A 144,179-nucleotide genomic window follows, 5' to 3' on the forward strand; every position below is an offset into this window, starting at 1 on the left:
TCAAAATCTGAGAGAAAATTTTTACAAGATGTTCTATAGATGGCATTTAGATCCTAAAAAGTTGGCTTCTATGTATCCGAATGTACAGCCTAAATGTTGGAGGTGTGGTTCTCTCGATGCTACATATTATCATATATGGTGGACCTGCCAAAAGGTTAAGGCATTCTGGATAAAAATATGGTGGGTCATGCAAAATATTTTTAAAAGAAGGATAAACTTTATTCCTCAGTTATTTTTACTAGGTATATGTACTGACTTTACAGTGGTAGAGATTAATTTGATTCTGCACCTAATAACTGCAGCAAGACTGTTGGTGGTGCAATACTGGAAGAAGGAAGACGTGCCTACAATCCAAGAATGGACATTGAAAGTCACAAACTTAGCCGAGATGGCTAAAATATTGGCATATCTTAAAGATCACTCAAATGAGAGATATAAACGAGACTGGAAAAAATGGATTGACTATATACAAAATAAATACGGGACCAAGAAATTCCAGTTAGCCTATGCTTAAGATCAGAAATGATTTAAACTGTTTAAAGATAGTTCAGTAAGAAGAAGTTAAGGTCAATGTAGAATGTCATTAATTTCTTTATTTCTTTTTTCTCAATAGATTTTAGACTGTGTTAGTTAAAAATCCATACCGTGTACGGGTTCTGGGAAGTCGGGGGGGGGAGGAGGAGGGGGGTTGGGGGGGTGGAGGGAGGGAGGGGCACACACAAAAAAATTGTACTTCAATGTCTTAATGATTGACAAATGATGAAATATTTGTGTGTTTTTTTTAAAGAAATAAAATAAATATTTGACTGAAAACAACAACAACAACAAAACAAAAAAAACAAGTGTGCAGGTAGAAATCCAGCACAATTGTTATAGTAGCACAGATAGCCTACAATCAATTCCTGCAGATAAAGCAGCTAAATAGGTGAAGTCATTTACCAGGATCGTAGCAAACCAAGTGTGAGGCAGATGGTTTCAGATTTGGTTACGATATGATAATTGATCAATTGTGAGCACTGGTGCCCATCTCTCCCTTGCAAATATATTCATGAGATGTGTTTCTGTCAAGTCCTAAGATGTATGTCTTTCTTTGGCAGCTTCTGAAGGGTAATATATTGTGCATATTTTTTTATATTCCATTTCATTCACAGCCATTCATGTTCAGAATCCCCATCCATCTTCCCAACCGCAGCATGAGCTTTTGAAATGCTACATTGCAATTCCTTTTCTTTAAAAACGTGTTTAAAGCTCTGAAGACATTTTCTCTATGGAAGCAGTTCCCACCCCTTCATTAGAAGCAAGTAGAAGTGGCCAGTTCAAGCAGAGAGCAGAGATTGGCATCCAAATAAAACTCTTTTGAACTCCAGACATTGTGTTTTTCAACATACCTGTTGTGGCCCAGCAGGAGCCGTTGGAGCTGCCACCAGACTCCGACAGCGAGGGGCCCTATGAGTCGGCTCTGGAGGATGTGGAGGACCCTGGACAGGGTTCCGACTCCGAGCAGGGCACAGAGAAGCTGGTTGGTCACCAGGAGGCGCCTGAGCCTTGGACCAGTGGGGAGGAGACAAGGGAGTGTGATCCGGATGTCAGCAGTGGGGAGGAGCCAAGATGCCCGGCACCGGAGAGCTAATAGGCGTAAGGAACAATTACGCAGTTACAGGAGGTAATTGCACTCAGCTGGTGGTCATTAGGCTCCTCTCCAGACTATAAAAGGAATGCTTGTGCACACGCCCCTTTTGCAGAAGTCAATGCATTAACTAATATTGGAGAACAGTATTGTGAGCTTGGCAGGCTGGATTGCTGCCAAGGCTTATCTGTGCCAGTTTGCTGCCAAGGACCTGTCTGTCTATTAATAAATTCCGTAAAGTATCTTTGGCTTGGAGTGCTTTGGTGTGGAACGAGGGGGGTCAGAACACATACCTATGCTACATCTTTGCACAATCTGTCTCCCTATACTGTTGCATTTCCTCAAGCCATTTCACAAAGAAGGAACAACTAATGACAATTTACTAAAATGGCGTGCAAAAACATGAACAGAACCGGGCAGGTTTCAGCCTCAGCAAATGGAATAAGCTGGGAATGTGTTCCAGTCTTTCCTCTGATTTAAATAATTTGGTACAAATTAGTCAAATTACATATCTTAATTACTTCACCCCTGCAAGAATGACGGTGTCACATCTCTCAATGGTTTTGTAAATGGGGACTGCATCTATAAACAGATTTTTTAGTCATTTACATTCACTGTAACATGAATTATATTGGTATGCATCAAGCAAAAATCCATTAGGTGTAGCTGTAAGAAGTGATTATGAAATATGAATGGGCTGGGGAACTGCTGAATTTCTGTGAGCATGGTAGTTATGGTAAGTGGAATGTGATGAACCATTATGTAAATGCATTAAGCAAAATTTCCTAAGAAACATCTCAAGTGATTGGAGAACTGTTCCTCTCCATACTCTTGCCTAATGCAAGCTGTGGGTGCAAATCCATTGAAGCATGAGGCTCAGCAAATGCTCTCTGCTTTCATTGAACAGAATAGTATGATCCTGATTTTCCAGTTGGTTGGATTTTTGAAGCAGGGATGGAAACGAAATAGTAATGAAAAGAATCACAAAATATAAAAGCCCTGCAAATAGAAGTAGAATGACTATGGCAAAAGAAAGCGAAGATAGTGCCGAAAGTAATACTTAACCCTGGGTACAATTCCAAAACATCTGGAGCACCACTTGAATACCATTGGCCATTGACAAATTCAAAATTCAATTCAATTGGAACGATCTCCCCGTGGAAATTCGTACCCTCACCACCCTTCAGACCTTCCGCACAGCCCTTAGAACTTGGCTATCCTGTCAGGCCTGGGGTTAAGACTACATCCCGCCCGAATAGTATGAATGTTGTGTTCTTAATTATGTATTTGTCATATATGTTAAAAGTCTGTCTCCCCTTCCCCTCTTTTAAGTTGTAAGCCGCCCTGAGTCCCCCCAGGGAAAAGGGCGGCATATAAATAAACTTTAAATTCAAATTCAAATTCAAATTCAACATCAGTCAATTGCAAAAGGCAGCTTTGTTTGGAATTACTTACATCCTGCAACGAGATCTTTAACACTGTCAAAACATTTCCCTATCTCAGGTCCTTGGGGTCGACTTGATAGGTGGATAAAAATGTCAAACAGAGTTTAAACATCTGGCTGACTGCACAACCATCCATAATAATAATGTTTGCCCTATAAGTAATGTCATTGTCGTTGTTATAATATTATGCAAAATTCATTGCTGGTACAAACTGAAAACTAACAGAAAAGTGGCCTTGAAGGATTCTTTGCAAACATATTCAAATTGGAATCATGGCTGGATTTGCAGTTTGATAAATAGTTTCGTTATATCTCTATCCTTTAATATAATTTATTAGAAGAAATCTTAGAGGCAGGCTTGGATGGGGATTCCACATGCTGTATGGAATCCATAATTGCAAATCTGCCAGAGTATGAGGACATTAATATGGATATGCACCCGGTTGGTATTCCCTTCTGTCATGTCATTATTTTCTATTTCAAAGACAGAGGTTGGAGGGAAGCATCAAAGCTGACTTTCGAACGCTTGATGTAGCAGTAGATTTCCAATGCTGTCCTTAAATTCTCACTGGATTTCTCAAAAGCATCAACATTCTTTAATGAGACCAGTAATAATGGAGAACATTTCCTGAAATATGTGTCTGTGCTATTACTAATCCCCTTTAATTTTAAGCACAGGTCACCCTTCAGAAGAGAATCAGAGTGGTGTATCACAAAAGAAACAAATCACCATAGTGCATACAACCTCATACATAGCATCAACAAGGCAGACCAAGTTGAACATTTATATACTACTATAGCAGTAGCAATAGCAGTTAGACTTATATAATGCTTTCTAGGGCTTTCAGCCCTCTCTAAGCGGTTTACAGAGTCAGCATATTGCCCCCAACAATCCGGGTCCTCAGTTTACCCACCTCAGAAGGATGGAGGGCTGAGTCAACCTTGAGCCGGTGAGATTTGAACAGCTGAACTGCAGTCAGCTGAACTAGCCTGCAGTGCTGCATTTAACCACTGCGCCACCTCGGCTCAAAGCCCTTATGTTTAAACCCTTACTGCTAAAACCCCCATTGTTTGTAATCTTCAATTGGGCGAAATAGTGCATCATAGGCCACCAGGTATTGAATCAACGTACCTCAAATGAGCTAACTTATGGAATACATCCAAAATCCATGATCCATGCCTCCCACAGGAATTGAAATTTGGCAATGGTGTCATCACTTCAATGCTGCCACCGTGCCATGACCACGTGATCGAAGCTGTGGTGGCGCAATGCAGTATTGCAGGCTAATTCTGGTTACTTGAGTTAACCTGGTTACCTGAGAGACCGCCTCCTGCCAGTCACCTCCCAAAGACCTATTAGATCCCACAGACTAGGCCTCCTCCGGATTCCATCTGCCGGCCAATGTCGGCTGGCGACCCCCCGGGGGAGGGCCTTCTCTGTGGCTGCTCCGGCCCTATGGAAGAATCTCCCCGTTGAGATCCGGACCCTTACTACCCTTCCGGCCTTCCGCAAAGCAATTAAGACCTGGCTGTTCCGGGAGGCCTGGGGCTGTTGAATTATCTAGCCCCATCCGATGTTATGACTGTTGCTGAATTTTTAATTGTTGTTTTTATTTTTGTGTACCCCCCTTCCCTTCTACGAAGTATTATAAGAGCCGAGGTGGCGCAGTGGTTAAATGCAGCACTGCAGGATACTTCAGCTGACTGCAGTTCTGCAGTTCGGCTGTTCAAATCTCACCGGCTCAGGGTTGACTCAGCCTTCCATCCTTCCGAGGTGGGTAAAATGAGGACCCGGATTGTTGTTGGGGACAATATGCTGACTCTGTAAACCGCTTAGAGAGGGCTGAAAGCCCTATGAAGCGGTATATAAGTCTAACTGTTATTGCTATTGCTATTCTTATTGTTAGCCGCCCTGAGTCTTCCGGGAATAGGGCAGCATACAAGCTAAATAAACTGAAACTGAACTGAATTCTGCCGACTGCCAGCAGTTCGATCTGTTGACGGGTTCAAGGTTGACTCAACCTTCCATCCTTCCGAGGTTGGTTAAAACGAGGACCCAGATTGTTGGGGAGCAATATGCTGACTCTATAAACTACTTAAGAGAGTGTTATAAAGGACTATGAAGCAGTATATTAAGTGCTATGCTATTGCTATCACTATTTCCAATGTTCCCTGCCAGCTTTTTAAAAGGAAAGTTAATAGGAAAGCCAACAGGAATTCAGAAAACAATCCTACTCCCAATGCTCTTTTGCCCACTTGGAATCCTTCTGTTCCTGTTTAGGTAAAGAAATGTCCCTGAAACAATGACCTAACAGGCCATGTTATTCTGCCTAGTTTAAAATAAAAATAAGAATTCAGCAAAATAAATGAAAGCAATGAATTTGTGTTAGAAAACGTGAAGTAGGAGTGGATTCAAAGTAATTTCTGGTTTGAACTACTGTCCTATAATAGTTTACAGAGGTTTCTGTAATAGAAACATGAGGTTTCGTGACAAAATGATTGAATTCATGTGATAAAAACATCTGAAGAGGAATATGTTATTGCCAATGAAACATTAAGGCAGTTGTATTGTCGGGGGAAAAAAGTCCTTAGATTCTCTTCTGCCCTACAGGTCTTCTGAAGTAATTTCTACAATGTGTTTCTACAGGAGATATTAAAAGTCTTCTGAATCATAATCTGTTTGTTATGGTTTAAGACCACACCAACATGCAAGATTCAGGGTACTGTGGTGGTAGGTAAATGTTGGAAAATATTTACAAGTAGGCAGTCTGTTATTTACACTTCCTATTCAGCATCTTGTAGTGTTTACAATGGCATAGATGTTATTCTACATATGATCCATAGATCCTGTTAGTTTACTACTAATATTCACTAATATTTATTACTAATATTCACTGCTTAATTGCTGCTGCTGAGGTAAATCTACCCTTTCCTAAAAAAGCCTCCAGATCAGAGGTGGGTTCCTACCAGTTCGCACCTATTCAGTAGAACCGGTTCGTCAAATCTTCCGAACTGGTTAGAAGAGGTTCCACCAGTGGACCCAGAAAGCAGGCCACACCTACAGAAGAGGTTCCAAAAAAATTTGAAACCCACCACTGCCCCCCCCCCCACACACACACAGAGAGAGAGAGAGAGAGAGAGAGAGAGAGACTGACACAGAGAGAGAAAGGAAGAAAGAAAGAAAGAAAAAAGAAAGAAAAAGAGTGAGAGAGATGAAAGAAAAAAAGAAAAAAGGGACAGAGAGGCAAAAGGAAGGAGAGAGAGAGAGAGAGAGACTGACACAGAGAGAGAGAAAGGAAGAAAGAAAGAAAGAAAAAAGAAAGAAAAAGTGAGAGATGAAAGAAAAAAAGAAAAAAGGGACAGAGAGGCAAAAGGAAGGAGGGAGAGAGAGAGAGAGAGAGAGAGAGAGAGAGAGAGAGAGAGAGAGAGAGAGAGAGAACACATGGCCGGCAAGCCACTCCCACCAGGTCACATGGCCAGCAAGCCACTCCCACAAAGGCCACACCCACAGAGTAGGTTCCAAAAAATTTTGAAACCCACCACTGCTCCAGATGTATGAAAGATACAAGTTCCAGACTTCAAGATTGCCTACGAAGTATTATAAATTTGGATAAATAATAAATTAACTTTCTATTTTTCATTGCACTGATGTTTTGAAATGTGTTCACCACCTAGAGTCACCCAAGTAAAGTGAATTAAATAAATAATCACCAATGACAGTTGTAGCCTTGACAAATTTGGAAGACAGGAACTTGGGGAACTCTTGACTAGACTTGTTCAGCAGGCAAATATATAAGATAACGATGACTGAATAGCGGGCAGGAAACAGCCTTGTGAAAAATGATGGGGCATTAGGAATTACTGCATCTTTCATAAACAAGAATAATCAGAAATTGTTGCTGAAAAAGTAAATAAAGGGGGCATAATAAATTGGGCAATTCCCATTGAAATGTCGTGGTTGTTAAATGGAGATGGCCAAAGCAATCCTAATGAAGTGGGAAGTGGGTTAGCTTGTCTTGGTCCAAATTAGAAATACCTTCCCTATCCAATTGACATAAATGTGAAATAAAATTCCAGAGCTGGTGCATTTCTTCTCCCTTGGTACTGTTATGTTTCAGAACCTAGGGGTCTACCTTCATCTCTATTTAGGCAACATGTAGTTAGTGATAAATCCACAGGACATTGATGGAGTATTCTATCAGATGCTCTGAAATATGAGTCTCTCTCCTTCCATTTCTACTAAAATCTATCAGCCCTTGGAGGCCAGCCAGCAGCAGTCTTCAAGATGCAACATAAAATTAATGGGGCATCAGAGACTCAAGTTTTGGTTTATTACGGAAATGTTAAGGAGAGCATCCACCAACAAAAACAAGCACCTTGTTTTATTATTTGAACATTTAAAACCGTGCTTGTCCCCCTTAAGTTTTTAAGTGTCAATATTTGACAATGCTATCTGTTTCATTGCTGCTCTCTTGAATTTTGACTCGCCATCTGTTTAGCCTCTACTTCTGTTCTGAATATTTTCTTGGCAGAAACATCATTTCCTCTTCTAATTGTTCGTTTCGAAATATTTAAGCAAGCTTCTAAAGATTTGCAAGGAAGAAAAACTGCTATATTTATCGTCATAGGTATCTGTCGCAGAGGTTGTATTGAAGGACACTGGTGCAGTAGCACTGTAACCAAGTATCACCCCTTACATATTTATGTCTGACATCTGGATAACTCAATTTTTGTGTCGATGCATGCTAGCACTTGCCCTCTCCACTGCCCCCCTTGTGGGTGCCCATGTTCGCCCCCAATAGAGAAAGGATTCTAAAAGCAAAGTTTTTCAAAAGTTGCTTAATGATGGGAGATTCAATAAGTTCAAACTCCACTACTGAGAAGCCATTTGGGAATTCTGCCATGTAATCCAGAGGTGGGTTCCTACAGGTTCGCACCGGTTCGGTAGAACCGGTTCGTCAAATCTACCGAACTGATTAGAAGAGGTTCTACCAGTGGACCCAGAAAGCAGGCCAAGCCTACAGAAGAGGTTCCAAAATTTTTTGAAACCCACCACTGACGTAATCTACTGAAAAACTTATGGGAAAATCTATTATGTGGACTGTATTCATTCAGGGGCAATCAGTCCTGTAAAAACAAAATAGTGAAAATGCAAAATAGAAAATGCACAAACCAAAGGACTTTCCAAACTTGTCCAGGCACCTTGTGACCCCAAATAAACCCAGCCTATAACTCAATATATCGTAGCCCACCAGATAGCCCTGGGCAAGCCAACAGGAATTTGTCAAATTCCGGCATCTTATATTGATCACACGTTTTTTTACAATTCATTGAAACTCGTAACAGCCTGCAGAAAGAAATGACAATGCAGCTTGAAAAAAAATCGTTTTATTTTCTTTAAAAATACAGTACACAGCAGTGTGTTTCTTTCCCACCCTGTTACTGCTGGCTCACAAAGATAACATGATAAATTTAACCCCGATACTAGGCTGTTATAAATCCTGAGAGTGACTCAGTTACATGCTGATTTACATAAGACAATATGCTGAAAAGAATAATCTTTCTTTTAACATAAAAGAGTCTCTTCCTGAACTTATGAATCAGATATAAAATTTGCAGAATTGCTGTGCTGCAATGAACGACCAAGGATTTCCCTGAAATCCTCATGGTGAATAATTTTAAGTAAAGTGGATTCTAAATTACTATTCTATACCAAGAGGTGAAAACATACTAAGTGTAATGAGCACATTGGGATATGGTGTGATTTACCAAACATATCTGATACCAGAGGTGGAATTCTACCAGTTCGGACCGGTTCGCCTGAACCAGTAGCGGAAATCGCAGGTGGAAATCACCCGCCTGCCCTGGCTCTATGGCATTCCATTTAGGCCCTTTTTTTCACCAAAAGTGCATACGCGGAAGGCTTAGCGCATGCACGGAGGTGGAGCACGCACGCTCACATTTTCGAACCGGTAAGGAAGGTAATTGAATACCACCCCTGTTTGATACTCAGTGTTTCTCAAACTCGGAAACTTTAAGATGTGTGGACTTCAACTCCCAGAATGGTAGCTGGGGAATTCTAGAAGTTGCGGTACAGATACTGTAACGTTACCAAGTTTGAGAAATACTCTTTTAGTAGATGGTGATGGTTGTAACACCTGCTGCACTTTCATAGTTAAAGGACTTGACTTTTCCATTTTGTATAAGTACTTTGTAAATGTGTTTCTTTCATTTAAATTATCCAGTTTTACAGAATCTTTGGGAAACATCCATATGTCAGCTGCATATGCTTATAATATTTGATTTGATTTGATTTATTTGATTTATTGCATTTCTAATAATAGTACTTGGTTTCACACATCCAGAAGTGTGGCATTTTTAATATCCTTAGAAGACAGGAATTTAAACCATCTCAGTTGTGTTGTTCGCATTTACTGATGGCAAAGGTATATTCTGAGCCAAGTGACATGATAAGCAAAATCAAGGATCTAAACATCCAGCAGAGCCAGGTAGGAAATCACTTACATGAGAAAGAAAAAAAAGGAATTGTAGCTATGTTGTTTGGCAGGAAAAATTCACTCTTAATGCAGTTATTACCAAGTTTATAGCAAACATATTTTTAAGTCAAGGGCCCTATGCCTATCAGCTATATTGCAGCAACCGCTTTTTGTGACTTTTGTTTCTTATATTCAGAGAGATTTTAATTTGCAAAAAAATGCAAATAATATTTGTACTTATTCTGTGTATCAGTTATCAGGAAAAGACTGCACCATATGATTCTGCTAACACTTTTTTTTTAATTGCTCATGGTATCATTTAATTGGCTGTGTTCTATTGAGGAAAATGAAATGGGAATAATTGTACATTATTCTACAATTATCACAGATTTGCTCTATTCTTTTTAACAATTGGCAGTTGTACTACACATCTTTTTGTCTAGGGCAAAGCACTCTCTCTAGGGGTAAAACATGGGTAGCTTTATATCAAACACACTGCAACTCTTTGTGACTTTTTACCAACTACATTTGTACTTTCATGGTACAGTTAATGTTTTAATGATCATCAAAAAGCAGGATTGTCTTTCTGCTGGGTTTGGTGCTGTGCATGTTCAAAATAATTAATAGAAAGAAAACGCCCTGATCCAACTAAAGCACAGCATTTTAAGTACTATCGTTTAAGTGAAAGAAAATCAAGTGTGTGTCTAGCTTTTTAGTGAAAAGGGTTATTTGAAAATATTTCATTTGTGCTGGAACTCATCCAAAAGTCTAAGTAGTTTCTGAAAATGTAAATTACATGGGGGATGCTGTGCATTCCCTCCCACCCATCTTAGATTGCCATAGTGAGTTAGGTATTAATATTTGATTTTTTAAAAATAAGACTAGCAACACACTGTAAAAGTGTGTTGAATTTTATAATCACTGGGTTTTTTTAAAAAAAACAAAAGAATATATATGCAGTTATGCATTAGACTTATATTTCTCTCTCTTAATTCTCTGATCTGATGCTTTCCTGATGTATCCAAAAATATTATACCTGAGATACAGAATAAATATTTGGAAGGATGGTAATACTTTGGTTCAACTTCATACTATTTTGAAGACCATTTTTCGACAAAACCTTTCAAAGACTCTCGCCATCTGCAGAACCCAAATTAAAGACATTATAAAACATTAAACCTCCTGGCTTTCAAGATGTAAAACAGCCCAGCTTTATTTTTTCCTACTGTTAGAAACATCATGTGGAAATAACTTTATTTGGGAGCCTATATCTCATTTTTCAAGAAAGGCATAAGCAATTTTTCACCATTATATGCACTGAAGCTAGATTAGGCTAGCGAATATTCCATGTATCAGTAGAAGAGGTGACTTTTGGATAAGATCTTACCATGACAAAATTCAATTTTCATTCATGTCAATAAATGAGGGAACTAATGTTCCGTGACCTGTCAAAACCACCCTCGACTAAGCCGCGCCCGATTAAAGCTGACGTCATCAACAGGGCGACAACAGCCAGCGTGGAGAAAGAAGGGCGCTTTAAATAGCGCTTTGAAAGCAAGCCGATTCAACTTAAGGTAAGGGTTAGCTTTAGGGTTAGCTTTAGGGTTAGGTTAAGGGTTAGGGTTAGGTTAAGGGTTAGGATTAGGTTTAGGGTTAGGTTAAGGGTTAGGATTAGGTTTAGGGTTAGGTTAAGGGTTAGGATTAGGTTTAGGGTTAGGTTAAGGGTTAGGTTTAGGGTTAGATTAAGGGTTAGGGTTAGGTTTAGGATTAGGTTTAGGGGGGTTAGGTTTAGGTGTTAATTTTAGGTTTAGGGTTTACAGCGTGCTTCTGTCTCCGCACTGTTGTCACCCTCTTTATGATGTCAGCTACGCGGTTTAGTCGGACGCGGTTTAGTCGAGCGCGGTTTTGTGGTGGAACCCTAATGTTCCACAGGACACCTGTTTGCAACTATTGTACTAAAAGTGATAACTGCACCATGACCAGATTTAAGGTGGATCACAGCAAATGGAACATTTTTAGGTGGGGGATGAGGGTTAGGAAGTGGAACAAAGAAATGGAAGCAAACATAATCAAGAAACAGCGTTCAAATATTGAGAATTTAGACGATTAAAAGGTGAATTTGCTCCTCAACATTCGCACATTATTTGAGGCCAATGGGATGAGATCACTGTACATGATTTGTGACTAATTCTTGTCCCTAAATCTAATTGTCCCTACTGTAGAGTAGATTAGAGGTATCCTGCATAATGCAAGTGAAGAAATATTGCACAATTCTACTTGCTGGTGAAAGAGGAAGTCTTGGTTACAAGATAGCAATATCTGTCATTCATTTCACCCGCCGCCCTTCCGTTTTATTCTCTGAGGTTTAAAAAACAGTGGGGCGGGGGATTGCTGGTTCAGCACTAAGCAGGAGTGGGGAGTCGTATCCTCTGCCCCCACTGGGAACAAAGAATATTTTAATTATTGCTCCCAATATGTAAAGGACAGAATCAAAGGCTTTAAAACTACTTTTACAAGTGTGTTTTCTAAGACGGGAAACCTTTAGCTACTTACCCATAAAAAACAATAATGGTATGTTATGAATGAGTAGGTATATGAATATGCTGGCAACAGGTTTGGAGTTATAAACCTTCAGTTAGTGTTTGATAGTAAAAGAATAATCCAGCCCAATCTCTACATGTTCTCATTTCTAATCCTAACAACAGGGTACATTGAAGACATTTGAAGAACTACAAAATCAACTATTCAACCACATGAAGTCAGGAAAATATCGAAATAAATAATTTGTTTTAAAATAACAATAGAATACTTATTAGAGTATAAATGGCATTTTTTTTTCTTCAAAAACAGAAGCACCAGTCTTAAGAAATGTGGTATGAGAAATATATAATAGGAAGTGCCAGTGGCATCTGAGTTCTGGATAAGATTCTTTTAGAAAAGTGTACACTGAAATTGGTTTAGATGGGAGTTAAGTGTCATGCTGAATTTTAAAGACCAGATCTCCTTTGGAATACAGTCTAATACTTACATGACCAAGTTAGGAAATAAATATGCCGTAACAAGGGAAATGGTACGTTTTACATGACATGCTCTTCCCCACCCAATCCCTAAATGGTATGATGCTTTTGGTTGGAGTTGGAAAATATTCTTAACTCAGGCATATTCTTCCTAGGTTGCTGTAAATTTTAACGCTGTTAGATCAGATTCTAAGACCAAATCAGTTTTTCTTTAATGTTGAAATTGTTTCAGTCATTACGAGTGAGCTGTGAAAAGAGATGACGTCCAATGTAGCGAGTAGACATCCCTTTCTCCATCATGTGACTTCTGCAAAGGCTGTGAGGTGGTTCTACAAAGGTGAAAAGAGCAAAGAATGGAAGTCATTCATCTGTAGAGATGCATTTTCCCCACCTGTAGATCCCATCATTTAGACCAGTGGTTCCCAAACTTGGCAACTTTAAGACTTATGGACTTCAACTCCCAGAGTTCTCCAGCCAGAAGAGCTAGCTGGAGAATTCTGGGAGTTGAAGTCCACAAGTCTTAAAGTTGCCAAGTTTGGGAACCACTGATTTAGACTTTAGTAGCACTTCAGAGATTCAACCCTACATATCTCCAGAAAGTCTAAACTGCTTTGCAAAACATTCCACATATGTTAAAAGGAGAATCATAACCCAGTTTATGATTACTTTCCCATAATACTCAATTAAGTCAACACTCTTAAATGATTGAGTTCTTCAAACACTTCAACTGAAGCCAAAATGTACAATTATTTTATAATAAGTAACTATAATATAATTTTTAAGAACAAACATGGCAAAATCTGGTAAATTGTCAATACTATTTTAATTCTGCATTTCTTGTTTTTTTTTTAAAAAAAGTTTCGTTAACTCTTGAAAGTGGTTTCACATGAAACAAGAGAAACTGAAATGAAAATTGTATTTACTATTCAGCAGAATGCGAACATGCCCTCTTTCATTAATTAACATTTCTTCTTTGTTCAAGCTAGTGTTTTGCATAGAACTACTGGGAGATTCAAGGGCTCTATTTTTTAAGTCCGCCATTCCTCATTCCAGAACTATAACAGGTGGAACTCCAGATGTACTACAAAGCCAATGACAAATGTGGACAGGAAATAGAGAACTGTAAAAGATGTCTCTACGTAGGGCACAAGGAAGAGCTTGTTGAAGTCCTCTTAGAATGAAACCTTTAACAATGCCCTTTCATCTAGCATTCAGTCAAAGCAGACACACTGAAACCCATGCAAAAAATAAATAAAATCCAAGTTATATTATCAAATTTTTCTTTGAATGTTTGTTGGCACAAGCATTCACCATTAATTCACAGCAATGTTGTGTTTGGTTTTGTGAACAGAAATTCACAAGTTTATATTTTTGTAATATCAGAGGCAGTTACTAGTAAGAGCGACAGGGGAAAAAAACATGCATAGCATGGCAGTGGTTATTTCCAATTAATATATCACTGGAGGAGAGCAAACTGGAAGAGCTCAAACTATAAAACATCACCATTCAAAAACAAAATATATTAAAACTGAACCTTAAGTGCTGGTTTCCATTTTTTTTAAAAAATAGAGGCCACACTTACGTAGGAATATGCCAAATAACGATTCTTGCTATTTTAAATAGCATTCCATTCATGTAAAGTACATTTTGACAACCTAGGTAGTTTATAATATAAATCTTTAGTAATGCACAACTCACTAATCATTTTGAGTGTGGACAAGAATACAGAGTACATAATTATCTTGTATTCTTAATCATGTTATAGTCTGTGCATTGCGTTAAGATGCAGTATTAAACTGCATGTGATCATACGTACCCTCTCCGTTTTTAAAATATTTTTTCTCCTGACTTTGCAGGGTATAAATAGGAGTATAGAATAAAACTTTTCACAAAATCCTGCTTCGCGGAGAGAATTCTGCCTGCACTGGAGGTTCAGATTATGTCCCTTCCATCACACCGTTTAAACACACCAGTGTGCTTGCTTGCACACATAACTTCATTGCCTTAGATGAAGATGTTCAAACTGGTCCATTCCTGTTACCCAGGAGAAAAGCCTAAAGAGCTGGGCTTTAAAAGAGTATTCCTGTAGAGGTTCTTCTTCACCTCCATTAGCACCTGGGTTCTGCAATATGTACAATAATTGCATTGCTTGAATCATATTTGGACAGCTTTCATTTTTCTTCATCTTATCAGCAGGTAACATAGAAAGAGGAGGGTTTTTGTTTTTAGTATTAACTTAAATAAAAGGTATATATGTATAGGCTACACTCTGAAGGGCAGTACTGGAGGAGGACAGAAATATTTGACAAGGGGATGGTTCCAGAGCTATGTATAAGCAAGACAGTTATCCTATACTTGGCTTGTAAAACATTTATGTGTCCATGGGGACGTTGTGATGGTTATAAAATGCAAGGTCTGATCATAAATCACTTTTTTCAGTCCTGTTGTAAACTGCAAATTGTCACTAACGGTTGCAGGAAATGGGTAAGTCTAGTTTAATGAAAAGAAGGGGAGACATGTTAGCAGGGTTCTGATATCTCAGGAGTTGCCACAAAGGAGAGGGAATCAAACAATATTCTCCAAAGCACCTGAGCGTAGGACATGAAGCAATGGGTGGAAACTAATCAAGGAGAGAAGCAACTTAGAACTAAGGAGAAATTTCCTGGCAGTTGGAACAGTTAATCAGTGGAACAACTTGCCTCCAGAAGTTTTGAATACGCTAACACTGGATGTTTTTAAGAAGAGATTAGACAACCATTTGTCCGAAATGGTATAGGGTTTCCATTTCATTCCATTAAACAAATGGTCGTAAGTCAAATACTACTAGTGTAATGTAGGGTGATGTAGTGTAATACAGTATAGTATAGGATTCCATCCGCCAGCCAATGTCGGCTGGCGACCCCCCCGGGGGAGAGCCTTCTCTGTTGCAGCTCCAGCCCTCTGGAATGATCTCCCTGTCGAGATCCGGACCCTTACGACCCTCCCGGCTTTCCGCAAAGCCACCAAGTCCTGGCTGCTCCAGCAGGCCGGGGGGCCTGTGAAACATCCAGCCCCGCGGAAATTGTGAATGTTGCGGTTTTGTTTTTAAAGTGTTGTCTTTCTCTAGTCTTCCCCCTTCCCTTGTCTATTGTGAACCGCCCGGAGTCCTTCGGGAGTGGGCGGCATACAAGACAAATAAATAATAATAATAATAATAATGTTGACAATAGAAGATAATCTCTAGAGTAGGTGCCTGCGGGCTGGATGCGTCATGCGCTGGCCATGCCCACACCCAGTTTAGTGAAAGTGGGGGGGAAAGTTGCAATGCGTTACGTGATGCTGCCATGACACCATGAGTTTGGCATCCCTACTCTAAAGGGATCCTCATAACTTATTTATCTAATGCACTGGTTAATGTGACATGTTCACCAAGTATACTATATTGACTGCATTTGCATAGCAATGGCACTTAAGACGCCGTTGCATAGAGCTTTACAGCATTCTCTGAGCAGTTTACAGAGTCAGCATATCGTCCCCAAAAATCTGGGTCTTCATTTTACCGACCTCGGAAGGTTGGGAGGCAGAGTCAACCTTGAGCCCTGTCAGAATCAAACTCTAGGCTGTGGGCAGAGTTAGCCTGAGATGCTGCCTTCTAACCATGGCGCCACCAAGGGTTCTCCTATAACTCTCTTCTATAGTTTGAGCCAACCATATTTTTCTCTGTGTGGCAAGAAGCTACACTGCTATTAAATTGTGTTCCCCACAGGTTTATGGAGCATGCAGTCATTGCGAGCTGGATTAGAATACAGTCCTTCCTGTCTGTTTCGACTGAACGTGTTTATGTTTAACAATTAAGATCTAGCTATTTGTCTCCCAAGTATTTTCTTTCCATTTTCCACATACATACCCTTATTCAATTTTAGCTCCAACAATCATGAGCATCTATACTATGATCGAATGCACACAAGTAGAAACATTCATCTTATTTAGGCTGAAGAGGGCAAGTTGGCATTTATCTCTTCCATACTAAAAACTTACGATCTGTTCATACCGCCAGTTAGGCAGAGTAACAGCCTCGATATAAACTACATCACCCAGGGCGTAAAATGAATTTGTAAACATTAGAAATAGAATGTAGATGAGACATTCTGCTCCTACCATGATCCTCGGCCAGTTTAGAGTTTTCTTCCTGCTTGGCTATGACATTTGAAAAAAAAAACAGTGCGGTGTTGAGATGTAAAATTAGGATTGGAAAAAAAAAACAGCCACAGAACCTCACCGATTAATTTGATTCATTGCCTATCTCTCAGCCTAGCCTATATTAAGGATTGTTGTAGGGAAAATTTGGAGGATCAAGTTACATGTTACATGTACCACTTTTTGAGATCCTGGGAGAAATGTGAGATAGCAACCTAAGAAATAATAATTAAAAATAATTTGCAACAACAGAATTGCATTGGCTTGGATTCTCGATAAAGTGTCTGATGCAATGATGCCTAAGTAGGGAAGGCAGATTATGAATTGTTTCCCCTTATTCGTTGCATTTTTTAAATTGAACATTTAGCTGCCCCACAATGTTAATATGGGCACACAAAAGCCTTTATTTTGACATCTCAGAGGAAGCTAACAGAACGGATTACACAAAAGATACACCCATCAACCAGATGCTTGCTTGAACAAATGAGATGGTGAAACAGGTTGATTTTTTGAGAGAGAACTGAATGGAATAAAGACTTTTATAACATTTCCCACTCTGTTGTCACTGCCATGGTTTTCAATTAAACCAAATTGAGGTGGTTACCCCAGTGGTGGGATTGAGCAGGTCCGCACCTATTCGGGAGAACCGGTTGTTAACTTTCTAAGTAGTTCAGAGAACCGGTTGTTGGAATAAATCTCCTTTTGTTTTTTCCCACTTTACAGGGCTAATCCTGTAAGGAAGGCAGGAAGGAAACATTCTGGAGTTGTTTCTAGCCTAATCTTTATTGCCCTGCTTACAAAAACTGTCTCTCCGGTTAACCCTTATTCCATTGTAACAGTTAAGGCGAAGCGCCCATCAATGTGAGTGATGTTGAATTGGCCATGCCCACCCAGTCACATGACCAATGAGCCACGCCTACCCAGCTCATCATTAGGGCAGAGAACCGGTTGTTAAATTATTTGAATCCCACCACTGGGTTACCCTAAGGAGAAAAAGAAAAACAAAAAACAACAGCTCTAACATCCCCCAGCCCTATACCATTTATTTATCTATTTCCCAGGTTATTTATTATTTAATTAATTAGTTAAATGAACAATATCTAATATCTTTCTTCCTCTTATTTCCCCCGCTGCAACAACCTTGTGAGGTGGGCTGGGCTGAGTGTGAGTTATTGGTCCAAAGTCACCCAACAAGTTTGTCATGCTTAAGGAGGGATTAGAACACATGACCTCCTGGTTTCTAGCCCGGTGCCTTAACCACTAGACCAATCAAGCTCAAATTACACAGAAGCAATGTCATACCAGAGGTGTGTTCCTACCAGTTCGCACCTATTCGGTAGAACCAGTTCGTCAAATCTACCGAACCGCTTAGAAGAGGTTCCACCAGTGGACCCGGAAAGCAGGCCACACCTACAGAAGAGGTTCCAAAAATTTTTGAAACCCACCACTGGTCCTTGGATATGATTATTCTACACTATCATGCTCATATTTATAAACCTCAGTGCCTCTGTGGAAGGTAAGGATGACTACTGCGTTTGTGGTGCAATCAGAACATTGCGTGTGTTGAAGTTGTTTTAACGCACACCAAAGATGCCTTTTAAAAAACAAGTTTACATCATATTCTTATGCATGCCAGTGCTGTGTGTGAGGTAATTTAAGGTGGTTCTGACAAGTGTCGTCGGCATCATCATATCCGGTCACATGGGCGGCAAGCCACTCCCATCTGGTCACATGGGCAGCAAGCCACTCCCACAAAGGAGGCCACACCCACAGAGTAGGTTCGAACAATTTTTGAAACCCACCACTGTGTCACACATACATTTGTATTTGTATTTGTATTTGGTTTATTTGTATGCCGCCCTTCTCCAGGAGGGACTTAGGACGGCGAACAACTCAGGGGGGAAAGGGAACATAAACACAATACACATAATTAAAATACACGAAAATCACACAGCCATACCAATCGAGAGGGGAGGGGAACTCATCAACCCCAGGCCTGCCGGCACAGCCAGGTTTTGACGGCTTTCTGGAAGGCCTGGAGAGAGGTGAGGGTCCGGATCTCCGCGGGGAGTTCATTCCAAGGGGCCAGAGCTGCTACAGAGAAGGCCCTCCCCCGAGTAGTAGCCAGATGGCATTGGCTGGTGGACGGAACCCGGAGGAGGCCGACCCTGTGAGATCTAACGGGTCTTTGGGAGGTAATTGGCAGCAAGATATCCATGCAAGATATCCATATCCACTGTATAACAAGCAAGTCTATCAAACTGCCAGGGGTATTTGGGGTAAAAACAAAGTGCGTATGAGTGTTCAAAACAAGCACTAATTTTATGCAAATAGCCTCCTGCAAATACTGCTCAAACAGAAGCCTTCTACTAAATATCATTTGAGCAATCAGGCACATACAGTATAAAAAGTGCGTTTGTATATGCCGTCTTTTATACAGCCACAAAACCATCGCTGGGCAACTAATGTACCCCTTGAACTGAGACGTTTGGACACAAAAAAAGAGTTTTAATTTAGCTGATTAAATTAATTAACTGAAGAGAATGTTTCAGTCCCCTCTTCATGATATTGTGAGAGGAAGAAAGCTACCTCTTGTGATAAAGTGTGATTATTATTAGTGTATAAAATTAGCCTTTTTTTCTTTTATTCTGCTTTTTCCACTTGGCCTCCTACAATCCTTGAGAAGATACAAAAGCGTTCCTAGTTTTCAGTCAACCATAATTTATGAGGTGGACTGAGTGGTGGGATTCAGCCGGTTTGCACCTATTTGTGATGGACAATGGCCCCTTGGCTGAGGGAGACCTGTTCCGGGGGAATCCGCCACGGCGGGGACACCGACAGGCTGACTAAGTCGGCGAACCACGACCTCCGGGGCCAATGGGGTGCCACAAGCAGCACTTCCGCCCCCTCTTCCATGATCTTGATTAGAAGACGGGGAAGGAGTGGAAGAGGAGGAAACGCATAGAGGAGGCCGCGAGGCCAGCTGCAGCGAAGAGCCTCCGTTCCTTCCACTCCCGGAGAATGGAAGCGGGAGAAGAAGCGCGGAAGGTGCGTGTTGGCTTTCGTCGCAAACATGTCTACCAGCGGAAGACCAAACCTGCGGGACAGTTGTTGAAACAGAGCAGGATCCAGCCGCCATTCCGCGGAGTCGATGGTGGTCCTGCTCAGCCAGTCCGCCTGGGTGTTATTTCCACTTTGTTGCCCTGCTTACAGAAACTGCCACCTCCGGTTAACACTTATTACATTGCTAAGGTGAAGCGCCCATCGACCTGAGTGACCTTAAGTTGGCCAAGCCCACACAGTCACATGATCACCGAGCCCCACCTACCCAGATAGTCATTAGGGCAGAGAACCGGTTGTTAAATTATTTGAATCCCACCACTGGGTGGACTTGAAGATTTCACTTCTCTTACAAAAATCAAGCAAGGCAACCATTCTACCTCCGTTTCACCACAAAAGTTATCAATTCCCAAGAAACCTTACCTTTACTACAGAATGTTCTACACGGGGGATGCTGATCATAGACATTTGTCCCAGATTGTCCATGTGTGACTGTTCATGTTCTGGTTGCCTACCTCTAAAATTATTAACCACGCATATCACCTAGAAAGAGAAGAAATAGATACTATGAAGCCATTATGACACCTGAGTCTTGACGAAAATACCATTGAAACTACAATTTCCAAAATATATCCTTCCCTCAAAAAGTTGTAATTTAATGCACTGCGACTTTGTGTAATTATAAATCCAGTAGAGGTAGTCCTTGACTTATAACAGTCCATTTAGTGACCGTTCAAAGTTACAACAGCGCTGGAAAAAAAGTTACTTACGACCGTTTTTCACACTTACTGTATAACCATTGCAGTATCCCCATGGTCACCTGATCAAATTTTGGATGCTTGGCAACTGACTCACATTGATGACAGTCGTAGCGTCCCGTGTTCACGGGATCACCCTTTGCGACCTTCTGGCAAGCAAAGTTAATGGGGAAGCCAGATTCACTTAACAACGGTGTTACTAATTTAACAACTGCAATGATTCCCTTAATAAATGTGGAAAGATAAGGCATAAAATGAGGCAAAACTCACTTAACAAATTTTTCTCTTAGCAACATATATTTTAGGCTCCCTTGTGATTGTAAATTGAGGACTACCTGTACCACGAGAGGAGAATTTGCCATGTTGTTCCTGGGGCTTAAAACAATGTTTTCAAACGCTTAGGCAATATTTCCAAAATAATATAATTGCAGAGGGTGCTGCTTGATAGGATGGGACTTTAAAAAATTGAACATCTTTAAAATAGAAACATGTCAGTGTAAGAACTGATACTTGATGGTGCTGGTCGTTACGTTTAAAGCCCTACATGGCTTAGGACCTGGATACCTACGGGACCGCCTCCTGCCACATTGAATTGAATTTATTGCACTTATATGCCGCCCTTCTCCCCGGAGGGGACTCAGGGCGGCTCACAATCCAAGTCAGGGAAGGGGATACAAATAAGGGATAAAAAGACAAACAAAACAATACACAATTTAAAAGCACACAACAACCATACCATTCGAGGGGGGGGCAAAAACTCTTTAGCCCCAGGCCTGTCGGAAGAGCCAGGTTTTAAGGGCTTTGCGGAAGGCCTGGAGGGTGGTGAGGGTTCGAATCTCCACGGGGAGCTCGTTCCAGAGGGTCGGAGCAGCCACACAGAAGGCTCTCCTCCGGGTGGTCACCAGCCAGCATTGGCCAGCGGATGGAATTCGGAGGAGGCCTAATCTGTGGGATCTAATCGGTCTATTGGAGGTAATTGGTAAACATACCTCCCAACGACCTATAAGATCACACAGATTGGGCCTCCTCCGGGTACCATCGAGTGGGCAATGCTGGTTGGCGACTACTCGGGGGAGATCTTTCTCCGTAGCTGCTCTGGCCCTGTGGAATGATCTCCCCGCAGAGATCCAGATTCTTCCCACTCTCTTGGCCTTCCGTAAGGCCACTAAAACCTGGCTGTTCCGGCAGGCCTGGGGCTGTTGACCCCAAAATATGGTTAAGCCCCACTTGGAATGGAGTGCATGGTGTGTTTTTAAATTTATCTTTTCTTTCTTCTATTCTTTTTGATTTATTGTTAGCCAGCCGGAGTCCTTCGGGATTGGGTGGCATACAAATGCTATTAAACTTTGAAACTTTGATGAGGCTGGAATTCTGGATTCTCAGGCCTGAGAAACTCGTTTTATAAACCAGGGACGGATAATCTTGGAAGGAAGCAATTCAGTAACTGTAGACTCAAAAAAATGCAGGAGAAAGAACCCATGTCCACATGGAAATGATAATGACAGCAATAAAAAGAACTCTAAAAATTACTTTCTGAATAGAACAGTCTAACAGTAAAAAGCACATAGATGGAATAGCACAATACAATAAGGCGACTTTAGCTGGGTAGGGTAGTAGTAGTAGCAGTAGCAGTAGACTTATATACCGCTTCATAGGCCTTTCAGGCCTCTCTAAGCGGTTTACAGAGAGTCAGCATATTGCCCCCAACAATCTGGGTCCTCATTTTACCCACCTCGGAAGGATGGAAGGCTGAGTCAACCCTGAGCCGGTGGGATTTGAACCGCTGACCTGCTGATCTAGCAGTAGCCTGCAGTGCTGCATTTAACCACTGCGCCACCTTGGCTCATGGGTAATAAACAGTTGTATTTATTGAAATACAGCATATGATTTTACATAGTTCTTTAATCAGGCAAAGTTGTAAATGCTTGCCATTCATGCAAACAGCCTGTATCCCGATGGAGTAATGAAATGATGGATCCTACAAGCAGTCAGACATATTAACAGGTAGAAAAATGCTTAACTTATACATACCAAAAAAACAGCTATCGAAATACCGACTAGAAATCCTGCTATCACGTCTGACCAGTGATTTCGATATTCTGCTACTCTGTTGATGCCAGTAAGAAATGCCATACACATTATGCTCAAGCAAAGAACTGGTTTTGCCAGCCTGGTTCCTCTGGCCTTTATTGTGTGGGTGATGTACATCTAGGAACAAAAAAAATAAATTAAAAAAGTTAACGAAAACAAATGCAACCCAATATCCATCGGTTTTCATGCAGTTATTGAGGAATCCGAATACCTGTCCCACTTTTGAAGAGTAATAATTTTTAAGAAAATCATATAAATTAACATTTGTGCCAGGAATCCAAATATGTCATTGATTTATTTACTGGATTTCCCATCCTGCTTTTGGACTGAAATCAACTGCAAATTACGTCTTTTAGCCCCCTCACCTCCGTGGCTGAGACTGGTGATAATTATTAAAACAGAAACAGGCACAATCGATGATTGAGTGAGAACCAGATACAGGTATTGCTCAGTTTATAACCACAATGGAGACCAAAATTTCTGTTGATCAGCGAAAAAGTTGTTAAACGGAGTTTTGTCCATTTCTTGCCACAGTTGTTAAGTGAATCACTGCAGTTGTTATGAAGCTAGTTGCTAAGTGAATCTGACTTCCCTGTTGACTTTGCTTGTCAGAATGTTACGTAAGATGATCACATGACCTTGGGACACTGCAACCTTCATAAATATATGGTGGTTGCGCAGCATCTGAATTTTGATAACGTGACAACAGGGATGCAACAAACAGTCGTAAGTGTGAAAAACAGTCCTGAGCCCCGTTTTTCACTGCTATTTTTTTTAAAATAACTTTGAACTAAATGAATGGTTATAAATCAAGGATTACCTGTATGGTTATCACATTCCTCATTTGTGTTAAGGCTCCTCCCTCTTCCCACAATGCATTTAGTGTCACAGTTCTCAGTGCATAGAGATTAAGAGTTATGGCTATCTGGGCTCATTTAAACCCAGCCTATGGGAAACCATAGCCGGTCACAAGCTCGGATAAATGGGGAGTGTTGGTTCCCGTGGCGACGGAACCGTGAAACAATCTGAGAATCCAATGGCAGGACAACACACGGATAAACAACTCTGTAATCCGTGACGTTCTGCCTTTGGCCTTCACAATGCAACGGTCACTGCCTTGTGGACGTTGACATTTACGAAGATTAAGTCCAAAGTCCAAGTGGGCTCATTTATGTACATAACTGCGCGGTGGCACAGTGGTTAGAGTGCAGTACTGCAGGCTACTTCTGCTGATCACCATCTGCCTGCAATTTGGCAGATCGAATCCAGTGGTGGGATTCAGCCAGTTCGCACCTATTCGGGAGAACCGGTTGGTAACTTTCTAAGTAGTTTAGAGAACCGATTGTTGGAAGAAATCTCCTTTTGTTTTTTCCCACGTTACAGGGCTAATCCTGTAAGGAAGGCAGGAAGGAGACATTCTAGTGTTATTTCTAGCCTAATCTTTATTGCCCTGCTTTCAGAAACTGCCTCTCCGGTTAACCCTTATTACATTGTAACAGCTAAGGCAAAACGCCCATCGACCTGAGTGACCTTGAGTTGGCCACGCCCACCCAGTCACATGACCACCGAGCCCCACCTACCCAGATGGTCATTAGGACAGAGAAACGGTTGTTAAAGTATTTGAATCCCACCACTGATCGAATCTCAGCAGGCTCAAGGTTGACTCAGCCTTCCATCCTTCCGAGGTGGGTAAAATGGGGACCCAGATTGTTGGGGGCAATAGGCTGACTCTGTAAACCACTTAGAGAGAGCTATAAAACATTGTGAAGCGGTATATAAGTATAAATGCTATTGCTATAACACCACACAAACAGAATTTTCTTGAATAATTTGACCGTATAAAATAACAAAGCATTCTAGAAAATAACAAGAAAAAAACTAATCCTGCTTTTGTATCTAATACATTGAGGCACATTTAGTAATACTGGAGAGAAAAGGCACTTTTTATTTGCATTTCCGTGTACACTCAAGTGCAATTAACATTAGGCGACCATGTTATGTGCAGAGAAGTGCGATTGAAATTGCTCAGTTAATTAAAAATATTTATGCTGGCTAAATGTCTTGCAAGACATAGTTCTAGCTAGCAATCTTGTCGGAGTTTATGGTCATCGTCCAACATTGCTGCACTTTAAAATGAAATGAAGAGATTGAGTGCTCAAAATTCCATTAAATTAGAACTTACTTTTTTTCTTTTTTGTTTGGCAAAATGTGTTCACTGTGGGCAAGAATTAAAAATAAATAGTAAAATACTACGAGGTACAGGTCGGTGGTTTGCTATTTCCACTCACCAGATGAAACATGTACAAAGCTTGTCTTTCTTGACTTTGATAATTTTTTTATGCCCAGAGATACCTGATTCCTTCTAATAAAAATCCAGTGAAATATACTATGATTCCAGTTTCATATGTAATAAACTGAAAGCAACGTGTAGATGCATTGCAGATGACCTTAGTAACAATATTTATATCCCACTTAAAAACTAACATGGAACAAAAATAGAGGAATATCAATTAAATTAGAATATACACAATGTAGACATGTTTTTTTTTTTAAAAAAAAACCTAGGCAACTTTAAGGGAATAATTGAATACCAAATAGATAACCACCTCATAATTAAAAGAATAAATTTGATATGTAAAACTCACTGACATCATATACTAAGTAGTTAAATCAGGTAAAATTAAATAATATGTAAACCATATGCTGGCTTTAAAAAACATCTTGTCTGACTGAGACTCTTGCAAGAAATTCAGTACAGACCAAAAGCTATCACATTTTTTCCTTTGAACAAATCTCCTTCTTATATATGCTTCCACCTTCATGTGTAGAAAAGCAATGGCCAATATTTTTTTTCCTTTCTGGACATATACGCTTTAAACACACTTACAAAGTTAAATTATATTTAGAAAGCTAAAATACCAAAGGTAGAAGGTTCTTCCCCTCTAGATCCCAAACAACTACAGGGCTACTCCAAAGGTCTTTTTTTCAAGAGGACTTCCTTGTTTTTCTTTGAAGATGTTTTGCTTCTATCCAAAAAACTTCTTCAGCTCTGACTGGATGGTGAAGTGTTGTGGCCCAGCAGGAGCCGTTGGAGCTGCCGTCAGACTCCAACAGCGAGGGGTCTTATGAGTCAGCCCTGGAGGAGGTGGAGGACTCTGGACAGGGTTCCGACTCCGAGCAGGGCGAGGAGAGACTGGTTGGCCCCCAGGTGGCGTCTGAGCCTTGGATCAGTGGGGAGGAGACAAGAGTGAGTGATCCAGAAAACACCTGTAAGTTGTTCTGGGATGCACGCCGTCGAAGGGCTATTCGGCGTCAAGAACAACGGCATAATTACAAGAGGAGATTATGCTCAGCTGATGCTCTTTAAGATCCTCTCCTGATTATAAAAGAGACTGCTTGTGCCACACCCTTTTGCAGAAGTCAACGTTAGCGATTAACAAGAAACAAACTTGGCAGGCTGGATTGCTGCCAGAGTTTGTTTGCATTTGCTGCCTAGGTTTGTAGGACTTGCTGCCAGAGTGCTTATCTCTTTGTTTATTTTGGGCTTGCAGCCAACGAGAGTCTGGACTGATTAAAAGTATTCTTATTTACATTTGTTTTTGGCTTTCGTTCCTGGACGGCGACCGGTGGGGTGGGGGTCAGAACAGTGGGGAATGGAGGGATTTATATTCCTGGCAAACAGCTGGTCATTTGCATTCTTTTAGAGAGTTGGTGAGGTCACTTGAAGGTTTATGTGTGAGTTCAGGTCACCTGAGTAATGCAAATGAGTATGGAGCCTTCTTGGAACTGCTGAAAGGCCTGTGGTGTAGACTGGAGGTAGATGATGTCATATCCCTCTCCCTTTGTTGAGAGAGGGGCTGTTCAATTTTGACACAGATGGTCTTTTTGACCCCCCTTTCAAAACAGTGGTCCTCTCTGTCCAAAATGTAGTATTTACTGTCTTCCAAAGAGTGGACTTCACCTTTTACATGCAGATGGACCGCTGAATCTTGTCCTTATGGGTTTGTCCTACTATGACACAACTACAGGGCTATTTGAAAGCTAAGGATGAAAGCCTTCTATATCAAGCCATTGAAACATTGAAGAAATTATGGAACTGCCCTATTAGAAGAAAGTAAAGCTAACATACTTTTCAGGAGGCCACTGGGGGGCGGCGGCGGGGGAAATCAGTAATTGAAAAGCAAAACAAATTATTAATTTATTTTATTGGTTATTAAAGCCAAAGGCCCAATTATGCTATTCTTCTACTCAGGATAAAAGGGAGCTGTAAGGGATGCAGTGGCTCAGCGGCTAAGACGCTGAGCTTGTCGATCAGAAAGGTCGGCAGTTCGGCGGCTCGAATCGCTAGCGCAATGGAGTGAGCTCCCGTTACTTGTCGCAGATTCTGCCAACCTAGCAGTTCGAAAGCACGTAAAAAGTGTAAGTAGAAAAATAGGAACCACCTTTGGTGGGAAGGTAACAGCATTCCTTCGATGTTTAGCCATGCCGGTCACATGACCACGTAGATGTCTTCAGACAGCGCTGGCTCTTCGGCTTTGAAACGGAGATGAGCACAGCCCCGTAGAGTTGAAAACGACTCGCACATATGTGCAAGGGGAACATTTACCTTTTAAGGCTGGCTTGGCTGAAGAGGGAATCCTTCCTCTGCATACCGGCACAGGCTTTGCTGAATTTATGTGCAGCAAACTGGAAGTGCTCTAAGCCAACTGGATGGGAGGTTCGAGGTTCATTTTATTTATATGCCGCCCTATTCCCTGAGGGACTCAGGGCGGCTCACAAACCCAAAGGGAGGGGGGAGGTAAACACAAAGAACTACAACAAAAAAGGTACAAGGGGATTTAAAAAACAGCCAACAGTCACACGATTCGAGAGGGGAAGGGAACTCATCAACCCCAGGCCTGCCGACACAGCCAGGTTTTAACGGCTTTTCGGAAAGCCTGGAGAGAGGTGAGGGTCTGAATCTCTGCGGGGAGCTCGTTCCAAAGGGCCGGCGCAGCCACAGAGAAGGCCCTCCCCCGGGTAGTAGCCAGATGACATTGGCCAGTAGATGGAACCTGGAGGTGGCCTAATCTGTGGGATCTAATGGGCCTTTGGGAGGTAATTGGCAGCAGGCGGTCTCTCAAGTACCCAGGTCCAATACCATGAAGGGCTTTATAAGTGACAACTAGCACCTTGAAGCGTATCCAGAGACCAATCGGTAACCAGTGCAGCTCGCGGAGGATAGGTGTAACGTGGGTGTACCGAGGTGCACCCACAATCGCTCGCGCGGCTGCATTCTGGACGAGCTGAAGTCTCCGAATGCTCTTCAAGGGCTGCTCTTCAAGAGAGCATTCAAACCAATGTAGGGAGAGAAAGTATAGCAGGGAAATGTTTGTGGGGGTTGCGTTAAAAATGAGTGGGAAATCAATAGAATGTGACATCCATTTCTGCCCTCCGGAAATGGTTGCCCACCAGTTTGGGGAATTCGAGGTACATTCAGATCTCTTAAGAACGGCAATCTGAATCAAGGTTTTTCAGCGGCACAACCGACAGAATTCTTAATATACTCCTGAAATTACAGCTACTCACTAGAACGCCAAATAGCAAACTTGACGTATCAACAGAGGCACATTAATGTTCATTTCAGACCTGATTCTTTTTTCCTAGTTTGCTTGAGAAAAAAGGTGATGTTTTAGACCCAGTGCTTAGAACACAGGTGTCAAACTCGATCATGTCACCTGATGTATTGCAATGGTTTTTTTTGCTTTTGTGGAGCTGAGCTAAGCGTGGCCCACACGTGACATATCCAGCCCGCAGACCACCAGTTTCACAAGGCTGGCTTAGAGTAACTTATTTATTACTTGCTATGCAAAGTACTCACAGCTATGCTGGAAACTTCTTTAACATTTTTATCTTTATTGTAAGGCTGCTTTAAACATATTCATGAGAAAGAGAGGGAGGGGAGACAGGTAATGGTAATTGATGTTAAAATCCCAGGCCCTTGTAGGGGCAGGACACCTAATTATTCTGCTTATAGCATTTCTGCTGGGGGGAAAAAATGGGGGGGGGGAAGAAACGTTAGGTGTATCTTATCTAAAAATGCTGAAGCTCACCACCTGCTTGTGAAATAACGCTTTTTATGAACAGCAAGCTATCAAAAATAATTCTGTCTAAAATTGCCGGAATAAATCAGTGGTTAAAAAAAGATTGCATCCTAAATCACACCCTTCCGTCTTTCTCCCCTCATTTGGAAGGCAACGTGATTTTCACTTCACAGCTCCTCTTTCATCTCTTCTCTTCAAATTGCAGCAGAGACTCGACTCTGCCACGTTAGGTTAGAATACCAATGAGTTAAGAAGGAATTCAGCTTCAACGCGGTTCTCATCTCTACGAATACCTAAGTCTGAGATACCAACAAATTCTCAAACTATGTTAGAGATGGGATTGTTCAAGGGCTGAATTTAAGACTACTCCATACAGTAAGGAGCTACGGAGGTGGGTTACTCCCGGTTTGGATGAATCAGTAGTAGCGGCGGTGGGAGGCTCCACCCACCCACCTGGAAGTTTCTGTGCATGCGCAGAAACGTTGCAAGCATGGCCGAACCAGTAGTAAAAAAATTGGTAACCCACCACTGAAGAGCTAGCTATAACAGTGTTGAAAGAAATGTCCTTCTGGGTTCGGCTCCAAGTGGGGAAAAAGACACTGGAGACATGGAGGCTGCTTGGAAAGATGGTTTTAATGGTGGACAGGACCACATGGCTTGAGTCCTGAACAGAAAAGGTGATCACATGCTTCAATGTTGGTGGAGAAGAAGAGAAGGAAGGGCTGAGATGCTGAAAGTCCCTGGTTTTATGCCCTCTCTGGCCTTTGATCTTGAGCTTATATTCTGATTGGTTGTCAAACTCCCATGGGGCCATGAAGGGCAACTCTCTAGGCTGTGTTTTGAATCCAGGTTTGGTTGAGTTCTCAGATGCCATGTGGTGAGTGGGTGATGGCTAGTCATGCCTGAAGGAGAGCTGAGCAGAAGGGGAGAACTCTTTATTATGTAAAGGGACTGGCCTGGGCATCTTAATGGCCTATTGACAAAGGAGGAGGGCAGGAAGCTGCAGGGAGCTACTCTGTCTTTTTAAAACAGGTTTCTTCCTTTTCACATCCAGGGAAATATAATATTCTGCCATTTCAATATTTCCTAGGATATTTCATTTTTTCTGGAAGAGGGCCAGGTGATAACTTTCCTCACCAGCTATAAGGTTCACTATGATATCTTGTAGCAAAGTAAACAAGTGTGAAAATAAATTTTGTTCTTAAACATTTTCTGCATAAAGACGACACCTTTAACTAATACATGTTCTCAGCTGCTCAGGGATTATTGTCCATGCCTAAATATATACCAGGCAGGAACATATTGTTCCTGCCGAGGTGGCGCAGTGGTTAGGGTGCAGTACTGCAGGCCACTTCAACTGACTGTTATCTGCAGTTCAGCGGTTCTAATCTCACCAGCTCAAGGTTGACTCAGCCTTCCATCCTTCCGAGGTGGGTGAAATGAGGACCCAGACTGTGGGGGCGATTGTGACCCGGCAAAAGCGCGGACGGCAAAAGCGCGATCGACAAAATCGCGCCTTTGACGTCATCACAGCGCGACAAAAAAGATCGAAAAATTCAAATAAAAATTAATAAAAATTAAATTAAAGGAAGCCGATTCACATAAAGGTAAGGGTTAGGTTTAGGGTTAGGTTAAGGGTTAGGGTTAGCTTTAGAGCATTAGCGTTAGGGTTAGGGTTAGGTTAAGGGTTAGCGTTAGGTTTTTCGTTACTTTAACGGTTAGGTTTAGGGTTAGGTTTAGGTTTAGGTTAAGAGTTAGGTTTAGGGTTAGGTTTGGGGGGGGTTAGGGTAAGGTTTTCGCTTTATTTTTACATTTTCCGAACTTTTTCGTCGCGCTGTGATGACATCACAGCGCGCTTTTGTCGAGCGCGATTTTCTCCTACGTGCTTTTGTGGTGGAACCGGGGGCGATATGCTGACTCTGTAAACCGCTTAGAGAGGGCTGAAAGCCCTATGAAGCGGTATATAAGTCTAACTGCTATTGCTATTGCTAACAAATCTGGCCTTGGTACTCAATGACCTCTCTAATAGAAGTAATGGAGAAGCAATTGCCAGCCAATACAAAAAAAGCAACATCCTGTGAAAATGTATTTTCCAGCCGCTGACTATCCAGAATTGTCTGATGCTCTTTACACTTATTTTCTCACTACTAAATTCTACTCTGAGGCTTGCTGCAGAGCAGCATGTAGTAGGCGGGATTGCAATCTGCAGAAAGCAACCTGTAAAGATTTGCTTATTCCACAGTCAAGCTGCTTTTTAGCTCTGTCACAATTTTTAAAAAAATCCTATTTCTATACCTCTAATAAGCAGTTCATCCAAAATTTCACACAAGTGGACAGATAAATCACTTTGCTTCTCTGTCCGCTCTAGTTTATTCATGTCTCAAAGGTCTAAGTGTATTTCTTATCTAATGCTTCTTATGTAATTTATAATTGCATTTGATTTCAATGTGTTTGTTCTAAGCACAATTCATTTTGTGATCAACTGTGATCACAGTTAATACTGCACAAATCTTCCTTTCTCTTTCTTTCCTCCCTTCGGTTCAATCAATTCTTGGGAGACTGTTTTGATTAGTCCCGGCAGTTTACTTGGCAAGGTTTTTCAGAAGTTGTTTGCCATTGTCTTCCTAGGGCTGAGAAAAGAAATGGCTGGCCCAAGGTCACACAGCTGGCCTGATGTGTCTCCTAGCCTGATAACTTAACACTACAGTAAACTATTCTGACTCCCTCCTCCATCCAGTAACGAATGCCAAGATAAGCTTAAATGAGAATGTCCTTTAATAACAAGACCAGAATCTCGGTGGCTGAAAGCCAAGTAAACAAACAGATAAGGACCTTAGCAGCAAGGCCAACAAACTTTGGCAGCAATTCAGACAAACTCTGGCAGCAATCCAGCCTGCCAAGTTTGTTTCTCTTTACTCAAAGCGTTGACTTCTGCAAGAAGGGCGTGGCACAAGCAGTCTCTTTTATAGTCTGGAGAGGAGCTTAATGACCGTCAGCTGAGCGTAATTACCTCCTGTAATTACGTAGTTGTTCTTGACGCCGAGTAGCCCTTCGACGGCGTGCATCCAGGAACAACTCACTGTTGATTTCTGGATCACTCTCTCTTGTCTCCTCCACACTGATCCCCCTGGTGGCCAACCAGTCTCTCTGGGCCCTGCTCGGAGTCTGAACCCTGTCCAGGCTCCTCCACATCCTCCAGGGCCAACTCATAGGGCCCCTCGCTGTCGGAGTCTGGTGGCAGCTCCAACGGCTCCTGCCGGGACACAACAGTAAACTAACTTTATTTTTTACATTTTATCAAATAGTTGATTATGATTGCTGAAATCCAAGTACATTTTTTGTCAATGTCCAGTACCTCCCACCATCAGTTATGCTAACTGCAATGGTCAGTATTTCCAGTTTGGCAGCAATTCTCTGGATTGGATGGATCAAATTTCTTAAATGGTTATGAACTTCCTCTCTCAGTTTATAGGTTTTTAGATAGAAGAACCTGAGAGACCGCCTCCTGCCGATTACCTCTCTCAGATCAATTAGCTCCCACAGGTTAGGTCTCCTCCAGATTCCATCTGCCAGGCAATGTCGGCTGGTGACTCCCCGGGGGAGAGCCTTCTCTGTTGCAGCTCCGGCCCTCTGGAACGAGCTCCCTGTCGAGATCCGGACCCTTGCTACCCTCCCGGCCTTCCACAAAGCCACCAAGTCCTGGCTGTTCCAGCAGGCTGGGGGATCTGAGAAACATCTACCTCCACGGAAATTGTGAATGTTGGTTTTGTTTTTAATATGTTGTCTTTGTCTCGTTCCCCCCTTTCCCTTGTCTTTTGTGAGCCGCCCGGAGTCCTCCGGGAGTGGGCGGCATACAAGATAGATAAATAAATAAATAAATAAATAAATAAATAAATAAATAAATAAATAAATAAATAAATAAATAATTCATCTTTTTTATTGGGGCACAGCAACTAATAATTGCTTTTATATCAAAAGGGTAAATGTAGGCTAAATATAAGACACACTGATTCTGCCTAAAATTGCCAGATTAAATTAGTGGTTAAATGATGGTTAAATGATGCACTGAAGCACTGAAACATTGGAGCATGAAGATGTCTGAAGACGTCACCTAGTTAACTGGGCTCCATTACAGAAGACTTCCTTCTGTTGTGTTTAATTTCTCTCTCTCTCCCAAATCTGGGTTATATCAACAGACTCACTCTCAGGGGTTTGGGTAGTTTTGTTTTTCCCACATGACAAAAAAATAAGCTTTGGTTATTTTCTCTTTAAAAATGTCTTTAAATCATGAGCTTCATGTATGGGAAGGGATGGGGGCAGAGTTAAAAGAGGGATTACCCTAGAATCCTTAAGAAGCCACAGGCAGACCATGTCCAACTGCCCTCCCCTTTGAATTCTATCAACCCCTGTCTAACTACAAACTGTTAGTTAAGAAGAAGGCATTTAGCAATAAATAAGTTTAGTTAGACCTTCATGTGAAGCTGATAGTTCACCAATTATGCTGATAACTCTCGCAAGCACAGATCCATTCCACCCGTATCTCCACACAAAGAAAAATCCATTGTATTTTTGTGTGCGCATTTTTATATGCAAATATCCCAAAGGGACAACTGGTTGAGAGTTGATGTCAACTCTCTCTCTCCAAACGCGCAAAGATTTAAACAGATCAAAACTAAGTTCTCTGTGATCTTTTCCTGGACACCTGGTTCATCATTTGAAAAAAAGACGCTGATCTTTTTAAAAATTTGATTCTGATCTGTAGGCCAACGGAGGCTGGAAAAATTGATAAAAATAGTGATGTGCTACTGTGAATTTTCACAGAAGGAAACCATCAGAGAGATTTCAGGAAATCATAACTATTTTCAAAAATGAAATTCAATGCACTCTCAGAATAAAAATGTGCGTCACAAACTCAGGGGAAGATTTGTTTTTACATATGACTTTGGTAACAGGAATTGAGGATATTATTTTAAAATATGAGATAAGAAGCCAGATTATTAAGAAACAATGTACTTTTGATCACCGTGTTCACAAAATCGAATTTAATGGATATCTTGCAATTTCATGATTTCAAGCAGCTATTTTGCTCTTAAATTTGTCACATCAAAATGTGATACTGGCAGTCACATCCTGGTATGTAACCTTACAGAAAGTGAGAAAACTTTAGGGAAGGGATATGGTTCCATCTGTCTTGTATGTTTATTTTATATTTTGCAATATTTTTTCAGCTAGTCAAAGTAATCACCTTAAGATTTTTCCAAATTAACATAGTTTAATTATGGTCATTTTCATAATATTAAATATCTTTTGGATTGGTTAAAACTTAAAACTCTCTAATTTTACCTTATATATAGACAAAAGATTGTATGCTTATTTCAAAGAACACAGTCTAAACTGTTTATTTTTGTACCTAAATTATTTTTTAAAAGTAAGCATATTAATAAGCATTCAGTGTAGTTGCTGCTATCTGGAATATCCACTGAGTGCTGTGTCTTGTGTTTTATGATGATTGTATTTTATGATTATGATCATTTTATCACTTGTTGCATGTCCAATCACGCTTGGCCAATAAAGAATTCTATTCTATGGTTCCACCACAAAACTGCGCTCGACTAAACCGCGTCCGACTAAACCGCGTCGCTGACATCATCAACAGGGCGACAACAGCGCGGAGACAGAAGCACGCTGTAAACCCTAATCCTAAAATTAACCCCTAAACCTAACCCCCCTAAACCTAATCCTAACCCTAAACCTAACCCTTAACCTAACCCTAAACCTAATCCTAACCCTTAACCTAACCCTAAACCTAACCCTAACCCTTAACCTAACCCTAAACCTAACCCTTAACCTAACCCTAAAGCTAACCCTAAAGTTAACCCTAAACCTAACCCTTACCTTAAGTTGAATCGGCTTGCTTTCAAAGCGCTATTTAAAGCGCCCTTCTTTCTCCGCGCTGGCTGTTGTCGCCTGGTTGATGACGTCCAGCGACGTGGTTTAATCGGGCGCGGTTTAGTCGAGCGCGGTTTTGACAGGTCATGCTATTCTATTCCATTCCATACACTAAACTAAGCTAAGCTACACTACGCTATTCTTACATTATTATTTTTATTAAAAGTTTTTTTATTTTTAGTTTTCAAAACAGACAGATATATACATACATACATACATACATACATACATACATACATACATTCACCTTGATTTAGGGCATGCTTGTCAAACTCGCTGCATCACATTGCCGTCATGTGACATTGTTCCCTTTTGTGGAGCTGGGGTGGGCGTGGCCTGCACATGACGCATCCAATTTGCGGGCGCCAGTTTGACACACCCCTGATTTAAGGGATACTAAAAATATTGATACATACTAATTTTCGCTTAGATGTTTCAACTGCCACCATATTATGTTGACTGGAATGTCCTGGCCAAGTCATGTTCACTTTGGATTTCTATCAAGATGTAATGAACAAAGGCCTTGTTGAAGAGCTCCCAGGAGACAAGCGTCTCTAGGACCTTACCTGAGAATTCATTAAATATTCCAAACTATCTTACGATTTGTAAGTTGAAAAGGAAGGTTAAAAACCATTAAGTTAATATAAGGCGTCTTTGGTAGAAGCCACAATGGTATTTTTTTCTATCATGATGCCATCGCACAAATAATGCAAATTTTGAATATGTCTGAAGATGTCATGAGTTGTGTGTTTCCCTCTTCTACAGATAAGATATGAGCCGAGGCGGCGCAGTGGTTAGGGTGCAAGTACTGCAGGCCACTTCAGTTGACTGTTATCTGCAGTTCAGCGGTTCAAATCTCACCGGCTCAAGGTTGACTCAGCCTTCCATCCTTCCGAGGTGGGTGAAATGAGGACCCAGACTGTGGGGGCAATTTGCTGACTCAATTTGCTAAAAATCTGTAAACCGCTTAGAGAGGGCTGAAAGCTCTATGAAGCGGTATATAAGTCTAATTAATAAATAATAAATAAATAAAATAAATAAGAGAGCCAACATACATAACTTATCCTTAGGCAACGAAACAAACTTTTCATATTCTCTATTTAAAATTAGTGTCACCTTGGGATCATTTTTAAGGATTGTTGAGCTACGTTAAATATGATATATTACATTACATACTTGAAAAGTACAACGGAACTTCTTTTTATAAATGTATGTTAAACCTAAAAAAGTTGACCATAATCATAACACAGTATTTTAAATACTGTGGTTTAAAACTAAAAAGTAAAAAGGGGATATTAAGATGACCGAGTGACAAGGAAAGCTAAAGATAAAATGAGGGCTTTTATAAAAGACGCTCAAAATGTAACTGGGATTTGGGCCCAAGATAAGATTAGAGAGCACCACTCTCTGTCAAGCACTTTAAATGTCAAGACACTTCTCAACTGCCAGATCCAATTTTAATTCATACTTTCAAATCAGTTTTTGACACCTGGCAACTACCTCAATACACTCCTGCAGTCTTCTTGGCAAATTATTTAAGAAGTGATTTGCTAGAGTCTCCTTTCTAAGACTGAGAAGAGCAACTATCCCAAGGTCACTTAACTGGTGTTGTGTCCAAGGAAAGACTACAACTCTTACCTGGTGTTGTGTCCAAGGAAAGACTACAACTCTTAAGTGGTGTTGTGTCCAAGGAAAGACTACAACTCTTAAGTGGTGTTGTGTCCAAGGAAAGACTACAACTCTTAACTGGTGTTGTGTCCAAGGAAAGACTACAACTCTTAACTGGTGTTGTGTCCAAGGAAAGACTACAACTCTTAACTGGTGTTGTGTCCAAGGAAAGACTACAACTCTTAAGTGGTGTTGTGTCCAAGGAAAGACTACAACTCTTAACTGGTGTTGTGTCCAAGGAAAGACTACAACTCTTAAGTGGTGTTGTGTCCAAGGAAAGACTACAACTCTTAAGTGGTGTTGTGTCCAAGGAAAGACTACAACTCTTAAGTGGTGTTGTGTCCAAGGAAAGACTACAACTCTTAAGTGGTGTTGTGTCCAAGGAAAGACTACAACTCTTAAGTGGTGTTGTGTCCAAGGAAAGACTACAACTCTTAACTGGTGTTGTGTCCAAGGAAAGACTACAACTCTTACCTGGTGTTGTGTCCAAGGAAAGACTACAACTCTTACCTGGTGTTGTGTCCAAGGAAAGACTACAACTCTTAAGTGGTGTTGTGTCCAAGGAAAGACTACAACTCTTAACTGGTGTTGTGTCCAAGGAAAGACTACAACTCTTAAGTGGTGTTGTGTCCAAGGAAAGACTACAACTCTTAAGTGGTGTTGTGTCCAAGGAAAGACTACAACTCTTAAGTGGTGTTGTGTCCAAGGAAAGACTACAACTCTTAAGTGGTGTTGTGTCCAAGGAAAGACTACAACTCTTAACTGGTGTTGTGTCCAAGGAAAGACTACAACTCTTAACTGGTGTTGTGTCCAAGGAAAGACTACAACTCTTAAGTGGTGTTGTGTCCAAGGAAAGACTACAACTCTTAACTGGTGTTGTGTCCAAGGAAAGACTACAACTCTTAACTGGTGTTGTGTCCAAGGAAAGACTACAACTCTTAAGTGGTGTTGTGTCCAAGGAAAGACTACAACTCTTAAGTGGTGTTGTGTCCAAGGAAAGACTACAACTCTTAAGTGGTGTTGTGTCCAAGGAAAGACTACAACTCTTAAGTGGTGTTGTGTCCAAGGAAAGACTACAACTCTTAACTGGTGTTGTGTCCAAGGAAAGACTACAACTCTTACCTGGTGTTGTGTCCAAGGAAAGACTACAACTCTTACCTGGTGTTGTGTCCAAGGAAAGACTACAACTCTTAACTGGTGTTGTGTTCAAGGAAAGACTACAACTCTTAAGTGGTGTTGTGTCCAAGGAAAGACTACAACTCTTAACTGGTGTTGTGTCCAAGGAAAGACTACAACTCTTAAGTGGTGTTGTGTCCAAGGAAAGACTACAACTCTTAAGTGGTGTTGTGTCCAAGGAAAGACTACAACTCTTAAGTGGTGTTGTGTCCAAGGAAAGACTACAACTCTTAAGTGGTGTTGTGTCCAAGGAAAGACTACAACTCTTAAGTGGTGTTGTGTCCAAGGAAAGACTACAACTCTTAACTGGTGTTGTGTCCAAGGAAAGACTACAACTCTTAACTGGTGTTGTGTCCAAGGAAAGACTACAACTCTTAACTGGTGTTGTGTCCAAGGAAAGACTACAACAGTTTCTACCTTGGTCCCTTCTCCACCACAATCCAACTTCATACTGTATTTGTATAAGGAAGGGCCATGCAATTAGCAGCCCCAGCTCCAGCTGCCAAATCTTAGTGCTCTTAAGATCATTTTTTCATGTTTTTTGAGAGAAAGCCAACTTGACTCTTGAGTATATAATAAGGGAATATCTCTTAAGGGAGGAAAGGAGGTTAAAGGCATGAAGAGTAAAGAAATATGTCACCGTTTTTTTGGGTTATGTAAATTTTTTTTAAAATCCTTGGAAACCTTACTAATACTGTACATAGGTTAATGATATTCTTAATTAAAATTGATTAGAAAAGGAATAAAAAATAAAATTGAAAACTTTCGGATTAATATTCTAGTTTAGCAGATACTGAAGGAAATCACAGCTGCTAGTTTTTTAGCTGGTGTCAGCCTCTGTTTTGCTGCTTGCTTTTCGGCTGCCATTGAAACGGGGACGGGGGGCATGGTATTTGGGTATGGGAAATATTCTGTACAGGAGGACTGTTAATTGGGAGTTGTTCTCACCATCTACTGCGCATGTGGAAAGGAGAGGAGTTTCCCGCCAAGGCCAACTGTCCGGCATACCAACCTGATGATGATTTTTGAAGATGTCTCCCACCTGACAGCTGTGGAGATATGGGACTGGACTATGGACTGGGGTTACCAAGGGGAGGGGAATAGGTCATGTATTGATATCTAATGCTTGCGCGCGCTTTTGCTCAGATCCAGCTTTGCTTAGCTTCTATTTACTTATAACCAGTAAAAGTACTCTTAATTCTGCAAAATTGTTTCTTTCTTGATTATTAAGTGAAGCAGCCCTGACAGCTGGTATTGATCCTCATACGCATAGAGTTGTATGCTTACATTATCAAGTTGTAATGCACATTTATGCATGTATATAATGCATATGCATGCATCAAGTTGTATGCATATATAATATTGAATTGTATTAGAGATGGGTTTCTGCCAGTTTTCCCTGGATCGGTGCAAATTGGGAGGCTCTGCTCACCCGCCCGGACGATTCTGGTCATGCACAAGCAAACCTTTGCTAAAATAAATTGAAATCCACCACTGAATTGTATGCATATTAAAGGTCACTTGTCTGTAATGGTATAGGGCCGTGACAAGTGAACCTATGGCATGCGTGCCAAAGGGGGCGCGCAGATCCCTCTTTGCAGGTACCCCAGCTGTCACCCGAGCCCAGGTCTACTGGGCATGCCCGGACACCTCCCACTGGCCAGCTGGTCTACTGGTCTCTGCCACGCATACGTGGGGGGAGGGCTGCATGAGGGGAACATGTGCATGCATGCGCTGGGGTGGGGCACATGTGCAGGGAGAAGTTTGCATTGCATTTTGGGGCCTCTTGTACGCCCCCCATGCCTCATTTTGGCTCCCAGGTTGGACTTAAACTTAAATTGCACACTATAGGCCAGTGATGGCAAACTTTTTTTCCCTTGGGTGCCAAAAGTGCACGCATGCCTACACCTATAATTCAATCCCCACTGCGCATGCTCCCCCGCATGCACACATGAGCCCCCATGCCCCATTTTAGATCTCAGGAGATCGGAAACAGCCCATTTACCAACTTTCAGTAGGCCCGTTTATTGCTCTCCACAGGCTCCAGAGGCTTTCTAGGAGCCTGATGAGGGCAAAAACGGCCTCCCCCGCCTCTCCATGGAGGCCCTCTGGAGGCCGAAAATGTCCTCCCGGATTCTCCATGTGAGCCTTGTACTTACCTGGCATCATGTGGGGATTCCTGGGAAGGGAAGTGTGGGCGAGCCAGCCGAAAATCAGCTGGCCAGCACATGCCTACATGCTAGAGCAAGCTAAGGCAACAGTTCGCGTGCCCGCAGATATGGCTCTGCATGCCACCTGTGGCACGCATGCCATAAGTTTGCCATCAAGGTTTTTAGGCAGACTCTCCAACTTCAATTGAATCCGAATCATTTCTATCAATCCATCAGTGGACAGATTGCAATGAACCAGCCAACTCCTGACAAAGAAGAAACAGTGCATTTCTGAGCGATAGCTATGGGACAACCCAAAGACATATAACAAGAATGCAGCATGGATTGCCAGTAGGTCAGAGAGGGTCTGCAATTTGGGGGTCCTCCTGGATTCGCAGCTGAAACTGGAACATCATCTATTGGCTGTGACCAGGGGGGCCTTTGCCCAGGTTCATCTGGTGCACCAATTGCAGCCCTATTTGGATCAGGAGGCACTTCAAACGGTTACTCACGCCCTTGTCACCTCAAGTCTGGATTATTGTAAAGCGCTCTACATGGGGCTACCCTTGAAAAGCGTTCGGAGACTGCAGTTAGTCCAGAAGGCAGCCACGTGAGCGATATTGGGTGCACCGAGGTACACCCACGTTACACCTGTTCTCCGCGAGCTGCACTGGCTACCAATTAGTCTCCAGACGCAATTCAAGGTGTTGGTTATTACCTTTAAAGCCCTACATGGCTTAGGGCCAGCGTACCTTCGAGACCACCTACTGCCACATACCTCCCAGCAGCCAGTAAGATCCCACAGATTGGGCCTCCTTCAGATGCCGTCAGCCAGACAGTGTCGGCTGGCGGGCCTCCAGAGGAGAGCCTTCTCTGTGGCTGCTCCAACTCTTTGGAATCCGGACCATACCCACTCTCATGGCCTTCAGGAAAGCTGTAAAAACCTGGTTGTTCCGGCAGGCCTGGGGCTGTTGACCTCACTGTTGAGGTCCAGCCCCGATTAGAATGAATGTATGTGGTGTTGCGATTTTAAACTCTTTTTTTTTCTCTTTTTTTGTAAGCCGCCCGGAGTCCTTCGGGATTGGGCAGCATATAAATTTTATAAATGATAATAAATAATAATAAAGGTGGTTGTGTCTTTAAATATAAATGATTCTAGATAAAAACATGTTTAAATAATGGTAATTAAATGAGAATTGTGGTACAGGGATAGTAAAATACATATTTTTTCTTTCTTCACTTAAAATGTCCAACTTGATTTGAATGAAGTATATGTAAGGATGGTGGAGGAAACGCACGGAATATATTTGTAACCAATCGATACGCTTTCAACAAGATGTAACGAAAGATTATTCTTTTTTTTGTGTGTTTTTGTTTAACTAAACCAATAAAAAAATTCTCAAAAAAAAAAAGAAAAGAATGCAGCACGGATAAAGGATGTGAGTAAGAATAAAAAATAAGTTGAAGTGAAGAACTTGTAACAGGAGCAGAAATGGTGGAGAAAAAGGCAGGGAAGATCAGGAACTGGTCAACACAAGGTAAAGAGAAACGGTATGGGTTTTGATTGAAAAATCTACACCCACTCGTTGCCATGCAGTTAAATAACATATTGGAAAGAGGTGAAATGGATGATTTCTGGCGTCTGGCAAAACCTACCTGATAATGAAAGATTCAACAGAAACAGGGGTGGGTTTCAACCGGTCTGCGGCAGTAAGAAACTTCCGGGAATGCCGAAGGGCCCACCCACCCGCCGTTGCTCCTTACTGGTCTTTAAAGGCTTCTGCGTTTCCATGCAGGCTCATGGCACATACAGCGCCTGCGCGATTCTCCGCGAGCAGCTGGAGCATCGCGCAGGCGCTAAGACGCATGTGTGAACTGCGCGTGTGCAGGAGGACGCCGCCGGCCCCGTTCCAACCGTACCAGTTGGAACGGGATTAGCAACCCACCACTGAACAGAAAGGGCTACACCAGGCAACTACAAGCCAATTACAAGTTTACCAACAATTTTCAAATTGCTAACTGGTGTGCTAGCTGATGCAGTCCAAAAGCATCTTTCCACTTGAACAGGAAGGAAACTGCCCAAAACAGCAGAGAAACACAAGATCCGTTCCTAATTGGCAAAATGATTTTTAAAAACTGTAAGAGAAGGAAGACTAACTTGAATGTAGCTTAAATTGATTACAAGAAGACATGAAACTTCCTGCCACGACTAGATAATCAAGGGCCTAGAAATAACAGGACTCAGTAGAAACATCAGAGGTTTTGTGCAAAGATCAGTGGCACACTGGAAGACACAGCTGCTGATCAATGGTGATAAACTGAGAGAGGTTAATATCAAGAGAGGAATCTTTCAAGGTTGACTCAGCCTTCCATCCTTCCGAGGTGGGTGAAATGAGGACCTGGATTGTTGTTGGGGGCAATATGCTGACTCTGTAAACTGCTTAGAGAGGGCTGAAAGCCCTATGAAGTGGTGTATAAGTCTAACTGCTATTGCTATTGCTATATCTTGGCCTATAGCTGCCAGAAATCTCAGCAAGGCTGGCCGCTATATTGGATGGAGTAAAGGAAACTGGGGGCAGTAGGTGGGGAAGGCTACTGAGGAATAATAATAAGGCTAGTGTAGAATAATAATAAAGTTTCACAAATAGGCAACACTTAAGCTGGTGGGAAAGGCTGATTAGCAGTCGAAAAAAGTCAAGAGTTACCATAGCAGCAACCACCCACACTAAGGAATCACAAAAAAAATGGGGAGAATCTATTGTTAATAACACAATATGCTAAGATATTTTAACATTTTAAGAGTTAAAATAGATGCCGGAAACAGTTAAAGGAGGATAAAGACACACAAAATATAACATTAATAATCCTTCTTAATTTGAAGGCCATATAGGTTTGAGCAAATATAGACAAAAGCCTGGGCAGAGAAGAGAAAAAGAAGGTGTGTATTTATTTTCACCACTATCACACTCATCATCCACACGGCTTTTGGGTGACTCATCCCGTAACAGTTGAGAGATTAGCTAGGGCAGTGTTTCTCAACCTTGGCAACTTGAAGATGTCCGGACTTCAACTCCCAGAATTCCCCAGCCAGCAAATGCTGGCTGGGGAATTCTAGGAGTTGAAGTCCGGACATCTTCAAGTTGCCAAGGTTGAGAAACACTGAGCTAGGGTGTACAAAAATTACTGGCCAAAGTCTCAAAATTTCAAGGCTCGGCAGGAGTTCACTGCCAGATCTCCCAAGCTCTTCCAAGAAATAGACCCTTGAGTGCTCAGTTCCTTTTGTGCACTTCTGGATTCTAGCAAATTCCAGGTTCTCCTACAAGGTTGGGAGACCAGGCACATCCTACCTGCTTTAACTCATATCAATCAAGTTTCCTGTTCTCTCCCACAATGTTCCTGGTAGCCTAGGAAAATTTATGCTCACGTGATTCTTCTCTCCCTACATATGTAGGACTATCAGCTGCTCTCATCTAGCTTCCTATAATCTAAACAGGCCATTTTCTGTATGTTACAGCACTTTTTCACTAGAACAGTATTCCACCGGAGTACGGGGGTTATACGAAGCTCCGGGAGCAGCTCATTCCACTACCTTCTTAACTGTTATTAATAATATGTATTTATAACAATTTTTCCCTACAGTTGACAATATACTTGAAGATTGCTTTCTTACCATCCCATAAATCCATCTTATCTTACAACGGTCCTACTTCTTCTTCCCTCCCTCCCTCTTTCCTTCCCTCATTTCTTCTCCTACTCCCCTTCCTTCCCTCCTTCCTTCCCTCCCTCCTTCCCCTTCCCTCCTTCTTCCCTCCTTCCTTCCCTCCTTCCTTCTTTTCTTCTTCCTTTCCCCCTTCCTTTCCTCCTTCCTTCCCCCTTCCTTCTCTCCTACATTCCCTCCTTTCTTCTCTCCTTCCCTCCTTCCTTCCCTCCTTCCTTCCCTCCTTCCTTCCTTCCTTCCTTTCTCTCCTTCCTTCCCTCCCTTCTTCCTACCCCCTTTCTTCTCTTTCTTCTCTCCTTACTTCCTTCCTCCTCTCCTTTCCCTTCTCTCCTTTCCCTTCCTCCCCTTTACCCTTCCCCTCTTCTTCCCATTCCTCCCCTCTTTCCTACTCTTACATTCCCTCCCATTCTTCCTCTGCCTTTCCCTTTCTCCTATTCCTCTCCTCTCCTTCCTATCTTTCCTTCTACTCCTCCCTCCATCCACTCTATCCATTGTTGTGTTTACATATTCTCCTTTTCAGGGGATGACCTGGTTCTCTTTTTTTTTTCCTTATTTGAAAGTTATATAAAAAAAGGCAAGATTTACAAAATACAAGATACAAAAATAGATAAAGCTCTTTACATATTTTCATCTCCCATAGCTCATCTTGCCTTACCTAGTATGAGACTAGGTTGCTAATTCCATGCAGGTAGTTATAACGGATTACCTATCAGCTTTTCAAGTTTTTCCAACGTTGTGGTCTAATGGTATTACTCGACGGTGAATTCTCACCTCTAATACATTTCTACTGTCATTTGTCCCTCTGTCTTTGTGTATTGTTTATTTGAGTTGTTGCTTAGATCATTTTAAGTTAGTCAGCTATCTCCTTTTATATCTGAATCCTCACTGTCTCATCAAGCATATAAATCTAATAAACCAAACCAAACCAACCAACCACCGGAGATCCAGAAGACCACCAACCCTCTTTGCTTTTCTTAAGGCATTGAAAACCTGGCTTTTTGCCCAGGCATTTGAGTAAGGAGGTTAACCAACTATGATAGCTAGTATGATTTTGTCCACTGACCTTGGGCACTGCTGCTTCTTTTTGTTTGCCACCAATAGTTACTAAAGGTGGTTCAGTGGCTAAGATGCTGAACTTGTTGATTAAAAAGGTCGACAGTTCGGTGGTTCGAATCCCTATCATCGCGTAACCGGGTGAGCTCCCGTTACTTGTCCCAGCTTCTGTCAACCTAGCAGTTCTAAAGCATGTAAAAATGCAAGTAGAAAAACAGGAACCACCCTTGGAGGGAAGGTAACAGTGTCGCTTGTGTCTTCGGAGTTTAGTCATGCCGGCCACATGACCACTGAGACTTCTTCAGACAACGATGGCTCTTTGGCTTTGAAATGGAGATGAGCACCACCCCCTAGAGACAGGAATGACTAGCACATATGTGGGAGGGGAACCTTTACCTTTACCCTATAGTTATTTTGTGAGATGGTCATCAGCCATATAAATAGTTTAAACTTGTGCTTAAGTCCCACGCAGCCAAATATACATTCAAAACAACAACAACAACGCCCCACATGAATTAAATAACTGTTCAATAATTCCAGTAAAGTTAGCTTAGCAAGAAGAAGCTAAGATCAATGTAGAGATGTTATTAATTTCTTTATTTCTTTTTTCTCAATAGATTTTAGACTGTGTTTGTTAAAAATCTATACCGTGTACGGGTTCTGGGAAGTTGGGGGGGGGAGGAGGAGGGGGGTCGGGGGGTCGGGTGGAGGAAGGGAGGGATATACATTAGGCTAGACACGATGTGTTAGATCTCAATGCAATGTGACTTCACATGTATACTGTTTTTCTCTAATTTTTCTTTAAAAATAGGATAAGCCAAATACATTAACATATAGTGGAAATACACCGAGGGGAGGAGGAGTAGGAAAGAAGAAAGATGGGTAGAGAGGGATGGGAGAGAGGGTGGGGGGGAAGGCGAAAAGGAAGGGGGGTAGTGGATCTGGAGAGAGGAGTGGTAGAGGGCGAGGGGAAGTAGGGTAGAGGGGGATGATGGAGGGAAGATAGAAAGTTAGAGGGGGGTGGAAGAAAGAGGTGTATGGAGAGCGGAAGAGTTATATTGGGCTTTTATTTTCTGGGGCATTGTCGACAAGAGGAATTGATGCAATTATTGTTTAATACTGTATGGTGTATACATGAGAGCGTATGAAAATGAAAATAAAATATACTAAAAGTAATAATAATAATAATTCCAGTCTAAACATCAGAAAATATACGACCAAGTAAATAACACCAAAAAAAAAAGGTGTTTGCCACTTTATACTGTTTCCATCTTCTTAAAATTTGGAATAATTAATTTGTAAGCGGGGCTAGAATTACAAAATAAAGTATGACGAAGCTGCTTTATTAGATCTGACTCCATCTTTTTTTTATGTTAAGTGATCTCAGAAAAGGGGAAGTATTTTAACTACAACATTCTTCCTTAAGTAACAAAGTAGTAAAGAACTGCCAAGTGTGAGGGAACTAAGTTGACAAGATAAAAGCATTTGTAGCACAGTGGGACTTTAGTTCTATGGGCAGCATCATACAGAAATTAATGTCGTTTATTTAACGACTGCCTTGTTTGATATTCTCTTCAATGAAATAAAAACACTTTGGGGAAAAGTAGCTCTCCCCCCCCCCCCCCTTTGTTGATGTTCAGAAAGCTATTAAAGTACCTGGCTATTCTCCCAGGCTGGGTGATGTGTTTTTCTTTCTTTATACATTTGTCTTTAGGTCACTCATGGTTTCTTCTCTATTTTGTTGTACTTTTCTTTCTTTTTTCCCTTTTTTTAGTTGTAAGTTGCCGAGAGTCACTAATAGTCAGGCAGACTTGAAATGCCAGTAAGCCTATCTCTACAGCAGGAGCAGATAGATTTTATTGGACTATAACTCTTACTACCTCTCACCAGTCGTTGCAAAGGCTGATAGGAGTGTATTTCACCCATCCTTGATTTATATCAAGGTGACAGTTTAATTCGGATAAGATGGAAACACTTAAGGGTAGATATTTGCTGATCTGGGGTGAAGAGCTATATAGCTACAAAATAAAGGAACTTGGGAATCCTTCTGGAGTCGAAACTATGGTGTGGAAACCAAAACTTTGTTTCATCAATTTCGGATAACACATCGCTCATAATCAAGAAACACATCTATTCCCAAGATGTATAGCAATAGCACTTAGACTTATATACCGCTTCATGGTGCTTTACAGCCCTCTCTAAGAGGTTTTACAGAGTCAGCATATTGCCCCCAACAATCTGGCTCTTCGTTTTACCAACCATGGAAGAATGGGAGGCTGAGTCAACCTTGAGCCTGGTGAGATTCGAACTGCCACGTGATCAGCAGAAATAGCCTGCAGTACTGCACTCTAACCACTGAGCCACCACAGCTCTTCATATGATAATATGCATTATTTGTCTATTAGCATTAGACAATTCTACCAGTGACGTGCGGTGAGGTTTATAGCTGGTGAGGCACTGGCACAGGAGTTTCAAATTTTTTTAAACTTGTGGACTTCAACTCCCAGAATTCCACAGCCAGGCATGCTCAGTTCCAATTTAAACTGACAGCATTTTCCCCCCTTGCAAAATACGTTTTCCTTCATTCTTTTTCTTCTCCCTCCTCCTCCTTCCTCCCTCCCTCTCTCCCTCCCTCCCCCCTCTCTCAAACAGACACACGCACACAGAGAACTTCGATCCCTCTCTCATTCACTCACTCTCAAACACAAAAACAGAAGTTGGATTGAATATATTTTCCAAAGGCTTGAAAGCAGCTCCTCTGCCATACCCCCCCTTCCCCTGCTGCCTTCCGATCAAACTTTTTGAATTCCTCCCCCCTCCCCACACGGACCTTTTCCAGCTGTTTCAGAGACGATTTCAACTCTGCTTCTCCCTGCCCTGCCCCTCTTGAAAAGCCAGAGCTCTGTCAGACTGAGCTAGTTGCTCCCAGAGAACTCTAAAAAGCCTCTAAAAATGCCCTCTACAGGAGGCAAGAGAATACGTGCCTCATTTGCATAAGGAATTCTTTGCTTGTTAACCCTTGCTTAACTCTTAAAAGGCGAAAACTTCCTTATGCAAAAGAGGCCCCTAGTTCTCTGGCCTCCTCCTAGTTAATACTGAGAGCAGACACCAAGCCACTGTGACTTGAAATCTGGTAGCAACTACCCTGGCTTTAATTATTTTAAGAAAAATATTTTAAATCCTTTCCTTTCTCTGAGGAGACTGGTGGGGCCCCGCCTCCCTTGCCTCTAGTGACTGCACGTCCCTGGATATAATTACTCACATTTTAAACCATCTACTAAGAATGCTATGTTTAGTATACTGATTAAGATATCAGGCTAAAAACGGGGAGACTGCGAGTTCTAGTCCTGCTTTGGCACAAAACCAGCTTGATCATCTTGGGTCATGGTGAATGAAGTAGCAAACCATCACACTGATACATCACAATGTACAATAAATGGACCTCCAACTTCGCAATACGTTGTAAATGAAGATGGCTTTGTGATGCAAGCCGGGTTTAATATTATCCACTGTTCATGGATATAGGATAGTTATTTTCTTCTTCTTATAAATATCTCTGTATCAGAGATCCCAAATAATTCTTGTTGCTCTATCGATAAGTAAAAAGTGAATTCTAAGACCCAAACCATTTTTTTTCTTTGTTAAAATATTAAAAATTATCTTTAATTTTCATGGGGCATTAGCTGCTGCTTTGATTTCATTTCCTTGAATTATCAAAGAGTTCTGATAATTGAATAGTTTTGTTTTTATAGTTTTGCTTTTATTCCCTCTCTCAAAGGGGGGAAAAAACCTTTTATATGTAGATATAAAAAAGCATATGGATAATTCTAAATGTAGTCTTCGTTAACGTCACAGTTACTATAGTATTCCTTCCATTACATTTTCTGCATATTTTTTTCCTTAAAAGGAATTCTAAACTCTATAAAACCAGCATCTGTTGTCATGTATAACTTTCATTTCCCTGTATAACTTTCTCTAATAAATGTGTGTTTTAATGCATCTTTTAATGTATGGCATTTATATGAATCTTTGAACAGAGAACCATAAAAGCTAGCACATGCTCTTTATCACTTTTCAATCAGGTTTTGATTGTTTATACCATTTCAATCCCAAAGTGGCCATTGCTTTTATATCCTAAGTAATTATGTCTATATAGATAGAGGTTGAGATATTGTTATATGCATCTAATTTAACATGCAGATCTCTCTCTCTCTCCCTCCCTCTCTCTCTCTCCCTCTCTCCCTCCCTCTCTCTCTCTCTCTCTGGAATTGTTATGTTAACTAATTCAGATGTATGATTTTCAACTTGCAAACCTAAATGAGGCATGCGTTAAACTAATGACGTGTAATCATGTTGCTCTGGATATCTAAAAGACCCCTTAATGTCAACATTAATGTGGTCAAGTCAGCCTGCCAAGGATGTTTTTCACTCATGCAGAAGAATTAGATGATAACTGGGACTCCACATAAAGCCACATCAGCAGAAAAAAAAAGAAAAAGGAAAAGATGTTGCATCTTTTTTTTCTGCTAACCAAGCGTGAGCATTAATGAAAGAAAATGCTCTCTGACAGGATAAAAACATTCCCTTGCTTATTTTGCAACACATGCATGTTCTTATCTCTCCTTATGTATTTCGCTTAATTATTTAAATTTGTATGAAAAGCCAATTGAAAAACGAAGCTTGGTGCAATGATAGTAGTTTAAGCAAGTTTTGCATGTTTTTATAATAGATTTAGTTACATGTGATCCAACGTACATTAAACTAATCCCGCGCATGGAACAAACTGAGCATTTTCTGCCTGATTCTGGTACACAAATCACAGGCTTAAAATGCTCTAAAACAGGCACAGCTGCATATGTCAAAATCGTGTAGAATATATCTGGCTGGAGTTTCTTGAACAGCAGATTTTTCTAATGCCAAAGAAATCTAAAAAAAATTATTACACACACTCTCTTTCTCTTTCAGCAAATGGCCATAGACATCAAAAGATTGTTAACTTTATACCTACAAGGTAAGATCTCCCATTCTGTATTTTTGCAAACTATATACACATATAAATTGAAGTGTTTGTGTGTGGGGTGGAAATATTGAGGAATTTATTACCAACTGTGCACATTTTTATCAATATTTATTAGTTATATTCTGTGATTCTTTAGTTTCCAGAATGTTAGGTATTGAGACACTCTGGATTGTTTTACAACTGCAAGGTTGTTAAAGCATGGATTTTCAGATTATATCCTTGGACTTGGACATAGTCTTATTCATCTATGCCTCAGAGTGAATTCAATAATGTAGCTGTTAGTGAAGCATAACAGACAAGACCGAGTGGCTATTGATGCTGCCTCCCAAGGATGGTCCTGACATTCCACCTCTTAGCCTGGGGGGTGAAATTATCCATCCCTCAGAGAGGGCTCGCAATCTGGGTGTCCTCCTGGACCCACAGCTGATGTTAGAACACCATTTGTCGGCTGTGACCAGGGGGGCCTTTGCCCAGGTTTGCCTGGTGCACCAGTTGTGGCCCTATCTGGACCGGGAGGCACTTTGAATGGTCACTCACGCCCTCGTCACCTCAAGACTGGATTACTGTAACGCACTCTACATGGGGCTGCCCCTGAAGAGTGTCCGAAGACTACAGCTGGTCCAGAATGCAGCCGCACGAGCGATAATGGGTGTACCGAGGTACACCCATGTTACACCTATCCTCCGCGAGCTGCACTGGCTTCCTATTGGTCTCCGGACCCACTTCAAGGTGCTAGTCATTACTTTAAAAGCCCTACATGGTATTGGACCTGGCTACCTGAGAGACTGCCTCCTGCCATTTACCTCCCAACGACCAATAAGATCACACAGGTTGGGCCTCCTCCGGGTGCTGTCGACCGGACAATGCCAGTTGGCGGCTCCCCGAGGGAGGGCCTTCTCTGTAGCTGCACCGGACTTGTGGAACGAGCTACCTGCTGAGATCCGGACCCTCACCACTCTCCTGGCCTTCCGTAAAGCGACCAAGACCTGGCTGTTCCGGCAGGCCTGGGGCTGTTGATTATTCCAGCCCCATTTGATAAAATGGATGTTGTGTTGATTTTAATTCTGTAATTTTAAATGTTTTAAATGCTTTTACTTGTTGTGAGCCGCCCAGAGTCCCTAGGGAGTGGGCGGCATACAAATTCCATTAAAGTTTAAAGGTTTGTCTGTATGAATTGTGACTTGTTCTGTCACACTATCAGTCAAATTTTGATAGGTTAGCAAGAACTCCACAAATCTCCTGTAGAACTGCATCCTTCCTTTCAACCTTCAGAATGCCCAGATAGGTGGTCACAATAATCTTAGGAGGCATCTTCTCCTACTTCCAAAATTGCAAAGAAATCTTCCTGAATTCATACTAGACTACCAACTTACCAACATAGTGGTAAAACAACAATAGTTTTCCACTCCTTTAGAAGAAGAGGAAGGGGGGAAAAAAGAGGTTTCCTCACCCACAATGCAAGGTTACAGTAAAGTCAAAAGAAAAAGTTCTCTATCTTGTTTGATCAACTGAATGGCCTGATCGCCAAACCAAGATTAAATCCCGCCGTTGACAATAATTTGTTAGATACCAAAGCCAGCCACAATTATAAACCTCAACTGTTAAAAATAAAACAAGTAGACAAAAACAAGTGGCTTAATTAAAGATTTGTAATTTACCTTTTTTGTAGAAATGTAAGAACAAAAGGAAGAACAATGGCATTTAAAAATAAGATTTTTAAAAAAGTAAGGAGAGGGACATGCAACTGAACTTTTAATATTTTGTACATTGCACACATAGCCTTTGTCCTCACACTCACTTTGTCAGCTCACTGGTCAGTTGATGGACAGGCTGCCTTCTATTTCAGTGGGGGAGCTTCTCTCTCCAATACAACAATGCAGTTGGGCTGCCTACCATAAAGTTGGGGTGACTGCACTACTATCTGCGGTTCCACCACAAATGCGCGAACGACAAAAGCGCGCCTGACTAAACCGCGCCGACAAAACCGCGCCGACAAAACCGCGCTGACGAATGAGCGCTGAAGCGCGCCGACAACAGCGCGCCGACAGAAGCGCGCTGTAACCTAACCCTAAACCTAACCCTAAACCTAACCCTAAACCTAACCCTAAACCTTACCTTAAATCGCGCTTCTGTCGGCGCGCTTTTGACATCGCGGTTTTAGCGCCGTGGTTTTGTCAGCGCGCTTTTGATGTTCGCGCTTTTGTCGGGTCACGCTATCTGCAACAGGACACAGGGTCAACTGTAAAGGGCCACACATAATGCAAGAATCAGATACTGAAAAGACTCTGTGTCAGGAGCAAGCAACCAGATTCACACGTGTAGAGTACAAGCTAACTATTATATTGTATTCTGCCTCTAATACAGGAATCTCCCCAGACTCTTTGCCTTCTCTTGGGAACAGATAGGTTAAGTTTCTATGGAGCTTAGCAATTTTGGATCTCTTGCAGCTGTGTGACAATTCAAGGCTAATTCCCTGCTTGAATCCTCTTTCCTGCCTGGCTGGGCATTTCCCAACACACAGTTCACAACTATACCAAGAATTCTTTTTTAAGAATGGAGAACTATTCAGGTGGGATTTCCCCCTTTCTCTGTATATCAAGCAGAGGGGGCTGGATGAGGTGGCCATCAAAATGCCCTCTAGCTATGCTTCTTCCTTATCTTTGTAACATTAATGTACTCCTGTAGCAATGCTGTGCAACCCTCTGGAAGGATAAGGTGAGAACAGTTTTGCAAAGCTTTGAAGCCACTTTTAGAAGCTCCTTCCCAAAGCAAAATGAAACGGTTGCTTTGCTTCCAAAGCCTCCCCCTCCCCTTTTTTATCTGCCTAATATATGGGACAGAGGCAGAGGTGGGTTCCTACCAGTTCGCACCTATTCGGTAGAACCGGTTCGTCAAATCTACCGAACCGGTTAGAAGAGGTTCCACCAGTGGACCCAGAAAGCAGGCCACACCTACAGAAGAGGTTCCAAATTTTTTTGAAACCCACCACTGGTCCTTGGATATGATTATTCTACACTCTCATGCTCATATTTATAAAACTCAGTGCCTCTGTGAAAGGTAAGGATGACTACTGCGTTTGTGGTGCAATCAGAACATTCCGTGTGTTGAAGTTGTTTTAATGCAAACCAAAGATGCCTTTTAAAAAACAAGTTTACATCATATTCTTATGCATGCCAGTGCTGTGTGTGAGGTAATTTAAGGTGGTTCTGACAAGTGTCGTCGGCATCTTCATATCCGGTCACATGGGTGGCAAGCCACTCCCATCCAGTCACATGGGCGGCAAGCCACTCCCACAAAGGAGGCCACACCCACAGAGTAGGTTCCAACAATTTTTGAAACCCACCACTGGACAGAGGAAGCTGTCAGGGACAAAGCCCCCTCAATAAGAATATCACCTTGGGGTCCCAGAGTGTGAGTGACGCTGACTCAATCCAGCCTCAAGCAACAGCATCCCTTCTGTGCCGTGCTGAGCCCAACATCAACTTCCTCCGATGTGAAGTGCCTCACCGAGACGAACAAAGCCCGCTTTGTACAGAATTAATTATTACCCATCATTTGAAGTTGAAAACAGCAGGCGGTGCTATCAAAAAGCAGTACTTAGCCCTTTGATACATTTTGAGAAGTGGAGCAAGTGTTGTCCTCGTTCTCAGCACCCGTTGGAAATTTCAGATTTTAAAAAAGAGAATTTTATTATTATTATTATTTTTAAAAAAGGATCATTTGATTCTTAAGACATATGACGTTACCTAAGGTATGAATCTGGTGAACCTAATACTGAAAGGACCATGCATGAACTCAAAGTAAGGTCAACGATTCTGTGGATGGCATAAACCAGTGGTGGGATTCAGCCGGTTCGCACCTATTCGGGAGAACCGGTTGGTAACTTTCTAAGCAGTTCGGAGAACTGATTGTTGGAAGAAATCTCCTTTTGTTTTTTCCCCACTTTACAGGGCTAATCCTGTAAGGAAGGCAGGAAGGAAACATTCTGGTGTTGTTTCTAGCCTTATCTTTATTGCCCTGCTTACAGAAACTGCCTCTCCGATTAATCCTTATTACATTGTAACAGCTAAGGCGAAGCACCCAATGACCTGAGTGACATTGAGTTGGCCACACCCACCCAGTCACAAGACCATCAAGCCATGCCTACCCAGCTGGGCATTAGGGCAGAAGACCGGTTGTTAAATTATTTGACTCCCACCACTGGCATAAACAAGCCAAGAGTCAAACCCTGGAGCAGAGAAGTAAATGGCCACAATGTCAGTCACATCACCATCTGCAACTCCTGAACACGTAAAACCGATTTAAACTGTTCCAAAGTCAACATGACTGATACCTCTGTAATGATATAGGCCTATTCACAAGTAGCAATAGCAATAGCAGTTAGACTTATATACCGCTTCATAGGGCTTTCAGCCCTCTCTAAGCGGTTTACAGAGTCAGCATATCGCCCCCACAGTCTGGGTCCTCATTTTACCCACCTCGGAAGGATGGAAGGCTGAGTCAACCTTGAGCCGGTGAGATTAGAACCGCTGAACTGCAGATAACAGTCAGCTGAAGTGGCCTGCAGTACTGCACCCTAACCACTGCGCCACCTCGTCTCCTTGGCTTATATCATTATCTGACCATTGTTGTAGCTGTCAAAGAGGAACGAAAGCAGGTTTCACACCGCCGCAGGGGCGACGGGCAAAGGTTGTGGGACCTCTACAAGTTGAAGTCATCCGAAGAGAAGGCCAACAACCTGAACGCAATTGCCGGGGTTTACTTACAGTGATGTATGTTGCTGCATATATACTCAGAGCTGCTTCTTTGGAAGGAAAAGTTTTTCGGGCTTTCATAACAAGATCGGGATTTCCAGAGCAAGCCTCTGCACCACTGACGAACTGTGTAAACTGCTGACATCCCAGAGCTGTGTAGTTGGGTTTGCAAAGTGCGAGGAAATGAGGTGCAAGATTCCCAGTTACTACTTGTCCAGCGTTTACAAATATGTCTGTTGCAAAAAGTCCAAATGCATAAATGCCTAAAGAACGGGAAGGAAAAAAAATAGTAATTAAGTTGCTATTACAGTAGTGCAATAGAAAAACTGCCACCTCCGGTTAACCCTTACTACATTGTAACAGCTAAGGCGAAGCGTCCGTCGACCTGAGTGACCTTGAGTTGGCCACGCCCACCCAGTCACATGACCACCGAGCCCCACCTACCCAGATGGTCATTAGGGCAGTTGTTAAATTATTTGAATCCCACCACTGGTGAGAGCTGACGCCAAGCTGCCGAATACCTCAGCTAATAAACTTATACAGATGTTAAGTATCGAATCCTGAGACATCCCATATGTCAGAGGTCTCCGGCTTGACTCTTTTCCCCTGCCAACATTATCTAGATCCAACTACAAAGAAAGGAGGAGAACTCCCTCTCATCATTTCCACAAATGGAAAATAATAAAAAGGATAATATTATAAACCACTTTGAGATGAAGGTGAACCAGGATGATTGTACTAATACCATCCCAGTTCCACCAGAGGTCAGTAGCAAATATAGCCAAAGCCTTTTCAATTCTATATCCTGGTTTGAAACCTGGCTGATAGTTTGCCTCCCCCAAAGCTCTCTGCTGCTGCAGCCTGGCCACCTTCTCAACAATGTTCCCCCAAAAGGGAAAGGATAGAGACAGGATAAAAATGGCCAGATATATCAAATCCAGCAGTCTCTAATTTTAATAAGGTAGAGAATCTATCAGTGATGTGCAGTCAGGGGAGGCAGGGCCTCACCACTGTCATCATGAAAAGAAAAGGAAAATTAAAAGGAAAAAGGCTGAGGTAGTTGCTGCCAGAGTCACAGTGGATGACTCTGCTTAGCGCTTAACTGTTTAAAAAAGCCTCTAAAAAAGTGCCCTCTACAGGAGGAGGCGGGAGAACAGGTGCCTCATTTAGTCTGGTGTTTTAGGATCACTCGAGCAAAGTTAAGCAAGGGTTAAAAGCTGAAAAATTCCTTATGTAGATGAGCCACGTGGTTTTCTCGCCTCCTCCTGCAGAGGGCACTTTTTTTTAGAGGCTTTTTTTAAAACAGTTAAGCAGAGTCATCCATTGGAGGCTCTGGCAGCAGCTAACCAAGCCTGACCTCAGCAGCTCTTGCCTTTTTCCTTTTACATTTTTACATTTTCATCATGGCAGACAAGAGGAGAGTTGAAATCCTCTGTGAAACAGCTGGAAAAGGTATGTGGGTCGGAGGGAGGAATTCAAAATTATTGTAATTTGTAAGTAATTGTAATTTGTATTATTATAAGTTGTGTGTGTGTGTGTGTGTGTGTGTGTGTTTTACCCGCCTCTGCTGGCCCGTGGGCTGGCACTTTATTTTTTATTGTTTAAAGCCATGCCCCCGCTCTATGGCCGGCGCCGCGCCGGGACTTTAAAGCCATACCGCTGCGTCCGCCATAGAGTGTGTCCCGCTCTATGGCGGAAAGCTGCGCCGGGGCTTTGGCGCTGCTTTCCGAAAGCCTCGCCGAAGCTCTGGCGCTGGCAGACATAGGGTGGCAGACATAGGTCAGCTTTTGCCCGCTTGCCTCACCGGCCATAAACCTCACCGCACGTCACTGGAATCTATGTACTAATTGTGAACCTTAACTGCCCCCTTGCCTGCATGTTCCCTGGCAATAGTCAATAAAATATCAGTTGTTTTTAATATGTTTAGCCAGTGTGCCGTAAATGCAATCCAAAGCGACTTTTACTTCAACTGTGGTCGTGTCGTTCTATGCAAGCTAGGATCTCTACTCTACAGACCACCTTGCTAATCCACACATAGTGCATTTAACCACTGCGCCAAGGTGGCACAGTGGTTAAATGCAGCACTGCAGGCTACTTCAGCTGACTGCAGTTCTGCAGTTCGGCTGTTCAAATCTCACCGGCTCAGGGTTGACTCAGCCTTCCATCCTTCCGAGGTGGGTAAAATGAGGACCCGGATTGTTGTTGGGGGCAATATGCTGACTCTGTAAACCGCTTAGAGGGGGCTGAAAGCCCTATGAAGCGGTATATAAGTCTAACTGCTATTGCTATTGCTATAGTTGCTTGCATCTCAGCAATACAGACGTACAGTAGATGCAATGACTGATACAGTCTGAGAATGTTGGTTTTTTCCAATGGCATCCTGGCTTGGATCTTATAGAGCAGAGCAAGAGTTCTCAAGAGCAGAGTTTGTTATTAAAGGAGTGATAAGATTATAGTTGGGAACCTCAAGAACCCAGAGATAATTCAACAGAGCAAGAGGTTTACATAACTGGATGACACATCCTAGTGCATGAAGAGAATAACACCCAATATTCTTACCAAGGAATCTGACAGTCCTGCGCACCAGTGGGTTTATATAGCAACAGTCTCCAGTTAATATTGTTTTTTCCTGGTTTTCAAAATCCTGTGTGGCCATCTGTAAGCAAAACACTGCAGTTTCTCCAACAATAATCTGGAAACAATGAAAAGAAAAGGGAGCATTAGATTCCATAAATATAAAGTGACACTACACTAAAGATACACTTAAATCCATCCACAGGGGAAACTCACCTGCTGGCCCACTGCTTTGCTGTTCTAAATATTGTAACAATGATTTTGTAGGTTATGAAATGAATTGTATAGATAGCCCTTACTTAGTGACTGCAATGTTCAGTGAGCATTTAAATGACTACGCTAAAAAAAAAAAGTAACTTTACTACCAATGACTACATTTACAACCTTTGCAGCATCCCTCACTCACATGATTGCCTTTCGAGTCAGTATGGATTCTCCTATGCCTGATGTGTTGCAGAGTTAAGAAATGGGAGAGAAAGGGAGGGTACTTGAGAGACCGCCTACTGCCGATCACCTCCACACGACCCATTAGATCTCATCGTTTAGGCCTCCTCCGAGTTCCATCTGCTGGCCAATGCCGACTGGCCACCACACGGAGGAGAGCCTTCTCGGTGGTAGCCCCGACCCAATGGAACGATCTCCCCGTGGAGCTTCGTACCCTCACCACCCTCCAGACCTTCCGCACAGCCCTTAGAACCTGGCTATCCCGTCAGGCCTGGGGCTAAAGATTGTAACCCGCCCGAATGGTATGAATGTTGCGTATTAATCATGTACTGTCTTATATGTAAAAGTCTGTCCCCCACTTCCTTTTGATTGTGAGCCGCCCTGAGTCCCCCCAGGGAAAAGGGCGGCATACAAATAAATAAACAAAAAATAAATAAAATAAAATAAACAAAGGGATTATAAGAGAGTAAGCAGGTGCACAGTGGGGAATACACATTGGAAGGAATGCAGTGGCACCAGCAGCCCCCACCCCACCTCCCCTTGAGTCCGGTTGATGGACCCAAGTGCATGACACAGCAGCCTGGTGTAATACAATACAATACAATACAATACAATACAATACAATACAATACAATACAATACAATACAATACAATACAATACAATACAATACGAGAGTTGGAAGGGACCTTGGAGGTCTTCTAGTCCAACCCCCTGCCCAGGCAGGAAACCCTACACCATTTCAGACAGATGGCTATCCAACATCTTCCTAAAGACTTCCAGTGTTGGGGCATTCATAACTTCTGGAGGCAAGTTGTTCCACTGATTAATAGTTCTAACTGTCAGGAAATTTCTCCCCGGTTCTAAGTTGCTTCTCTCCTTGATTAGTTTCCACCCATCGCTTCTTGTTTTACCCTCAGGTGCTTTGGGGAATAGTTTGACAATGTGGTGTATTCCCCATTGCATGCTTGTTTACTGCCTTGCAATCCTATCCTCTAATCCTAATTATCCTTGTAATTAATGTAAACACAAAGATTTAATTCCCCTCTTGCTAATTATCTCAGCCCAGGAGTAGCCATACCAAGGGGCATGAGAGTTGGAAAAATGAAAGCACGGTCACGGTCATGTGATTCCCCACTTAGCAAATGTTTCAATTAGTGACAGGAGTTTATCTCAATTATGATTGCTAAATGAGGACTACCTGTAATTTGTCATGCCCCTAGTTGATCCGAGCCGAGGTGGCGCAGTGGTTAAATGCAGCACTCCAGGCTACTTCAGCTGACTGCAGTTCTGCAGTTCGGCTGTTCAAATCTCACCGGCTCAGGGTTGACTCAGCCTTCCATCCTTCCGAGGTGGGTAAAATGAGGACCCGGATTGTTGGGGGCAAAATGCTGACTCTGTAAACCGCTTAGAGAGGGCTGAAAGCCCTATGAAGCGGTATATAAGTCTAACTGCTATTGCTATTGCTATCAATGATCCTCGGAAGATGAAGACGACCGAAAGAAGAAAATTGGGAATAAAAATGTGCAATGCCTCAATTCCACTGAGGTCTTTTTTTTACAGATGGCGGTGCAGGTTAGAAGCTGCATTTTTTCCTTGGATCACTCAGCTGCTGCAGGAAGGCTCCCGTTCCAGCTAACTGATTGTAGCAGAAGGTGCAGCTGCTTCAATAAGTCAATTGCCAGATCTGTTTTCATGCTTGTGTGTATTTTGGAGCATCTCTTTTGGGTCAAAATGCGGATAGTTCCCAGACACAGCAATGCTGCAAGGGTATCAGATGCCACCACCCACAATTTTAGCCTCTGGGGCTAAAGCCAGAGTCTCACTGTCCAGTCCATAAGAATCTCTGTCTTCGTGTTGAGACCGCCTGCTGCCAATTACCTCCAATAGACCGATTAGATCCCACAGATTAGGCCTCCTCCGAATCCCATCCGCCGGCCAATGCCGACTGGCGACTACCCGGAGGAGAGCCTTCTCTGTGGCTGCTCCGACCCTCTGGAACGAGCTCCCCGTGGAGATCCGAACCCTCACCACCCTTCAGGCCTTCCGCAAAGCCCTTAAAACCTGGCTGTTCCGACAGGCCTGGGGCTAAAGAGTTTTTGCCCCCCTCCTCGAATGGTATGGCTGTTGTGTGCTTTTAAATTGTATATTGTTATGTTCGTCTTTTTTATCCCCTGTCTGTACCCCCTTCCCTGACTTGAATTGTGAGCCGCCCTGAGTCTCCTTGGGGAAAAGGGCGGCATATAAATGTAATAAATCCAATCCAATCCAATCGTGTGAAGAGTTAAACAGCAGGAAAGCAGAGGCATGTTCAGTTGCACAGAGGAGCAAGTGACATAAGCATGTCTACTTAGGGGCAATGTGGTGTTGAAACCCAGGAATGATCAATGGCAACTGTGCTCAGGCAGGAACTCCAAGCCTCCTCTATTTAAGACCCCAGGTGGAGAAGGTAGCTTATTGCCAAAACAACTTATCCAACAACCCACCTTGCACTTTCCTTCGAACTCTTTAGTAGCTGGCTCTTGGTTATCTAGTCTTGCTGTGAAATCTTAAAATCCTTGCCCCTACTTTGCCCCATGAATTGGCGCAGTGGTTAAATGCAGCACTGAAGGCTACTTCAGCTGACTGCAGTTTTGCAGTTCGGCTGTTCAAATCTCACCGGCTCAGGGTTGACTCAGCCTTCCATCCTTCCGAGGTGGGTAAAATGAGGACCCGGATTGTTGTTGGGGGCAATATGCTGACTCTGTAAACCGCTTAGAGAGGGCTGAAAGCCCTATGAAGCAGTATATAAGTCTAACTGCTATTGCTATTGCTAACTCCAGGTACAATAAGGACACACACTTCCCCTTGAACTATATTTACATTTATGTCTGCTGGGTTTAGGAGTCACAAACTGTTAAACAACCAACTCCAGCTGGGAGGGTGGGGGGGAGAAGATGCTGTAAGTACTTTCTTGCTTTCAGTAAGGATGAGGAGCAACAAGAAAGCAAAGTTAGCCTACATAAGCTTGGGGGGGGGGGGAATCTAGAATTTTATATAAGAGCATGTAAAGAAAACAAAAGTATCCTCCAGAAGCTATAGAAAAAGAATCAAGAATTTTATATGAGGCTAATACCTTTCTTACATGGAAGCTTCAAGTTCTCCAAGAACTCGAGTTCTTCAGGAAGGAAGATGGTAAACAAAGCTAATCAACAAAATAGTAAACAAATGGACAGAGGGAAAGAACCACCACCACAGAAGCCGTCAAGTCTTCAATTAATTATGCTCTTAAAAATTAATGTGAAAAAATATCATTAGATTCCACCTGCTGGTGAGATCATTTTTGAATGCCACCAGTATCTATCCCTGTTTTAAAGAGGAAGATGACAAAAGAACTAGTGGGAACAAGGGTGGGCTTCAAACATTTCAGCAACAGGTTCTCTGCCTGGTTGCTGGGTGGGCGTGGCTGTGATGGGCATGGCCTAGTCAGCCTCCTGCACCACGGCAGGGGGGGAGGTGTTTTCACCCTCCCTAGACTCCGGAGTCTTTCCTTGAGCCTCCGGGAGGGTGAAAACTGCCTCCCTCGGGCTCTGGATGCCCTCCGGAGGCCGAAAATGGGCCGGTTTCCAGCCTCCCTGGAGGCCCATTTTCCCCCCTCCCTGAGCTCTGTCAGGCCCTTCACTTACCTCACATCCAAAACAGGCTGTGTGGAGACTCCTGGGAGGGACAGGGTGGGGTAGGAGGGGCCAGCCCAGAGTGGGATTTGGAGGTTCTCCAAACCAAGCCATAATGGGAGCTACGGGTTCTCCCAAACCCATAGCAGCCCACTCCTGGCTTCAAGTAGAGAAAAGACTGTGTATTGACCTGTCTTAGCTACTGGCCTTTTACAAATGTCATGGGCAGGCTGGAGATGTCAGCCCAGAGTACAATTAATGACAGCATCATTCACCATGGATCTGTTACAGAAGAGGATATAATTGGCAAAATAATGTATGGAGGCTGTTGTGGCCCAGCAGGAGCCATTGGAGCTGCCACCAGACTCCGACAGCGAGGGGCCCTATGAGTCGGCTCTGGAGGATGTGGAGGACCCTGGACAGGGTTCCGACTCCGAGCAGGGCGCTGAGAGGCTGGTTGGCCACCAGGAGGCGCCTGAGCCTTGGACCAGTGGGGAGGAGACAAGGGAGTGTGGTCGTGACGTCATGCATTGGAGCAGTGGGGAGGAGACAAGGGAGTTGTTCCTGGATGCCCGCAATGGAGAGCTATTAGGCGTAAGGAACAGTTACGCAGTTACAGGAGATAATTGCCCTCAACTGGTGGTCATTAGGCTCCTCTCAAGACTATAAAAGGAATGATTGTGCACACACCCTTTGCAGGAGTCAATGTATTCACTAGAGCTGGAGAACTCTCATGGCTAGCTTGGCAGGCTGGATTGCTGTCAAGGTTAGTCTGTGCTGGATTGCTGCCAAGGTCCTGTCTGTGTGTTAATAAATCCTTGAAGTATCTTTGTCTCGGCGTGCTTTGGCGTAGGATGAGGGGGGGTCAGAACAGGGGGCATACCATAACCATTCCACCAGTATCACTGGGGGAAGTAATGGTAGCTGGTATTCTTACCTAGTGCTCGAAAACTACTGGAATAAAGGAAGAAAGGAATAATGTTCCTCTATTTTTGAAACCTTGTAATTAATCTGTTTCTTAGAACTTTATCTATCACACGCCGGTATGATTATGATTTAGACCCTCAGTCATTGGTAGAGAAATTTGAGAACTGTAGTTAGATAATAGTTTAAGATTTTTTTTTAATAGTATGTTAGTATAATGGGAATAATGCAACACTGAACATGATTAAAATAGAAGAATGTGGCAATAAAACTTAATAGAGTAATACAGGCAAATGAATAAAAGCGATAAAATATGTACCACACTGTATTTACAAGTGAAAGCTTTTAAGAAAACCTAGCAGCTTAAAGAGATTTATAAAGGAAATTATTCTGAGGATACAGACAGTGGCAGTAAAGTATTTTGCAACCAGATGCCCTCTAGAAAGATTGCCAGCAGTAGTGGGAATACGCAAATTGTAATCCAACAGATTCAGAAGGAATCTCTTTCAGGAATGTTAGGTCTATGGGCTGCATGTAGCCTGCAGTTTTACGTGGCTCACTGATTTATTTATTTTTTAAGTAATAAATTCACCACTACTTCAAAAGACTTGCTGCCCATTGCCCCCAAGCTTCATAATCATCACCAGCTCCAATGCTGCCTTTTCTCCAGTAGTCAAAGAACAGCTGATCAGCATATTGTTTTTCAGCCTGGGAGGATCCCAGTTATTTGGAAGCTGTGCAGGGGTGGATAAGGAAGTACAGATGCAAGCTTGGCTACGAGAAGTTTGAGTAGTTATGGGAACTTGGATCATATGGGAAGAGGACAAAAGAGTTTCAGTGGCTTAAGATTACGCTTCCCTCTTTAGGACTGGTGCATCATTTGGGGGTTTCTTTGAACTCACAGGTCCTGCTTAGAAGATATGTAGCAATAAAACTCTTACAAATCCATCCAGCACACCAACTGCACTCATATCTGGACCAGGACAATCACACACACTTGGTGACCTCATATGGGCGCTGTAGCAATGAAGACCACTTGGAAGCTGCAATTGAACCAGAATGCAACTGTTAAGGGAATTACAAACATGCATGCCACTCTGTTCTGACCCCCTCCTCCATCCAGTAACGAAAGCTGAGACACGCTTAATGAGAATGTCCTTTAATAACAAGAACAAGAATCTCGGTGGCTGAAAGCCAAGTAAACAAATAGATAAGGACCTTGGCAGCAAGAACAGCTGATCAGCATATTGTTTTTCAGCCTGGGAGGATTTTTAATTTATCAATATGACCCCTTTGCCTCTGTGCAGGCATAATCTCTGGAGTACTGCATATTTATAGAGGCCTTTATTTTGGTTTTATATTCAAAGCACACATACAACGGGGTGCTCTCTTTTTACATGAAAGAACTAATGAAATGCTAACCTATAGGTTTCCTTCACTTTTCAGGTTTGGTTGATTTGATTTTTAAAAAAATGTCTGAATTAGATTCAGGTCATCTCTGCCTGTGCATGCATGCATGGTTCCTTTGCTTCATTGGCTCTTCCAACAGAAGCTTTCCCTGTGTTTACACATGATGTGCAGAGAACTGGAGCAAACTTTTGATGCAGCTGTGCCAAGCCTTCCAGACAACGCAGCTGCCTTGGCATTCAGAGGAAAAGCCATTCATTCATGCCCGCATGCTTTGAAAAGAGCTAACAGATAGACGATCGGATCATCACATATGTAAAACATCTTTACATTTATTGCACAGTGCCATAAGCTGCCCAGAAAGGGACTGTGAACCTTGATGCAATTATATGCTTTTCTAAGTAAACCAAGTATTTAAAAACTAATATGCCTGCACACATATATGTACGCACACAAATAAAAATAAAGAAATTGGGCAATATGTTTCATTGACAGCAGAATTTTTTCAATATTCTAATTCAGAATCCCAATTATAGCCAGAAAAAAAAATCTAGAAGTAAATCCTCTGAATTCCTAACTAGTACAGACTGTTTAACCCAGTGTTTCTCAACCTTGTCAACTTGAAGATGTCTGGAATGCGAATGTTGGCTGGGGAATTCTGGGAGTTGAAGTCCAGAGATCTTCAAGTTGACAAGGTTGAGGAACGCTGGTTTAACCTCAACAATTTGAAGAAGTAGCTTCTACGTATATCTGAACCCTTTTTATGAGAATAGGATTCAAACAAGGTACGTAAGTTGAACTTGACCTGGAAGGAATGATAGAATGATTTAACAGTAAAAGTGTTGTTTTGCCGATACAGGATTTTTGACGAGAGCAATTGAAATGTTATTTATTTATGTGATATTTTGACTGAACCTTTCGCATGTCTATATAGTTCAGAGGTAAACGTGTCCTCCATCAATACCACTGATGGTGGTAAACCACACCATCAAGCCCACCATCCAAATCCCCATAGCCTCCAGACACCGAGAAAGCACAAATGACACTACTTGACCAATCAAGGGCAGAAAAATATATTGATGATACCTCACCCTACAGCAGCGAACCATCTCACCAAGAGCTTCATGCACATGTTAAATAAGAGTTGGGACTCCTATTTAACATGAGAATCTCGGAGAAGATACCTGGCTCTCAAGCATTCTCCTTCAAATCAGCTGGAACCAACCTTGGAAGAACTGCAATACTGTGTCTTCCTACCCATATCCTTATGGATATAAGTTGATCTAGAACAGGGGTGTCAAACTCGCATCATCATGTCATCACGTGACATATCACAACATGGCTAGCACATGATGCATTCAGCGTGCGGGTCGCGAGTTTGACACCCCTGATTTAGATGGATACCATGATGAAAGAATCAAAATTTGTTGAGGGATTAAGGAGTGTCAGATAACCACCACCCTGGTCCCATCAGAGATTGTCCACAAGTGCAATCAATGGCCTTTTAGAACTTTAGAATTTCAGCTGTGCATCCAGACCGAAATGTGTCTAAGTAATGTGGATGATTAACTGTAATATAAAATTTCCTTTTTCTGCATATGTTTGTTTCTGTAACTAGAGAATGAGAAAGGACGATCAGATCTACCATACTTGTCCCTATTTTCATTTGTTCGGACATGGAGCAGAGGTGGGTTGCTCCTGGTTCAGGCCATTTCGGGCAAACCAGTAGTAGCGGTGGTGGGAGGCTCCACCCACCCGCCCGGACACTTCTGTACATGCGCAGAAGCATCGCGCGGACAAGCGAACCGATAATTAAAAAAATGGAAACCCACCACTGACATGGAGCCTATACATTTTACAAATAAATTGAAGATCTAAATTGACATGACTATTCATGACAACAGCATCGCCATCCATTAAACAGAGTTATGGATCTGCACTAATTTTCAAGAATCAAAATGAGGCAATTAAAAAAAGTACTTCTGGTTAAATATTAGCACATTTAAATTAGAAATCTTACATTTAGCGCACTCTTTCAGACACGTAACAGCATTTACACAGGAATAAAATAATCAAATAGCCAGATGATGCTCACATCCATCTTGCTCAATGTGCCATCTGCAGAAATCAAACATTCTACCTTTATTTCTATTTTCCCCTTCCCTCTACCTATTCTGGAACCACCCATTTTGTTACTCTTTCTACACACAAGCCTGCAACATCTCCTTGCTTTTTAATTGTTCTGGAATACATCTTGATCATTTTATTTGTTTGAATGAGCATCTCAATTATATGGCTATTTAAAAGCTTTTGGGTCAGCATTAGTACCAAAAGACCAAGGTCATGCACCATCCTACTCCCCAAATCACTATTAAAGGACAAAAACGCAGTGGACCAGTTCAATTCTTTTGGCAGCACGCTCTCTTGAGTAGCGACTATAGATACAGAAGTCTACTGTAGAATAGCACAGACAAGTTCTGCTTTTAGTACGCTGCACTCCATTGTGTGGAACATCAAGGATTACTGCAGCAGCAAAATCGAAGGGTATAGAGTTGTGATACTCACTACTCTTCAGTATGCCTGTGAAATATGGTCTGTCTATCAAAGTTAGGCAAGACACTTAACCATTTCCACATGACTTGTCTTCACAGATTAGGCATCAAATGACTACGTAAAATATCAGACAATGAAGTTCTCTTTATGTTTATTATGTTTTTATGTTTATTATACTTGTATGCCGCCATATTCCCGAGGGACTCAGGGCGGCTAACAAGCAAGTGGGGAAGGGGGAGATACAAAAAACAAACAAGACAGAAACAAGATACAAAAAACAGATTAAAAGCTACACAACAATCACAACAATTCAAGTGGGGCTGGGAACTCATCAGCCCCAGGCCTGCCGGAAGAGCCAGGTCTTGACGGCTTTGCGGAAAGCCTGAAGGGTGGTGAGGGTCCGAATCTCCACGGGGAGATCGTTCCAGAGGGCCGGAGCAGCCACAGAGAAGGCCGTCCCCCGAGGGGTCGACAGTCGACATTGGCTAGCTGATGGTATTCGGAGGAGGCCTAATCTGTGGGATCTAATTGGTCGTAGGGAGGTAATTGGCAGGAGGCGGTCTCTCAAGTACCGAGGTCCGATACCACTATAGCAAGTCTAGCACCAAACCATACACTGCTAATGAGAGCACAGACCCATTGGGCAAATAACACCATCCTTGGGTAAGTGGAAATCCTTTTGGAGCAACTTTCTGCTGGAAAACACTCACAAGAAAGGCCTTACTGAAGAGAATCAACATACACCCATCGGCCTGAGTAATGTTGGCACAAAATTGCTCTACCTGGCATGGCCTCATTGATAAAGCTACCAACTTACAATTAAAGTGCATTGTACTTTAATTTGTAATTAGCATAAGGATGAGCTGCACAAGTCTACAGTCATTCATGCAACAAAGGCAGTGTCTACATATTTTGCCCAACATATGCCAGAATAGTCATCTTGGGAAACTCCACGTTTATTTTTAGTGTGATTAATGTTGTTGAGGTCTTCATTGATGATGATGGTGGTGGTGGTGGTGGTGGTGGTGGTGGTGATGATGGATAAACATGAGATACAGCTATAGCAATAGCAATAGCAGTTAGACTTATATACTGCTTCATAGGGCTTTCAGCCCTCTCTAAGAGTCAGCATATCGCCCCCACAGTCTGGGTCCTCATTTCACCCACCTCGGAAGGATGGAAGGTTGAGTCAACCTTGAGCCGGTGAGATTAGAACCGCTGAACTGCAGATAACAGTCAGCTGAAGTGGCCTGCAGTACTGCACCCTAACCACTGCGCCACCTCGGCTCTTAGCAAGCTCCATTCTATCAAGAATAGAATGCCAGTTGGGGGAAAAAACTGTGTTTTGAGGGCCTTCTGGAAGACCAACTGCCCAGATAGGACCCAACCTGGCTTCTTCACTTGTCTCCTGCAGTGCACTTATTTATATTTGATTTCTAAATTTGACTGACAGGGACAGCCAAAAGGCCAGATATGGTCCAGGGGCAATAAAATGTCCAGGTCTGTGATAGGACAAGTAAATGTAACTTGGTCCCATGGCATGTAAGACTATACAGGTCATAACACCTTGAATTGAACCTACAAGCCAGTGGTGGGTTGCTATCAGTTCAAACCGGTTCGGCCGAACCGATAGTAGTATGGCGGCTTGGGTTGCTGTAACCAACAGTGAGTCAGGCCTGCCACACACCCCAAACCTGTTCCCCAGTCTCTTCTGCCGTAGCTGGCATTTTTCTACGCATGCACAGAACAGTTTTCAGTCAACTGCGCATGCACAGCAATGCGCAGCAGGCACGTGCGTGAGCGAAGCATGCAGCGTGCGCTCAAAACGCCCTCTCAGCGAACCGGTAGTAAACCAGTTAGGAACCCACCACTGCTACAAGCATACTGGCAACCAATGCAGTTAGTGGAACAAAGGTTGTCATATGCATAGAACAACAGGCATGCATGATTGCCAGCTGCTGCATTTTGCACCAGCTGAAGTTTCTGGACACTCTTCAGGGACAGCTTAACGTTTAGCGTGTCACAATAGGACATCTGAGGTGATTAGGGCACAAGTGACTAAGAGCGGAAGGAATACTTTCCAGGAATACACTGAAGACTTGATCTCTGCCTAACCAAGAGGAGTAAAGAGAATTTTGCCCCTTTCTGGTTACTCCTGCCGCCTCAAAGAAATCCACTTTAAAACGTTGACAGATATTGATTGGAAGAAAAACCCACCACGGCATGTACCATGGCTGCTTATGTTTCTTGAAAATGAGAAATAAGCTTTCTGTTAAATGAAACTGATTTTGTGAGGTGAGAACACTGGGAAGTTAACGAAGTAACAAAGCAACTATCCGTGGCAATTCCAAGTGCATTATGCTGAATGTTCCCTTGAAGCTGTTTCTGTGGCACTTCCTTGTTCATCCTTCCTTATCGCTTTGAACAAATCCAGAAAGCCTCGCTTAATTTCCTCATAAGCAGTTCCCTCCTACTGAGGGAAAAGAACACAACATCTTTGCGGGTAAATTTAACTAGTTATGTTATTGATTAGAACACACACTAAGACCAGAGGTGGGTTCCTACCAGTTTGCACCTATTCGGTAGAACCGGTTCGTCAAATCTACCGAACCGGTTAGAAGAGGTTCCACCAGTGGACCCAGAAAGCAGGCCACACCTACAGAAGAGGTTCCAAAAATTTTTGAAACCCACCACTGGTCGTTGGATGTGATTATTCTACACTATCATGCTCGTATTTATAAAACTCAGTGCCTCTGTGAAAGGTAAGGATGACTACTGCGTTTGTGGTGCAATCAGAACATTGCGTGTGTTGAAGTTGTTTTAACGCAAACTAAAGATTTTAAAAAACAAGTTGACATCATATTCTTATGCATGCCAGTGCTGTGTGTGAGATAATTTAAGGTGGTTCTGACAAGTGTCATCGGCATCTTCATATCCGGTCACATGGGCGGCAAGCCACTCCCATCCGGTCACATGGGCGGCAAGCCACTCCCACAAAGGAGGCCACACCCACAGAGTAGATTCGAACAATTTTTGAAACCCACCACTGACTAAGACTGAAAGTAAAATTTATTTCAGACAGCCTGAAACTGGGAACTGTTCCATTTTGGGGTAAAGCATGTTACACTAAAGGCAGAAAAGGAATGCCCTACTATGCTTCACATTTGCACTTTAAGATTTGTTCACCCCCCCCCCCCAATCTTTAGAAAACACCACACACTAATCCACCTATTTGCAAATAGTTCTTGCTTATCTAGCTGGCAGTTTGACACCTTAATTTTCAGCCCTATTTTCCTCACTGCGTCAAACTAGCATTTGCTACAAATCATTCATTCTCAGCCAACAACTTGGCACTGTCTGAATTAAACATATATGCACGTTATTGGTTCCAATCACCATCAGAAGCTTTCCTTCTACCTTTATCTATAAATATACATAACAACTAGAAGAATATTGTTATCCATCTTTAACTAGCTTCCTGGTTGTTGTTGAACCATTTTCAACATTTCGCTCCCCACGGAATCTCATGCACACTTTATTGCCATCGTATTCTGTTCTTATAACCAGCAAACAACCTTCAGCTCCGCATTTCTGCACAAACTTCCATATTTCTATTCATTTAATCATATGCCTTCACTAAATCAACAAGCACACAATGAATTTTTTCTCATTCAGACTGTTGGGCTAAACTGAAGTACTCCTTAATTGGAAATAGCACGAGCATTATATTTTTCATGGCTTGCATTATGCTGATCACGTTTCTCCATCAACCAATTCCTGCTTTAATCCTGAAATCTCTACATCCTGTCAAAATCTAATTAAATTTTGGAACGTAGAACGCCACTGGATAGAGGGAAATCAAGGCAAGAAGTCTACAGTACTTGGGCCTCACTGAATGTTTCTCCAAGAAAAAAAAATAACTGCAATTTATTTTTATGTGTACAATATGAATAAGATTCTCAGCTTCTTATGAAAATATTTGGATATTAAGACCTTTCAGATATTTTGGGGAGTGTAGCAAAGAATCTTTAACAAACAGAAATGACACAGATAAATTTCAGAAGGTCAAAATATAACATTATTCAATTAACAGGCAGCTAATATGCAGACAGCAAAAACTATGTTAAAAAGAGACCTATCATTTTGGGCCAATAACTAATTTCTCTGTCTACGTGCAAATCTAGGAGTATGCTCATGCTATTTAAAATCAACCTTGGTATCGGAGAAAGCAGATCATTTCATCTTCCCTTCATTACTTAGTCCTGTAAATCTAATTCTAGACTGTAGATTTTGATAAGTTGCAACAGTGAGCATAAAAATTTACACACAAATCTAATATAGCAATTCACAAAGTATCTGATAGCACAAATGCAACTGGCATCAGAGTCAGATATCATCATGCTCGTAAAACTGCACATTTCCACTGCATTATTAAAATATGGTGACTGTATTATATGATACCTGCCATTATCTAACATTCATACGTAGAAATTGATGTACAGTATAATATATTGGATGGATGGCATAAAATTGCACTGTCACACAAAACTTCCTTCAAGATATCCTCAATTTAATCAATTTCCTTCTTACAGACAGGTTTCATACTATCTTTTGTAGTCAAATATAAATGAATTAATACAGAATTAAGAGTCTGCTAGCTTCTCAACATCACAAAACACATTAGAACTGCATTTCAAATTTCTAACAAAATCCCTACCCTTGTTTCATCAGTAATTTCTCAACAATCAATAATATATATTTTTTTAAAGGAAAATGGAATTTTAAAGATTTAGTGATGCTTTGGTGCTTATTTTTGTTACATTAAAACAAGTTGTAATAAATTAACATAAAATGCTGTAAAACTACTATTACAGCTGCTCTATTAAAATTAATATAAAGTACACTAGTCATTCTACTGCTTCCTTGATCTACTTCTAAGAATGAATCTGAGAAATGATATCATAGATTTATTACTTTTTCATTTGTCAAATAGATTTCTGGCAGATTAATTAAGAGCCGAGGTGGCTCAGTGGTTAGGGTGCAGTACTGCAGGCCACTTCAGCTGACTGTTATCTGCAGTTCAGCGGTTCAAATCTCACCGGCTCAAGGTTGACTCAATCTTCCATCCTTCCGAGGTGGGTGAAATGAGGACCCAGACTGTGGGGGCGATATGCTGACTCTGTAAAACCGCTTAGAGAGGGTTGAAAGCCCTATGAAGCGGTATATAAGTCTAACTGCTATTGTTATTGCTAATCAAGTAGACTTTATGAAAATACAATTACTACATTTAATGCAAGTTCTTTTTAACATTTTACAGGGCTGAGAATCAAAAAGGTTTCCTTTGTGATTACATACAAATACATCATTTGCTGTATTCATTGATTTAAAACACATACATATCAGCTCTCATTTTATAGAAATAATATCTGATTCGGTGAAGCCCAATTATACCAGACTTAGATTACATTGTGCATGGTGGACCACGTTCTGCATTTGTAGAAAGCTATAACTCAAATTACATAAAATAATGCAAATGGTGTGATTTGCATAGTGTGCAGAAAACCCCAGCATGCCAATTAAGTAAAACCCTGCAACACCCTATTTAATGATTCATTGGTTAAAGGGAGGCTTCCCTGTTAATGCCAAACAACCTATTATCTTGTATAAGTTATTTCATAATTAATGCAAACCACTGTGAGGCAACTTCAACACTTCTAAGCCCTATAGGAAAAGAGAAACTAGTGTCACGTTCTGGCGTTCACGATGCATACAAACAGAGATTCAGTTTGTTTGGTGAAAAACCTTTATCTCTATCTAAGAAACTACGTGATAACCAGCACTAAATGACAATGATACAAGGTAATCAAATCCAAGTCAGTTCTAACCAAGTTAACACCATCACCCACGTGACCCAACAAATGCGCACACGACAAAAGCGCGCCAACAAAACCGCGGTGAAAAAACCGTGATGTCATAAACGCGCCCACAACACGCCAACAAAACCGTGCCCACAAAAGCGCGATTTAAGTTAAGGTAAGGGTTAGGGTTAGGTTCAGGGTTAGGCTTAGGGTTAGGTTTAGGGTTAAGTTTAGGATTAGGGTTATTAGGTTGTTATTAGTTGTTTGTTGAAGGCGTGCTTTTGTCGGCGCGCTTCTTCATCAGCGCAATTTCGACCTCGCGGTTTTCTCGCCGCGGTTTCGTCACGTGCTTGGACATTTCCCCCCTATTAATAAATAAATACCCAGGCAATGCCAGGTTATCAGCTAGTAAATAATAAAATAAGTATTTGGTGACCACAAACATGAATTCCTAGTATCCATTCATCCATAGTTCCATAGTTCGAACAAGATGCCTACGTACTGATTCCATCTGTTCTTTAGACTTCATGTTGTATTGTGGAATGATTCAGTTGCATCATTAATAATAATGGAAGTCCCAGTTTACTGCCCACAGCATTCTGATTTGTAACATATGGTCCTGTTCAGAATAGGACATCTTGACTATTGCATTTTAAGAGTTGTCATTGACGTTTTTAGTTATGGGGTTGACACCAATCAGTGGCATCAAACTCAGTATGCCCAGAAGGAAATGCTGGACATTTTTATACTTCTTTCATTGCACATGCAATTGTCTAGGATTAGAAACAACAACAACAAAAACGCCCGTCAACCATGTTTCACTGTGAACAGTCTGGAACATCCATCAGCTCTCCTTAAACAAGCTAAACTATCATTACATCTTGCAAAGCTGAATGCCAAGACAAACAGATGGAAACTCATTACTTTTTTCCCTTGACATATGCTTACCCATCATTTCACTGCATAAAAATAATACACATGTGGTTCTCTGTTTTCAAGGAACAGAGTCCTTTGTATTTCATCTATAAAAAGACATTTCACTGGTTACATCATGTGGCCCATTCAGAAACCAAACCATGAAAACACCATAGCTACTGCACAGAGCGGGTCTATTAACAATTCGCCACAACCAACTTGCGACAGACAACTTGGCATGTCCAAATTGCCACAGGGAAACTCTCCATGGCCAACTCATCACGGGACAACTTGCTGTGGGATGAGAACACTAATATCAAAGAAATGGTGGAACAGAATCATTAAAGAAAGGATGCAAAAGAAGGGACAGAATGAAATGTGAATGACAAAAATAAAATAAAAATATTTATTTTAAATTATTACGTTGAATTGTTAAATTATTCCGTGACCTGTCAAAACCGCGTTCCACAAAAGTGCGGTCGACGAAATCGCGTATGTGACGTCATCACAACGCGACGAAAAAGATCGAAAAATTGAAATAAAAATTAAATTACAGCAAGCCGATTCACATAAAGGTAAGCGTTAGGTTAAGGGTTAGGGTTAGGTTAAGGGTTAGCGTTAGGTTTTTCGTTAGGTTAAGGGTTAGGTTTAGGGTTAGGTTTAGGGTTAGGTTAAGGGTTAGGTTTAGGGTTAGGTTTGGGGGGGGTTAGGGTAAGGTTTTCGCTTTATTTTTACATTTTTCTATCTTTTTCGTCACGCTGTGATGACGTCACATACGCGCTTTCGTTGACCGCAATTTTGTCGTCCGCGGTTTTGTGGTGGAACCAATTATTCTGCAGTGAGTTGTCTTGTGATGAGAGTGGTCGGTGATGAGTTGTCCCACAGAGAGTTGGCCGTGGTGAGGTGGCTATGAAAAGTTGCTCATGGCAAGTTGCCTACTGCGAATTGGCTGTGACAAGTTGTCCCATTCCAGCACAAAAGCAGCTAGGATCCACAAAGTTTTAATTCCCAGTGAAAGATTTTGCATTAGGTTTTGTTTTCCTCTGAAAATAGTGTGAATTCCAGATATTCCTAAATATATATTTTTATGAAGACCACATATACATTTCTGTTGTGCCCCAGCAGGAGCCGTTGGAGCTGCCACCAGACTCCGACAGCGAGGGGCCCTATGAGTCGGCTCTGGAAGATGTGGAGGACCCTGGACAGGGTTCCGACTCCGAGCAGGCCACAGAGAGGCTGGCTGGCCACCAGGAGGCACCTGAGCCTTAGACCAGTGGGGAGGAGACAAGGGAGTGTGATCCTGAAGTCATGCATTGGAGCAGTGGGGAGAAGCCAAGGGAGTTGTTCCTGGATGCCCGGCACCAAAGAGCTAATAGGCGTAAGGAACAGTTGCGCAGTTACAGGAGATAATTGCAGCTGGTGGTAATTAGGCTCCTCTCCAGACTATAAAAGGAATGATTGTGCACACGGCCTTTTGCAGGAGTCAACATATGCACTAAAGTGGAAGAACTTTTGGGGCTAGCTTGGCAGGCTGGATTGCTGCCAAGGTTAGTCTGTGCTGGATTGCTGCCAAGGCTTGAACTGTGCTGGATTGCTGCCAAGGTCCTGTCTATCTATTAATAAAGTCCTTAATGTATCTTTGTCTCAGCGTGCTTTGGTGTAGGACGGGGGGGGGGGGGAGTCAGAACACATTTCCATTGTTTTTATATATTAGTGACTCCCCAAAAATTCACAGAGAATCTTCTCTGTTTCATTATGCATTCAAGTTGCCACTTCTATGGAGACCCTCATCTATATTAATTATGAATTTCTGATGCACAAGAATCACCAACTGGCTTTATTGCTCAGTCTTCCTTATTATGCCAGTAAAATGAGGGGGTCAAACTTCATATTATTGCGGAGCTTCAATTTTATATCTATTGGAATCCAAACAATGAAGGCAATGGTTTTTGGATGGTAGTAACGTTGATTGTTACCAAAGACTTCTCTCTAAAGCTTTTCTGTAAAGTTACCGTATTTGGTTTAATCCTACTTTATGCTCTAAATGGATTTTATGTGAGCTACAAATCTTCCTTCTGACTTTTCCATTGTTGAATGCATTGATGAAATGTTTTTTAAAATATGCCTAGCTATTTCTGAGGTCACAAAGGGTTTGTGTTAAATTTGTAATTCTTGTCATGCATCTTTCTTCCCAGAAATTCAAGGGTTCTCTCTTGCAGCACTGTATTGAATTCTGCTTCTTTGTCTATCAGAGCCATTTTTAATATGAATTTGAATGAAAAAAATATTTTTGAATCAGTGAATTCCTAAAACAAATATGGCACCACAGAGAATGGTGAAAATCAGAGACTTCACAGATCCCTATGTCACTTTTTTATTCTTCTTCTTGTGTGAAAAACATCCAGTGGTATAAAAGGATCTTCCTGTGGGCTGAAATGGGTCTGTCTAGGCCTAACTGCAATACTAGATAATATTACATCTTTATAAGGTATCATTATTTGTCTTAATCTGTTTTTTTTTTTAGGAACCCAAAAGACAAAAAACTAGAAAATGCAATTTTGACAAAATAGGCAGTTAGACCACAAAATAGCAATAGCAATAGCAGTTAGACTTATATACCGCTTCATAGGGCTTTCAGCCCTCTCTAAGCGGTTTACAGAGTCAGCATATCGCCCCCACAGTCTGGGTCCTCATTTCACCCACCTCGGAAGGATGGAAGGCTGAGTCAACCTTGAGCCGGTGAGATTAGAACCGCTGAACTGCAGATAACAGTCAGCTGAAGTGGCCTGCAGTACTGTACCCTAACCACTGTGCCACATCGGCTCTTAATAATAATAATATGTTCCACAAGCTGGCTTACAAAAACCAACAGAGATTATGTTCTTCAAGGTGAGTGGAGAATATATGGTCATTGCCATATATCATCACAGACTAAGTGAACCACCTAATATTAAAATAATTAAAAATATAATCCATTGATCTTGTTTGCTGAACACTGACTTGGAAGCTCGCAAATGGCAATCACATGACTGTGGGTAACTGCAACAGTGTGAAGTTCAAGGGCTGGTTGTAAAGTTGCTTTTTCAGCCCCATCTTAACTTCAGACAGTTGCTAAACAAGGGAGTCATTAACCAAGGACTACTGTGGTTTATAGGGATGTGGTGACTCAATGGCTAAGATGTTGAGTTTGTTGATCAGAAGTTCAGCGGTTTGAATCCCTAGTGCCGCGTAACAGAGTGAGCTCCCGTTACTTGTCCCAGCTTCTGCCAACCTAGCAGTTCGAAAGCATGTAAAAAAAATGCAAGTAGAAAAATAGGGACCACTTTGGTGGGAAGGTAAGAGCATTCCATGCGCCTTCGGCGTTTAGTCATGCCGGCCACATGACCATGGAGACATCTTCAGACAGCGCTGGCTCTTTGGCTTAGAAACAGAGATGATCACCGCCCCTACAGCCGGAAACGACTAGCACCCATGCGGGGAAACCTTTACCTTAGTGTGGTTTATACCAGTTGTAGTCAACTTGGTCCCTACCACCCACTAGTGGGCGTTCCAGCTTTCATGGTGGGTGGTAGGTTTTTTTTCCAATACTTAAGCAATTTCCTTTTTTAAAAATTTAATTGACTTTTTTTAAAAAATTCATAGCATTGTTTAAAATTTTTCATTAGGTTTTCATAAAATCACCATTACTGTGGAACCGGTGGGCAGTTAGAAAATTTTACTACTAACAGAGATACAAAAGTGGGTGGTAGGTATAAAAAGGTTGACTACCCCTGGTTTATACAGATTAAGCTCTGTCAACACTTGAGTACATATGCAGGGCAGAACAGAGCCAAACCAATGGACACAATTTCATTCTCCTTCCATAGATATGACAGAAATTGATCGTTAGAGCAGGGGAAATAACTGTACAGAACTTTTACCATGTTGATTCTGTACCACCTAGTATTAAAATAATTAAAAATATAATCCATTGATCTTGTTTGCTGAACACTGACTTGGAAGCTCGCAAATGGCAATCACATGACTGTGGATCACTGCAACAGTGTGAAGTTCAAGGGCTGGTTGTAAAGTTGCTTTTTCAGACCCATCTTAACTTCAGACAGTTGCTAAATTATTTTATTACTAATAAAAATATTACTTTTGCTAGGTGGAAAGGAGATCACAAGGGCTATGGGTTGCACTTTGGGATGATTAAAAGTAACGAAGTTTAAAAATGAACTTCAAATAGACACTAAAAATTAAAAAAACAAAACACTGATGAGACTAAAATCTTCGATTTTTAGTTTGCAAAAAAGTTGGCCAAGCAGCTTATCATCTTTACCAGCAAACAAAACTAAGCTAACCAGTTATTTGCAAAGCAGAAGCAGAAGTAAAGACACCACCAGCTTAACTTCTAATTTCATTCTGCCTTATCCAGGTGATGAAGCAGAGGCAAGAGGTGACTACAGGATTGCAATGGAACCTGAATTAAAAACAACAACTGCCACCAATTCCCTTTCCCCATCAGCTTATTCCCCACTCTAAATCAGGGGTCCTCAACCCCAAGTCCATGGACTGTTACTGGTCTGTGGCTCATTGGAAACCGGGCTGTGAAAGCAGCAGGCAAGCGTGCAAAGCTCCATTTGCACATGCACAGGATGGTTCCACCACAAAACCGCGTTCGACTAAAGCGCGCTCGACGAAACTGCGTAGCTGACATCATCACAGTGCGACGAAAAAAGCACGCTGCGAACGCTAAAGCTAAAATTAACCCCTAAACCTAAACCTAACCCCCTTAAACCTAATCCTAAACCTAACCCTAAACCTAACCCTTAACCTAACCCTAAACCTAACCCTTAACCTAACCCTAAACCTAACCCTTAACCTAACCCTAAACCTAACCCTAAACCTAACCCTTAACCTAACGCTAAACCTAACACTAACCCTTAACCTAACCCTAAACCTAACCCTAACGCTTAACCTAACCCTAACCCTTAACCTAACCCTAAACCTAACCCTTACCTTAACGTGAATCGGCTTGCTTTCAAAGCGCTATTTAAAGTGCCCTTTTTTCTCCGCGGTCGCTGTTGTCGCCCTGCTGATGACGTCAGCGACGCGGTTTAATCGGGCGCGCTTTAGTGGAGCGCGGTTTTGTCGTGCCACGGCACAGGATTAGGTTTCATGTGCAAAACCATCCCCTCCTTCCCTGTCGCTGGTGTCCATTACCATTGCCAGCTGGAAAGGTTGGAGGCCACAGTTCTAAATAGATAAGTGATAAATTGTATATATAAAAGAATTCCAACTGGACATTGCCTTAACTTGATCAACTGCAGAACTGTGCCCTGTTTGGAACAAACATTGACCCATCAACAATATAGTCCTGACATATGTAGGAATTGAGTGACACTGCTAGATTTCAGAAGTAATTGTTTGTTTTATAAAATATTAACTATTGATTTGTAGAGCAACAAGCAGGCAATTTCATTCCAAATTATCAAAAGACAATAGAATTGGATGAGTCGTGTCCTATTAAATGACAAGGTGTCCAACCAGCTCTCAAAACTGCTCTGTGATGGGGGGGAAACCCCAGGAAGGAATGATTAGCCAATTCATGATGCAAGCTTCAACACAAGTGGTCATGCACCCAGAAATGAGTAGGTTTTTATTATTGCTTCAGATTATAAACAGAATTCCTGATGTTAATAAATTGATATGAATTATGAATCATAGATCTGTTGTGTGCACTGAATGATGGGATTTTCTTTGGTTAGCCATGCCCTATAAGTTTTGAATTCCACAGAGAATGCATTGCATAGCCTGCCATGAAAGCCAGTCAAAAAACCATAACTCAGGAATAAAATAAAACCATGCTCTGCATACAAAAGATTCCAAATTTCTAGTTGTAGAATCCAAGAAAGCGACTGCTATCCTGAATTATAAACTAAGGATACAGGCTGGGTCCTTAAGACAAGCTAAGCTAAAATGTACTTTCTTCATTTGTGGTTCAGTATGTCACGTAAAGACAATTAGTGGAGTTTATAACAATAATCTGCAAAGCACAATTTTCTACACGCACATCTTGGTAAGATTTATTGATTGACATTTAATTTATATAGCCACCCATCTTGCAATTACCAGCTCAAAGTGGACAAGGAAAGATTAAAAACCATGATTGCAAGAAGAAACAATAACAGGGAGCAATACCACAACGATAATACACAGCTAGGAAAGGGAACGGGGAAAACATCGATTAAAATCACTCTACACAGAGTAGGAAAGAGGGGAGGAATGGGAAGAAGAGGGGAAGGGTAAAGGGGAGGAAGGGGAAGGAGAGAAGGGAAAGGAGAGGAGGAAGGAAGGAAGGAAGGAGAGAAGAAAGAGAAGAAAGGGGGGTAGGAAGGAGGGAGGGAAGGAGAGAGGGAAGGAAGGAGGGAAGGAAGGAGAGAAGGAGAGAAGAAAGGAGGGAAGGAAGGAGAGAAGAAAGGAGGGAAGGAAGGAGGGAATGTAGGAGAGAAGGAAGGGGGGAAGGAAGGAGGAAAGGAAGGGGGAAAGGAAGGAGAGAAGGAGAAAAGAAAGGAGGGAAGGAAGGAAGGAGGGAGGGAAGGAGAGAAGGAGGGAAGGGGAAGGAGGGAGGGAAGGAAGGGGAGTAGGAGAGAAGAAACAAGGGAAGGAAAGAGGGAGGGAGGGAAGAAGAAGTAGGACCGTTGTAAGATAAGATGGATCTATGGGATAATAAAAAAGCAATCTTCAAGTATATTGTCAACAGTAGGGAAAAATTGTTATAAATACATATTATTAATAACAGTTATGAGATCATATAATTGTGAATGTATATATGAAAAAAATAAAATTTAAAAAAATCATTCTATACTTTCTTCTCACAACGGCATGTAAACAAGACTGTGTGGCTATACACATGGTTCTGAAACAATTCTTAAGGTTCTATTTTAATTATTACTTCTACTACCTCAAAAGAAAAATATGGAGTTACTTGATTATATTTCAAAGTGAAGTAATGATTTGGAAAAAAAAGTGCCGCTATTATGCATGATTTCTTAAACCTGACTGCCACAGTGATAGTCATCATGGCAATATGATGGCATTGTAATTCATAATTCGCCACTTGCTCATCCCTAACTTCTACAGACACCTATGACTGGTGTTTCTCAACCTTGGCAACTCAGACTTCAACTCCCAGAATTTGAGCTGAGGAATGCTGGCTGGGGAATTCTGGGAATTGAAGTCCACGTATCTTCAAGTTGAGAAATATTGCCCATAATAATATTGACCATTTAACAGGGTCCAGAGTTAGTGCCTCTTTTCAGAAAAAGCACGGCCAGGGACCAACAATACAGGTAATCCTCGACTTCACATATTGACAATTCAAAATTACAACGGCACTGAAAAAAAGTAACTTATGACTGTTTTTCCATACTTACAACTGATCATGTGCTTGACAAGTGGCTCATATTTATGACAATTGCAGTGCCATGTAAATCACCTTCTGCAACCTCCTGACAAAGTCAGATTCACCTAACAATTTTGTTACTAGCTTCACAACTGCGGTGATTCACAACTGTGGCAAGAAAGTTCGTAAAATGTGTTAAAATTCACTTAACAGCTGTCTCACTCAGCAACAGAAATTTTGAGCTCAATTGTGGTCATAGGTCGAGGACCACCTGTATGTATCTCGGGGTGGCTGGTGTTATCAGCTAAGAATGGAATGATTTCCCGTGGCACGACAAAACCGCGGTCCACTAAAGTGCGCCCGATTAAAGCGCGTCGCTGACGTCATCAGCAGCGCGACAACAGTGACCGCGGAGAAAAAAGGGCGCTTTAAAAAGTGCTTTGAAAGCAAGCCGATTCAAGTTAAGGTAAGGGTTAGGTTTAGGTTTAGGTTTAGGTTTAGGGTTAGGTTAAGGGTTAGGGTTAGGGTTAGGTTAAGGGTTAGGGTTAGGTTTAGCATTAGGTTAAGGGTTAGGGTTAGGTTTAGGGTTAGGTTTAGGGTTAGGTTTAGGGTTAGGTTTAGGGTTAGGTTTAGGGTTAGGTTTAGGGTTAGGTTTAGGGTTAGGTTTAGGGTTAGGTTTAGGGTTAGGTTTTGGGGGGTTAGGTTTAGGTTTAGGGGTTAATTTTAGCTTTAGCGCTCACAGCGTGCTTTTTTTGTCGCGCTGTGATGACGTCAGGTACGCGGTTTCGTCGAGCGCGCTTTAGTCGAACGCGGTTTTGTGGTGGAACCTGATTTCCATGTCCTCTTTTCCTCTCTTGAGTACTTACTTTATAAACATCACCAAAGGCCAAGTACTGGACTAAAATTTAAATTCAGAGATTCTGTCCAATCTTCTTAAAGGTAAGTGGATTCAGTTGGAATTCATTTCCCAGACTTCCAAACAGAGAATGAAAGTTTAGTTTTCTACACAAGATCAATCATTTCCCATCCTAAGTATGAGCTGGATTTATTAGTTAATTATTTCAGTAATTAGGCTGTGCTGCTTCCTACCATTATTAACTTTATCAATCCATTCTCTCTCTCTTTTTTTTTTTCCCTTTCTCTCTCTTGGAGGGAGGCAGGTCATCTAACGTCTATTCAATTAACACAGCTGCTATTTTGAATCATGCTAGGGTAGGCAACGCAGGAAGAAATCGATTGCAATTCAAAGTGCTAATTTGGACTTATAAAACATTACATGGCCTGGTTCCCAGGTACTTGCCAAACCACTTACTCTTAACCAGACATAATCTATCCAAGCAGGTTGTGCTTGGAACAGCTGCTTGGGGTATCCCACTTCTGTGTGTGAGCAGAACTAAGGTCTGAAAATCTGTTTTCTATTACATCACAGAATAGCCTCCCTCTAGATCAGGGGTGTCAAACTCGCATCGTCATGGCAGCGCCCCGTAATGTATTGTGACTTTTTCCCCCTTCCACTAAACTGGGTGGAAGGGGAAAAGGAGAGCCGAGGTGGCGCAGTGGTTAGGGTGCAGTACTGCAGGGCACTTCGGCTGACTGTTATCTGCAGTTCAGCGGTTCTAATCTCACCGGCTCAAGGTTGACTCAGCCTTCCATCCTTCCGAGGTGGGTGAAATGAGGACCCAGACTGTGGGTGCGATATGCTGGCTCTGTAAACCACTTAGAGAGGGCTGAAAGCCCTATGAAGCGGTATATAAGTCTAACTGCTATGCTATTGCTATTGGGTGTGGGCAATGTGTGACATATCCGGCCTGCGGGCCGCAAGTTTGACACCCCTGCTTTAGATGAAGGATGTCCAACCTTAGCAACTTTAAGACTTGTGGACTTCAGCTCCCAGAATTCCCCAGTCAGCAAAGCTGAAGTTGAAGACCACAACTCTTAAAAGTTAATATTATATCTTCAGGAATGAGACAGAGGCTTGTGTCCGGTAACTCTGTAACCAATTTATTTTAACACAACTTGTAACAGTAACAGGTAACAACCAGGCAGGGTGCTGGTTTAACAATGTAGCAACAGAAGGATGATCTGTGTAGAGAGAGAGGCAGAGAAGCAGCTCCAGCTGGACTGGAGTGTTCGTTGCTCTGGTGCTGAACAACTGACAGTTTGAACGAGTCTGCCTTTTATAGTTCCTCAGACTCGCCCGGCAACTGACAGGCGCGTCTGATTGGCTAAGACGCGCCTGGCTGCTGCCGAGCTGTCATTCGTAACAGCGAGGACTAACTTTTACTATACAACAGTTAACAAGTTTGGACACTCCTAAGCTAGATATTAGGCTGACCTCCTCTGTAACAACCTGTGAGAGCTTTTGAAAACCAAAGGGGTGACTTTGATTCTCTACTTGAAAGAGTATCTATCATTAGGCATTAAGATTATTCTCTTGTTTTCTTGAGCTGCTTTTACTTTTTATGCTGATTTCAGTTACTGTAATCTGCAGAGAACTCAAAAGGTTCAGTAAGGTTGAAAACAAACAAGGGAATACAACAAATTCCAGCTGTTTAAAGAATTGTGATGAGGTTCCAAGGCGAGTTATAACACTTCCCTCTGCAACATCATCTTTATAAAAACAGTCTCAATGTGAAACTTAGAATTAATGGAATTAATTAATTAATTAATTGGCAGAGTTCCGTCTTTCCCCTCTTTGCCCATCATGTTAATAAAAGTCTCTGCAATAGCAAATGTTTTTCATTGTTTAAGGGACATGGCCTGAATACAACTCTGTTCTGACCCCCTCCTCCATCCAGTAACGAATGCCGAGACAAGCTTAACTGGAATGTACTTTAATAGCAAGACACTAAAACCTCAATGGCTGAAAGCCAAGCAGAACAAACAGATAAGGACCTTGGCAGCAACTCAGACAAACTCAGGCAGCAATAAACACAGATAAGGCTTGGCAGCAATCCAGCCTGCCAAGCTCACAGTATTGTCCTCCGACATTCAGTCCTGCACTGACTTCTGCAAAGAGGGCCATGTAGCTTTTTATAGTCTGGAGAGGAGCCTAATGACCACCAGCTGAGTACAATCACCTCCTGTAATTGCGTAATTGTTCCTGATGCCTAGTAACACTTCGATGGCATGCAGCCAGGAACAACTCACTACTGGCCTCCGGCTCACTCTCCCTTGTCTCCTCCCCACTGGTCCAAGGCTCAGGTGCCTCCTGGTGGCCAACCAGCCTCTCTGCGCCCTGCTCAGAGTCGGAACCCTGTCCAGGGTCCTCCACCTTCTCCAGAGCCGACTCAGAGGGCCCCTCGCTGTCGGAGTCTGGTGGCAACTCCAACAGCATCTGCTGGGCCACAACACAACTCTATTTTTCAACTGAGGTGATGAGCCAAATGCTATTAGAAATTGCACCATTGTGCAGATTCAGTCTACTCAATCAGAATTTAGAATAACAGAGTTGGAAGGGACCTTGAAGGTCTTCTAGTCCAACCCCTTGCTTTGGCAGGAAACCCTATACCACTTCAGACAAATGGATATCCATTTCATCAGTTCTTAACATCTGAGTAACAAAAACCATTTTATAGGACGCTAACATGAAACATGAGGAACGCGGTGGCTCAGGGACTAAGACGCTGAGCTTGTCGATCAGAAAGGACGGCAGTTCGAATCCCTAGCACTTTGTAACAGAGTGAGCTTGTCCTAGCTTCTGCCAATCTAGAAGCTCGAAAGCATGTAAAAAATGCAAGTAGAAAAGTAGGGACCACTTTGGTGGGAAGATAACAGCATTCCGCGCACTTTTGGCATTTAGTCATGCCACAGAGACATCTTCGGACAGCGCTGGCTCTTAGGCTTTGAAATGGAGATGAGCACCGCCCCCTAGAGTCGGGAACGACTAGCACATATGTATGAGGGGAACCTTTACATTTTATTAACAAGAAACATGAGAATGCTATCAATAGAAGACATTCAAAACAATGTCCCTATAATGTTATAATCCGGCACTGTTTTTATTTATAATAAACTTCACTTACAGAGAGCCTGGCTTATTGTGGCATAAACTCTCATGTTACTTGGAAGAAATGAGGTTACCACAAATGATTTCAGCTGAAATTAAGAAAATACAGTATCTCATTCACAGATCCTCTCCCCTATATGCAAAGTCGTACAGCCAATCACCTATGTGAGGTATCTCTGCATCAGAAGGCAACTCAATTCTCTTCACACTGGTTTGTCAATTTTAAGAAAAGCAGATGGCCATTTATGCAGAAACCTGATGGCATACAGAAGTTGTTCCCTTGACAGGAGAATGGAGTTGCAGGCTTCAACAAAATAATGAGACACGGAGATTTAGGGGGAATCTGTGTTTCTCTCTTCTCATTTCATTTAAGATAAGGATAACTGCATGCTATGCGGGTAGAAAAATCTGTCTTCCCATAGGGACACACACATCATTCCTCCAGAAATGATGGCAGAAAAAGTATACCTAACTCATAATTTATATCTCTTGTCTGGATGGTGTAAGAAAGACCATAGCCTCTAAAATGTGTTAATCAGTACGAACTTTCAGCAATTGGTACATAACGAAAGGATAATAATTCATCAGCTCACAAATATATTTAAACATTCCACAGCAAAAATACATCCGTTACACTCAATTGTTTACACTGAGACTTTTATCTCTGGAGGTTCTCAGTCATCCAAGTCATGGTTGTGCCAAAGATGCTTTTTTCAAGAGGCAACTGGACTTCTTGGTTTTTCTTTTAAAGACCTTCCACTTCTCATCCAAGAAGCTTCTTCAGCTCTGAAGCTTCTTGCAAAGAAAGAATTTTAAAAAAATTCTGCTTCATTATGATTCAAACTCTGATCTTGGTGCTACAGGAATATTTAGGGGGAAATAGGATTCCTCGTAGCATGTGTATACAACAGAGGTGTATTCAGCAGGTTCTGACCAGTTCTGGAGAACCGATAGCGGAAATTTTGAGTAGTTCGGAGAACCGATAAATACCACCTCTGACTGGCCTCACCCCCATCTATGGTCTGCCTCCCAAGTCCCAGCTGATTGGGTGGGAATGGGGATTTTACAGTATCCTTTCTCCTGCCACGCCCACCAAGCCATGCCACACCCACCAAGCCATGCCATGCCCACTAAGCCATGCCACGCCCACCAAGCCATGCCACACCCACCAAGCCGTGCCACACTCACCAACCACGCTCACAGAATCGGTAGTAAAAAAAAATTGAATCCCACCACTGGTATGCAATGCAATCAACTTGGTGTCATAGGATGAGATCTGTGAACTAGGCATTGTGTGTGGGATACTTGAGGGAACTTTCCCAGGCCAACAAGTCTACCAAGGAATTCATTTTTTTTTATTTTTGGCATATACTAGAAATTCATAGTTATGGTCAAAAGCATCTACAGCTTCTATTCTTTTATATTCAAGCATGGAAGGGGAAATTTGGTTCTTCGAAGAAATTCCCTGTTTCTTATTTGTCCACTTTAAAAAGTCCCTATTGTCTTTTGGTCAGGATTTTTCAGGGGACACTTTTAAGATTGGAGAAATAATAAAGAAAGAACAAGAAATATTAAGCAGATGCACTGATTCATAAGAAAAATCTTCAAGATCAAAAGACAAATGCATCCAGTTTGCAAATCCAAATTGCTGATATTAATGGCACCTAGACATGCCAATTTTTTAAAAAGAATTTAAGAAAATATCTGCCTTCTAATGTACATTAGTGTACACTAGTATACACTCCGCGTAACGGAGTGAGCTCCTGTTACTTATCCCAACTTCTGCCAACCTAGCAGTTTGAAAGCACATAAAAAATGCAAGTAGAAAAATAGGAACCACCTTTAGTGGGAAGGTAACAGTGTTTCGTGCGCCTTCGGCATTTAGTCATGGCGGCCACATGACCGCGGAGACGTCTTCGGACATCGTTGGCTCTTCAGCTTTGAAACGGAGATGAGCACTGCCCCCTAGAGTCGGGATAGGATCTCAGCCTGGGTAGTATCTAGTGATCAAGATTATTTCTCCATTATGGTAGGTTAGGAATAAAATCATATTTTTGTGTTCAGTTGAAACGCCAGGAGTTACCTGTTTCCTTTTAGAAAAACAAATTTCCTTGGCAGACAATTTTCTCTCTCTTTCTCCTCTTCTTGCTTACATAAACACATCTTTTATTAGAGGATGTAAGTAATTTTTCTTCGCAAGGTACGTGAAGCAACTGAACCCAAAAGAGAAGGATGCTAACTAATATTGCTTGATATGCTATGTAAAACACCTCTTTCTTCTTTGATATAAAAAAGACAAAAGTAAAAGAAAGGTCTTTAGTTATAATAATCTTTCATAGCAAATGCAATCACTTCGGTATTATAAAGTTGAATTGAATTAAATCTAGAGAACAATTTAAGTACTTCAACGAAGTAGTTCATAATTGCTTCTCTGAATTATATATCTGGAGGACCACAATGAAACTCAGTACAATTACTAATATATGGCTAGCCTCCCATTTTCTTTACAAGGATGCAGACTGATCAATTAAAAATATACTGTATCATGGATATAATAATAACATATGTTATGAAATCTTCTCATAGTATGTACACAGACTATATAGCAATAGCAATAGCAGTTAGACTTATATACCGCTTCATAGGGCTTTCAGCCCTCTCTAAGCGGTTTACCGAGTCAGCATATCGCCCCCAGAGTCTGGGTCCTCATTTCACCCACCTCGGAAGGATGAAAGGCTGAGTCAACCTTGAGCCGGTGAGATGAGAACCGCTGAACTGCAGATAACAGTCAGCTGAAGTGGCCCGCAGTACTGCACCCTAACCACTGCGCCACCTCGGCTCTATACTTTTATATATTTCTACTTGGAACATGGTATTTTCAGAGCTGCAATGATTTGATGGAGCTTTATAAGAGCCAAAAGGCAAAAAAGAAAGTTCACTCAAACATAGGAGAGCTATCTATAGCAATCTGGAAAAAAAACATGGCTGCTTCTTCCATGAATTTATGCTAGAGCTGTCATTTTGCCGATCTTGCGAAATTTATTCTAATATGCCCTATAGATCAGTGGTGGGATTCAGTAATTTTTACTACTGGTTCTGTGGTTGTGGCTTGGTGGGGGCATGGAATGGCTTGGTGGGCACGAGCTGGTTAGCGTGGAAGGAGAATGATACTATAAAATCTACATTCCCTCCCCACTCCAGGGGAAGGTTATTGCAAAATCCCCATTCCCTCCTGATCAGCTGGGACTTGGGAGGCAGAGAATAGATGGGGGTAGGGGCAGTCAGAGATGGTATTTACTGGTTCTCCGAACTACTCAAAATTTCTGCTACCGGTTCTCCGGAACTGGTGAGAACCACCTCTGCTACAGATTGAAAACCTTTGAAAATCTCTAGTGTGGGATGCCCCTCTCCCGGAAATGTAGAACTATAATTATCATAATTTTCAGAGAGAAATGTTATTAAGTATTATGGTAAGAATTATGGAAGTTTTAGGAATGTACAAAGTTGTGGAAGACGGTTCCACCACAAAACCGTGTTCGACTAAACTGCGCTCAACGAAACCGCGTAGCTGACATCATCAACAGGGCGACAACAGCGCGGAGACAGAAGCACGCTGTAAACGCTAAACCTAAAATTAACCCCTAAACCTAAACCTAACCCCCCTAAACCTAATCCTAAACCTAACCCTAAACCTAACCCTTAACCTAATCCTAACCCTTAACCTAACCCTAAACCTAACCCTAACCCTTAAACTAACCCTAAACCTAACCCTAACCCTTAACCTAACCCTAAACCTAACCCTAAACCTAACCCTAAACCTAACCCTAAACCTAACCCTAAACCTAACCCTTACCTTAAGTTGAATCGGCTTGCTTTCAAAGCGCTATTTAAAGCGCCCTTCTTTCTCCGCGCTGGCTGTTGTCGCCCTGTTGATGACGTCAGCAACGCAGTTTAATCGGGCGCGGCTTAGTCGAGCGCGGTTTTGACGGGTCACGGTGGAAGACTAACTTATATAACTAGCTCATCCTTGTTCTGACTTCTAACCCGACACAATGTAATGCTTCTGCTGGAAAGTTACATCTTAGATGTATACCAGAGAAGGAAGGCATGAGAAATGGGCTATAAAAAGCAACAAAATAGCTGTCAGTATAAATTATGGTGCCCATTTGGCCTGCCTAATGATTGACATTTTAAAAACATTTCTGAAAGTATTTGTCCAAATGAAAATTGACATGGCTTGAAAACAACATATTACATTGCTTAAAAATAATGGCTCACTGGCAGAAACTTGTATCTTCCATAATACATTTATCTTCTAGCAACTGAAAGTGTGAACACTTCCACTGAGATATTATTATACGAACTGGCTTGAGCAACTATAAAAGATTCTGCCTGATCATAGGCATCCATTCTTAGCCACAATGATGCCAAAATGATGAGTGGACATCATGATATTATATTGCAAACTCTACCCCTCATGCTTGCATTGCAATATTGTACACATGCACGTATCACAATGTTATAGTGCACGTTTTGTCACTTGTTCCAGGCGTGGGTTCCTGCCAGTTCTAACCTCTTCTATAGAAGAGGTTCCACAAATCTACCGTGCCATTTAGAACCGGTTCCAGCTCCCTCCCCATGCCCGTCCACACATCATCACGATGAAGAGCCAGAGGAGGAATTCTGGGAGTTGAAGTCCACAAGTCTTAAAGCTGTCAAGTTTGAACACCCCTGGGATTTTTTTTCTAAAGGGTTAGGGGTGCAAGAGTCTTGTAACTTGACAGCTTTAAGACTTGCGTGCTTCAAATGCCAGAGTTTCTGAGCCAACATTTTGGTTGCTAAGCAAGAGCGTTGTTGTGAGTTTCAACACATTTTACAAGTTGGCCACGCCCACCCAGTCACATGGCTGGCAAGCCACTCTCACCCGGTCACATGGCCATCAAGCCACTCCCACCCGGTCACATGGCCAGCAAGCCACTCCCACAAAGCAGGCCACATCTACAGAAGAGGTTCTGAAATTTTTTGAAACCCACCACTGACTTGTTCCCTTTGCCTGCTCCCACAGACACCTGTGCTTTAGATCATTGTTTCACACAAGGAAATCATCCTAATAGAATAGAAAAATGTCCAAGTGTGATAAACACACACAAAAAAAATCGTCTCTGGTGCAAAAAGTCTCAAAGCAACAAAGTAATAATAATGGTACTAATTAAGAGAACGTAGTGAGACAGACGAGAAGGTAAAAGTAATCCTAAAATCATTTTTTTATTTCATGAAACATAACATTTGAAATAATATATTTTCAATATATTTTCAATATAATTATTTACACCAATGAGACTTCTGGGATACTCTTTGGTAGTGGGCTTTTCAGGATACATAAAGATTGCAGTATAACTGTCACTGCACTTACAGCTTTCCTAACATGTAACATAAAGCCCACTTGTTTGTTCAGTAGCCTTATCCCTTCCTATTCGGTCCTGCAGCCTTGATTTTTATATCAGCTGTACAAGAAAAAGCAAATGCCAAGACTTTTTACAATGTAAATAAAGTATGAAACTTGCACATGAGGATGGATTGCTTCTGCTTTCTTGGGACAACAGTTTAACCTTGAGAATTGACATTTGCAAAGGATAGAACCAGTCTTGGAAAGTCATTTCCTTATATTCCTCGGCTGCCAAGCAAGCAGATTCCTCCTTTCCCCACTTGGAAATACAAGCCAAGCCTTGTGTACTCCAGCGCTAATTACAGTGAAAGTTAACTATAATTCTTTCATTACACATACTATATAATGGTATTTGCTTGCTTTTAACACAGTATGATGGGTAAGCCAGGCTTCTAAAATTTATTAACTCAGGTTTACAGTTCAGTAGTAAATATGAATCAGGCTCGTGTCTAACTGATCATGATTAAAGTAAAACATGACTCAAGCATCAATTTCAGAATGTGGCTTGAAAAGGATTTGCAGTCCAAAAATATCATAATTGTGGTGGTGTCAGTATACTTATTGTGTTTAACACTGCAAAGAGAATGGGGGGGGGAGAAATAATTAAACAAGGAAAGGAAAGGCGGGGGAATTCGAGAGCCGAGGTGGCGCAGTGGTTAGAGTGCAGTACCGCAGGCCACTTCAGCTGACTGCTATCTGCAGTTCGGCGGTTCAAATCTCACCGGCTCAAGGTTGACTCAGCCTTCCATCCTTCCGAGGTGGGTGAAATGAGGACCCAGACTGTGGGGGCGATATGCTGACTCTGTAAACTGCTTAGAGAGGGCTGAAAGCCCTATGAAGTGGTATATAAGTCTAACTGCTATTGCTAACTGCTAATTCACAACCCAGAAACTAGGTTGTGATTTCCAAAACTATACTTCTCCCAGTTCTAACAGATTATCAAGCAACACACTATCTACTTAATAAATACTACTTAAAAGAGGCATTAACTGGAAAATCTAACCGTACCCTCATAAAGTGAGTTAGCACTTTCTAGCACAGGTTGTCCTCGATTTACAACTACAATTAAGCCCAAAACCTATGTCGCTAAGTGAGATAGCTGTTAAATGAAATTTGGCCCATTCTATGAACTTTCTTGCCATAGTTGTTAGGTGAGTCATTGCGGTTGTTAAATTAGTAACACGGTTGTTAAGTGAATCTGGCTTCCCCACTGACTTTGTCAGAAGGTCACAAAAGGTCTGACCCCAGGAGACTGCAACCGTCCTAAACATGAGTCAGTTGTCAGATGTCTGAATTTCAAACATGTGTCCATGGGGATGCTACAATGGTCGTAAGTGTGAAAAATGGTCTTAAGCCACTTTTTTCAATGCCATTGTAACTTCACATGGTCACTACATGAATTGTTGTAAATCGAGGACTACCTGTACCATCTTAGATATTCTGAGCATATCCTTTAACAAGAAAATTATTGTTTCTTAACCAACCTTACATAGATTATTAATAACCATTATTATTATTCGCAACAACAGAATTGTATCACAGCGGCCAGTTGTTTTGCCGGATTTGGCATTGGTTACTAGTCGGGCCCCACCCAGGGGCCTAGGACGTCGTAACGTATTTTCGTAATATGCGTGCAGATCCAAGCAGTGCGGCTTTTTGCATTTGACTGATGGTGATTTTGTCAATTTTTAACTGTTTTAAATGTAATTTCAGTGCTTTTGGAATAGCACCCAGTGTGCCGATTACCACTGGAATTACCACTGCTGGTTTGTGCCATAATCGTTGAATTTCGATTTTTAAATCCTGATATTTCGTGATTTTTTTCTTGTTCCTTCTCGTCAACCCTGCTATCACCTGGTATTGCCATATCTATGATTGTAACCTTATTTTTCTCAACCAGTGTGATGTCTAGTGTATTATGCGCCAGTATTTTGTCCGTTTGTATGCGAAAATCCCACAAGATCTTGACCATCTGATTTTCGGTGACTTTTTCAGGCTGATGTTCCCACCAGTTTGTTGTTGTTTTAATATTATAATTTTTGCACAAATTCCAGTGGATCATTTGTGCTACTGAATTGTGCCGCAATTTATAATCAGTCTGCGTGATTTTTTTACAGCAGCTGAGTATGTGATCAGCAATTTCATCAGCTTCTTTGCAAAGTCTGCATTTGGCATCATCAGAGGATTTTTCGATTTTGGCCTTAATGGCATTTGTGCGGATAGCTTGTTCTTGCGCAGCCAGGATTAGTGACTCTGTTTCTTTCTTTAATGTACCTGTTGTTAACCATAACCAAGTTTGTTCACTGTCCACTTTATCTTTTATTTTTTCCAGAAATTGGCCATGCAGTGCTTTGTTCTGCCAACTCTCCATTCTTGATTTTATCACATCTTTTCTGTATTCTTGTTTCGTCTGTTGGACCTTCAACAGATTTTTGTTCTTTACTTCAATTAATAGATGTTCTTGACTTTCTTTTAAATAATCAGCCAGTGCATGTTTTTCATCTTCAACTATTTGCTTCACTTGTAATAATCCTCTGCCACCTGATTTTCGGGGCAGGTATATTCTATCAGTATCACCACGTGGATGTAAACTGTTAGACTGTACCTGCCCCGAAAATCAGGTGGCAGAGGATTATTACAAGTGAAGCAAATAGTTGAAGAAGAAAAACATGCACTTCTACGTAAAGAATGAAGAGGGATGGTCTCTGAGCTTGGCTATTTTCTTGCAAACATTTCATTACCCATACTAGGTAACATCATCAGTGCCAGTCATGAAGACGTGCACGCAGTGGCAGGATGGGAGAAGTGAAAAAGGCACATTTTACTGTTTTGGCAGGGAGAAAAAAGTCTTCCATGATGGATTTCTCAGTTACTAGGACTACAATGCTCTCCTTGAGCAACAATGGGTTTTTTTTCTCCTCAGCCTAGTTTTTGGCCTAGGGAAACGTGCTACAGTAGCAATAAAACCACAAACAGTAATGGAATTGAAATGTGGAACGGCCAAACCACCAGGAAAATGCAGGCAAAGCAGATAATAGGAAGACCTGCCAATGGCTAATAGCATGGAAAATTGAAGAAAGAGACAGAGGGGCTACTTCTGGCTGCACAAGAACAAGACTGAAGAACAAATGCATGCCAAGACACAATTGAGAAGACAGCAACAGACAGCAAATGCTGCCTCTGCAAAGAAACTGAGGAAACAATGGGCTACCTAGACAGCTGCTACAAGAAAATCCCACAGACTAACAACAAACAACAGCTTGACCAAGTTGCAACAATGGTATCTTGGAATATCTGCAAGAAACATCATTTGTCTGCAGGCAAGAACTGATGGGACCACAAAATAGACGAAGTAATATGGACAATGAAAAAGCTAAAAAGCTCTGGAACATTAGAATTAAAACAGACACGCCCTTGCTACATAACACACCAGACTTAACAACTGTCAGTAAGAAAGACAAAAAGGTCTGGATAATAGATGTGGCAGCTACCTGGAAACAACACAATAAACAATATAATCTCTCTTCGTTGATGTTTCCGAAAATATAGTAAGTTATATAATACTGGTTCAGAAGACCAGAAACACAGTCAGTGAATCAAAGAGTAAAATTCATAACGTAATGAAAGAATTCACTAACATAAATTCTGAAACAGAAGAAAATATATTCCACCCCTTTCTACAATTGCTCTATTAAGGAAAGGCACCATTCAGAGGGATAGCATCAGAGGTGGGCTCCTACCAGTTCACACCAGTTCGGTAGAACCGGTTCGTCAAATTTTTGAAACCCACCACTCACACACACAAACCCATACACACACAGAGAGAGAGAGAGACTCACACACAGAGAGAAAGAGAAAGAAAGGAAAGAAGGAAGGAAGGAAGGAAGGAAGGAAGGAAGGAAGAAAGAAAGAAAGAAAGAAAGAAAGAAAGAAAGAAAGAAAGAAAGAAAGAAAGAAAGAAAGAAAGAGTGAGAGAGAGATGAAAGAAAAAAAGAAAAAGGGACAGAGAGACAAAAGGAAGGAAAGAGAGAGAGAGAAAGAGAGAGAGAGAGAAAGAAAGAAAAACACATGGCCGGCAAGCCACTCCCACCAGGTCACAGGGCCGGCAAACCACTCCCACAAAGGAGGCCACACCCACAGAGTAGGTTCGAAATTTTTTTGAAACCCGCCACTGGATAGCATAATGTGTCAGGCCTGCAACGGGTTCCTTTTGGGATCTTTGGCCTGTCACACTAATATTCTATTCTACTATGCTGTTTCATTAGTGGGGAATTGGGAGGGAGAATAGTAGGAAGTAGAATGTGATGTTGTCAAAATAAAATTCCTTCCTAGAATCTAAGGTCATCCTTTGTCTCTACATCTCTGCACCTGACCGGAACTGGATGGCTGGAACTGCAAGCATGGCAGTGGAAGATTGGACCATATGATGGACTTGTGGGTGTGGGGCCAGGATCTTGAACTTTCAGCTGGGTGGGGAAAACCGGGAAGCTTTCAGATTCAGGTTTTCCCAGATGTGCCAACAGGACTTTTAATAAATTGGAACTTTGAGCAATACTTTGCCTTGGACTCTGATTTAATTTTGGATGTTATTTGGAACCCTGACATAATGCTTATACAAAACTTTTTTTTTTATTTCCAAGATGCATTTTGAAAATGATTCCAAATAAGTTAATAAGGCATCCAAAGGAAAGGACCACATAGGTAACGCTCAGCGGTGGGTTGCTGCCGGTTTGGCCCGGATCACGCGAACTGGTAGTGGCAGCGATGGGAGGCTCCGCCCAACTGCCTGGACGCTTCTGCGCATGTGCAGAAGTGCCATGCACGAGCTTGAGTGCGTTCACTAACTAAGCGGTAATAAAAATAATAAAAACCCACCACTGGTAATGCTAATATATAAAGAGAAGACAAGGATATTGATTCTTAGGAGAAATGAAATCTTGATCTTTATATTACTGACATCACTTTGAAAGCCATCCTGTTTGTGGCATTAGTCAAATAATTATCCAAACCCTAAAAGCGACAACATTTAAAAATCCTAAACCACCTGAAGACTTCACAGAGCTAAAACACTGAGTTTTAGCTAAAAAAAATCTCAGTTTTACATGAATCTGTCCAGGGAAGGAAAACTGTGTATACTCAGTTAATGCACACTGTAATCAACTGTTCATTATCTCAACAGAAAACAATGATTGCTTCAAATAAAACATAATCACAACTGTTTTAAGCAATGTTGATGGAATGTGAAATACAGTACGAGGGTGTAAGTTTTGGCAGCTAAATAATACAGAATCACAACCGAAGCGGTTCTGGTATTGTCTGCCATCTGAAAGGAAAACCTTCTCTAAATGGAAGTGGAAGTGGTAGATGAGTGCTCGCACGAGCAATGACCATGTGTATGCACTTCGTTTGAGTGAGCTGCAGACACAAGTGCCTGCCACTCATGTGGGACCATACCCTGCCTTCCCCACTAGTCCCCAAAGGTTGGGGAACGTTGTGTTAAGACAACATTGCCCATAATTTCCAACCTGCAGAGCCAAACAGAAAGATTCTGCTTAGGAAGTATGAAAACAACTGGAAGATGCCAACTTGGGGAATACTCCAATAGGGAAAGTGAAAGTGACTATAAATATAAATACCACAAATCATTTATTCCCCCTTCGGTGTTCAGCTTCAGTTGCTGCTATTTTACTTGCAAATGCTAAACCGCTCCGTCCAGGATTTCAGAAGCAAGCAAAGATTTAAAATGCTCAATATTGTGGTATAAGTAGTACTTGACTTATGACCACAATTAGGAATGCAACTTGTGTCGCGAAGGAAGTTTACAATGCAACTTGTGTCGCTAAGGAAGTTTACATGTTTACAACCTTTTTTTCCCATGGTTGTTAAGCAGATCGTAGTCACTAAGCAAATGCCACTTTCTCTATTGACTTTGCATGTAAGAAGCCAGCTGATAAAGATGCAAATGGTAATCACATGACTCTGCAACACTGCAACCATCATAAATTCACGTTGATTACCAAGCATTCAAATTTTGATCACATGACTGTTGTGGCCCAGCAGGAGCCATTGGAGCTGCCACCAGACACCGACAGCGAGGGGCCCTATGAGTCGGCTCTGGAGGATGTGGAGGACCCTGGACAGGGTTCCGACTCCGAGCAGGGCACAGAGAGGCTGGTTGGCCACCAGGAGGCACCTGAGCCTTGGACCAGTGGGGAGGAGACAAGGGAGAGTGATCCAGACGCCAGCAGTGAGTTGTTCCTGGATGCCCGGCACCGAAGAGCTAATAGGTGTCAGGAACAGTTGCGCAAGTACAGGAGGTAATTGCACTCAGCTGGTGGTCATTAGGCTCCTCTCCAGACTATAAAAGGACTACTTGTGCACACACCCCTCTTACAGAAGTCAACACAGGAACTAATGTTGGAGAATAGAATTGTGAGCTTGGCAGGCTGGATTGCTACCACAATTTATCTATGTTGGATTGTTGCCACGGCTTATCTGTGCTGGCTTGCTGCCAAGGACTGGTTTGTCTGTTAATAAATTCCGGAAAGTATCTTTGACTCGGAGTGTGTTGGTGTGGGAAGAGGGGGGGGGGGGTCAGAACACATGACCGTGTGGATGCAGTCATTAAATACAAGGAGCAGTCTATGGAGATTCTCGGTCATCCAGGTCATGGTTGTCCCAAAGATGCTTTCTCAAGAGGCAAATGGACTTTGTGGTTTTCCTTGGAAGATGTTTCACTTCTCATCCAAGAAGCTTCTTCAGCTTGGATGAGAAGCAAAACGTCTTCAAAGAAAAACCAGAAAGTCCAGTTGCCTCTTGAAAAAGCACCTTTGGGACAAGGAACAGCCATAACTCACTGTTTTCAGTGCTGTTGTAACTTCCAACAATTGCTAAAAGAATGGTTGTACGTTGAGGTCTACAGGTATAGAATCTCTTGTTCAGGATTTGGGCCAACCAGGTAGTTGTTACATCTTTCAATGCATACTTTTCTATTTTATTTTCTACTGCACTACATCCCTATGTGAACACTTAACGTCATCAATATCAACATGTCCTGGGATCAGTGGTGGGTTTCAAAAGCTTTTGGAACCTCTTCTGTAGGTGTGGCCTGCTTTCCGGGTCCACTGGTGGAACCTCTTCTAACCGGTTCGGTAGATTTGACGAACCGGTTCTACCGAACTGGTGCGAACTGGTAGGAACCCACCTCTGCCCGGGATACTCCGATAGTCATTGTATTTCTCAGCTTCTCTCTTTCAACCTACTCCCACCTCACCCAAATTTTGTCCTTAAAATTCTCACACTCCTGTAAACCTTGTGATTTCCTCCGATTTCTCAACCTCTCCCTGATGTACCTGCAGGTGTTCTTGTAACGGCACTTACTCCTCAACTTAAGAGAATGAGGGAACACCGATGATCAAACTTTCAATTTCTTTCTCTTAGTTTAATTTCTTTTCAAAACAGCTGCAGGTAAAAGACGGATTGCCACTGAGGAGATAAAGAGTAGTTTAATTTTTCATCCATAATTGATGAACGCAGCTTTCAAATTGCAAGTTTATTCCAGTAAAGAGAACTACCAGCGTATGTGTTTTTTTATGTTGGGAGCAGCAGCACAGCATGGAGAGAAATACAAACAATACTTGAAAACCATTCATGTTTGATTGGCTGCAAGTTGTCTCATCTTGGGGAGGGAGTTATTTCATTACAGAATAAGAGTTGGAAAGGACCCTGGAGGTCCTCTAGTCCAGCCCGCTGCTCAAGCAGGACACCCTATACCAGTGATGGCTAACCTTTTTTGGATGGCGTGCCAAAAGCAGGGGGAGCACAGGGGGGTTGTGCACGGGCATTCCCACACGTATGATGCTATGCACGCAAGCCCAGTGTGCATGCACGTGCGATCCCCCAGCACGCATGCATGACCCCCACGCACGCAAACACGCGCAAGCAGCGTGACACATACACACACACACACACACACACACACACACACACATGCTTTTGGTGCACTTTTTCTGCCCTCCCCAGGATCCAGGGGCTAGGAGGGCCATTTTTCACCCTCCAGAGCTTTCAGGGAAGCCTCCGGAGGGTGAAAAACAGTCCTTGGGGCAATCTGGAAATGACTTCCGGTTTGCTCGTAGGGCCATTTTTTTCCCCTTCGGAGCCTTCAGGGAAGCCTCCTAAAAGCTCCGGAGGGCGAGTCCTACGAGCAAACCGGAAGTCCATTCCCGAACTTCCGGTTTGCCTGTAGGGCTGGTTTTTCGCGCTCTGGAGGCTTCAAGGAAGCTTCCCTGAAGGCCTGCTCGAATGCCCTAACAAATCGCTCCGTGTGCCACCTATGGCATGCGTGCCATAGGTTTGCCATCACAGTCCTATACCATTCCAGACAAGTGACTGTCCAGTCTTTTCCACTGATTAATTGTTCTCACTGTCAGGAAATGTCTTAGTTATAGATTGCTTATCTCCTTGATTTAGTTTTCATCCATTGCTTCTTGCCTTCTGGTGATTTGGAAAACAGGTTGACCCCCTCTTCTTTGTGACAGCCTCTCAAATATCTTTTATCCCCCAGCCCCCCTGATCATGTTTGCTGTTCTTTTCTGCACTCTTTCCGGAGTCTCTTTTTTATACATGGCGACCCAAACTGGAGGCAGTATTCCAAGTTTCTTCAAATGCAAATATCCAGGTCCCTCAATCAAAATCTCTAAACTGTCTCCAATCCATACTCTTTAACAGGTCCTACTCAACTGAATTATATAAACTACTCTCTCACATATGTCACAGCAACAATGCTTTTTGGAAGATACAGTATTTGCAGAAGTTTGGCATGGAGATTTTAATGCAAGTGCTTCCCCCCCCCACCCCTTCCTGCACATACTGAACAAAAGGGTTCCACCACAAATCCGCGAAGCCCTTATCCGCGGAGACATAAGCGCGAAGACTAATTCGCGCTGTTCTAAGCGCTAAGGAGAAACGCGACCCTACCGCGATGACATAATCGCGGAGGGCATATTCGCGCATTCCCAAGCACTCAGTACCCTAAACCTAACCCTAACCCTAACGCTAAACCTAAACTTAATGCTAAACCTAACGCTAAACCTAACCCTAACCCTAACCCTAAAACAAACCCCTAAACCTAATCCTAACCCTTACCTTAATTGAAGTCGGCTTTCTGCCGCGGCACCGTTTTAAAGCGCCCTTCTGTTGCTGCGCTGTTGTCACGGCAGTGATGACGCACGGTGATGACGTCGCAGCTTTAGCGTCGCGATTTTATCACCGCGATTTTGACGAGCGCGGTTTTGTCTTGCCATGGAACAAAAGCATGACAGTGAATAATTCTTCTTTAGAATTGGTCTATGTCCATGACAGGAATAGACATACTGATAATTTTAGCTAAGATATTGAAGATCTTAAAGGGGAAAAAAAGCTCTGCACTCTTGTTTTAAGTTTAGAGTTTGTCACCAAGAGCTACTAACCTTGTATGTGCCAATAGGTGTACTAATTCCTGCATAGTAACAAATAATAAACTGCAATATTTTACCAAGACTCCATTTAACGGCTTGGTGGCATCAGATGGGCTAATAATTATTTCGTGTATTTTGGCTGCTATTAGCTGCCTTGAGTTTAGTGGAATATAAATTCAGTTAAATACAAATTAACTAAATAAATTTGCCTTTTACAGTACTTAAGATAAAATAATTGCCCCCAAATTGGTTCAGTTTTGAAATCTAATGACCATGCAAATATAAGAATCTTGCCAGATAAAAGTAAAAGATAATCCACCGCATTCATCTATGTTGTGCCCATTCAGCTTGCCTCTGACGCATTCTACATTAGGACTTAGAGGCTGTACACCATCCTATTATGTTGCCTAAAGTCAATATATACTAGAAGACCTGAAAGTATTGTATGTATTAATTATGGAATGGAGCAAAACCCAAGCCAAATACACTGTCAAATACACTGTTTCAGAAGTCTAACATGACATCGGCCACAATTAGGTAGGACAGACCAGGAAATCAACTCCACCAGAAGGCTAAAATTAGTTTTCTTGAGATTGGTTGCAATAGTAGAATTTTGCAAGTCGGATTGTGCTATATACTCCAATGGATCTGGAAGGTGTCTGCCTGAGCCATTTCCAAATGTTATCACGTTTTTGGATTTAAAAAAAAAATGCTTCGGCCCCTTTTTCCTAGATACCAGTTCCTGTGTATCTCTGTCAAAGTCATCTTCTTTACCCTGTACAGATTAGGACAGAATGTCACCATGACTGAGCTTCGTTCTTAGACAGGATTTGTTCTGACCCCCTCCTCCGTCAAGTAATGAATGCTGAGACAAGCTTAACTGGAATGTACTTTAATTAGCAAAACACCAAAACCTCGGTGGCTGAAAGCCAAGCAGAACAAACAGATAAGGACCTTGGCAGCAACTCAGACAAACTCAGGCAGCAATAAACACAGATAAGGCTTGGCAGCAATCCAGCCTGCCAAGCTCACAGAACTGTTGTCCAACATTCAATCCTGTGTTGACTTCTACAAAGAGGGCCGTGTGCACAAGTAGCTTTTATAGTCTGGAGAAGAGCCTAATGACCATCAGCTGAGTACAATCACCTCCTGTAATTGCGTAATAGTTCCTGACGCTTAGTAGCTCTTCGATGGCGTGCATCCAGGAACAACTCACTGCTGGCTTCTGGATCACTCTTCCTTGTCTCCTCCCCGCTGGTCCAAGGCTCAGGCGCCACCTGGTGGCCAACCAGCCTCTCTGCGCTCTGCTAGGAGTCGGAACCCTGTCCAGCTCCTCCACATCCTCCAGAGCCAACTCATAGGGCCCCTCGCTGTCGGAGTCTGGTGGCAGCTCCAACGGCTCCTGCTGGGCCATAACAGGATTGGACTTTGGGGTTCTAAAGGCAGAGGAGGAATGCAATCAAGGAAGAAGGAAAGGAAGACTATGCTAACTACGGAGGGGGTGTGTGTTTGCTTTGGTTCAGTTAGACTGTAGCTATGCGCTAACTATGGCCAATCTCAAAACAGCTAAATATTTCAAACCTGGGAGTACCTGTCTGGAAGAAAACTAAGTTGTTCCAGGGCTATAGATTACAGGTAATCTTCGACTATATAGGGACGTAGCGGCTCAGTGGCTAAGATGCTGAGCTTGTCGATCAGAAAGGTTGGCCGTTCAGTGGTTCAAATCCCTAGTGCCGCGTGACGACACTGAGCTGCCGTTACTTTTCTTCAGCTTTGAAACGGAGATGAGCACTGCCCCCTAGAGTCAGGAACGACTAGCACATATGTGCAAGAGGAACCTTTACCTTTAATCTTCAACTTACAACAGTGCGTTTAGTGAACGTTCAAAGTTACAACAGCACTGAAAAGAGTGACCTATGATCATTTTTCACACTTATGACAGATGCAGGATCCTCATCGTCATGTGATCAAAATTCAGATACTTGGCAAGTGGCTCATATTTATGACCGTCGCAGAGTCCTGGGATCATGTGATCCCCTTTTGCAACCTTCTGACGAGCAAAGTCCACAGGGAATCCAGATTCACTTAACAAACGTATTACTAATTTGACAAGTACAGTGATTCACTTAAGAACTGTGGCAAGAAAGGGGGCAAAACTCACTTAACAAATGTCTCACTTAGTAAGAAAAATTTTGGGCTCAATTATAGTCGTACATTGAAGACTACCTGTACATTGAAAATAAGAAGAAAAAACACGGCAGTTAGTAAATCACTTCTGCAATATAATTACATAAGTCTGTTAATAAAACCAGATTGCTTCTTCACCAACCAAGGTCTCCTTTCCTAAACCTAATGTAATTGGGTTTACCAGTCTAGAATTCAAAAATTAAGATCACCGTTTGTTTTTTGTTTTTAAAATACATTGTGGCATATTTTCAAGTTCCTAAACTCAGTCACAAAGCCACAAATATTAACTAAGCTACTTAGTGCACCTAAGGCCACGGAGTAATTGTAAAAAAAATATCTAATAGACTTCTAGAGTTGCTAAACTAATCCCAATTTCATTGTTGGCCAATCGTATCTTTCATTGATAGCCAAGGTCACCAGGACTGCTGTTAAGTAAGCTCCCCGTTGGGAGAGCGAGTACGTTCAGCGAAGCATTGTGAGAGTTGTGTTGGAGAACACACAAACCAGCATAAAGAGACACTGCAGTTTAAATAGGCTTTTACTTTCGTGGAAATAGAGGTATCAGAGTCCATCAAACAGTCCAAGTTATACACGGATAAGACAGTCAGTCATCAATATCTTTCAGTTAAGGGATAATCCAAATAACATAGTCCAGTGTCATATAATCAGTCCGGTACACTAAATTTGCTAACAATTGCAAAACTTACAACAGCGTACGGCACTTTCAGCTTCCAAAAACACTCAGATCAGATCAGCCCAGCATCTAACGAACAGAGAACTAACAGTCGTTCTGGCTCCCTCTTATGGCCGATTGAGGAAAACAGCAACCAATCACATTTTACAGTATAATTTAAAGAAACAGGTATAGCATTGCTACATGATTTATATATTGCCAACCCAACCGTTAGATTATATTCCTAACAACTTCTGTGAGCATGGCTGAATCCAGGGAAAGCATATGTGTGATGTCACCCTATCAATATTGCAACATATGCACTTACATTCAACGCCAGACCACAAAGCGGAAACAGTCACTGTGCACCATTTTTTTTCTGCACACTCTGACTGAACTCCACCATCCACAGCAGACCTGGACATAATAGGGCCCCTGAACCACATCCATCCCTCTGAGTGTCCCTGTCTAACCCGCGTGAGGTCAACCAGGTATTAGGAATCAAATGTAATGAAGTGCGTTGGTTCGGCCCTCCAAAACAGTCTGTTTCTTGTGCATCCCCTTGGCAAAATTATTTACCCATTCCTGGTTTATAGCACAGAATTCAGGGGAAATATTTTCATCCAGAAAAAGTAATACCAGATGAAAGCTTTTCCCATTCATACCTAAGAAATAAATTTCTTTCTTATCTCCTGTCAGCATCTCTAACTCAGGCTGCGGGCTACCATCCTGATGTTTCCACCAAGATACAAAAGTGATTCTCAGACACTCCTCATCAAATATACAAGCTTTTCCTTCTGTTTTTTATTTCCAAATAGGGCAATGCCAGATTAGATTTTAAACAATACGACACATACACACTGTCAGTCTTAATCTTGATAAATCTTGAAAAACACACGCGCATGAATATGCATTGTATTCAAATGAGCTTTCTAAACCATGACTGTGCTCGTGGGTTGACAGCCTGCTCACCAGGGAAGGGTGCCATACAGTGGTGGGATTCAAATAATTTAACAACCGGTTCTCTGCCCTAATGACCAGCTGGGTAGGCGTGGCTCAGTGGTCATGTGACTGGGTGGGCATGGCCAGCTCAATGTCATTCACATCGATGGGCGCTTCGCCTTAGCTGTTACAATGTAATAAGGGTTAACCGGAGAGGCAGTTTCTGTAAGCAGGGCAATAAAGATTAGGCTAGAAACAACACCAGAATGTTTCCTTTCTGCCTTCCTTACAGGATTAGCCCTGTAAAGTAGAAAAAAACAAGATGAGATTTCTTCCAACAACCGGTTCTCCGAAATTCTTAGAAAGTTAACAACCGGTTCTCCCGGATAGGTGCGTACTGGCTGAATCTCATTACTGGTGCCATGTTATTATTGTTGTTGCCATATTTTTTTTTTACTGCTGCCACCCATTTCTGATGGATAAAGTAAGATTAAACACAGTGGGCTGAATGTCAAATGAGGGACACTGGAGACCAAATAACTTAAGTGAGGAAAAAGGAGAGGAATGTAAGAAAAAATGTTTCTTTGTCAAATTATGTACATAATCAAGTTTTAAAATGCTCCCTTTTGTTATGTAACTAATCCAGTTTCTGTTTCAGATGCTGAATCAGCAACAAGGCCATGCTCATATTGGATGAGACTTAACATGTCTCACCTAGTTGTCTCTTTCTTCTGCCAATTTCAATTTCAATTTAATAAAATTTGTATGCCGCCCACTCCCTTGGGACTCTGGGCGGCTTACAGACAGATAAAAGGGCATTTAAAAATTTAAAAAAAAAGATGCTTACTCTGGATGTGACTTTACATTGGTCTTCTAGTTCCAGAACCATTATGTCCTCCACTGGAATTCATCCATCATCCCTCCCATGGCCTAACCACCTTCACATGCAATAGATGATGATAAATACATTGGTCATTGATCTACCTGGGCCAAACTGGGTGTGCTCAGAAGGCATTTGCATACTGCATACTGCACACATTCTGGTCAGTGGTCTCACTCTTGCTTCAGGTATCTTTCATATAAATTACTTCCTTCATTTTTATTTTATTTTAAGGGAAAGTTCAGGAAGTGATATGGGGAAGATTTATGACAGGTGAGTAGAAAAGCAGATAGACGAAAAGGAGAATTTTGGCAGATCATGTTTATGCACATGCTCTACTGTTCTTCAATTCAAAACAAGGAGTGAAAATCTATTTTAAAATAAAAGTAAATCTATTTCTATAAATGGACCTGGAATTCATTTTCTTCCTCTCTGTCCAGATTTTCTTCTGATGGAATCTCAGAGGCAATTTGATTTTTGTTCTGCTGGAATACAACCAACTCCAAAGGGACATTCTTGGTGGAACTAGTTCATTCTCCAAAGGGATATTCTTCCTGGAATTATTTCATTCTGAGCTCCAAAAGGTATTTCATTCAGTAGTTTTTTATAACTACACAATATTTTTATTTTTTAGATCTGTGCTCTTATATGTTCTTCACTTGCACATGCATTTATCTCATTTTTATTTCTGCTACAAACCCTAATAAGAAAGCATATATTTCAAACTCCTACTTCAATTGCACCACTAGTCAGTTAATGTATGCTATATCAGTGGTCCCCAACCCCCGGTCCGCGGACCGGTGCCGGGCCGTGGAGTACCTGGCACCGGGCCGCGCAGCGGCCGGGGGCCATGATCGCTGCAGCGGCCGGGGGCCATGATCGCTGCAGCGGCCGGGGGACATGATCGCTGCAGCGGCCGGGGGACATGATCGCTGCAGCGCAAAGGCTCCTGGGCCGTGCGCAAAAGCTCCTGGGCCGTGCGCAAAGGCTCCAGGGAAGAGAGCCCCGGGCAGGTACGCACGTGTGGCCCAAAGCTGACGTGTACCTGCGACCCTGCAGACGTCTCCCCAGTCTCCCTGCGGCTCTACAGAAAACGCCTCGCTCAGAAGACGCCCCCCCCACCCCTGCGCGTGCTCAGCGGGCCATGGTAAAATTATCAAAGGCTGACTGGTCCGCGGCGATAAAAAGGTTGGGGACCACTGTGCTATATGACTGCATTATATGCACAGCAGATAATGTTCTGTATTTATTAACATGTGGTTTACATATCAGCAAGTGGTGATTGGTGTCTAGTTAACATAACAATGAAGTAGATAAATGACTGGCATAAAAACAATGGTCATTCATCAAACCCAAACTGGAATGAGGTATTAACTGGTGTCAATCTTAGGGGCTTATACTGCTTAACATTTTTATTAATGATGAAGAAAAGGGGGAGACATTTATCAAATCTGCAAAGTGACACAAGATTGGGTTGACTAGCAAATAAACTAGAAGACAAAAATAAAATTCAGAACACTGTTGTAAGGTGACCGAAATTGATCGAATATAACAGAGTGGAGTTTAATAAAGACAAATGAAAAAATTGTCACTTGGGAAACAGGGCACCGGTATAAAGGATGTCTGGCTTGGGAGTAGTACTTGTGTAAAAGACCTGGAATTGTAACCAGATAAAACGGAATAGGCAACATCAACAGAATTATGGTTTCTCAAGCATCGAAAGAGATTTGACACACAAAGGAACACTCAGTTCTATTTCATTCGGAACTGGTCCGAACCCTCATCAATTATTGTGTCCAGTTCCAGGCATTATATTGTATGAAGAGGTCAGAGAAATCGAGAGAACTTCAGAGAAGGGCAACAAATACCTCCCCACCCCCCCATAAGGTCATGACCCGACAAATGCGCGCATGACAAAAACGCGGCACTAAAACCACGATGTCATCAACGCGCCGACGACAGCGCGCCGACAGAAGCGCGATTTAAGTTAAGGTAAGGGTTAGGTTTAGGTTTAGGGTTAGGGTTAGGTTTAAGGTTAGGTTTAGGGTTATAGCGCGCTTCTGTCGGCGCGTTGTTGTCGGCGCGCTTCAGCGCTCATTCGTCGGCGCGCTTTAGAACTCGCGGTTTTGTCACCGCGGTTTAGTCAGGCGCGCTTTTGTCGTTCGCCCTTTTGTCGGTGAACCCATAAGTTCTACATAGACTAAATAAACTGGAACTGACAACAATAGCTCTCTCCAAGTAACTGAAATATATCTGTTACCTAATCAAGATAAGCTGGCCAAGTATTGGACAGGAAACAATAGATTTAAGTTAAGGAAGGCAGATTCCGGTTCAATCTTGGAAAGAGCTTCTAACAGACAAGTTTGACAGCGGAAACAATTACTCAAGGAAGTTGTGGGCAGTGGCTAGACACTTATCTGTCAATGATAGTTTAATCTGGATCCGCGCCCTGAACAGGAGATTGAACTCAGGGGCTAAACCGCTCCTTCCAATTCTGTTATTTGAAATTCGAAACTCCAGACAGAATTCTGCCTTTGGATCAAACAGGCATTCTACCTGCGCTGCTTTTACTAGTATAAATAAGAACATTCACAACATTTAATCGCTTTCTGCTGTGATCAGTCTGGGCTTCCAACCAAACTTCCAGCCTAAGGCAAAGACAAATTGACATTCCCTCCCTCATTCTACTTTATGGAAGCTGATTAGAGAATCGAGACTGGCAGTATGTCATGTAATTGTCAGTCTTTCCTCACTCAAAAAATAAATATAAATAGGAGGAATAGCTAGAAGTTAAGAGCCAAAGGATTGCTTCTGCTAGCACTTGCTACCTAATGATGGTGCTTCATTCAGGCTTGCTGGCCAATAAACATAAGATAGAACTCTGCTAGGCAGAGAGTAGCAGGCTTGGTAGTTTGCGTAGAGAAACACCAGGAAGAGACTTAGCCGTAACCCTCAGTGTTCTTAATGCAATTCTTTGCCATTCTGTCCTTTATTTTTTGGAGGGGAAGACTAAGCTTGGGGCAAAAGGCTAAACTTGAGAAGTGTAATTTGTTGGAGCTAATTTATTGGTGATCCGACAAAAGCGCGCACGACAAAAGCGCGCCGACAAAACCGTGTTGCTAAAACCGCGACGTCATCAACGCGCCGACAACAGCGCGGAAACAGAAAGCCGATTTAACTTAAGGTAAGGGTTAGGTTTAGGGTTAGATTTAGGGTTAGCGTTAGGTTTAGCGTTACGTTTAGGGTTAGCGTTACGTTTAGGGTTAGGGTTAGCGTTACGTTTAGGGTTAGGTTTAGTTTTACAGCGCGCTTCTGTCGCCGCACTGTTGTCAGCACGATTCAGCGCTCATTTGTCGGAGCGCTTTAGAACACGCGGTTTTGTCACCGTGGTTTAGTCGGGCGCGGTTTTGTCGTTCGCCCTTTTGCCGGTGAACCATTTCAATCGTCTCTGCAATGGTCCATTTCAGTGGACCCTGAAAGAATCACAGTGCAGAGCAAGGCAGGTGACCTTGGGAGGTGGAAGGGCTGAGGACGTGTCTTTTTATCTTTTCCAGAAGACGACAAGACAACGGCATCAGTGGGTGTCTCTGATTTTATTTTTCTCCTTCAGAGTTGATTTTACTTCTATAGGTTATACTGTCAAAGTCTTTATCCAGATTCTCGTAGAGATATAAATCCCATGAAAATAAGGGTTAAGTAGACTTAAAAGTCTATTCCTGATCTTTGAACGTGAGTTACCCTTACCGATGTGAGCATCCAAGCAAACTCACTGGCTGTCAACAAAATTATAGATATCTACTAACAGTTCATTACTTCCTGAGGGAAAGAAGCCACTTTGTCTTCTTCAGGAATGAGTAGAGATTCTGTATATACAGTGACTGACTCTAAAGACTGAATAACTCCATGTCTTCTTCCTTCCTTCCCGCTATCAGAACATGTAGCAGATAAATGTATTGCAAATATAAATGAATCAATTGGCACCAAAAGGAATACTTTGAGAGAGCATACTTCAAATTATATAATCTATTGCATTTCAATCTCCTCTGGACTGCTGATCATATTAATTATGGAAGCTCTTTCAAAGCAATTTCATTGTATTCATAATCCTCTTCAGAGAGAACAGAGCAATCTGTTTAATATATACTAGCCATAAATAATGTAGCTTCCTATTTGCAATGTAACATTTCAGGGGATAAATAAAAAAAAGTATTTTAATGGCCATTTTAAAATAATATTGCCAGAGCAGCGGGCTATTAATATTTCACTTGGCCACAAATCTTCGTAAAAATTAATATCTTGTATCTTTGGAAATAGCCTGCCAGCAAACGGTGTTTGGGATGTAATGATTTAACTATGTGAATGGAACGGATTAATAAGAAACTCTTCTCTCTTTCTTCTTTCTTCTCTTCTGTTGCAAACACTCCCTGGGCCCGAGTTCCAGGGGGGGGAATCATCTCTATAGTCAAAAAGAAGAATCCACATAAAAGGCAGATGGGTGGAACCAGACTCAGCTATGAAATAATGAAGAATGTTCAGCTATATGGGAAGCATTTATCTGTAGTTAAGGCAATGTTTGTCAGCCATTTTGAATCCAGAGTAAACATGAAGAGATTGGTGCAAATGATGATGGGCACACAGAATAAATATTCAGCATTCTGTTCCCACAGCGGCCAAGCAAATCCTACGAGAAACCCACAAGTAGGACAAGAATGCAAGAGCACTCTCCCATTCATGTTCCCTAGCAACTAGTACTTACAGATATACCAGAGGCAATCTATAGCCACGGTGACTAGATGAGATGAACTTAATGTTGCTGACAAAATCTGTGTGTTGGGGATAGTAATCTAGAGACACGAAACATGTATCTTTAACCTTATCTTAAAGCCATGCCTAGGGAAATAACATTTTTTTTTTTTGACATCTCCTTCTTCCAGTTGACACCCAGGTGATGCAACCACACCCACAAATATAGTGTGAATTAATGGCTATGTTGGGACTGGAGGAGGTTATGTATTAAAATCTGGGGAAGTAAAGAATAACCACTGTAAACATTCTCTGGATTTTATTTTTCCCTAAATGCACGTCTAAATAATTGTGATTAGTAAGAAAAAAGAGATGTCTTTAAAATATATATTTCATAGGGGAAATAATGCCGTGTGTGTGTGTGTGTGTGTGTGTGTGTGTGTGTATAATAAAGAAATAACATAAATAACATAAATAAGACTCATCACTCTCTATACAATTCAATTCTGCAGCAGGGTGTTCATCAACAATAGGAATTGTCTAGAGGAAACAAGATTAATTTGATATATATTAGGAAAGACAAACCACATTTCTAAGTTTCTATTTGCTAATATGCTTCTTTAAAGGCCCACATGTGTTCAGAACCAAGACATCTTTAAATGATCCTCTTCATATTCTCCTTATGCTAACAAACACCAGCAAGAAACTATACGTACCCATCCTTAAGACGTCATAAAGACCAAACTGTAATTGATAAAAAATATACGATATGCCTATGTGCAAATATGGATGTGATCGTTTAAAGCCATGGGAAGGAGGCATTGGTTTTATGGTTTCCCAGACATGGATGTATATTATAACAAAACATTGTAATACGAACTGATTTTTCATCCCAGAACAAGCTAAACATTCTGTCCAACAGGAGATACCATAACATACAATGGGAAGAAAAACTACCAGCTCAGCTTCAAATACTTTATCGTTAGAGCATAATTGCCTTTATGGCTTTAAATCAATGTGAAGGGCTCCAGAAAGTGATAACCAATGAGATTTCTAGCATAGCCTTTGCTGGCATGATCTGTCTGCCAGAAATTCATAAGACAGCGTGTTTATAAAACTGCACATTCCAAATTATCCCTTTCCATTTTTCTTGCCTTAAATTTATCGCTGGCAGGGAGAATCCCAGCAGCATCATTTTATCAGTGTCTTGCACATCTAGGCGTGCGTGTGCATTTGTGTCTAAATATAACCCACTTTGAATGGTTACACCCTCCCCTTTTTGTTCACGGCTTCAATGTGCCGAGGGACTATTAAATGCTTTTGTCTAATGACATTACAACTTGTACCCTGAGCTTTTTCAAGACAGATCCTCCTTGATCGTTCTTTTTTTTTCCTGGGAAGCCAGCTGAATGCCACTCAACAGCCTATCCGTGCATCTTTTAAAAGATACCGCAAAACCCCACATTGAGATTTTTGCCTATGCCTCACCTTCCGCCGTCCCCTAACCGTACAGAAAGGGCTGAAGCAGAAGTAAGAAAAATGCCTATTTCCCTTCTGCTTTGGCCATCACCAGCTTGTCATTTTTTGCTAGCCGAAATATTTGCTACACACATCACCAGAAATTGCCTGCTCATCTGTGACTAACCAATGCACTGAACAAAATAAAGATGCAATGAAAAATAGCATTTTAAAAATAAAATAAATAAATAAAAAATCAGTGCTGTGTCTTCTTCCCCAAAACCAGTGCTGCCTGCTTCAGGAAAAGGGGAGGGGGCTGGGGATACTAGCGATCTTTAGAAAATGGCTCTTCCAGCCGAGGCAAACCCAGAAAGGGCTCCCACCACCACCATCACCACCACCACTCTGGCAATTTAGCCGGGAACCCCAAAATAGGCTGAGATGGGCAATCCCCGGATATGGAAAAAGCAAACGGGGTTGATAACAGGCGGGGGGGGGGGAGATCTTGCAAATGGGAGATCATCCACAGCCAAACCAAGGGAGGAAAAATCAGGCGTATATACGGATGAACCCCGCTGGTTTAAAACCGGGCCAGGACAGATGATACCCTGAAAGATATACACATATGGATAGATAGATAGATAGATAGATGGATAGGATAGGATAGGATAGGATAGGATAGGATAGGATAGGATAGGATAGGATAGGATAGGATAGGATAGGATAGGATAGGATAGGATAGGATAGGATAGGATAGGATAGGATAGGAGGTAGGTAGGTAGGTAGGTAGGTAGGTAGGTAGGTAGGTAGGTAGGTAGGTAGGTAGGTAGATAGATAGATAGATAGATAGATAGATAGATAGATAGATAGATAGATAGATAGATAGATAGATAGATAGATAAGATAGATAGATAGATAGATAGATAGATAGATAGATAGATAGATAGATAGATAGATAGATAGATAGATAGATAGATAGATAGATAGATAGATAGATAGATAGATAGATAGAGATAGATAGATAGATAGATAGATAGATAGATAGATAGATAGATAGATAGATAGATAGATAGATAGATAGATAGATGGTTGTGCAGGGGCCTTTTTTCTTTCTGTCTTGCCAACCCGGCTCGGGATACCTGCGCCGCCTCGGGGAGACTTAGCAACAAGTTGAGCCAACTTGAAAGGCGGAGAGCATCACTTTAAGGAGCGGCGGTGGAGAAAGGGGAGAGCGGGCGGAGAAGGGAGGGAGGGAGGGAGGGAGGCCGGTCAGCTCGCTCGCAAAGATGCTTACCACCAAGACTGGCACCCCCGCCGCCAGCGAGTAGAGGAGCACGGGGGGCACCGCGCTGCCCTCCTCCGGGCCCGGGTAAGGCTTGCGGTAGGCGCTCTCGTAGCAGAAGAAGCCCTGCAGGTTGACCGTGAAGGTGTCGGTGTACTCGAAGTAATAAGCCAGCATCACGGTCCCTGCCATGATCACCATCTGGAAGTAAAGCATTCTGGTAGGAAGAGGAGGAGAGGGCACTGGCATGGACTCCGGCGGCCGCGGCAGCCCCCCTCCCCGGCTGCGCGCTCCGCCCGCTTCCCGGCGGCATCCACCGGGGAAGGGGGCGGCGGCTAGTCCCAGGCAGCGGCGGCAGCAGCGACGACGGCAGCTGGAGGAAAAGCAGAAGGAGGAGGAGGAGGAGGAGCACCGGGCGTACCACCAAGTCCCCGGGAAGGGGAGAGAGGACCGTCCGCTCGCTGGGACCCCCGGCAGCACGTGGAGCGGCAGCCGGGCCCCGGACAGCTGCCCTGGGAATGGAAGCGAGGACGTGCCCGGCCGCTGGCAGCAACCCCACCCCCGCGCCGCTCGGAGGAAGGAGGGGGCTGCCCGCGTTCCCAAACTCCGCCGGGTTTTTAGAGGCGATCCCGGCGCAGCGAGCGTGAGAAGGCGGGGAGAGCCAACGGCAAAGCGCCTGGCCCGCTCCGCGGTTCTCCCTCCTCTCAATGGGACTTTGGAGGTGCGGGGTGGGTGGGGAGGGAAGCTGGCTCGGGTGCCGCCGCCGAGGACGTAGCGACTATCGCGGGTTCCAAAATCGCCTCCCCGGAGGGGAGAGTTGGGCGCTCTCAAGAAATCAGGAAAAAAAGCGATGGTGATTGGGGGGATCCCGGCTGATCCTGAGATTGCAGACCCAGCAACTCTTCAAGGGAAACCGGGCCGGGTTTTTTTTTTTTTTTTTTGTCCCCCTGGGGAGGTGGCGAGGATTCTGCAAAGTTCCTGGTTTCCCCCGGGCGGATTCAGCCCTTCCCACCTCGCAGCCAAGCCTCTCTGTGCCTTGGGGCTGGCCTCGGCCCGCGATCCGCAATCCCGCGCTCGATCCCTTGCTTTGAAAGGCGGCTGCGGTGGCAGCCCCGATGCTGTTTCTGAAGCTGCATTGGAGCTGGAGGGATAGGGAAAGGGGTGGGTGGGTTCTTGTGTGTGTGCATGCGTGTGTGTGTGTGTGTGTGTGTGTGTGCGCCTCCCTCCCCCAGTAAGGAATTTTGCTTTCAGTCTTAAAAACACAAGACAGACACACACACACATACACACAGCGGAAGGAGTAACTCCCCAGTGCGTCAGTTGGAATATGCGCGATCTTTTCCTCCTCCTCCTCCTGCAACACCTACACGATTGCAAACTCTGGCCTTGCTCTTGGATCCCAGTGCGTCCAGGACTAGCCTTTTGAACCCAGATCTAGGTTAAAAGCAAGGCGGTTTACTGAGTTAGGATGTAGCTATTCACCCACCAAACAGCCCAACACCAAAAGCCACCACTTCACTCCTTCCACCACTGGACCAGGCAGATCTGCCTTCAAGATTCTTCAAGGAAAACCATTTTTATTTTATTTTATTTTTGCAAAATCAAAACTGCAACAGAAGCAATCAAAGCAGGACATTTAGTGCGTCAGTTGAACACAATATCTCAGGGGTTGAGATATTGGGAGTCAAACTATTTTCCAAGGCACCAAGGGTAGAACAAGAAGCAATGGGTGGAAACTAATCCAGGAGAGAAGCAACTTAGAACTGAGGAGGAATTTCCTGACAGTTAGAACTGTTAATCAGTGGAACAGGTTGCCTCCAGAAGGTGTGAATGCCGAAACACTGGAAGTCTTTATGAAGATGTTGGATAGCCATTTGTCTGAAACAGTATAGGGTTTCCTGCCTAGGCAGGAGGTTGGACTAGAAGACCTCCAAGGTCCCTTCCAACTCTGCTGTTGCATTATTGTAAATGTGTATGCACAATCTATATAATTTACACTTAGCTGCCAAATTGCGGTGGCCTGTCCATACAGATAGTCCTCAATTTATGACAATTGGGACCTGAATTTCTACTTTTAAGTTAAGTGGTTGTTAAGTGAATTACTCCATTTTACAATCTTTTTTGCCATGGTTGTTAAGCGAAGCATATAGTTGCTAAGCCAATCCAGCTTCCTCCCATTGACTTACGTTGTTGGTAACAGTTGGGAAGGTCAGAAATGGGGTATGACCCTGGGACACTGCAACTATTGTTAAATGCATGCTAGTTGTCAAGCACCCAAATTTTTATTAATTTGACTATGGGACTGCTATAACAGTCATAAGTGCGAGGACCCCAGGTATAAGTCACCTTTTTTGCGGTGCTATTTTGACTTCGAACAGTCGCTAAATGAATGGTTGCAAGCTATTAACCTCTACTCTGTTTCTTCCCTTAATCCATAGGCAGTGTCCTTATCTCCAGGCCACGATATAACGGTTCCACCACAAATGCGCGAACGACAAAAGCGCGTCTGACTAAACCGCGGTGACAAAACCGCGCCGTCAAAACCGCGGAGACGAATGTGAAGCGCGCCGGCAACAGCGCGCCGACAGAAGCGCGCTGTAACATAACCCTAAACCTAACCCTAAACCTAACCCTAAACCTTACCTTAACTTAAATTGTGCTTCTGTCGGCGCGCTGTTGTTGGCGCGCTGTTGTCGGCGCGCTTTTGACATCGCGGTTTTAGCGCCGCAGTTTTGCCGGCACGCTTTTGACGTTCGCACTTATGTCGTGCCACGGATATAACCCCAAGATATCTTTAGCTATGCCTATATAAAAAGTAACATCTTTACCTATCTCTCTCCATTAGCAATTTAATTACTAAGCTTATTTCACATGGATTCTCCTGTGCTTAATACCACCACCTTTCCTAGTTTTCCTATAAGGAAGAGAACCTCTAGTCTTTCCACTGGTGAATAAAGAATAATAGAGTTGGAAGGGACCTTGTAGATCATCTAGTCAACCCCACCCCGCCGAAGCAGGAGATCCTACACCATTTCTGACAAATGGCAGTCCAATCTCTTCTTGAAAGGCTCCAGCGGTGAAGTTCCCACAACGTCTGAAAGCAATCTGTTCCATGGGTTGATGGTTCTCACTGTCAGAAAATGTTTTCCTTATTTCTAGGTTGAATCTCTCCTTGATCAGTTTCCATCCATTATTCCTTGACTGGCCTTCAGGTGCCTTGGAATATAGCTTGACCCCCCCCCCCCAGCCCTTTCTGTGGCAGCCCCTCAAATATTGGAACACTGCTGTCATGTCTCCCCTGGTCCTTCTCTTCACTAGACTAGCCATCAGTGGCGGGTTTCAAAAATGGTTCGAACCTACTCTGTGGGTGTGGCCTCCTTTGTGGGAGTGGCTTGCTGCCCATGTGACTGGATGGGAGTGGCTTCCCGCCCATGTGGCCGGATATGAAGATGCCGACAACACTTGTCAGAACCACCTTAAATTACCTCACACACAGCACTGGCATGCATAAGAATTTGATGTAAACTTGTTTTTTAAAAGGCATTTTTGGTTTGCGTTAAAACAACTTCAACACACACAATGTTCTGATTGCACCACAAACGCAGTAGTCATCCTTACCTTTCACAGAGGCACTGAGTTTTATAAATATGAGCATGATAGTGTAGAATAATCATATCCAAGGACCAGTGGTGGGTTTCAAAAAAATTTGGAACCTCTTCTGTAGGTGTGGCCTGCTTTCCGGGTCCACTGGTGGAACCTCTTCTAACCAGTTCGGTAGATTTGACGAACCGGTTCTACCGAATAGGTGCGAACTGGTAGGAACCCACCTCTGCTTGACCCCCTCCTCTCTGTGGCAGCCCCTCAAATATTGGAACACTGCTGTCATGTCTCCCCTGGTCCTTCTCTTCACTAGACTAGCCATGCTCAATTCCTGCAACCGTTCTTCATATGTTTTAGCCTCCAGGCCCCTAAGAAGAAAGATTTTCACCCCTCTACTTTAACAATACTTAGAAGGGATTTCTCTGCCACTTCTAATCCTAAGGATGCAAATTGAATACAGAGAAGTCCTCGACTTACAACCACAATGACCCCAAAATTTCTGTTTTTAAATGAGATGTTTGTTAAGTAAATTTTACCCCACTTTATAACCTTTCTTGCCATGGTGGATAAGTGAATCCCTGCAGTTGATACACTGTTGAATGAATCTGGCTTCCCCATTGACCGCTTGTCAAAAAGTCGCAAAAGGGATCACATGACCTTGGGACACAGCAATGGTCATAAATATGAACCAGTTGCCAAGCATCTGAATTTTGATCACATGACCATGGGCATGCTGCAAAGGTCATAACTCTTAAAAATGGTAATAAGTCACAATAGTTGGTGCTGTTGTAACTTTGAATGAGATGTGTTGTAAGTCAAAGACAACTTATACTTCTATTTACATAAACCTTGAATTGCACAGGCTCACCTTCCCACTGGTTAAACAATGCCTTAATGTAGCATATTCAAAAACAGCTATACACATTTCACTGTTGATTGTAAATGAGGTGGAATTCTGTGAGACTGGTTTAGCTAAGCCCATCTTGCCCATCTATAAAGCAGATTATAACTCAGGAACTTTTCCATTCACTTTGTTACTCACTTCTTACCACCAGCACCACCCCATCGGTTTTCTAAAGTTTATATTCTTCTTTTTTTATATAAGAAAAAGAACCGGCGTTTTACTGGCATCAGCAACTGGCAACACTGAATCAACTTTGGCTGAATCAAATTAATCAGAATCAGATCTGTCGACTATTCGGATAATTTGACTCACTAACTGAAAATTCCAGTGCTGTGGATTAGATTCAGGAGTTGAACTCAATGACGGTGGGAGCAAATCATAGTAAGGCCTTATGATAGTCAAAATATACCCTGCGTATGTATTCTCCAAGAGCAGTACTTGATTCACCTTATATTGTTTTCAAACTGTGAGTAATTTAGAGAGATCAACTGAAGATTGCTATGGAAGATTGATGGAAAACATTCTGTCCAGGGGTGGGTTGCTAATCCCGTTCCAACCGGTTCGGTTGGAACGGGGCCGGCGGCGTCCTCGTGCACGCGCGCAGTTCACGCATGCGTCTTAGCCCCTGCGCGATGCTCCAGCTGCTCGCGGAGACTCACGCAGGCGCTGTATGTGCCATGCACCTGCGTGGAAGCGCAGAAGCCTTCAAAGACAGGTAAGGAACGCAGGCGGGCCGGTGGGCCCTTCGCCGTTCCCGGAAGTTACTTACTTCTGGGTTCGCCAACCAACCGGTTCGCGGGGACCGCCACGAACCGGTTGAAACCCACCCCTGATTCTGTCCAAATGTAGTGTTACCTAGACAAGCAAGTTTAACAGAACAATAAAAAAATAAAAAGCCCAATGCTGCCTAGTAAAACCGTTGAAAGTTTTATTACACAATTGCTTAATTGGCACTAGAAGATAATATATGGGAACAGAAATTGTGGAATTGTAATACAAATGCTAGATAGATTACCCCTATGGTTGGGCACAGTTTCAGTTGGAAATTAAGTAGGTTCTGGGGGAATACAAATTGGGAAAGGCTGCATTATAACCTTATCTAATCTCGCAAGAGATTAATAATCCAATGTGAAAACAAACCCAAATAACGAGTTCCTGTTTGTGTATTAAATAAAGAGAGGATACATTTCCCCTAGGCTCTTTCAAATAAGGAAGAGGGGGGGGATTGCCTTGAATAAATCCGTGGCACGACAAAACCGCGAAGCCCTTATCCGTGGAGACATAAGCGCGTCGCTAAAGGCACGACATCATCATCGTGCGTCATCACCGCCGCGACAAGAGCGTGGCAACAGAAGGGCGCTTTAAAACGGCACCACGGCAGAAAGCCGATTTCAATTAAGGTAAGGGTTAGGATTAGGTTTAGGGGTTTGTTTTAGGGTTAGGGTTAGGGTTAGGTTTAGGGTACTGAGTGCTTGGGAATGCGCGGATTTGCCCTCCGTGATTATGTCATCGCAGTAGGGTCGCGTTTTTCCTTAGCGCTTTGAACGGCGCGAATTAGTCTTCGCGCTTATGTCTCCGCGGATAAGGGCTTCGCGGATTTGTGGTGGAACCGAATAAATCTGGTGGCTTCTTATTCTTCCTTGAAATGGATCTGGCATTCAGCAACAGCTGCTGCCCCCCCCCAAAAAAAAACCCCACCATCCAGCATCTCAGCTAGATTCTCACACTTTACTATGCAGCACATCTGTACTTCAAAACAGAAAGGGAAAACCTGAAAATATTCAAGCCATTTAAGTCAACTTCCATAGTGCTTAGCAATCACATAGAGGAACTTGATGCTGATGTGCAAATGCTGGGTTCTTTGCTTAACGTGTGTTGAAAAAGCAAAGTAGTTTTAATGGTGGAGGGAAAATGTGCATTGAGGCTGGTGCAGTCAGTATTTCTAAAATATTTCTAATTCTAATATTTCTTTAAAAAAATAATTTGTTCTTAATTAACTTATTACTTAGGGGAAGTCATGCTTGAAGGATGAAGCTGAAGGATCTAAACTGAGTCAGTCACTGGGACCAAAGATATATTCTTCTAAGCTTCCACCTCATGAGGATGGGCTCCAGCATGAGCCCCAAAGCTTGGAAGAATAAACCTTTGATCACAAATTCTAATTTGGTTAAACAGTGTTCTAGGTGATGTCACTTATCCTTCTAGGTCAGGAATTTATATTTTTGAGTCCTTGACAATCCGGTGAAAGCTATGGAACCCTACTGAGAAACAAAAATATGTAACTGCATAAAATAAGATACCCAAATTATGAACTGTATTAAAAGATGATCAATTATTCTGAGATGTAGTCATTAAGTTATTAAAAATATGTAATTAGTAATATGTGTGGTTTTTTTTTAAATACATCCACACAATAATTTTAAACAGTGAGGTTTATTGTTTTGGAGTCCACAGCAACTTACATTGTGGGCTGAAATTCATTTTTAAAATAGAAGCTAAATTTCAGTTAAGAGTTTATTGAAAATGTGTTTTCATCTTAGTCCTGAAATCTATCCATGGAACCCCAGGGGTGCTTTAAGTGTGTGATTAGTCAGCATCCAGTTCCTCTGCATGATTATTAAGCACCTTTTTATATAACAAACACACACCTACAAAAAAAAAACCCAAGCAGTTTATCAATAAGCAAGTAAATGAAGATTTGGGAACACACTTCCTCATATTCAGGAATAGTAGTGATCATGAATGGCCCAGATGCACCCAGCGGTTCCACCACAAATCCGCGAAGCGCTTATCCGCGGAGACATAAGCGTGAAGACTAATTCGCGCCGTTCGAAGCGCTAAGGAAAAACGCGACCCTACCGCGATGACATAATCGCGGAGGGCAAATCCGCGCATTCCCAAGCACTCAGTACCCTAAACTTAACCCTAAACCTAACCCTAACCCTAAACCTAACCCTAAAACAAACCCCTAAACCTAATCCTAACCCTTACCTTAATTGAAATCGGCTTTCTGCCGCGGCGCCATTTTAAAGCGCCCTTCTGTTGCCACGCTGTTGTCGCGGCGGTGATGACGTGCGGTGATGACGTCACGGCTTTAGCGACGCGATTTTATCACCGCTATTTTGACGAGCGTGGTTTTGTTGTGCCACGGCACCCAGCATGTCTGAAAAAAAGGATCCGTGTTTTTTCACTGCCTTCCCTGTAGTCGCCTGGTATAAACCAGTCCTAGAATCTCAAAGGAAGGAGGAAATTCTACAAATACAATCACACAAACAGGCAAAACCTTTTTTTTTTAAAAGTACAATCAAGTAACTAAACATAAAATGCTATCATAAACATTCAGATCTTAAAATGATGCTGCTTTATTATTTTACATGCTTCCGATATAAATCCACAAGGAAGAAGCATTGCAAATTGCTTCGCTTCCTTTACATCATCCTTCCACTGCCTGACAGCCTCCAGATATCCAACAATAAATAATAGATGGCGTGTTTTTTTTTTAGTATAGAACTAAACCATAAACCAACAGTTTGAGTAGGATCCTTTAAATCAACTGTTCTTTCTAACAACCTCTCTTGGAGACCCCCTTTGCCAAACAGATGAGTGGCATAAAGATCAAACTGCACTTCACTTCCTGCATTTTAACTATTTTTAAGCCTGACTTACAGCTAGTGGATTCTAATATCAAGAGGAAGCAAATATGATAAATATTTGCAGCATAAAAACCTGAAAGCACGCAAGGGAATTTATCAGGTTAACAATAATACGAGACAGCAGCTAAAAGATATAACAGACAAATAGTGGGTGAAATAAAAATATGTAGCTTGGTGTCAAGCGGGACATATTGCAATTTTGGGGAAGGCGGGCTGGATTCATATTGAACTTCCATCAAGGAAGTGGTTTGGAGACCTTCCAGGGAAAAACTCAAAACTTAAGAATGCTGTTACAGAAAAATACAATGATGTGCTCTAGGCTGATAAATCAACAAATTTCTCTCTATATAAAATATGTTCCCTGATATCTAGAAAGTTTGCTCTACATGGAGCTGCCCTTGAAGAGTATTCGCCGACTTCAGTTAGTCCAGAATGCGGCCGCGCGAGCAATTGTGGGTGCACCTCGCTTCACCCACATAACACCTATCCTCTGCGAGCTGCACTGGCTACTTGTCGATTTCTGGGTGCGCTTCAAGGTGCTACTTGTCACCCATAAAGCCCTACATGGTAGTGGATCTGGGTACTTGAGAGACCGCCTACTGCCAATTACCTCCACACAACCTATTAGATCTCATTGATTAGGCCTCCTCCGAGTTCCATCTGCCAGTCAATGCCGACTGGCAACTATGCGGAGGAGAGCCTTCTCGGTGGTAGCTCTGACCCTATGGAACGATCTCCCCGTGGAGATTTGTACCCTCACCACCCTCCAGACCTTCCGCACAGCCCTCAGAATCTGGCTATCCCATCAGGCCTGGGGCTAAGACTGTAACCCGCCCGAATGGTATGAATGTTGTGTTTTTAATTATGTATTGTCTTATATGTTAAAAGTTTGTCTCCCCCCTCCCCTTTGGTTGTGAGCCGCCATGAGTCCCCCCAGGGAAAAGGGCGGCATACAAATAAACTTCAAATCAAATCAAATCAAATTCTTCCCCTGGAAAAATTATGGGGCTTTGTTTCGGGTTCCAAGCCCTTCCCATTTTCAGGAGGCAACTGGACTTTCTTGTTTTTTTCTTTTGAACATGTTTCGCTTCTCATCCAAGAAGCTTCTTCAGCTCTGACAGGTTAGTGGGGAATGGAAGGATTTATATTTCTTGCAGACAGCGGGTCATTTGCATCCTTTTAGAGGGTCCTTGAAGCACTTGGAGGTTTATCTGTGTCCTCAGGGTCACCTGAATGGTGCTCCTGGGTCCTGTAGTCTGCAAATTTTCCTCTGGAAATCCATTCCTACTCCCACATCATTCAAAGGATGTTGTAGCAAAAAGTCTGGCTAGGTTCTCAGTCATCCAGGTCACAGTCGTCCCGAAGGTGCTTTTTCAGGAGGCAAATGGACTTTCTTGTTTTATTTCCTTGTAAAACAAGAAAGTCCAGTTGCCTCCTGAAAAAACACCTTTGGGACAACTGTGACCTGGCTGATTGAGAACCTATACAGACTTTCCAAGCCCCTGTGCTTTAGATTTGATTTATTTATTTATCTAGAATTCATTTTAAGGGATTTGAATTTTTCTTTTATATACTTATGTGTTCTGACCCCCCATCGTCCCACACCAACACACACTCCGAGCCAAAGATAAGTTACGGCATTTAATTAACAGACAGACAGGTCCTTGAGAGCAAACCGGCACAGATAAGACGTGGCAACAATCCAGCCTGCCAAGCTCACAATAATGTTCTGCGACATTAGTTCCTGCATTGACTTCTGCGAAAGGGGCGTGTGCACAAGCAGTCCTTTTATAGTCTGGAGAGGAACCTAATGACCACCAGCTGAGTGCAATTCCTCCTGTAATTGCATAATTGTTCCTTACGCCTATTAGCTCTCCGGTGCCGGGCATCTAGGAACAACTCCCTTGGCTCCTCCCCACTGCTGAGGTCTGGATCACACTCCCTTGTCTCCTCCCCACTGGCCCAAGGCTCAGGTGCCTCCTGGTGGCCAACCAGCCTCTCTGCGCCCTGCTCGGAGTCGGAACCCTGTCCAGGGTCCTCCACATCCTCCAGGACTGACTCATAGGACCCCTTGCTGTTGAAGTCTGGTGGCAGCTCCAATGGCTCCTGCTGGGCCACAACACTTATGTATTTTCCACCTTTATTATTTTTATAAATAACTCAAGGCAGTTACTGGTAATATACTTAATACTCCTCCCTCCTCTTATTTTCCTCACAACAAGAACACTGTGGGATGGAGAGAGTTAAGAAAGAAAGACTTTGTCCAAAGTCATCCTGCCAACTTTCATGCCTAAGGTTAGATTGATGCCTTAACCAGGAGACCAAACTAGCTCGCTCTCTGGTGGCGCAGTGGTTAGAATACAGTACTGCAGGCTACTTCTGCTGACTGCCGGCTGCCTGCAATTTGGCAGTTTGAATTTCACCAGGCTCAGGGTTGACTCAGCCTTCCGTCCACCTGAGGTCGGTAAAATGAGGATCCAGATTGTTGGGGGCAATTATGCTGACTCTGTAAACCATTTAAAGAGGACCATGAAGTGGTATATAAATCTAAGTGCTATTGCTATTTCTCTACAAGATATTGATATTCCATAAAAGTATTTTGTTATGGAAAGGAAGCCAGTGACAATGCAAAGTGTTAGATAGGCGATTGTCCAGTAAAAGACAAGATTTTCTCTCCACCTCATAATTAAACAAATGAGGAAAAATATGTCAATGCATTAGTAATCATTATGGCTTTAAAATGAAATAATCACTGTTCCCTTCTGTTAGAAAACCTATCAACTTAAGAACTTTTAATTACCCATAACATGGAATTTAAAATAAAGCTCTATTTTTTCTGCCAAGGGACAGCCATCATCTTGAATTAAGGATGTGAAATTATTTATTTTTCTTTTTAGTGGCATTTGGCTGGAAAGAATCTCACGCTTCCTCTGTATTGACAAGTGTGCAGTTCTTAAAGGGAGATTTAAAGTGGCAGTTTGTGAGCTATTTAAATCTGATCATCCATTAACTAAGATATAAAGTGATGTGTATTCAAATCTGAAATTGGCCTAGGAGCATAGATACCAACCAAAAAATAAACAAACCTCCCACTCTTAATCACCTGTTGCATAAGTGTTTGAATTTCAAGTTCTCCTCTCCTTTCTTTTGTTAGGTTTGGGGAGACAAGTAGAAGCCGCAAGAGGTGTTTCAGATATTTTGGCATATTTTTTTAAAAAAAATATATTTGCAGCTTCTACTTCTGGTATTGTTGCCTCTGCAGATTTTGTGTAGAAGGCCTTGTATAAAATTGGAATAAAGACTGAGAAAATAGCATGTAAGACACGGGTGGGTTGCTGCCGGCATTACTTCTGGTTCGCTGCGCACGTGTGTGCAGTTGAGTGCAAATTGTTCTGCGCATGCGCAGAAGCTTAAAATAAATGATTAAAAACCAAGCAGGCAATAGCAGCAGCAACCAGGGAACTGGTTCAGGGGCATGGCCAGCCTGACAGCCCTACCGATTTGGTGACCCAGTCCCGATTTCCATTACTGGTTCACCCAAACCGGTGCGAACTGGTAGCAACCTGTTCTGACCCCCACCTTGCCCGTTCAAAAACTACAGCCAAACAGAACTTCAAAAGAAATATTTTTATCAGTCCCGGCTTTTGCTGGCTGTGAGCCCAAAATAAACACAGATAAATTCTCTGGCAAAAAGTTAAACAGCAAATGCAAAAACAAACTCTTACAGCAAACCACTTCTCCAAGTTGGTTTCTCTGAATCATGAACACGAACGGGGAACCTTGTCTAGAACAGGAACGGAATGGAACGGAATGGATCGAAACGTTGACTTCTGCAACTCGGGCGTGGCACCATCAGTCATTTTTATCCGCAGGAGGAGAGATCCTAACAAGCCACAGCTGCTCATTAACATCTCCTGTGAGCATCCTGAAACAACTCACAGGAGGTTTCTGCTGAGTCACAACACAACCTACCTCTGGTAAGACAGAACAGGAGGGGAAGACAAGGTTACTGGGAACAGAATTGAAGTTCTATGCGTTATCTCAGCCTATTGGCAGTTTAACACTTAATTAAACTAATTAACCCTATAAAATATCCCAAAGCTGCTTAGGTGAGTAAGTAAAGTAAAGAGTAACAACAGGAAAACACACATATTTATTTATATATATATATATATAAAAAGAAAAGCAAACCACAGTTGATGCTATCACTATTTTATTCTTTAAAATGAATAAAAACAAAATTAATGGCTGTTGGTGCCATGGAAAGCAGCAATATATCAAAGTGCTAGTGCAAAAGACAAAATTAAGAGCAAAGACCCGGGGCCACTCATTGTAAAATAAGTTGTGTTGTTCACTCCATTGGCTAACAAGCACTTTACAATGCTAATCCTGTAAGGAAGGCAGGAAGGAAACATTCTGGTGTTGTTTCTAGTCTAATCTTTATTGCCCTGCTTACAGAAACTGCCTCTCTGGTTAACCCTTATTACATTGTGACAGCTAAGGTGAAGCTCCCATTGACGTGAGTGATGTCAAGTTGGCCATGCCTATCCAGTCCAGAGGTGGGTTCCTACCAGTTTGCACCTATTCGGTAGAACCGGTTCGTCAAATCTACCGAACCAGTTAGAAGAGGTTCCACCAGTGGACCCGGAAAGCAGGCCACACCTACAGAAGAGGTTCCAAAAAATTTTGAAACCCACCACTGGTGGGTGTGTAATGTCCCACAGTTATCTACGCATTAATAATGATCTAGTAATATTTCCTTATACATTTTAGGGACCTTTCCTTACATAATTGGTGTTTTCTTTCATACTTTTGGATTTCTAATTTCTGTTTCCGTTAGTTGGCAATTGCTAAAACCAATCCCACATGAAAAAGTATTCAAACCCTTCTTGATTTTAATTGTCAATATATTTATTCCTGCACATTGTAATATTTATTCATTTACATATCTCTGTTTTTCCACTGTTGTGCAAACACAATCCCAGCAGCTGCTAACATGTGTAAAATTAAATATATATTATACTCCCTTTCAAATAGCCAACAAAATATTTCTGGTTTTAATTCCATATCTTGCTTTACGATTGCTTCTAACCACTAACTTCTGAATAGCTACTTGGACCGACCTAAGTACTAATTCATAATTTCATATCCAGTCACATGGGCGGCAAGCCACTTCCATCCTGTCACATGGGCAGCAAGCCACTCCCATCCAGTCACATGGGTGGCAAGCCACTCCCACAAAGGAGGCCACACCCACAGAGTAGGTTCCAACAATTTTTGAAACCCACCACTGATCTAGTCACATGACCACCGAGTCACGCCTACCCAGCTGGTCATTAGGGCAGAGAACCAGTTATTAAATTATTTGAATCCCACCACTGGTATGAATTAAATAAATATAGTCATCTGAAAAGAATCAGAGACATTAACACTTTAGTTAAACAAGAGAGGTCTAGATCCTGGATTTTGGACTCCATTCTATCAGCTAGAGACAGCACTAATTTTCACAAAAAGCTTAAAAAAAAAGAATGAAGGGGGTCAAAAGACACATTTTGTCACCTGTCAATCAATCTCATTTTCTGAATCTGAAATACTGTCACTTTCAATATTTCTCCTGCTCCTCCTGATCCTTTTCACAAACTTCTTTAAAGTAAAGGTTTACCTGTACTATGACAAGTTTCTATACTGTTCTGCAGGTTTATTATCTGCTGTGTATATTTCCAATATTCAGCAATTTCTTTCATATCAAAACAATTGTATGTATTTTTTTTAAAGGAATTTCCCCCCAAACTTTCTGTTTTTCTAATGTTTCCTGTATTTCAATGGAAAACCAAAAAGGTACCGTATTTAAAAAGAACAGATTTCCCCCCAAAAAAGAGTTTCAATTTCCCCCCAGATATCATATTGGTAGAAATATCTCACTTTTGCATGGTCCAAACTGACAGAGGCATATGCCACATAATAATGAAAAAAAATAGGACCCTCCATTTCCTATGAGCAGCTTCTCCTGACATCTAAATTGGAAAGAGGGATAATAACAGGAGATGTGAATTCATGGGTTTTTCCAACCAGCTATTTTGTATCTTCATCTAACAGCTTTCTCTCGGGTAAAAGCCATAATTTCATGTAAGAGCACATGTTTGCAAGCCAATGGTCTGAGATTTATACGCCAGCAGTTGTAGATGGAGCTGATAGCTCCCAGCTAAAACTGGGAAGTTATATACATCAGCTTTGCTACAGATTTGCTGGGATTTAAGGAAATTGTAATCTCAACATGTCTTCTGATAGTCTGGAGAAAGTTGGTATCAGCTGCAAAATAGGGGTGGACAACTTTCACTCCACGCACAAAATTGTTGGTTGAGGTCCCCTGCACCTTTTCTAAATCTCTCAGAAACCCAGATTGCCTTGCCAACATTCAGCAGCAATGGGACACATTTTTTACCTCCTCCAAAATAAGAAGCAAAATAGGTATATTAAATTTTGAACAGGCTGAGCATTATTTTATTTATGAAAATCACAAGTGGCCTCCTAGGAAAAGCCAGGCTGTTACATAGGGGAAAATAATCTCTCTGAATAACTTTCAGTCTTCCTATAAAAGAGAATATCTGTAGCTCAGGGATGAATCACGGAGCCCTTGGTCTTTTCTGAGCTTGGTCATTTTATTGCAGACATTTCATTATCTAATTAAGTAACATCATCAGTAGAAGCAAGTGTGGGGTTGGTTTTCTTCTTGGAAAGAACCAGGGAAAAACTTCCAAATATGCATACATACCTGTTCTGACCCCTGCCTCGTCCTACACCAAAGCACACCGAGACAAAGATACTTCTAGGATTTATTAACACATAGACAGGACCTTGGCAGCAATCCAGCACAGTCCAGGCCTTGGCAGCAATCCAGCACAGTCCAGGCCTTGGCAGCAATCCAGCACAGACAAGACGTTGGCAGCAATCCAGCACAGACTAACCTTGGCAGCAATCCAGCCTGCCAAGCTAGCCACGAGAGTTCTCCAGCTCAAGTGAATACGTTGACTCCTGCAAAGGGCGTGTGCACAATCATTCCTTTTATAGTCTTGAGAGGAGCCTAATTACCACCAGCTGAGGGGAATTATCTCCTGTAACTGCGTAACTGTGCCTTAGCTCTCCGTTGCTGGGCATCCAGGAACAACTCCCTTGTCTCCTCCCCACTGCTCCAATGCATGACGTCAGGATCACATTCCCTTGTCTCCTCCCCACTGGTCCAAGGCTCAGGCACCTCCTGATGGCCAACCAGCCTCTCTGCGCCCTGCTTGGAGTCGGAACCCTGTCCAGGGTCCTCCACATCCTCCAGAGCCGACTCATAGGGCCCCTCACTGTCGGAGTCTGGTGGCAGCTCCAACGGCTCCCACTGGGCCACAATACATACCCTACCAAAACTGGCAAGGCAAGTTATTGTATATAAACAGGGAGCAAACATCACACTCATTTGCATTGAAGATGTTACCTAGTTGGGTAATGAAATGTCTGCAAGCAAACAACCAAGGATGTCATAGTCAGTGCTTCTCAAGACCAAACCCTTCTATACCGAATTAGATAGACTAAAACTGTTCTCTAGACCCTTTTAAATAGCAGAGAAATAGAAACCCCAGCCAGCACTAAGCCATCAAAGGTAGGCTATTGCTAACTGCTTTTTACCTCCTCACACTCTGATTCGAAGGATCCAGCGTTCCTTGGTATATGGAGAAGAAACTAGAAAATGAATTAGAACATTATTGCAACTCCCATCCAATCACTGACATGTTGGGTGACTCTAATAGTGAATTACATTCAGAAATTGGCTTTAGACTTAAAACTGTAAATTGTTTTGCATTTGTCAAAGTCTGGTTCTTTAGGGCACTGCTCGTTAGATAGAAATTGAATTTTCAGTCAGGGCAATTAAAAAGAAATGGCCCAATCTCATCAGCTTTGAATAAACATATTAAGTAACTTTAACTTGAATAATTTGCCCCTTGGGATTCAGGGAACGGCCTGGGGATTGTTCGTATTATCTGAGCTTGAAGAGATAGCAATGGCAATGGAGATAAGATACTGGGCTGACATAGGACCTATCTATTTCTTATAGGACTTACCCAATAAATCTTGGGTTTATTCTTGCTGGCAAGTGTCACTGTTCTTCGATATGTTTTTAGTGCCAACAGTGTGACAAACAGGATGGAATGATTCCGCTTTATATCCAAAGGGGTAAAACACTTATTGTACTAATCCTTGAAGATAATCCCTTTTCTATGACTACTTCAAAAACATGTTTTCCTAAACAAGCGTTCCTTGCACTAAATTCAACAAAGTTTTTGGCTTCTTCCTGGTTGAGTATTACTGTTAGATCATGTAAAGGAGGCACCAAAGGCTTCAGTAAAGAACAGCTCTTTATTGCAAGTCAAATGAACATCCGGCTGAGGAATGGTCGGACAGCATCCCCTTTTAAAGGGATCTGTCAGACCTTTTAGCCAATGAGATTCAACCTCTGTTTCCGCCAGAACAGAGGACCTTGGTGGAAACCTCTTGCAGTGTGTCAGTGGGGGGGGGGGATATCTAACACCGCTTCCCTCTAGGAGGAAACAATCTAACTAGTGACGTAGTCACACAGGTAGGCGGGCTTTTGTGTAGTTCTGCCTGACCTGCGCAGTTCAGTCTTGGTGTTTACTTCGCGCAAGTTCGACAGACCTGTTGCTCCTGCAGATCCACTTGGTGGAACCTCCTGGAACTTTTCACAGGCTGCGCTGGAGCTTCTGGTGTTGCATCGCTAAGAGCTCGCTGTGGGCCTATATTGCAGTCATCTAAGTCATGGGGGAATATCTAACAATTACACATGCAACTTACAGAATATTCTTCATTACCATAACTGGTCGTCTTTTGCTCTTGTACCATCGCTTTTGTTAAGTTCGACTGGTTTAACAGTGAGCCACATGTTTATTAAGGAAGAAAAATACGACTTTGAAAAGCTTATTTCTAAAGCGACTCTTTCAATTTATAAGCACCAAATAGGGCAGAGGTGGGAAATCAGTGCCCATTCAGACATGGATTTCAACGCTATTACCATATTCAGTGGAGAGGGCTGGATGGCAACTTGTAGAACTTGGGAGTCCAGAAAGATTTTGCCTTTAAGGTAGAGTTTTTGTCCTTCACACACTAGCGTTTTTCCTCTTATACACAGGCAGATATGAAAGTAACAAGTAGTTTAATCAACTTATATAGTTACAATACCGATGAATATAAATGGCTTGCAGCAATCATTTTGTCATGGTTACAAAAATAGAATCGGGGTTTTTTTTTTTAAAAAAAAAATATCCCTGAAACTTCCAGCAAATGAAAAATTGGTCCCCATAATAGCTGCACAGATTTATGTTCTTTCTCAGAATGTAGCCATCTATGGGTACATATTAACTTTCTATTCTTGACACCTACGTATAGGTCTGAATCCCTGTGCCTGAAAATTGATACCTAAGCTTGGCCAATTATAAGAAAAATGAAGAAAAATGTCTGAGACCAAAACTAGCTGTAACTAAGGAAACTGGATTCATTATTTCTTGGAGGACGTGTGAACATCATTTTCTATCACTCCGCAGACGTCTTTCTGGTATCTAACAGTCTTCTCATACTCAATCACCACCATTGAACCTCTTGGGTCTTTTTCCTAGTACAGAAGCAGGCCTGAAAAAGAAAGACTAGAACCTGTACCACCTCTACAATTAGCGTCCAAAGTGCCTCACCTTCATTTTAAAAAGAAATTCAAGGATCACACTATTTTTTAAAGAAAAAAACGACTGAGGGTTGCATAGGAGGGAGATGTTTGCTCGCCACTGATGTTTTGTTTATTTATTTTATTTATCTTATTTTATCCCGCCTTTATAAATAACTCAAGGCAACAAACATACCCAACACACCTTCTTGTTCCTATTTTCCTTGCAACAACAAGGTGTTGTGAGGTGGATCAGGCTGAGAAAGAATGTTTGGCTCAAAGCAGTGGTGGGATTCAAATAATTTAACAACTGGTTCTCTGTCCTAATGACCAGGTGGGTAGGCGGGGCTTAGTGGTCATGTGACCGTGTGGGCATGGCCAACTCAACATTACACAGGTCGATGGGCACTTTGCCTTAGCTGTTACAATGTAATAAGGGTTACCGGAGAGGCAGTTTCTGTAAGCAGGGCAATAAAGATTAAGCTAGAAACTTCACCAGAATGTTTCCTTCCTGCCTTCCTTACAGGATTAGCCCTGTAAAGTGGAAAAAAACCAAAAGAAGATTTCTTCCAACAACTGGTTCTCTGAACCTCTTAGAAAGTTAAGAACCGGTTCTCCCAGATTGGTGCGGACTGGCTGAATCCCACCACTGGCTCAAAATCACCCAACTGGCTTTCATGACTAAGGCAAGACTAGAACTCACAGTCCCCTGGTTTCTACCCGGTGCCTTAACCATTAGACCAATACGAAGAGCTACAAAATTACATTTTTGGGTAGCACATTTCAGTGTTTTGCAGCCTTGAATCCTTTTTCTGCTGGTGAAAAGTAAATGGCAAATCTATTCTTTGCAGGAAGATGCATACAGTACCCAAGCCACCGAGTCATCCTGCACATTTCTCAGGTAGTATAATAATACTTACAGAGGTCAACTGTTTTGCTCAGACACAGCATGTTCACAACACTTATTTCTGCTGAATCGGTCTAAACCTTTTTAAAACGGGTGACATTTTTAAAATCAGGGACGAACCTTGAAATCCACCTTTTCCTTTTCACTATTAATTGCAAAATGCTTTGTGTGGGAGAGAGGAGGTCTGAAGACAAATTACACCTTGTTCTGTTGGGGAAAAAAATGTCCTTCTGGGTTCAGCTCCAAGTGGGGGGAGAGAGACATGGAGGCTGCTTGGAAAGATGGTTTAATGGTGGATAGGACCACATGGCTTGAATCCTGAACAGAAAAGGTGATCACATGCTTCAATGTTGGGTGGAGAAGAAGAGAAGAGACAGAAGGGCTGAGAGTTCCTGGCTTTATGCTCTCTGTTCAGCCCCACCTCTCTGTTTCTTGTTCCTGTGTAAGAAATGTATTCTGATTGGTTCAGGGGTGGGTTTCTCGCCCCATTCCAACCGGTTCGGTTGGAACGGGGCCGGCGGCGTCCTCCTGCACGCGCGCAGTGCACGCATGCGTACTAGCGTCTGTGCGATGCTCCAGCTGCTCCTGGAGGATCGTGCAGGCGCTGTATGCGTCCTGCGCATGCGTGGAAGCGCAGAACTCGTCAAAACCAGGTAAGAAATGCAGGCAGGCAGGTGGGCCCTTCGGCGTTCCCGGAAGTTACTTACTTCCAGGTTCGCCGACCAACCGGTTCACGGGGACCGCCGCGAACCGCCTGAAACCCGCCCCTGGATTGGTTGTCAGACTCCCTGGGGGCATGCAGGGGCAACTCTCTAGGCCAGTGACTTTTTTGACTTGCGTGCCATAAGTGGGGGGAGTGCAGGGAGGGGGGTCGTGTGTGGGCGTGCCGCACCCATAATGCAATGGGCCCCCCAGTGTGCATGTGCACACTACAGGTGCGACCCCCCCATTTTTTGCATGCATTTTTCGCCTTCTCCAGGCTCCAGAGACTTTATAGGAGTCTGGGGAGGGCGAAAACAGCCTCCCCGCCCCTCGGGAGGCTTCAGGAGTTTTCCCTGAAGCCTTCGGAGCAGTCAAAACGACCCTCCGAGCAAACCGGAAGTGACTTCCGCTTTGCTTGGAGGTTCATTTTGAGCGCTCAGAAGGCTTCAGGGACCTTCAGGAGGCACTTCCTGTTCCTGTTGGATGTTTATCAATGGCTTGTATAGTGTGCACATGCTTGGTGGAGCTCAGCTGGGGCTCGCGTGCCAGCAGAGAGGCCTCCAGGTGCCAACTGTGCCATGCGTCCCACAGCTTCGCCATCACGGTCCTATACCATTTCAGACAAATGGTTGTCCAATCTCTTCTTTAAAAAATTCCAGTGTTGGAGCAGGCACATCTCCTTGGAGGCAAGTCGAAGTCCAACGATATGTATTATAAGGAAGAAAAGGTTGCCATTTTGTGTATGAAAACGCTTAGGCTACCATATGGGGCAAAGTTGCACTTATTAGCAATAGTTGATAAATTATCACAGCATGTTTATTTGTACAACAGTTTTATGGGTTTTTCTTGCTAACTCTGCAGCATACAGGCTTGCCGTTTCGACAGATTGTTAGCTTTAATACCCACCCCGGAACCTCGTTCTTATCGTAATTCACCAAACAACTCTGGCTTTTTGATTTAGGTTGCTTGACACTATTACAATTTTGTCAGTAAATTGCACAACCAGACTGTCCGATGGTATATAGCAGATAAATGGCACAAAGCAAGTACCAGTGCCTATCCATTTTAATGCTGAAACTGAAATTTTCTCAGATCTTCCTCTCAGAAGATGGAGTTTTATGGAGAAAAGTGGGAAGGAAGGAAGGAAGGAAGGAGGGAGGGAGGGAGGGAGGGAAGGAAGGAGGGAGGGAGGGAGGGAGGGAGGGAAGGAAGGAAGATGGGAGGGAGGGAGGGAGGGAAGGAAGGAAGGAGGGAGGGAGGGAAGGAAGGAGGGAGGGACGGAAGGAAGGAGGGAGGGAGGGAAGGAAGGAAGGAGGGAGGGAGGGAGGGAAGGAAGGAAGGAGGGAGGGAGGGAGGGAAGGAAGGAAGGAGGGAGGGAGGGAGGGAGGGAAGGAAGGAAGGAAGGAGGGAGGGAGGGAGGGAAGGAAGGAAGGAAGGAAGGAGGGAGGGAGGGAGGGAAGGAAGGAAGGAAGGAGGGAGGGAGGGAGGGAAGGAGGGAAGGAAGGAGGGAGGGAGGGAAGGAGGGAAGGAAGGAGGGAGGGAAGGAAGGAGGGAGGGAGGGAGGGAAGGAAGGAGGGAGGGAGGGACGGAAGGAAGGAAGGAGGGAGGGAGGGAGGGAGGGAAGGAAGGAAGGAAGGAAGGAAGGAATGAATGAAGGAAGGGAAGGAAAAGCCAGCATCAAGTTCTGTTATTTTCTAAGGAGCTAAAATGCTTGTATTTTATGTATAATTCGTATTATGTAAATTTTAAAGGCACTGTCCAATCTATTTGTAACAGTCCTTCTGCACAAATGAGCATTGACATCCCTGCTCCAAACCAAAAAGAATCATTTATTTACAGATCATAACTCTTATATAATTGAGCGATGACAGCTCCAGATAGTTTCCAGCTGCAGATTTAGTAGAAAAAAAATTGTTGTGCCATAGAAGAACATTCCCAGCTTCATATGAAGCTGTTCTGATGTCAACATTTGGCCAGAATGTTGTGAAGCTGATCCAAAGGGATAAGATGGAGGTGGTGCTATTTTAATTCATCCTAGCTACATGGCTGCATCCCTTATCTGATGGGATGTTTAAAAGACCTTAGGAAAGCAGAGGAGGAAACAAGATCGTTGCAAAGGGAAGATCTTGGTCTAAAGGAGTGAGTAGTGAGAAAGCAATGCAAAGCTCTGCTTTATTTATGCTAGGTATAACTTCAGCAAGGGACACGGTGTCTCAGTAGCTAAAACACTGAGCTTGTCGATCAGAAAGGTCGGCAGTTCAGCGGTTCAAATCCCTAGTGCCGCATAATGGAGTGAGCTCCGCTACTTGTCCCAGCTTCTGCCAACCTAGCAGTTCGAAAGCATGTAAAAATGCAAGTAGAAAAATAGGGACCACCTTTGGTGGGAAGGTAACAGTGTTCTATGCACCTTCGGCGTTTAGTCATGCCAGCCACATGACCATGGAGATGTCTTCAGACAGTGCTGGCTCTTCAGCTTTGAAACGGAGATGAGCTCCACCCCCTAGAGCTGGGAATGATTAGCACCAGTGACGTGCAGTCAGGGGAGGCAGGGGAGGCAGAGCCTCACCACTGTCATCATGAAAAGAAAAAATATTAAAAGGAAAAAGGCTGAGCTAGTTGCTGCCAGAGTCACCATGGATGACTCTGCTTAGTGCTTAACTGTTTAAAAAAGCCTCTAAAAAAGCGCCCTCTACAGGAGGAGGCAGGAGAACGACGTGCCTCATCTGGTCTGACTAGGCGTTTTATATCACTCGAGCAGAGTTAAGCAAGAGTTAAAAGCTGAAAAATTCCTGATGTAGATGTGGCACGTGGTTCTCCTGCCTCCTCCTGTAGAGGGCGCTTTTTAAGAGGCTTTTTTAAACAGTTAAGCAGAGAAAAAGAAAGAAGGAAACTTGTTTCGCAAAGGAGAAAAACAAATGCTGTCGCTTTAAATCGGAACTGAGCATGCCTGACTGTGGAATTCTGGGAGTTGAAGTCCACAAGTCTAAAAAAATTTGTGTCAGTGCCTCACCAGCCATAAACCTCACCGCACGTCACTGATTAGCACATATGTGCGACGGGAACCTTTACCTTTACCTATAGCTTCAGCAGATCAACTTCTTTGTCAAGCTTCCAGGTTTCTTTTACATTACAAGCAATAAAGAGTTCCTTTATTGCTAAGTTCCCTGAATTCTCCACCCTCAGAGAGCTTGATATAAGTTGCTTGATTTTATTGCTGGGTATTTATGGATTCTTCCACACAATTACTATTGGCTGATTCTAATCTCCCCCTAATGGGATGCAGTGGCTCAGTGGCTAAGACACTGAGCTTATCAATCAGAATGGTCAGCAGTTCAGACGTTCGAATCCCTAGCACCGCATAATGGAGTGAGCTCCCATTACTTGTCTCAGCTTCTGCCAACTTAGCAGTACGAAAGCATGTAAAAATGAAAATAGAAAAATAGGAACCACCTTCAGTGAAAAGGAAACAGCATACCGTGCACCTTCAGCGTTTAGTCATGTTTCTAGCTTGAGAAAAATGGAAATAGCACAAGAGTTGAAACCAGAAAGAAAACTTATCTAAATTGTTTTGCCCAGCTGTCATTCACCAGGAAGATTCAGAGAAACTCAAAATTAAATCAAGGACAATATCGCCTTGCACACTATTCAATCAAGTGTAGGTTGTCCAAGTTAATTTGATTCTTGCCATTGTGGGGGGGGGGATCCTTTAAGGTTCAGTGAAAAATGGATACACAACAAAAAGCTAAGTGTAGCAGAGCGGTGACCTTTCCTCTTTTTCTTGAAAACATTAACATCTCAATCTGGCAGTCATTTCCCACATTTGATAAGGATAATAAGGGTGTGAAACATCTGCTTCTCGTGTTCCTACAACCACCAGCTAAATAAATAAATGCCAGTGAACCTCTGTGCATGAACACAGCATGGAACCCTGCTTTGCATGAGAGAATTTTTGCAATTCGGCAGCAGTGCCAAATTTCAGATGTGCCCACTATGATGAAACAATGCAATAGCAATAGCAATAGCAGTTAGACGTATATACCGCTTCATAGGGCTTTCAGCCCTCTCTAAGCGGTTTACAGAGTCAGCATATATTGCCCCCAACAACAATCCGGGTCCTCATTTTACCCACCTCGGAAGGATGGAAGGCTGAGTCAACCCTGAGCCGGTGAGATTTGAACAGCCGAACTGCAGAACTGCAGTCAGCTGAAGTAGCCTGCAGTGCTGCATTTAACCACTGCGCCACCTCGGCTCCATGCAAGTCAAATAAGTGTACGAAACTTCCCTTCCTCCCCAGATTAAAATATTCTTTATTCTTAATATTAAAAGAGGCAGGATATCATATTTCCACTGAAGAAGAAAGGAGAAACATGTTCTTAAAGGCAGAAAGCAGCCCCAGTTTTCCTGCATAGTAAAACAGCCTCAAGTAGAAGAGACTGGAGATTTTATATCCATTCAGGAGGACTGGGCCAATCTTTTCATAAGCCAAACGCACGGATGGTTGAAGCTGATGGGATTAAAATCTACATTCCCCCACTCAAATTCTAAAGACAGGACATGACCTTTAGGGCATAATAGGATTAACCCATCACCATTAGAACAGCAAAAGGCAAAAGCCACAAGGCTCACAACATTGCACAACCTCCTGGAGCATCTCAATCAGAACCCTATAAAGATCCACTCACTCACTCACTCAGCCATTTGGTCAGCCACCCCAGAAACATTGCTGCTGTCACTGAAGTTTCTAGAAATCAAATAAATCTTCTTTCCTTGCACTCAGCCTTTCTCCCGGCTTGAAACTGGACTGGATTCCCCCCCCCTTCCCCTACACCTGTCTCCATTTAAGTGTGCATTATTAAATAAATGAAACAATTTTTTGCAGAGAGGTCTCTCTAAACGCTGTACAAAAACTGACATAATAGTTTTGAGGCCAGATCTGAGATTCTAGGGTAGCTCAACCTGCCTTAGACTGATCCAGAGGTGGGTTCCTACCAGTTCGCACCAGTTCGGTAGAACCGGTTCGTCAAATCTACCGAACTGGTTAGAAGAGGTTCCACCAGTGGACCCGGAAAGCAGGCCACACCTACAGAAGAAGTTCCAAACAATTTTGAAACCCACCACTGACACACACACACACACACACACACACAGACTCACTCAGAGAAAGAAAGAGAAAGAAAGGAAGAAAGAAATAAATAAAAAAAGAAAAAAGAAAGAAAAAGTGAGAGAGAGATGGAAGGAAAAAAAGGAAAAAGGGACAGAGAGACAAAAGGAAGGAGAGAGAGAGAGAGAGAGAGAGAGAGAGAGAAAGAAAGAAAGAAAGAAGGAAAGAAAGAAAACACATGGTCGGCAAGCCGCTCCCACCAGGTCACATGGCTGGCAAGCCACTCCCACAAAGGAGGCCACACCCACAGAGTAGGTTTGAAATTTTTTTGAAACCCACCACTGGACTGATCCATGGATAATTTATGCTACCTCACCTGCAGTCAAGAGAGTTATTCAGAAAATAGAGCCTCTTTCACATAAGGAGGATTTTCCTTGGTTTCGTCAAAAATCCCGACATCTCTCTTTCTATTCTATAACTAGAAAACGTCAGTGCCTAATCATGACAGTTATGGTTTTGGCATCTTTGTATACTTAAAATATGCAAACGAATAGCAGCTCTCTGAATTAGAATCCATATTTCTTTCCTTCTGAATATTTCTTACATGTATTGTATACTGCCTGCAGCAAAGAATCAAAAAATGTGCACTAAACAGATGTGCTTTTCATAAATGAATCCTACATTTCCTTTCAAATTTACCCTTCCAAATGATCTTTTATTGATTTTTTTAACATAAATATGTTAGGATGAATAATAGCGTACCAGGTGGTTGAAAAACCATAGGCGTGCACTCATTCCACTCCAGGAGATGGGTTAGATTGGAAGAATGATGCTATCTGAGCCTTCCCAAGTTTTAGCAGAACAATCAGGTTCATTCGCACATGGACGGTGGCATTTCACAGTCATTTGTTGATTGATAAATGTAAGTGTGTGAACTATGTAGATAGAACTTTCCAATGTTCTTCCCTGGAGTGCATTATAGATGCAGTATTGTTCTGACCCCCCTCGTTCCACACCAAAGCACACTCCAAGCCAGAGATAAATTACGGCATTTAATTAACAGACAAACAGGTCCTTGGCAGCAACCCAGCACAGACAAGCTTGGGCATCAATAAACACAGATAAGGCTTGGCAGCAATCCAGCCTGCCAAGCTCATACAAAGTTCTCCGACATTCGATTCTGTGTTGACTTCTGCAAAGAGGGGCGTGTACACAAGTAGCTTTTTATAGTCTGGAGAGGAGCCTAATGACCACCAGCTGAGTGCAATCACCTCCTGTAATTGCATAATTGTTCCTGACACCTATTAGCTCTTTGATGGCGTGCATCCAGGAACAACTCACTACTGGCTTCCGGCTCACTCTTCCCTGTCTCCTCCCCACTGGTGCAAGGCTCAGGTGCCTCCTGGTGGCCAACTAGTCTCTCTGCGCCCTGCTTGGAGTTGGAACCCTGTCCAGGGTCCTCCACATCCTCCAGAGCCAACTCATAGGGCCCCTCGCTGTTGGAGTCTGGTGGCAGCTCCAACAGCTCCTGCTGAGTCACAACAAGTATATAAGAAAGATTGAAATATGACCTGCCCTGAGCTTCAAGAACTTCATTGCAAATATAATCAATACAGGTAGTCCTCAAACTTATAACCACAATTGGGCCCAAAATATTGGTAGCCAGGTGAGACATTTGTTAAGTGAGTTTTGCCCCATTTTACAATGTCTCTTGCCACAGTTGTTAAGTGAAAACACTACAGATAAATTAGTAACACAGTTGCTAAGGGAATCTGGCTTCCCTCGTGACTTTGCTTGTCAGAAGTTTGCATAATGTGACCTTGGGATACTGCAACCATCCTAAATACATGCCAGTTGCCAAGCACCTGAATTTTGAACCTGTGTCCATGGGAATGCCACAAGCGTTCTTAAGTGTGAAAAATGGTGATGTCACTTTTTTCAGTATCGTTTTAACTTCAAACAGTCACTAAATGAACTGTTGTAAGTTATGGACTATCTGTAGAGCCAGAATAGTGTACATATCAGTATATTTCAATACGGAATGAATGAATGAATGAATGAATGAATGAATGAATGAATGAATGAATGAATGAATTCTAACTTAAGTTTATAAATAACACAAAGAGCGATAGCAGAAGAAATCCAGAACCTACTTTGATGTAATTACAAGCAAGATAAGCCAAGTACATTACAAGGTACATTATCAGAGGCAGGGCCGGATTTTCCTATAGGCTAACTAGGCTTCAGCCTAGGGCCTCAAGATCAAGAGGGGCCTACATTCAAATTGTTAGCAAAATTAAAATTACACTATTCTAAAAACAGTGAACACTAAAACACTGAACCGAAAATAAGGAGAAATTCTACGCATATGACTAATAAACAAGCATAAAAATGTATTGGTTAAGATCGTTCCAGCGTCGTGGCAGTTGGGGAGCCCGCCCATGTTCCCGGCACCGGTGGTCGGGCAAGAGGCGTGGCCGCTCCCAGTAGCTGCCCTGTCGACGCGGAGCCCACCAGCGGCCAGGCAGGTGAGGGCGAGGGGGCCAAGCCGGGCAGCTGAGCACAGGAGGGGAGGCGGCTGGCCTCGCTGCCTTTGCCACAGAGCAGAGCCGCCCTCCGTCGGGAGGCCAGCTATATATATTGATATATATTGATATATCACAGTAATGATGTATTTTATTGTCTCTCGTGTAATTTACAAACTTAAAAATGGGAGGTGAAAGGGCCTCATAAGTGGAATAGCCTAGGGCCTCTTTTCATCTAAATCCGGCCCTGATCAGAGGGAGTTTGTGCTCCTCAGAGTGGGCATTGCTGAACCATTTCTCTTCTGGAACTGGATGACTATGGAAATGAGAAGTCATTACTACTTATTATTGGTTAAGGCAGAAGATGACACAGCACTGGGATGTCAGGATGTTCAGAAGGAAAAAAACGAAATGCCTTCTCCGCATCTGAAAAGATTAATGCAGGTTGTTTTTCATTATGTAGTTACAAATATTCCAAAATATCCAACACCTTTCTAACAATATCTCTTAGCTATCTTTTAGATAAAAGCCTACATTGATCCTCATGAATAAAGTCTTGCAAAATTATTTTCAGCTATTCAGCTATAATCATTGGAACCAACATATAGCCATTATTCAATAAATAAATGCCGTTTCTTGTTATCGTCAAATCTTGTCCCTCATTAGGTATCAGTGTTAGACCAGGCTCTTTTAAAGTCTTTGGTATATTTCCTTCCTATAAACTAGAAGCATTTGAAATGTGGATTTACAGACGGCTGTTACGTATAAACTGGGTTGACAAAAATCACAAATGAGGAGGTGATAAGCTGCTTGGGAAAGCAAAGGGAAAATCATCAAAGCCATTAAAAAGCAGAAGTTAGAATATTTTGGACATGTGATGCGACACCCAGAAAAATATGGCATACTTCACTTAGTCCTCCCGGGAAAAATTGAAGGCAAACAAGGTCCAGGCAGAAGAAGAACATCATGGTTTCAAAGCGACAGGGCCAGTGCTGGAGTTCCCGGAAGTTACTTACTTCCGGATCCACTGACCAACCAGTTCTCAAGGACCGGCGCGGACCAGTAGGAACCCACCCCTGCTTCATACCCTAAGAGACTGGTTTGGACAAAGCTCAACAGCACTTTTTTGGCTGTTAACAAAAATAGGATTGCAGACATGATCGCCAAGGTCTGATGACAGATATGGCACAAGAAGAAGAAGAAGAAACTAGAGTTCATTGTACTTCATAGAGGTCATAAAATTTCATTATCGAAACACTTACAATAGAGATTTTATAACCCATATAGTCCAGGCACTTAACCTCTTTTTAATAGCTCTTGAAGCATCTCTTGTTGTTATACGTCCATTCATAATTTGTCTTTCTTCTGTCATCCTTGGTAAATTTTGCTTTCATCAATTTTCTCCAATGATATATAATGTCCATATAAATTTGAATAAGATTGATAAAGTATTTTTGTATAGCTATGTTATCCATTTATACAGTATCTCCCTCTTGTAATTTCAATATCATTTTCTATTCTCTTTCTCTTCATAGTTTATAACCAGCTAAATAAAAATCATTTAGCTGGTTTATTGGAAAATTCTATTTTTTTCACATAATTGCATTTTATTTGCATTTCTCTTATCATTAACAAGAATTGCTGTTTCTGTAAAATCTTAATTTGTTGAGAAATATTTATATTTTTATTGCTTGGGGAATTTTTTATTTGTTCTTCTTTTCATGTCTTCCAAAATATGTGTTATCCCTTGCCTCTTTTTCTTAAGTTTAGAATTATGTTGTATTGATAGGAGGAGCCAACGTCTTGATGATATGGACGTGCGGTCTCGATGCTCCGAGACCGCAGCCAATACCTTTGCCACTGGGTGGTCCAATCGGACCTAAACCATCCCACAGTGATGGTGAACAGGAAAAATATGTCTTGCTGACCTCAGGGACATCGCAAAGTCCCTGATAGAAGCAAGAGAAGTTCTTCAAGCCGGCGACAAAAAATCCAGCCAAGGTTGACGAACTCGGGGCGGCTCCAAAACAGAAGGATACGGAAAGAGAAAGTGTTTCCAGCTGGTGATGAATTTTTACTGTTTACTGCCTATAAAAAACTTAAAATTAATTCAAATTGGAGAACAGAAGAATTAAACAGCGGAATTAAATTTGGAATGGTTTTGGACAGTGGTTACCTTACTTTTTAAATGCTATCTTCATGGATGGAATTTATGCAAGCCTTTTGAAACGGATGGATTAAGCTTTCTTCTTCTATTTTTTCTTTTATTGTTCTCTGTAACCTATGGACTAAAGTTTTCCTCTTTTATTGCTGTGGGTGTTTTTCTAACTCATTTAAAGATTGGACTCTTTTTTAACTTGAAATACAAAAAAGATACAAAAGAAATAATATTTGCAATGGTAACACTGCTGCTCGGAGGCTGGAGGGTTTGTTTATAGGAGTTTGTGTATTGAAAATGGAACTTTTTTTCTTTGCTGATTGTTTTGGCTTGGCACTATAAGATCTACTGCTTGGTTATAGAGAGTGATAAGAAGGGAAGCACACAGATGTCCCTTTGAAGTATATCTCTAACCAGAGAAAAGTGAAAACAAACATTTTTGTGAATGTATGTTTATTTTTTTTAACCTTCCAAGCTAGAGCAGCTGTGTTTGTTAGCTGGAAAGAATGGCACAATTTCAAAAGCAAACAGAAACCTTGAGCTTGCAAAAGATATTTTCAGAAATACAGAAATTATCAAATACATATGAGAGGATAGACAAGAAGTTGGAAGACTTAGAGCACATAACAGCAAAATATGATGAAGAACTTGAAGATGTTTATCAAATGCAAAATGTGGTGGTTAAAACTCAAAAAATTGAAGTGGAAAATGAATATAAAGAGATTAAATTTGCTGATATTTATGGTGATTGGCCAGTCTCTGAAAATGGAAAGAGTGGAATACTGAAAGAGGAATTAAAGGGAGGGGAAATTTATCCCATAGGGTAAGACACAGAAGAAAAAAAAAACAAAGAATCTATGGATTTAAAGAGAGAAATCTCATTAGCAATAGCATGGTTAACAATCAAAGATAAGCTGATTAAGGAAACAGAAGAAGGGCATCAAGATTCCATGAGCGATCTTATAAGCAAGGAGTTGCTAAGAGGAGTCCATACAAAGTTGATCAAGAAGATGATTAGAGGACTGGCACCACAAATGGCAAAAGATATGAGACTGTTTTGCTATTGGAAAAATACAGGTTGATAGATAGAAGAATATAATTTAAAACTAGGTAACTTAGTGAAATTTATTGACAATAGATATAGTCTAAATAAATAATTAATAATGTTATTAATATATACAATGTGTAGTGTTATGATGAGTATGATTGGATATGAATATGGAATGGTACCTTTTCTGACCCCCCTCGTCCTACACCAAAGCACGCCGAGACGAAGATACTTCAAGGATTTATTGACACATGGACAGGACCTTGGCAGCAAGCCAGCACAGACAAGATGTTGCCAGCAATCCAGCATAGGCAATACATTGGCAGCAATCCAGCACAGACTAACCTTGGCAGCAATCCAGCCTGCCAAGCTAGCCCCAAGAGTTCTCCAACTCAAGTGAATACATTGACTCCTGCAAAAGGCCATGTGCACAATCATTCCTTTTATAGTCTTGAGAGGAGCCTAATTACCACCAGCTGAGTGCAATTATCTCCTGTAACTGCGCAACTGTTCTTTACGCCTATTAGCTCTTTGGTGCCGGGCATCCAGGAACAACTCCCTTGGCTCCTCCCCACTGCTCCAATGCATGACTTCAGGATCACACTCCCTTGTCTCCTCCCCACTGGTCCAAGGCTCAGGCGCCTCCTGATGGCCAACCAGCCTCTCTGCGCCCTGCTCAGAGTCGGAACCCTGTCCAGGGTCCTCCACATCCTCCAGAGCCGACTCATAGGGCCCCTCGCTGTCTGAGTCTGGTGGCAGTTCCAATGGCGCCTGCTGGGCCATAACAGGTACCCATGTAAGGAAGATTAGAAATCCCTTTGGATTATACATAAAGGTTAATTTTAAAAAAGGGAACCAATTTAGATGCAGCTGAAGTTTCGATTATTAGGGCGGAAATGTTATGATGCAGGATATAGTCAAATAAGGGAGGGATAAGAATAACAACATATATATAGAAATGGGTATAATATAGAAACTGGATATAAATTTTAAACAGTGATTTGGAAAGGAAGATTAGAAAACTTTGTTATTAAATATTATGGATGTTTAGCTAGAATTGGACATAAGGGTTTAGTGTTAGTGGAGGATCTTAGAAATAGTAAATGAAAGGTCATTATGTGGTTATGTATTAAACTTTGGTATATTTTATGATGAAGGACGCTTAAACAATTATAGTCAAATGAAAACAGAAATATGATGATGGTGACATGTTTAAATATTTGAGTTAAAATTCTTGAGTAAAATATGTTTGTTGACAGTGGAAGAGATGCACGAAAGTCTTTTTGTAACCAACTGATACACTTTCTACAGCATGTAAAGAAGGATTGTGTTTGTTTTAAATTAAAAATATTTTTTTAAAAAGAATTATGTTGTATCAAGTAATGATATATTTTACTATCTTTTTATTTTATTTATTTTATTTAATCTCTTCTTACGATATTCACCAATTCCTTCTTTCAGTAACAACGCTTCATTTAGTATTCAGTTGAAATATTAGATTTTTTTTTTTACAAACCAGACTCACAGGAATTCTTCTCTATGAAGAATTCTTTGGCCATATCTCAATTTTGAAAATTCTAGTAGCCAGATCTCAAAATCCAAATCATGTCCATTCTTGAAAAAGGTCCACGACTTTCTGAAAAATTAATATATTCACTAAAACCTCAGGAACAGCTCCAAATCTAGGAGCCAAGGTGGCGCAGTGGTTAAATGCAGCACTGCAGGCTACTGCTAGATCAGCAGTTCAGCGGTTCAAATCTCACCGGCTCAGGGTTGACTCAGCCTTCCATCCTTCCGAGGTGGGTAAAATGAGGACCCAGATTGTTGGGGGCAATATGCTGACTCTCTGTAAACCGCTTAGAGAGGGCTGAAAGCCCTATGAAGCGGTATATAAGTCTACTGCTATTGCTATATTGCTATTGCTATAAAAAATCTCAAACATAATTCTTTCTTTCTCTGTTCCAATAAAGCCAGGTTTTCCTACTCTCTAGAATTTCCACTTTGTATTGATTGAGTTTATCTGTCCAGTCACTTGCTTTATACAGCTTTCCATCTTTTTCAAGTTCTTTAATTTCCTCTCTCAACTTTACCTATCTTTCATGCATTCTTGTTTCAAGATCTTCCAGTGTATTTTCAATCTGTTCAAACAATTTCTGAATATATTTCTTATATAATAATTATTTCTGCAGGTTGGTCTAGCAAGCTACTTCTGCCCTTTCTTACCATTTTTCTAGCAGTTATTTTTCTAATATTAATTCAAAAATGAAAGTATCTCAAACAAGCAAAATGAAAAGACATGTCACAGCTTTTACACTTATTATCTTTGTGTGGTTTTGACACTTTAGTATCACTCCATAGCTTGAGCCACAACACACATCACATCTCTATGGCAACTAAACTTCAAAGTTTGGTTCTGTACTTTATATTTTATTATATAAAATCAACTAATTAAGTACACTCTTTAAGAATGAATAGCAAGCATTCCCCATTAAGGAAAGGTGTCTTTAATTGGCTTAGTGCAAATTTATATCAAAGCCCTTTTGTCAAAAGTTAAAAAATGATAAAAAATAAAAATAGTCCCCTTATCTGTTTTAAAACTTTCTTTAATTTTCTCCTTGCTTAGCTTTTTTGCAAAGGATTTTTGTATCTTTAAAACGAAGTCTGTTTTTTTCTTTAATCCTGAAAGCTGGGTTCATTCACCACAAATGGTTTTATCTTTGCCTCAGAGCAAATCTCTTTTTATCTGTGCGTTAATTACTTCCCAAAGTAATTAAAAACTGAGGAAGTCAAAGCTTAATGGCATATCAACTCCACCAGAGTCAGGAGCGCAGACAGTATC

The 144,179-nt window shown here is 42.2% G+C and overlaps 1 protein-coding gene across 1 annotated transcript; it reads right to left on the reverse strand.

The window, feature by feature from the left end:
• Positions 1 to 8,443: 8,443 nt before the first annotated feature.
• PLPPR5 (phospholipid phosphatase related 5) lies at positions 8,444 to 111,300 on the reverse strand. The gene is made up of 6 exons (XM_087719296.1): positions 111,043 to 111,300; positions 56,801 to 56,933; positions 54,254 to 54,504; positions 22,611 to 22,787; positions 20,245 to 20,364; positions 8,444 to 12,914 (listed from the first exon to the last, which is right to left on the reverse strand). The coding sequence occupies exons 1-6, from the start codon at positions 111,277 to 111,279 to the stop codon at positions 12,882 to 12,884; spliced, it is 951 nt and encodes a 316-aa protein (XP_087575422.1). The 5' UTR covers positions 111,280 to 111,300; the 3' UTR covers positions 8,444 to 12,881.
• Positions 111,301 to 144,179: the final 32,879 nt, after the last annotated feature.

This window comes from Thamnophis sirtalis, unplaced genomic scaffold (genome assembly GCF_051295495.1).
Source record: "Thamnophis sirtalis isolate CommonGarterSnake01/CBP01778 unplaced genomic scaffold, rThaSir2_p1.2 scaffold_7, whole genome shotgun sequence".
In the NCBI taxonomy this organism is placed as follows: domain Eukaryota; kingdom Metazoa; phylum Chordata; class Lepidosauria; order Squamata; family Natricidae; genus Thamnophis; species Thamnophis sirtalis.

Bases quoted from the DNA above. Each gene is read 5' to 3' on its own strand.
- PLPPR5 (XM_087719296.1), bottom strand. From the start codon at position 111,279: ATGCCAGTGCCCTCTCCTCCTCTTCCTACCAGAATGCTTTACTTCCAG. The intron at 54,505-56,800 runs GTAAGAATATTG...CCCGTTCTTTAG, and splicing joins CAGGACTGTCAGATTCCTTG to GCATTTATGCATTTGGACTT. The intron at 12,915-20,244 runs GTAAGGTTTCTT...TCACCTTTGTAG, and splicing joins TAGAACATTCTGTAGTAAAG to AACCACCTCACAGCCTTTGC.